The sequence below is a fragment of the Ostrea edulis genome, chromosome 1 (genome assembly GCF_947568905.1).
Source record: "Ostrea edulis chromosome 1, xbOstEdul1.1, whole genome shotgun sequence".
Classification (NCBI taxonomy): Eukaryota; Metazoa; Mollusca; class Bivalvia; order Ostreida; family Ostreidae; genus Ostrea; species Ostrea edulis.
Genome location: NC_079164.1, coordinates 78,540,906 through 78,685,084, shown reverse-complemented (window position 1 = coordinate 78,685,084; position 144,179 = coordinate 78,540,906). Strand labels below are relative to the sequence as shown.

The 144,179-nt window shown below is 35.4% G+C and overlaps 7 protein-coding genes across 17 annotated transcripts in view; 4 read left to right on the top strand and 3 right to left on the bottom strand.

Annotated features, from left to right (window-relative positions):
* Positions 1–31,551, bottom strand: part of LOC125679956 (GMP synthase [glutamine-hydrolyzing]-like) — a 33,401-nt gene extending 1,850 nt beyond the window's left edge. The window contains exons 1-15 of the mRNA XM_048919411.2: positions 31,409–31,551; positions 19,002–19,138; positions 18,728–18,819; positions 16,956–17,070; positions 14,164–14,261; positions 12,505–12,608; positions 9,954–10,147; positions 4,863–5,028; positions 4,185–4,336; positions 3,939–3,999; positions 3,425–3,643; positions 3,207–3,322; positions 2,895–3,020; positions 1,888–2,003; positions 1–61 (exon numbers count right to left, since the gene is read on the bottom strand). The exon at positions 1–61 is cut by the window's left edge and continues 243 nt beyond it. Of these exons, the coding sequence (XP_048775368.1) occupies positions 1–61; positions 1,888–2,003; positions 2,895–3,020; positions 3,207–3,322; positions 3,425–3,643; positions 3,939–3,999; positions 4,185–4,336; positions 4,863–5,028; positions 9,954–10,147; positions 12,505–12,608; positions 14,164–14,261; positions 16,956–17,070; positions 18,728–18,819; positions 19,002–19,094 (1,713 nt within the window). The 5' untranslated portion in view covers positions 19,095–19,138; positions 31,409–31,551. The remainder of the gene's footprint in view (positions 62–1,887; positions 2,004–2,894; positions 3,021–3,206; positions 3,323–3,424; positions 3,644–3,938; positions 4,000–4,184; positions 4,337–4,862; positions 5,029–9,953; positions 10,148–12,504; positions 12,609–14,163; positions 14,262–16,955; positions 17,071–18,727; positions 18,820–19,001; positions 19,139–31,408) is intronic.
* A 302-nt stretch (positions 31,552–31,853) lies between these two features.
* On the top strand, positions 31,854–40,484 carry LOC125679934 (uncharacterized). Of its 4 annotated transcripts, none has more exons than XM_048919383.2 (7): positions 31,854–31,994; positions 36,121–36,261; positions 36,454–36,676; positions 37,276–37,428; positions 37,682–37,886; positions 39,797–39,826; positions 40,263–40,484. In XM_048919383.2, exons 2-7 carry the CDS (start codon positions 36,163–36,165, stop codon positions 40,297–40,299), a joined length of 747 nt encoding a protein of 248 aa, XP_048775340.2. In that variant the 5' UTR covers positions 31,854–31,994; positions 36,121–36,162; the 3' UTR covers positions 40,300–40,484. The 4 variants fall into 4 exon arrangements, with proteins under 4 accessions (XP_048775340.2, XP_048775347.2, XP_048775344.2 ...); XM_048919387.2 differs by having other exon boundaries at positions 31,915–31,994; positions 36,128–36,261; XM_048919390.2 differs by lacking the exon at positions 39,797–39,826 and having other exon boundaries at positions 31,855–31,994.
* A 10,442-nt stretch (positions 40,485–50,926) lies between these two features.
* On the top strand, positions 50,927–75,554 carry LOC125679862 (coronin-1C-A-like). Of its 4 annotated transcripts, none has more exons than XM_056161783.1 (12): positions 50,927–51,063; positions 51,268–51,459; positions 60,076–60,328; positions 60,671–60,846; positions 62,011–62,133; positions 63,959–64,060; positions 65,238–65,383; positions 66,456–66,516; positions 66,777–66,878; positions 67,154–67,366; positions 67,489–67,557; positions 72,868–75,554. In XM_056161783.1, exons 2-12 carry the CDS (start codon positions 51,268–51,270, stop codon positions 73,024–73,026), a joined length of 1,596 nt encoding a protein of 531 aa, XP_056017758.1. In that variant the 5' UTR covers positions 50,927–51,063; the 3' UTR covers positions 73,027–75,554. The 4 variants fall into 4 exon arrangements, with proteins under 4 accessions (XP_056017758.1, XP_048775276.1, XP_056017767.1 ...); XM_048919319.2 differs by lacking the exon at positions 72,868–75,554 and adding an exon at positions 68,675–68,827; XM_056161792.1 differs by lacking the exon at positions 67,489–67,557 and having other exon boundaries at positions 68,675–72,940.
* Positions 75,555–77,400: 1,846 nt separating this feature from the next.
* On the top strand, positions 77,401–105,486 carry LOC125672406 (uncharacterized). Its single transcript, XM_056161777.1, has 28 exons — positions 77,401–77,917; positions 78,001–78,473; positions 80,434–80,636; positions 84,188–84,300; positions 84,724–84,935; positions 86,011–86,139; positions 87,352–87,477; positions 89,912–90,120; positions 91,626–91,783; positions 91,882–91,984; positions 92,081–92,293; positions 92,407–92,734; positions 93,409–93,561; positions 95,325–95,471; positions 95,565–95,781; positions 95,910–96,066; positions 96,150–96,318; positions 96,414–96,776; positions 99,178–99,420; positions 99,793–100,063; positions 100,663–100,792; positions 100,956–101,127; positions 101,249–101,364; positions 101,682–101,922; positions 102,131–102,298; positions 102,748–102,914; positions 103,042–103,183; positions 104,832–105,486. The coding sequence occupies exons 1-28, from the start codon at positions 77,871–77,873 to the stop codon at positions 104,954–104,956; spliced, it is 5,295 nt and encodes a 1,764-aa protein (XP_056017752.1). The 5' UTR covers positions 77,401–77,870; the 3' UTR covers positions 104,957–105,486.
* Positions 88,354–89,584, bottom strand: LOC125679965 (CDAN1-interacting nuclease 1-like). The gene has a single exon (XM_048919418.2). It carries the CDS (start codon positions 89,499–89,501, stop codon positions 88,656–88,658), a length of 846 nt encoding a protein of 281 aa, XP_048775375.1. The 5' UTR covers positions 89,502–89,584; the 3' UTR covers positions 88,354–88,655.
* A 19,994-nt stretch (positions 105,487–125,480) lies between the features above and the next one.
* LOC125679974 (WSCD family member CG9164-like) lies at positions 125,481–139,152 on the bottom strand. 5 transcript variants are annotated; one of them, XM_048919425.2, is made up of 6 exons: positions 138,886–139,152; positions 138,649–138,749; positions 133,188–133,326; positions 127,584–127,908; positions 126,963–127,202; positions 125,481–125,997 (listed from the first exon to the last, which is right to left on the bottom strand). In XM_048919425.2, the coding sequence occupies exons 4-6, from the start codon at positions 127,870–127,872 to the stop codon at positions 125,654–125,656; spliced, it is 873 nt and encodes a 290-aa protein (XP_048775382.2). In that variant the 5' UTR covers positions 127,873–127,908; positions 133,188–133,326; positions 138,649–138,749; positions 138,886–139,152; the 3' UTR covers positions 125,481–125,653. The 5 variants fall into 5 exon arrangements, with proteins under 5 accessions (XP_048775382.2, XP_048775397.2, XP_048775387.2 ...); XM_048919440.2 differs by having other exon boundaries at positions 132,744–133,326; positions 138,886–139,078; XM_048919430.2 differs by lacking the exon at positions 138,649–138,749 and having other exon boundaries at positions 138,886–139,076.
* On the top strand, positions 128,993–143,722 carry LOC125672503 (uncharacterized). The gene is made up of 5 exons (XM_056144532.1): positions 128,993–129,031; positions 129,143–129,701; positions 141,455–141,637; positions 142,841–143,089; positions 143,679–143,722. The coding sequence occupies exons 1-5, from the start codon at positions 128,993–128,995 to the stop codon at positions 143,720–143,722; spliced, it is 1,074 nt and encodes a 357-aa protein (XP_056000507.1).
* The last annotated feature ends 457 nt before the right edge of the window (positions 143,723–144,179 follow it).

The following is a 144,179-nucleotide window of genomic DNA, read 5'->3' as shown; positions in this document are numbered from 1 at the left end:
ATAGGTAGGGGTAATGTCCTCTACAGGGAATCGCACAGAGCCTCCAAAAATATACACCACCCTACAATGATATCCATCGCAAATAACCCAGTCTTAGTCTATGAATAATCTGCTAGGTTTCCTATTCCCCGCATTTTCAATAACATCTGTAACTGCACCAAAGAAAATTTCAGTCGCCTATGAATATTACCTGGATATTAGCAACATGCCTATTACAAAGATACACATTTTGAATACTTTCTTTTTTAAAATAGTTCTTTTTAAAAATAATATCTGCTTTCAAAAATCAAAGAAGATTACTCCCCATCCCAAATCTTGCACTATCTTTGGTATACAAGATTTTATTGAGTCGCATTTTAACTTTGAAATTACAGTAATACATGTACTTAATCATAATCAAAGAGTTCACTTAGAAATGTTTTATTAAAATCAAAACACAAAATCTGACATTTGTTTAAATTCCATGCACGATAGTTTATAGAGAAAAGTAGGAAGGGGAACAGATTTTTATTACCCAGTCACTTATCCTATATTTGGTATAAATCATAAAACAATTCTTTCCTTCCTTACCTATTAATATCATGGCAGATTCTTTCATTCCTTACCTATTGATATCATGACAGATTCTTTCCTTCCTTACCTATTGATATCATCTTACCTATTGATATCATGGTAGATTCTTTCCTTACCTATTGATAACATGACAGATTCTGATCTTCCTTACCTATTGGTATTATAACAAATTGTTTCCTTACCTAATCATGACAGATTATTTCCTTCCTTACCTATTGATATCATGACAGATTCTTTCCTTACCTATTGATAACATGACAGATTCTTTCCTTACCTATAGATATCATGACAGATTCTTTCCTTACCTATTGATATCATGGCAGATTCTTTCCTTACCTATTGATATCATGGCAGATTCTTTCCTTACCTATTGATATCATTTTACCTATTGATATCATGGCAGATTCTTTCCTTACCTATTGATATCATGGCAGATTCTTTCCTTACCTATTGATATCATTTTACCTATTGATATCATGGCAGATTCTTTCCTTACCTATTTATATCATGACAGATTCTTTCCTTACCTATTGATATCATGGCAGATTCTTTCCTTACCTATTGATATCATTTTACCTATTGATATCATGGCAGATTCTTTCCTTACCTATTTATATCATGGCAGATTCTTTCCTTCCTTACCTATTGATATCATGACAGATTCTTTCCTTCCTTACCTATTGATATCATGACAGATTCTTTCCTTACCTATTGATATCATGACAGATTCTTTCCTTACTTACCTATTGATATCATGGCAGATTCTTTCCTTACCTATTGATATCATAGCAGATTCTTTCCTTCCTTACCTATTGATATCATGACAGATTATTTCCTTACCTATTGATATCATGACAGATTCTTTCCTTCCTTACCTATTGATATCATGAGATTCTTTCCTTCCTTACCTGTTGATATCATGGCAGATTCTTTCCTTACCTATTGATATCATCAGATTCTTTCCTTCCTTACCTATTGATATCATGACATTCTTTCCTTCCTTAACTATTGATATCATGACAGATCCTTTCCTTCCTTACCTGTTGATATCATGACAGATTCTTTCCTTACTTACCTATTGATATCATGACAGATTCTTTCCTTACTTACCTATTGATATCATGGCAGATTCTTTCATTCCTTACCTATTGATATCATGGCAGATTCTTTCATTCCTTACCTATTGATATCATGACATTCTTTCCTTCCTTAACTATTGATATCATGACAGATTCTTTCCTTCCTTACCTGTTGATATCATGGCAGATTCTTTCCTTACCTATTGATATCATGGCAGATTCTTTCCTTCCTTACCTATTGATATTATGGCAGATTCTTGGTATGAGTTTGGCTAATACCATCAAGTTCTTCCAGTTTGGTTCACTGTCACTGGATATCCCCACCACATAACTATAGGACCTGCAATCTCCCTGAAATACATATAACATACATATACCTCACAGAAGTGACTACAATGATATCGCAGTGGTTGAGAAGAACACGTCTAATGATGACAGGGAAGAGTTTACCTGAACACCGACAGTCTAATGATGACACAGAGGGAAGAGTTTACCTGAACACCGACAGTCTAATGATGACACAGAGGGAAGAGTTTACCTAAACACCGACAGTCTAATGATGACACAGAGGGAAGAGTTTACCTGAACACCGACAGTCTAATGATGACACAGAGGGAAGAGTTTACCTAAACACCGACAGTCTAATGATTACACAGAGGGAAGAGTTTACCTGAACACCGACAGTCTAATGATGACACAGAGGAAAGAGTTTACCTGAACACCGACCGTCTAATGATGACACAGAGGGAAGAGTTTACCTAAACACCGACAGTCTAATGATGACACAGAGGGAAGAGTTTACCTGAACACCGACCGTCTAATGATGACACAGAGGGAAGAGTTTACCTGAACACCGACCGTCTAATGATGACACAGAGGGAAGAGTTTACCTGAACACCGACCGTCTAATGATGACACAGAGGGAAGAGTTTACCTGAACACCGACCGTCTAATGATGACACAGAGGGAAGAGTTTACCTGAACACCGACCGTCTAATGATGACACAGAGGGAAGAGTTTACCTGAACACCGACCGTCTAATGATGACACAGAGGGAAGAGTTTACCTGAACACCGACCGTCTAATGATGACACAGAGGGAAGAGTTTACCTGAACACCGACCGTCTAATGATGACACAGAGGGAAGAGTTTACCTGAACACCGACCGTCTAATGATGACACAGAGGGAAGAGTTTACCTGAACACCGACCGTCTAATGATGACACAGAGGGAAGAGTTTACCTGAACACCGACAGTTTTGATGGGTAACAATGAAGAAAATAGCTGAGCCTCTTCACTGATCTGCTTCAATTGTTCTTGTTCCTGTTCTGAGGTACTGTTTTTCAGCCTTGTTATTAAAGTATGTGGCTACAAAATGTGCAAAGTCAAACATTTTAATTCAATACATACGCAGTATATACATTTTAATTCAATATATACGCAGTATATACACATTTTAATTCAATACATACGCAGTATATACACATTTAGATTCAATACATACATAGTATATACACATTTTGAACATATCAGAAGAAGAATCCAGGCACTTACTGTTTTAACTGAATTTGAGAAGTCCAACAAAAATTTGAGCAAAACACTTGTTTCAGCAAAATCTTTACACATGTAGGGTTCTTCTGCACATATAACACGGATGGAAAGTCCTGGCCCTACAATGAGTAAACATACTATATACATGCAATTACACAGCTTTCTGTTTAAAGTCTTTCACATGAATTTTGTTTTACTGATAATGAAAACATGTCCCACACCTGGGAAGGGGTGTCTATTGACAAGATCATGTGGAAGACCCAAGTCTTTCCCAATGGTGCGGACCTCATCTTTGTGGAAATCTTTCAGTGGTTCCACCACACGACCTTGCTTGCGTAGTTCTCTCACCAACTCTGTATCATTATGGTGCGTTTTTATGGCATCTGCTTTACCACTGGCCATTTCTGAGGCACTCTCTATCAAGTCTGGCCTTAAGGTTCCTTAAAATATCAATTGAAGACATTGAGAATATAAAGGTGACCTTTTTAAGAACCTCCTCTTAAACTAATATTTACACATCACATTATTGCTGTCACTCCTAACATTGTTGTTATCAGGTACTAAACTCTACCTGCTTAAATATTTCAGCTTCCAGATTTCTGAAGCTGGAATACCACAAAATAATGGACATGCCAATGAAGATGAAAGTTCTTGACTATGAGGAAAAAATATGAACAAACTATCCTCTAAAGAACACTAAAATGCATTTTATTTTTTCATTTAGATTTTACATACCTTGACCTAAGTAGACATCCTCTGGTTTCAAGTTTAATTCTTCTATTACTTCGTTGGCTACCTATGAATTATAAACCAAATTTCTTGGGAGTTTCAAATTTAACTGCAATCTAACATACAATCAAACCATCTGCTTGCTGGTTTAAGTTTATTTTTCAAATACTTCTATAGTTCATGACCTATTAACAATAAGACATCTTCAATGTTTGAAACATGAATTTAAGTATGTGAAACTGGACTCTTTACCTTCATAAATGTGTCCCCTATGATTTTTCTCTTCTCCTCCGGACATACAACAGTATTGAGCCTCTCTGTCTTGCGTTTACGAGAAGTTGAATCTCCGGTCTTTACAGAAATACAAGTGGAACCATTGTAAAATGTATGTGCCGCTTTTATAACTGAAATAAAAAAATTCACACTACACATTAACAACTTTTCTTTTTATCAAGTGATCAGCCCCTTCTACATTTATACATTCCTTTCATTTTTATATCTAAATTATACAGGGTATCGTCAATAGTGATTTATATTTGCGAGCTTCAACGTTTTACTTTTACAAGTATTGTGAAATTGGTGTGCTGTCCGTTTTAAACTCAGAAGAGATTTCTGGGTGTTTGGGAATGACTGATGTTGTAAACTGAGAAGAGTTTTTGGGTGTTTGGGAGTGACTGATGTTGTAAACTGAGAAGAGTTTTTGGGCGTTTGGGAGTGACTGACGTTGCATGAATAAACACAAGGAACGGAGTATAAGTCCAAGAACTAAACTTTTGCAATTTTGTTTTCCGATTCATGTAAAAATTACAATAATATAAAAACCTTATGAATAAAACCTGATCTACAGTTTCTTCTTACAATTGGTCACAAATATTATTTCAACTTTTTTTCATTTCATTAGGTGATGTGCATAAAGCAGGTCAATGTCACCTTTAACATTAAGTCCTATTTTGCTAAGAGACTGCACTACATTATGGCTCTCATTTTTCCTCATGAAACCGTTGTCGATGTGGACTGCTATGACCTGCTCTTCAGACAGGGCCTTGTGTAGCAAGGCAGCACAAACTGTTGAATCCACACCTCCGCTTAACAGCATCTGAAAAACACAAATATTTACATTTACAATTGTTTTGGTCTCTCTACAAACTGTAATGATAGCCATTTCCTCATTAAAGCATAGCAGTTGTAAACAAGACGTACTGTGAGCAATGCTCACTAAGAATACCCCCCGCTTACCCCAATCTCCCAAAGAGTGTTGTTAATAGGTATAAATTACCTCTTTCCTGAGTGTAAAAAAATGTCTTATGGTATGATTATGTCAAAACCCTATCAATTTTGACCTTGAGGTCAAAGTTCAAGGTCATATAGCGGTCATAAAGGTGCCCGACACATCGTCTCATGGTGATACACTCATGTGTCAAATATGGTATGCCTATGTCAAAGAACAAAGAAGTCATAGCCCTGACACGAATCCATTGTAAAAACCTTTAATTTTGACCTTGAGGTCAAGGTCATATGGAGGTCATGAAGGTACCCGACACATCGTCTCATGGTGATACACTCATGTGTCAAATATGGTATGCCTATGTCAAACAACAAAAGTTATGGTCAGTGCTCCCACTGGACCAAAATTCCCTTTCGCCACTTTTTCGGGGTGCGGCGCAGCGCAAATAATCTCATGCTGTACAATTATTTCCATCATATTATTTTATTCATTACACTGATTTTAGCATTTGGAATCAGTTACATTACTTAATCATATCCAGCTACCATACCTAAACACTTCTTTCTGAAATAATAAGAAGTTGATTTGTATGATAAATTCTATTATGGAAATCAAAAATCAGATAATAAATCATATAAATATAAACTTCATGATGCTACACCCCTCAGTGAAAACATTGTGTACATTGCCCAAAATGCAGATGTCACAAAACACCAAGCCCAATTTAGAGTCATATCTCAACCAATCCCTATTAAATTTCCGTTTTGGTATGGAAGATTTTGCAATTTGGACAGATTCAGATGTTTGAGCAGGTGGGGTTGACAGTAAAGCCAAACATAGATATTTTTTTATTTTTAGACTGACTAGGGTCAGAAGCTACAAGTTTAGTGTCAAAATAGAATGGGGTGCATAGTCTTATGAGATTAGCATTTTTATACTGTTGCGCACCGAACTTCAAAGAAAATTATTTATCAAAATTGCTATGTCCATATCAATGGTGACCGACCGCATTGTTTATGAAATATTCGAACTAAAATCAAACACATCAAAATCAAAATCTTGTAATCAACGAGCTTGATCGCAAAAACAAACAATTTATGTATATACATTATACACAATAATACGGCAAATTTAATTACCGGTCGGTTCGGTGGTTAAGAATTGACATTAATTAGCAACAACCACGCTTGCTAGGTGGCGCGTCATGTTCTATTTTTATTTCTACAGGAAAAGTAGGACGAGGTTCCACCCATTTTTTTACGGGCTAGTATGGATAAACCTAAAGCCTACAAATGATGCGAAGTTGATCGTTCGGATCTAAAATAGCTATATTTAGCGTATCTCACATGATTAGGCACATTCCAGAAAATCCCTTTGAGATTGAAGCGATTAAGCAGAGCGAGTATATGTAAACATATACTTAACGGTGAAATACGCAACCAAAATAAATAATAGATTCTGATACCACTCAGCCCCCCGACTGGCCAGAGAGTTCTGCTTCTGTCAGTTCTGATGCAACTAGCTCAGCCCCCAGACTGGCCAGAGAGTCCACTGTTTCGGTAAATTCTGATAATGATGCAACTCAGCCCCAGCCCCAGACCCCCCCCGCTCTACCTGAATTTCTCGGAAAAGACTTGCTGATGTTTAATAAATCAGTTTTCCTATTAATTTTACTTTTGCTCCTGATCATTAGGCTATGGCCCAATCTGATTAAATTTAAGATCGTTGATCCGCTCCGTATTCCTCTTCCTTTCCTGTATCTGTGAAGTCCAGAGGTGAGATATATTCTTTCCAAAACAACTAAGAATGTTCATGGAACAATTTAGTATTAATTGTTTTCCTTTTATGTTGAATGCATCATTTCAAGAAATAACTTTCAGGTCACTTTTTAATGTGAAATGGAACATTTTCAATTTTTGACAACCTGACGGTAGGGGTGTTTAAGACACTATACCTCATTTTCTGTAAGGAAATGGAGTAAAAGGAATTCAGAATTGGATTCAGCATACTCAAAATTGGTAATTGCACCTGATTGTTATTGTTTTGGGTAATTTTTAAAAAATGGGTGGTGGTTGCTACACTAATGTGGAGATGATAACACGATAATGAATAAGACTTTAAATGTTAAACAATTGACCACAGCAGGGTACACAGCTGTCCGATGTACTTTATTACATAATCACCGACTTTTTTGCAGCCATACATTACCTGAGGCTATTTCTGGCCTTCGTGACCAGCTCTGTGTGCACTGGGGCGACACGAGATTTCCGGTCGCACGCGTTGACTGAATAAACAGATTTTGACTGCATAAACAAACAGGCGATAATGTGTCACTGACAAAGGAAAACACAAGACAGATTTTGAAATACAATTTATTGCAAAATGGGATTTTCGCCACTTTAAATTTTTTTTCGCCATTTTTGAAAAAAAATTCGCCATTGGCTCGAGCACTGGTTATGGCCCAGACACGAATCCATTGTAAAAAAAACCCCTTTAATTTTGACCTTGAGGTCAAGGCCATATAGAGGTCATGAAGGTACTTGACACATCGTCTCATGGTGATCCACCTGTGTGCCAAATATGGTATGCCTATGTCAAAGAACAAAGAAGTTATGGCCCAGACACGAATCTGCACAGACAAACAGACTGATTCCTATATACCCCCTGAACTTCGTTCGCGGGGGGTATAACAATGTGAGTATGGATACAGATAAATTCATAAAGCATAGCAGTTGTAAACAATGTGAGTATGGATACAGATAAATGTATACATTTATTCTAACAGCTGGAAATTCAAACAGAAATAGAAAGTTAATATAAGATATAAACTTCGTTTTTGAGAATACATGATGCTATGAACTGCATCGCACTTTAGGAAGTATTCTAGCATGAAGATTTGCAGTTCATACTGTCACGTATTTTCAATTGTTAAGCAAATTGATATCCCCATATGTTCCTATACAATGTGTCCAGTTATCATTCTTTACATATCATATGCACAAGAAATCTAAAAACCTGTAAAGATACAACTGGAATGTGGAATGCCCCCCCCCCCCCCCCCCCCCCCCCCTTCTAACAGCCAAATGACAAGGCTGATATTATAGATATAGGAGTGAATAAAAAACTACATGTAGTAAGTTAGAGATAATGTCAACAAGAGATGTTTGTAAAACATATATGCCCTTCATGGTGCAAAATTGAAAAGGGTTATTCACATGCATCATTCAATTCTAAATATTGAGCAGACAATATCTTCCTTTGTCAGGAGTGGATTGACCATGTGGCCTAAAAATCAATAGGGGTCATCTACTGACCGACCGACTGGTGCAAAGCAAAAATGCCCCTCTACTTTGAAGGGCAAAGAAAAAAACTTCAATGTTTACATATCAATATGATTTAGTAAGCCCTGTGACTCTTGAAAAATTTTCTTAAAATCTCATACATGTATATATATATATATGTAAAGCTTTGAATCCTTATTTTAGCCCCATCTTAGCCTCGGGATATTTTGATAAAATATGAATCTGCACTGCAATGGAATGCTTGCATATCAGTATGACTAATTGTGGCCAGTGGTTCTTGAGAAGACTTTTTAAAGATTATTTTCATATACATTCCCATATCAAATTTTGATTCCTGTAACCCCAACCTACCTCCTGGGACTATGATTCACACAAACTTGAGTCTGCACTACCCAGGAATGATTCATAGCCCTGTTGTTCTAGAGAAGATGATTTTCATATTTTCCCACAAAGATTTCCATATAAACTTTGAGCCTAAACTTGACCCTGGGGCATTGATTTGATTAAACTTGAATCTGCACTATGTGAAAATGGCTTGCTTGAATCTGCACGATCTGAAAATGGCTTTTTTGAATCTGCACGATCTGAAAATGGCTTGTTTGAATCTGCACGATCTGAAAATGGCTTGTTTGAATCTGCACAATCTGAAAATGGCTTTTTTGAATCTGCATGATCTGAAAATGGCTTGCTTGAATCTGCACGATCTGAAAATGGCTTGTTTGAATCTGCACAATCTGAAAATGGCTTGTTTGAATCTGCACAATCTGAAATTGGCTTGTTTGAATCTGCACAATCTGAAAATGGCTTGTTTGAATCTGCACGATCTGAAAATGGCTTGTTTGCATCTGCACGATCTGAAAATGGCTTGCATATTGATATTCCTGGTCTTGCTGCTCTTGAGAGATTTTTTAAGATCTTCTCCTATATATTCTTACATATAAAACTTCAACCCCTATTCTACATCCCCCTTTGAGTTTGCAGTACCTCAGGATGCTTGTACATCAATATGATTAATCATAACCCTGTTGCTCTTGAGAAATTCTTTTTGAAATCTATTTCCCTTTACATACATGTTTCTCCATGTAAAACTTTAATTCCCTATTGTAGCCCCACCCTACCCCTGTAGACAATAAATTAGACAAACTTTAATCTTTATTATGTCAGGAAGCTTCCACACAAGTTTTTCTGGTCCAGTTATAATGTTAAGAACATTTTTAAATAAACCCACCCTGTTTTTTGCCTTTCCTTGATTACCTCCCTTTGGAAAGGGATATGGCCCTTCATTTGAACAAACTTGAATTCCCTTCAACCAAGGGTACTCTGTGTTAAATTTGATTAAACTTGGCCAATGGGTTCTGGAGAAGAAGATGAAATTGTGAAAAAGTTTACAACAATGGCGCAGACAACATACAAATTTTGATCAGAAAAGCTCACTTGATTGTTAGGTGAGCTAAAAATCAGCTACATGGTAAAAGAAAAAAAAAAACTTGATACCAAGACTTTGTGATCTCCTGTGACATCCTTGATGTATTTCAAACACTCGGCTTCCCGTCCTTGCATGGTAAAACTTCCTTTACACTTAGCAATATCAAACAGAAAGTGAGTCATCATTTCTTTCCCTTGTTCTGTTAGGTCAACTTCAGGATGAAACTGAACACCATACAATTTCTTATCCTCATTGGCTATCCCTATAAAATTGAAATTAGAAAGAAATAGAACAATGAAATTTTTTTCAAAATTGTTTAACATTACCTTTAGGCTGTTCAAAATTAATTCTACGTTTAACGTCACCTCAAAACTTCAAAACCTACGAGGGAGGGAGGAAAAAAATAAACAAACAAAATTTTTAAACAAATGTGTATTTATTGAAAATCACCTATTCAGTGACCCCAAAAATCAACAATTTCAAATAATAGATATTGTTGGGTTTTATATTCAAGTCCAAGTCAATTAAAATCACCCAATTTAGTGACCAAAAAAGTAATATGTCAAATTAAACACATTGAAGGATTTGATTTTCAAGTCCAAGTAAATTTTGGCGTTTTCCCAACAAAGACTTTTTCCTTAATTTGGGTTTGTATCCCCTCTGCGAACACACCATGCAGATTGGGTGAGCGGAGGAGTGGCTTGCGATAACATCAGGTGGTACATCTAATGGATTTTCATCACCACAAACATAGCAAACTAAAGGAAAACTTCCTTTTGTGGAAATAGTTGCTAGACACATGTGACCCAGTTACAATTAAAATTATTATGACAATATTTCATACATTTTTGTAATGACACATCTTAAAGTTTAAAATATGCTTTACTTTGTTTTGTGTTGGTTTGTTTTTTGTTATACAATTTTCTATGTACTATTAATCAGTGTTGAAAGATGCTAATTTGGTGTACCACAACTAAAGATCAGGATTGTACCTTCACTTCTACAAATACAAGGCAGGATTCCAATAGTTTAGGATGTCTTCAAATAAATTGATTAAAATATTGCACAGTTTTCTTTTTAGTGCTTTTAATTTTTATGATTAAAGGGACTGGTTCATGATTTTTGATAAAAATATTTTTTCATTTTTGATGTTAAACATTAGAAATATAACTCATTTAATGTTGACAGCCAAAATTTTGACCTTCTGAATGCAAGAATGAAAGCAATATTTTAGCCTTAAATCTATGTTATGTAAACAAAGACTCGAGTCTTTTTATGTACACAAACAAACAAGTGAACTATTGATTTTGTGATATAATGCATCTTAATGTTGTATAGTCACAAATTTTTACTATTAGATGACACATTTTACCCCCAAAATGCTTGAAATGTGAAAGATATAATAAACTTAGATCGATTTCCATTTCTTTTGAAAATTTCGTAAATAATATCATACCGCAATCTTTGTTTACAAAACAAATAATAAACTCTCTAAAATGAGCTTCTGTGATGATGTATAACATTGATTTCCATATGAAATCTTTCAAACATATTAGACAGTAGATTTTGATCATTAAAAGTGAAAAACAAAATTTTGGGTAAAATCGTGAATCAGTCCCTTTAAATGATTTGTACAAAGTAATTATCAATCAGTAAGTTATGTATTTCCAATCGTAGTACAAACTGTCATGAAATAGTATATCGGAACTCTTCAGTGTTGAGAAGGTAAATTTTATATGAAATGGTGGCCGTTTGCAACGGCTTCGAAAATAACCATCTTTATTTACTATGGGATTTACACTATGTAAAGGTAAGAAATGCATGTTTCATTGTGATAGGGAGTTAATAGGATGTCGAAGGCGAAAAGTTGAAGCGGTCAAGGAATTCAGTTTAACCCATTTTAATCGCAAAAAGCGGCCGAAGTTCAGGCAAGATTTCACTTTGTGTGACACTGGTCTGACATTCAGAAGAGGGGTCAGTCCAGCTTCGACGAATCTCGCTGAGATTAGTTCGGTTCAAACCATCTTTGTACGTTTTCTTTGCTTCAATAGTGGCATATACTTCCATTTTCTTCACGTAAACACCTCTGATTCAATTTTGCATGCGTTTCCCTCTTACGCGGGAAGTAGAATCAAGTCGCTAAATGAAAAGCCAAACCCGAACGACTACTTCAAATCCGGATTTGTTTGTTTTTTCAAAACGGCAATTTCGCCGAAACCTACGCGCGCGGGTGACATTAAACGTAGAATTAACTTTAGGCAGCCTTATTTGAATTGTGCCTTGACTGTTAATTACTGGCAGAAAACAATATCTAAATAAACAGCAATTCCTAGCCAGTCGATACACACTCACCTGGTCCCGTGGGGATCCAGGTCCTCAGTACCCCTTGCTTGTCGTAAGAGGCGACTAAATGGGGCGGTTCTTCGGATGACACCGTAAAACCCGAGGTCCCGTGTCACAGCAGGTGTTGCACGATAAAGATCCCTCCCTGCTCAAAGGCCGTAAGCGCTGAGCATAGGCCTAAATTTAGCCCTTCACCAGCAATGGTGACGTCTCCATACGAGTGAAATATTCTTGAGAGGGACGTTTAACAATATACAATCAATCAATCACACTCACCTGAAATGATGTTTCCCGAGTGAGCTACAGCAGTAAAGCCTCTGGCCACTGTGTCTATACTATCTCCATGGGTTAGCAACACATTCTGCTCTTTCTTTAGGGACCTGTTAATTTTTATTCATGAATTTCATCAAATACGATTTCACATTTTCATTACACTAGCATGTGATGCCTCTCTACTTACCCTACAGTAGGGGGACAAAAGTGTTGAGAAAGAAATAGGTGTCGCTGTAACATGTCATAGATCCGCGCGTACTAAAATCCGTTTATTTCTGTTCAGGGTTCGAGTTACGGAAATTCCATTGAAATATAAATAGATCAGAGTGTGTCACGTGTGACATTACGTATATTTTATCGTCTGCTCATAGTTTTGTTTAGATAATACCTCGATAACAAAATGGAGATGAAGCGTCAAGAAATTTCACAACCCTTAAAGCAAGTTATTATAGAGCTACATTAGAACGGAGAAAAAATATCAGCGATTGCTAACAGTGTCAACAGATCTTTGGCTTCGGTATATCGAGTTGTCCGTAAACTTCAAAGCACTGGATCGATAGAAAATTTACCAAGATCGGCCCAGCCTCATTCCATTGACAATCTGGAATATCGAAAGCTCCAGAGAATCGTAAACAAAGATCGGTGGGCTCCACTAAGAGACATTACAGCACAATTTAATGAAAATAGACCAGCATCAGTGTCCCAGAAGACTATCAAACGTCATCTTAGAGAAAATGGCTTCTCCAGAGGAGTGTATATAAGGAGAAAGTTGTAATTAAAAATGTCAACATAAAGAAACGCTTGTCATGGTGTAGAGAGGAGGTGGTGGGATGTACAAAATCAGTGGTCTAAAGTGATTTTTAGTGACAAATCTCAGATATGTGTGGGTGAAAACAACCGTGTTTATGTGTGGAAGAAAGCTGGGGAGGGTTGGAGACCCGATATAGTACTGCAACAAAATGGTCGAAAGTTAAGCATTATGGTTTGGGGATGCTTGTGTTTTAATGGAGTTGGAACATTATGTCGAGTTGAAGGGAATATAAATTCAGCAAAATACATTGATAAATTAGATACAAACCTTTGGCCAATTATTGTGCGTCATTTTCTAAACGGTAGTTACCTTTTCCAAGACGATAATGCCCCAGTACATGGATCTCGTTTGACACAGGAATTCATTGCCAGAAATCAAATAAAAAACATGAGCTGGCCTGCACAGTCTCCGGACTTAAATATTATTGAAAATGTTTGGTTATATATTAAAAGAAAACTTCAATCACAGATGCATAATATAAATTCCGCCGACGAACTTTTTCAACACACGCTCAGGATATGGCAGGACATTAACTTAAATCATGTCAGAAATCTTTATAATTCTGTTCCCGGGAGATTCAAGCAAGTCATCCGATTGAAGGGTCACCTAACTAATGACTGAGGTAACTCATTGTTTCTTTATTCTAGTAAATCAGCCGTCAAGACGGTTTTTCGTACGAGTGGCCTCTCTTGTGTTGGACACGTAACGCCATTTTTTCTCAACACTTTTGTCCCCCTACTGTATTATGAGGAAAGTATACAAATTTCATCATGTACAGTGAAATGCCAGAAATTCAAAATTTTTAAATGATGGTCTTGCTTCTTTTTTTTTAACTCAATAGAAAAGGGTACCTGAATAATGAGCAATTTGTGTCAATAGTTATTGTGAATTGTCCATCTTCTCGTGCCTCTTTAGGATGTACTGTACCACCAAATTCTTTGTTGAGCAGCTGATATACAACACAAAATAATGGATCAGTCAGATCTATACTAGTACAGTATCATTCAATTCACAAGAAAACACATGGAGGGAGAAAAAACTGAAAGCAGAAACTAGCACATGTAAAGAAAAAAAAAATTTTTTTTAAAAGGATAAATGCAAAACTTTAAGCAATTTCTCTGTTTTATATAGCTTATAGAGAATCATTCCAAATGGTTTACTACATTATATATATGATATAATATCATATCTTTATTCTTTTACTTCCTCAGGAAAAGTGCTCTCAACGGACAAGAAATCATAAGATCATCTGTCACCATATGATAAATTTTGCAGCATCAAGAATAGATATCAAGTAGATAAATTCAGGTCCTCCAAACAGGAAATGGAGTACTACACAATGAATGATACCACATTCACAAGAAATCAAGACCATGCCACCATGTTATTTCTACAGAAATCACGAAAATGTGACTACAAAAATCAGTGATACACAACTGAAAACATCTCCATTTCATTTACCAGTACAATGAAGGCTTAACAATACATATGATTAAGACTGCATTGTTACTTATAGCAATGAATCAAGTTCAATAGCCTAGGTACATGATTTAAAGTTGCTGGATCACAATCATAAAAATTCCTGTACCCTTCACCCATGAATTTACATAAAACTTAATTCTTTCTAAGTCAAATTTTTTAATATATTCTATATAGAAAAATGTTTCAGTGATCATGAAACAAAATACATGCATTTATTTTATGCCTAGGTTACAACTTAAAAATGTACAAACTACCAATTACCGATGGATTTCATTTGTTATTTTATATTATTGAATTCTAAAATGGACCTTCAAAATGGTCTAGTCAAATTTTTAACAATAGGGTCAGAGTCTTACTGACCTTCCCAGTCACTGACGATCATGCATTTCCATTATCACTGTATATGATATTGGCCATGACGACCGAGTATATTGAAAAATCTCAGAAACTAGAATGACAAAATTCCAAATTCAATTATCAAAGGCCTGAAGGGTCACAATGGTGTCGTGCTAAGAAAGCAAAGATTATAATGAAACTATGTACTGTCCAGTTTATCAATGCTTCATCCCTTATTGTATGTACACAGAGTAGATATAGCTTTATATACATCTCAATGGAGAGTCTTCTACCTGTGAATATTTTGATGCCATTGTCTACAGTCACACCTTGTTATTGCAAATTCAACAGGACTGAAATTAAATTTGAGATATCCAAGGATTTGCAATAACAAGGATAACACACACACAAAAAAGAAGTGGTTTGGACTGGCAACTCTATTTACATATTCCCGATAACGAAGATTAGCTGTACATGTATTAAAAACACACATACAGCTTTGAATTCAAGCAATATCAAGAATATTTATCCTTCATACAGGAAAATGCTTCTAATACATCTGTTCAGTAGCTCTTTTCACAAAAAAATTCAATTACAGATATATTTTTTTACAATTCCATTCATTTCTTCAGAATATTTTTCAAAGGATTATTTACAATATCTAATGTTATTAAATAATGAAGATTTTTGTGATCAACCATTGCTCTCAATTATTCACACATCTTTGCTAGCCAAGGGAGTACTCTACAATCCTTGGCACAGATGTAATTCACAAAGAACTGAAAATTTGTGCATTAAGATATTTAGTGAAAAAGTCAACTGTTGTGAGAACTCTCCTTTTAATAGTTGTAAAGGGCAGCATTGCATGTACTTGTTGATAACATAATAAAAACAAGAAATAAGTTTTAAACCAAAATTTTAATAAGAAATATGTGCAACAATGTAAACAACTATGGACCATTTGTAGTATACATGTATATCACTGCTAGCATCTCAAGAGATGAAAATCTAGTCAGATTAAAAAAAAATTTTGTTAATTCAGTAACTTTTACCTCCACAAAAACCTTTACTTGAAAGCCTTATAATAATGAATGCTTCCGTGCTTGGTTTGTTTACAATAACATTAACACGTGCCAGTGTTTATATACCGAGTTGACCAATGATTTGCAAACCTACAGATGCGTTAATACCCTACTGAGAATGCTACAGTCAAATAAACATTACCTACCCTAAAATATAATAACCATAAATAATCCGCGATACACTATTTCTCAGTTTAAATTTCGCCAACAGCACGAAATGTTTACAAACAAAACCCACGCTATCTTTCGTCTAGACACGCTATCGTTTCAGACATCACGTGACTTTGCAAATGTAGTTCGCATTGAAATTGGAATTTTTATTTGATTTGTTTTTATTTTTTGTGAAAGTTTATAAATGTTAAAGTAAATCAATGTGATAATTTTCATTTGTTTCTCATTAACAACTTTAAAATGTCGTAAATCATTAAACAGTACAGATATTCATACGCCATTACAAAAAGCGCGGGATTTTTCCGCGGAAGCATCGATAGTCTGACACCTTCGGTCGCGTAAACTTTTCAGCTGATTCAGTCGTACACGCTGACTAGATGCCGTTCGAGCAAAGCTCGACGCCATAAAAAACGCAGTTAAGCTTTAATTCCAAGAAATCCATTAGTTCCCTTAAATTAGAGAGTGGATGCTCTTCTGTATCCTTTCCAGTAAGCAATACACATGAATAATTAATAATGTGCAGTGTGCATTACTACATTTAACTAACGAGAAATAAAATTGTTACTGTATACCTGCATTCCGTAACAGATCCCCAACACTGGCAGTCCACATGTAAATATCTCAGGATCATACCTTGGAGCATTCTCAGCGTAGACGGAGTTAGGTCCTCCTGATATGATGATGGCGCTGCAAAATTACAAAAAACGTTTCTATCAAACTCCGCCTCCATTTCTGTCATCTACATGTAATGATATATCAAAGAATGAAAATTGAAAATGTTGTTAAATAACAATCATTTAGCATCTGTCAATATATTAAATAGATGAAAAAACATGATGAAAAAAAACACAATTTTCATGTATATACATTTAATTCTCAAATTATCACCATTTTCATTGTACCTCCACATTTCGTCAAGAACCTTTTTCATGTTATACAAAACACATTATTCATAACTCCCATCCCTACATGTACCTTGTTTTCAAAACAAACATCAATAATTGGGTGTCAAATGCTGTAATTTACCTGGCTTGTGATCATTAAATCTGTTAATTAGCTGTCACCTTTGATCATCATAGAAATGCCATAGGTAAGCTTAATAGTCTAGGAAACTTTAAAGACTTTTAAACAAACAAGATAACTGTTTAATAGGGAATAGCTTTGTTTTCTGTTCCAGATTTTAGAATACAGTTATGCAATGTCGAAATAGCAAAGCTCTAAATTTCAGAGGAAACAATGGTGTGCATATTCATTGGATTGTGCAAAATATGCTTTAACTATTGATTCACTCCATTGCAATATATGGCAATACAATTTTCAAAGAAATTCCATGATATTGAAGAAAAGCACTTGTAAGGCCTGAGAGTCTTGTATGAGTAACAATTTTACAAACTCAATTTGATCTTCAGGCCAGTGGCCAATTACTTTATGTTTAAATGTTATTATTCTTTAAAAAAAAAATTTCATACAAAAAGAAAGATCTTCTCACAATGAAAACAAAAATTGAAATCCCTCGCTAGCACTTATTGGTGAAAAGTTATGGCCTAGGTTATAGTTTTTCAAAAGAAGAACAAACTCAAGGTAAAGGACAAAAGGTCAAACATTTTGGTGCCAAAAGAAAACATTAAAGGTCTTGTCACAAGGAATACAAATGTGAAATATGAAAGCCCTATCACCATTCATTCAAATTTATGACCAAGGTTAAAGTTTTTGTGGACAGAGACAGACAGACTTATGAATCTCGGATTATGGGAGCATAAAAACATACACCCTAAACACTTAGTCACCAGTTGTAAGAAAATGGGGGAGGCTAGTTTTACAGTATATATGAATTGTGACCTTGACCTTTCACCTTTTTGATCTAAAAATCAATAGAGAGATGCCTTATGTTATGATAGAGATTCATCCCATTGAGGCCCTCGTACAAGATTACAGAAATGTGAAATTATCACTGGAAACCATTTTAAGACATGAATGTATGACCCTGGTCTTCGACCTTACAATCAATAGGGGACTTCTTCAAGTCATAGGGAGTTGTTTAATGTAATTTCATTCAAGCTTAAGGACTTGTCTTTAAGAGATATAATCTCACTCTGGAAACGAAAGTGCAACAGACAGAATGACGGCCAAACAGACCCAATACATGCTTAAAAATTCCCCGTTTAAAGCGGGTGACAATTAAATATATATGATCAAACTATCCATTGATATGCTCTATTGCTCTACATTCAATTCATCACCACTTTCCTTATATTGACAGATTTACATATCACAAAAGACTGTGGTTTAACGAGAATCAACTGTATGTTACAATAATTAATGTATCATGGCCACACCTACTTACGTATAAGCTCCCTCTTTTAATGTAAAAGCTGGTGTATCCAATGGCAGGATCTGAGATTCTACACTGAGTTCTCGAACTCGTCTATCAATGACCTGGTAAATAAAAGATCAAAATAATTTTTATGCAGTCCTGCTCTACATCATTATGCATGTGTCATGTGGCAATGCATTTAGTATATATTTCATAATGAACTCCCATAACAAAGTCTTCATGTTCTGTTCATTGTGAGTGTGCAGTCACTGATCAACACCTATGTTAATGTTTGGTACCCTACCTTGCCATACTGGGCCCCTGCATCCAAGATAGCCACCCTATCTTGGTGGTCTCCCCTTCCATTGATGTGTTTACAGCTCCCTTGCCCATTCATTGTTTATAATCATATACTACCAACTACCCAGCATGCAGCAGTACCTACAAAACAAGAATTGGGTCAGATATATATTACATGACTTCATTTGTAAAGGATTTATATTCATAACTGCATATCCTAATGTACAATGATACAATTGAGTTCCTGAATACATGTACTCCCCCCCCCCCCCCCCCTACAGCAGTACCTACAAAACAAGAATTGGGTCAGATATATATTACATGACTTCATTTGTAAAGGATTTATATTCATAACTGCATATCCTAATGTACAATGATACAATTGAGTTCCTGAATACATGTACTCCCCCCCCCCCCATGTCAAAACTTTGGATCAATACCCAAAGAATATGCTGTATGTGTCAATCTAGCTGCAATAATGTAGCCCTCACTAACTTTTTATTTGGGGGAGGGGGTGGGGGTGTCAGAATTAAAAAAAATCAGAGAGGACTATACATCATTTACACTTGCTTCCCCAAATTTACAACTTAATTGTCCAGTATCAATAAGAACATATATATATGCTTTAAAACCTAAACGTCACATGATTACCTGATTTGAACCAAAGAAGAGTAGATTACAAGTCAACTCTTTACATCACAGCCTAACACACAGCTAATAACATTGGCATAAAAATGTGTAATATGGCCAAAAACAGAAATCTTCCTGCACTGGCCCCAAAGAATGATATCAGAATATATTTGTAACGGTTAGTAAGGGAAGTTGCATCATATCCGTTGTTAAATTTACAAAGGTCTGTTTTTACTCTGTTTAATTCTATAGATATGTGACAAGCATGGGAGTTTCATGAAAGTATTTTCCCCAACTTTTCCATATCCTTCAAAATCAGACAGGTACACACACGGTGACACAGTCTAGGATTCAAAAGAGAAAAATCAAAAGGTGATAGAAGAAATAGACACTAAAGGACCAGTGATTTTTTTTAGGGTCTGTAGGGGGGCCGAAACAAGGCCCCATTCCCAATGCTAAAAAGCAGGTATTTTACCCCAATTTCTGCTTTTAAATTTCCAAAAAATGAAATCAAATCAGAGCAGGGTAGCATTCTCATTCAAAAATCTTCTTCACAGACCCACATATTATAATTTTTGTTTCAAAATTGTTAAGTAAACTTAATTTTCTGGCCTCTGATTATTTGAATGAGGTCAGTTTGGACCAAATTGAAAGTCAGGAGTCCAATCATACTTTAATAATATGGTTTGGTTTTCTCCCTATTTCTTTCTACGGAATATTTTTTCCCAATTTTGAAGCAAATGTCGCATATTTTTCCCAATTGGGAAGGCCCGGGCCCTTGAAATCAAGACCTTAAAAAAAGCCTGAGGACAAATTCCAATACTCATTTTGTAGAATATAAAACATACTTTTCCTTGATGCAGAGTATGTATTGATACAATGATTCATATTTTTTCTAACACCCCTCCCTCATGTTAAGAGGAACTTTCTTCAAAATCCCAAGCCATTGAAAGGATAAAAGACAAAAAATAATTCATTAAATATGCAATGCTTTATCTGAAGTCAGGTTTCCAATAAATTCCAATTTTCTCACCTGATTAACAGAGCTAAATAAGTAATAGTATGACTATTGAATAGGAATAAAATGTACACTAGGGTACACGATACATCATCCATTTTTATTATGAAGGCCTTTTATTAATCCTTTTCTGTCCTGTCCAGATCGAAGTGTTTCTGACTGTCCTGTTGAGATCAAAGTGTTTCTGGCTGTCCTGTCAAGATCAAAGTCTTCTTTCCATACCTGACGATCCTGTGGATTATTATCCAATCCTGTAGACTCTAGGTCTCATTTTACTATATCATCCCATGTCAGCTTTGGTCTGCCTGGAGCTCGATTTTCAGGGACATTCAATGTACGCACCTGTGATATCGAATCTGTACTGTGCTCTTAAATGGCCTAGCCATCTCAGCCTACATGTCTGGAGAACATCAGTTTCTAATGTTATGCTGAGTAATAAAGAGACTCAAAGGTGACATTCACTTCAGGATTGACAATGTTGATCCATCTCATCATGCCTTTGTCATTGTGTATCAGTTTCCTTAGAGCGGAGGCTGTTAATGTCCATGCTTCGGAACCATATAGCAACACAAGCCTAAAATGTAGGTTGAATAGAGATGGCCCCTGGTTCTGATTGCCAGATGTTAGTTCATCAGGGTTGGAAGAAGCTCTCAGAATTTCCTCCAAACAGACTTACATTGCGTTGTTTCTGCAAGTTCACATTCCCTGCCAGATGACAAAGTGTCCTCAAGGTATAAACAGAAGTCTGCTACAACTTCAAGTGTGTCTTCACCAATTCTTACCTCTGTCATAGGCCTACCATCTATAGGTCGTGTGAGTCCAAGTTTAAGAGGACCATTGATTCCAATACATTTCTTATGGACCCATTATGAGCAGCTGTTACAGAAAATGGAGTTCCTGCTAATGTCTTTTACACAGACTGCACATGGGTACTTTCCTGAACTTCTCATAGATACCTTATTCAAGCCAGATATCATCACTTTGGTCTTACCCATTTTGACCTTGAGTCATTTCTCCTCCTGGCTTTTCTTCCACTTGGCCAGTCTTTCAATCAGAGATTCAATGGAAGTGTCCACAACTGCTAGATCATCAGCATATAGGAGCTCCCAAGGGCAGCTTGTATGAAATTGGATTGACAGCACTTCCAGAACAACAATAAATAGGCACATCCATTGTCCAAAGTTAGGATGCTTTGATAGAGCTCTCAATCTGTCCTCATCAGTTAGGTGTTAAGTTTGGGATATTCTTGTCTGTTATGGACATAAGAGCCGTTCCAAGCAAAAACCCCCCTTATGTCAATCCACTGTATTTTTACGTCACAATGAAAATATGCGACGTAATTTCATTCGGGAGAAAAGAAAACGTGACAAAATTTAATGATAACCTATAAACGCTAACCAAGACGCCACAGAGTGGATATATTTTTAAAATCAAAGCACTTGATCAATGCAACTTAAGGTACTGAAAATTCACATTTCCAACCTTTGTGGAAATGGTTTTATTCAAATACACATGTACCTGTAAATAGGCTTTCATGCATTGAGAAATTTCAGAAAATTAATATTTTGTGTATGTATCGCGGTTAATCAATTTCCGTGATATCGGCTGCCATACAATATTAAAGTAGCGCATCGTCATAACATTGTGCTTGTCTTTGCTTGTAAACAAATTTGTGGAATCTAAAATCTAAATGATATATACTGGAATAAAACTCTAAGTGCGATATTCATTTCCAATGCAAAATTTTACAAGTATACTTTCGTAATTGACGGGCGAACAATGCTTGGGCCTGGTGTCATTTTTTATTTTCGTGTCGGCCTACGTACCGAAAAGAAAATTGTGGGTGCATTTCCATAAATGACGCGTTCACCCACTACTGTATGCAGAATAAAACAAATACAGACCTACCAACGAAAGCATTAATAAATTTGCTCCGCGAATGAAGCGCCGATAAGTTTACTCCGCGATTGAAGCAAAATGATGATACATTTAATGTATGGCGCGCAATGCAGAGCATTAAATTATGAAATGTAAAGTCAATTTAGAATTTTAATCCGATCGGGCCTATTCAAAATAAAGCTTGGATTTTTTTGTAATTTTTTTTAAACGGATTAATTTGGAAACGCAGTATTAAGTCTTCCCCGGAAGACATGTGTCACCTGCTAATGTTGAAAAAGTAAATTTTTTTTTTTGCTGTAAAAAATTCTAAGTCCCGGCAACCAGGAAGTTGATAAGCGACAGATTCAAAAATGTCTTACACAATACAGTTGGCCACACTGATGCTCTGTGCCAAATATCAGGGAGTTGCCCCATGTGGTTCTTGAGAAAACTGTGACAGAAATTTTTTTGCTGTAAAAAATTCTAAGTCCCGGCAAACAGGAAGTTGATAAGCGACAGATTCGAAAATGTCTTACACAATACAGTTGGCCACACTGATGCTCTGTGCCAAATATCAGGGAGTTGTCCCATGTGGTTCTTGAGAAAACTGTGACAGAAATTTTTTGTGACGACGACGACGCCAGACGACGACGCAGGACGACGGATAGTGATCCCTATATGTCGCCACTGCGTGTAACGCAGGCGACACAAAAAGAAAATAAATATTCATGATGATATGAATATTCCTTAGCCAAAATGCAAGTTAATTAATTAATTAATAAATGAATAAATTCCTTACTTTTAAGATTTAGTTCAAGCTGTATTGATTAAAAGATTTATTCATGTTAGTAGTGTTGAGTACTCGATAACATTTTTTTTTAATATTAACCTTTTTTATATTTACTTTATTTTTTTCTTATTTTCCCTGGCTTTTTTAATCAGAGGAGGGGGTGACAAGGTTGGTTAGTTGGCTGGGATATGATCTTGTTTTGGTATCGGTGGTATACTATTTCTAAATAACCCGTAGAGTACATATCTTATTGTTGTTTTAAATATAAAATTTAAACTTTATTTCAACATAAATAAAACAAATTAAATGTGGTGCATTGCGGTGTGTGTGTGTGTGTATAAATGTAGTTGACATAGTTTGATTTGTATTGTTAAAAGTTGAACATGTTATTTCTACTTGTTTATTCTTTTCTATATTTATCAAGAATATATCATCTATTCCACAAAATTAACACAAGAATGATTGAATATTGTTTACCGTCCCTTTCGATAATATTTCACTCATATGGCATATATGGAGACGTCACCACTGCCGGTGAAGGGCTGCAAAATTTCCGCTTATAAATGCTCAGCGCTTATGGCCTTTGAGCAGGGAGGTATCTTTATCGTGCCACACCTGCTGTGACACGGGACCTCGGTTTTTGCAGTCTCATCCGAAGGACCACCCCATTTGGTCGCCTTCTACGACAAGCAAGGGTACTGAGGACCTAACCCGGATCCCCACGGGACAATTAACACAGGAAGGTTAGCTAACAATGCATGGACAAATGCAGTAGTCTAGAGAAATTATGTAGGCCTACAAAGTGGAAGCTATAACATTTTACAGTAATAAAAACTAAAGTGATCGAAGTAAAGCAGGATCAGTTCGGACTCCATGAAGTCAATCAGAATTTTTATTTGATGCAAGTGCAGACATACTAAAGAATATTTACAGATTTTATAGATGCATCTAGTTAGGAATGATATATGTCCACACTTTTATGACAATGCTACTTTTCAATCACCAAATAACGAATAAATATTTGAAACATTAGTTATATGGGTCTTCAATTTCTTACTATCAGTGTTAATAAAACATAAGCTCGCCTTAGAGTGATGCATGTATGGAATGTGGATGTCATTAAAAAAAAATATAGAAAATGACACCCCCCCCCAAGTTAAAAGAAAATATGATCGGCAAGATCATGGGTTCTCCTTTGTTAATAAAGACATCTTTTATGGTACGCTTGCCGCAACACGGGACCTTCGTTGTGTGTGTGTTTTGTTCTTTTTATTTTGCTGTTGCTCTCACTTTAGGTCATATCTGATATCGCACGTATCGTTTTCCAGGGACGGAGGGGGTATGGAAGTTGGCTTCTTAAAAATACTTGAGCAGCCAAAAAGTTTTTCGCTGATCTTCAAAATTCTAGAATCCTGATTCGGGGAATGGGGGTAGGAGGAGACGGGAGCGTTGGAGTATTCTATTATGATTCACGACAACTAATGAATATCTCAGACTTCGTTTTCTTAAATCATAAGGGCGTGGGGTAGGTTAGGATCTTCTACCATGAGAGCTTAAAATGTTTTCACTTGCTTCATTTTCTTAAATTGTGGAGGGGGTATTTTTCTATTACTGCTCAGTACTTTGCTAAATAATTCTCATTCATAAATCATTATACATTATTCCCATTCACTACTATTGCTAAAAATAGTGGGGGGGGGGGGGGGGGGGGACAGTCACCCAATATATCTTTAATTTGCATTACAAAATAACCGTCCCAAAAAAGGGGGAGGGGAGGCAGCCTGCTCTACGATTGACCTACAGCGTCCTATAAATGAAAATATGATAAATGTTGAACACAGCACTGTAAATTATAACATGTTTCTTTTGTTTCAATCACCAATAGCAGAAAGTTCCAAGTACAGTGTGCACTTTTTAAGGGTATTTTATTATTGATGTCGGACAACAACACCTGCAAGACTACTTACTCCCTTCCGAACCCCCGTCCCAAGTATTTGAATTTATTTTTTTTTTAATCAGGCGTCAATCTCTTGTAATAATTTTTTAATTCAAAACATGAATAATCAAAGCATATGATTTTCATAGTTATGTATCGAGATATGAATAGACTGGTAACATTATCTTGATCAATGTCGAAGTGAAAGGTGAAGATAACGAATGATCAATCTCACAACTCCTATAAGCAATGCAAAATAGAGAGTTGGGCAAACACGGACCCCAGGATATAAATATACCATAGGTGCATGGGATCATGTGCCTAGGATTTCATTATATTTTAAAAATACATGCACTACTAGATCCAGGATTTGCGGTTACGGCGGGCGCAACTTTATGAGGTTGTGGGCTGCCTTGAGGCCCCCAGTGGGTCCAGGGGGAAGCCCTGGTGGGGACCCAGGGGGCGAAACCCCCGGAAGCTCCTGGATTTTATAGGGCTTGAAATATGTCTCCTATTTAGTCATTTGTATTATTTTCTATCATTTTTAATACGGTAAAATTAATAAAGTAAAGCAGATTTTAAGGGTTTTTGGGGGGGAAAAAGTCAAGTTCCCCCAATAAAGTAATTCAAGAAATTAAAAGAGTTTGTCATTTATTTCTCTGGGAGTGGGAGGAATTATTGCTTCTTTTATTGTTTAGTACATTTTTCTAAACAAGAGACCACGATTTATCTTAAATTTGAAAATTTATAGGGAGGTCGCTAGCTGCCCCCCCCCCCCCCCCTCCCCCCTCTTAAACCTGCCACTGGATACACATGAATACTACTTAAACATCTTGAGATTTTACATATACGTAGTTGTACTCATGTATATCATCCGGTGCGTAATTTCAGCGTAATTTCAGCCAAATGGTCTTAAATGAATTATGAATATTTTAACCACGTATATCCATAACCAAACAAACAATTAATTTAAAGAAATGCCCTAGTCATCAGGTGAGTCTGAAGGCAGTCCTATATTTTGTTGAACCTTTGTAAAGACAAACGGTTAGGACAACACCCACCCTACTTCTCAAAAGTCAACGCAATAAAACGATGTCAAAGCAATATTTAAAACGACATCATTGCTCAAATATAGTTATTGTCTTTGATTAACTGTAAAATATTAACGACACTGAATATATCTTTAATATTTTTAGGGAATGATGCCCATGGTGTATACATTCATTTAACATCAAAAAATAATTTTCGAAAAAAATTCACATAAGGGGGGTTTCTGCTTGGAACGGGCTCATAAGATACTAATGCCAATACTTTTTGCTTCACCCTTAAACACGGTCACACCATAAGACATACTAGCCTTTTATTGATTATCTCCCCCTTTCGATGAGTATGGACCTTTATTTCAACAAACTTGAATTCCCTTCAACCAAGGACAATTTGTACTAAGTTTGATTAAAATTGGCGCAGTGGTTCTGGAGAAGATGAAAATGTGAAAACTTAAAATACCGAGAGATGGACAAACAGACAAAAGGTGATCAGAAAACTTAAAAAAGCTCACACCTCATGTGAGCTAGAACTGAATTGAAAACCAACTAAACATAAAAAAAAAATTAAATCACAGCATTATGAAGTCAGAACATAAACAAGAGGCCCACAGGTCTTATCAGTCACCTGAGTACTAGTGAAAAAGTATCACTACTCCCAAGGGCTATGAAATCTAGAAAAAAATACCTGTTCTGAATATCTAAGCTAAATTCTAATGTTCAGCAACAGTATAAAACAAGATGTGTTCTTAATACTTCAATACCCTCAGAAATGCATACACTGATAAAAGGCTATAAAGAATATAATAGGTGTATTAACATTAAAAGATATGACTAATTTGGACCCATCCTGGAGTCAAAACCCTGGGTTGTAAAATTACCATTTTTTGTACATCCTTTTCTGCTATTCCTAAGTATACATTTACATTTTATACAGTATCAGCAAACTTACAGATAAATACTGTATACAAAGTTTGGCCCCACCCTGGGGTCAGAACCCCTACCCCAGGGATCATCAAATTTACAATTTTAGTAAAGGACTACCTGCTCATTCTAAATATCCATTTACTTTCAATTTAGTATCAATTAGGGGTGAATCAATATATCGATATATCGAAATGTACCGGTATACGCCTGTCCAGCGATATACGATACAGTGTTTCGACGATACAATATAATTTCGGGGTTAAAAATAGCCCTTTTAATAGTCGGGATCAAATTCATAATTTAAAAATGGCTTTTAACAGGAACACGATTCCTCAGACTTTAATCCCCGCTCTTTCATTGTGACATGAGATTCCTCAGACTTCAATCCCCGCTTTTTCAATGTGACATTGGAGTTTCCTCAGACTTTAATCCCCGTTTTTACATTGTGACACATTGGAGATTTCTCAGACTTTAATCCCCTCATTTACATTGTGAAATTGGAGTTTCCTCAGACTTTAATTGTCATTGTTTGTTTTGTTATGAAATAAAAGATATTAAACCACTTCATTTTTTTTAAATTTTGATATTTTAGTAGGAGTTTGAAATTTTATCAATAAAGTCAATAAAATTCACTTGATTGACCAAGCCATGAGCTATGCGTTAGCATAGCGAACAGGAATGAAATGCTGTTTTGGAGAAATCTCGAGTTTCACTTTGAACCGCCGCGCAATGAATATAACTCGTCAGTATTTATCACTAACAACATTTGCCTACTTAGGTTTGCCTCCTAACCCCTCTCTAATGCTGTCAGTATCCACTTTATTCGATTCCGTGTAAACATTGACTTTACCGAGGACCCATTGTAATACGTCACCTTCACTCCGGGCCTGACATTTTTGTATTCCTTATAATTTCAAGTTTTAAAAAAATAATAAAATGCTATTAATCCTCCCACATACTTTTTTAATCAAATGAAATATAACACAACATACAAAATCCTATGTCATATCAATTATTATATTTTGAGGTAAGAAACTATGTTCAGAGTTTAAAAACAAAGGGCGATAACTGTTTAGAAAGTTGCATGTGCGGGAAATCATTGGATTACTAAAATGTCAGGCCCGGAGTGAATGTGACGTATTACAATGGGTCCTCGGTAAAGTCAATGTTTACACGAAATCGAATAAAGTGAATACTGACAGCATTAGAGAGGGGTTAGGAGGCAAACCTAAGTAGGCAGATGTTGTTAGTGATAAATACTGACGAGTTATATTCATTGCGCGGCGGTTCAAAGCGAAACTCGAGATTTCTCCAAAACAGCGTTTCATTCCTGTTCGCTATGCTAAAGCATAGCTCATGGCTTGGTCAATCAAGTGAATTTTATTGACTTTATTGATAAAATTTCAAACTCTTGTGATAATTTGGGTTTCTAGACGTTCCGTCCCATAATCAATCCGTCCCTAGACTATCCGTCCCCTAGTTAATACGTCCCCTAGTCAATCCGGCCCAGAAAAAATCTTATTTTTCCAAGTATCATTTACAGTACTAAATTGGTTTAATTCATCTGCGTATTTCATCTTCATGGATTGTGTGCCGCTGACATCTTCTGTCATCAGGTAGTCATCCTTTAATATGCTCTATGGTATTTATGGCTTGATTGCAGACTAATAAGACATTATCACACGTAATGTATATTAATCTTCTTGAGACTGTTTATTGTAACAAATGTCTCTTCTTTTAAAAGCAAGAAAAACATACTTTGCCAAAACATTTAAGGTATGTGTTCCTCCATATTGAAATAAGCTTTCAGTATTTCCCAAAAACAAACAAGAGATGTTTTGATATTTGACATATTTTTCTAAGATCATTATACACATCACAATATTTGATAAAGTGGGCTTCATTTTCAATACAAAGAATACCTTTTATTTTTAGACAAAATTTACATACTCTGTCATTTATTGGAATATTTCTATACCTGCCACATTATATTTCCAAATCATGAGCAATTCTTCGCACTTCTGGAGTTTAAAAAAAAATTCTAATAGTTAGGTTACTGTAAGCTCGTAATTAATGATCAAAGGTTGCACAACAATACAGTTATAAAAACTGTTTTCACTAAGGTATTTTCACAATGATCAGTGGACACTCATGGGACACACATTCAGGGTTCGAAATTAACTTTTTCAAGCACTAGTCTGTACGGACTAGTCACTGTTGATGTTCACTAGTCCGCAAAGCATTTCACTAGTCCGTCCAGTATATTATATTAAATGATCTTCATTTTATTCAGTAGTATTTAATCAAACCAAACACATCACAGTTGCAAACAATTCAATTTCTGACACCTACAAAAGAAAAAGAGACCACCATATTTTATTTCGCACTCGAGATCTTCAGAAGCATACAATATTAACCTCCAAGTTAATCCTTTTATAAACGTCCATAAGTGCGTTGGAGATCGACGTTCCTGTTGTTTTGGTGCTCAGATCTTAGAGTCACAGTTCGAAATTTTATCAATAAAGTCAATAAAATTCACTCAATTGACCAAGTCATGAGCTATAGTGTTATGAACTACTGTGTTAGAGTTGCGAATGACAAGAACATGTGCGCACAAGGTGCATGTTCTTAAACCACACTACTTGCAATTCTTGCACCTAGAACATGTTCTCGTGATGTGCACTTTGCGTTCGGAATTGGCAGGAATTTGACAATTTGTGCACGTTCGAAGAACGGCGGTCTCGAACGCACTCCATGTGTTTGGAAGATCAGGCTGTCATAGTCATGCAAACACTTGACCATGCAGGTAATCAACCATAAGTTCAAACATCTAAGAGACTCAGAGAAATCTTGCTAAAAATCTTTACGAATTCAAGATTGATTTCTGGATTTTCACTAGTCCGTACGGACTAGTGCTACTGAGAGTTCACTAGTCCGACACGTTTTTTACTAATCTCGGACTTACGGACATGAGTTAATTTCGAACCCTGACATTTACATTGATTGTTATATACATAGTTGAATAAGAATGTTTTTACAATAATTAATGGGCACACATTTTCAGAACCATAGCACTTCAAACAAAAATTATAAATCCCAGTTAAAGCTGTATGGTCCGAATTACAATATTTTTTTCCATCTCGTAAAAACGCTATTAAATCATCGCACATATGTAGTTATGAGGCTGTACGACATATCATAAATTATTTCACCTGTTTTAACCCAAATTATTTGATTTTAAATCGATGTTTACAAATAACCGTGTCACTTTGCCATTTCAAGTGACAGTCATGTGACCAGTGCAAACTTTCAGATCATTGGTGGTCTTATTTGTGTAAAGCTGTGCATTTTGTTATAACAGTACCGTACAATAAGTTCAATAGAAATAAAAATATCAAATACCTCTTAGTAATTCGTTGTTTTACGCTCTTTCAGCCTTAAAACTAGACAGTTGCGTATGACTTAATACATCATGTTGGGATTCCCCTGACGCGCGTGGGTCTATTTATAGACGTCTATTATGGGATGATTTATATATGTACCCACTATATTTACTTTCTAAATAATATTCGCACTGTTTTCTTTTACATGCAGATGTTTTCAAGCATGTAATTAAGGGAAAGTTAATAACTTTATAAAGTAATTAATCTGCTTTAAAGTAATTATGTACAAAAATAATACATGAACATCGGGTCATACAGCTTTAAGGGTTGTATAAACAATTTTATTTACACGTCTAACTTCGGCAGTTATCTAATTTTCTTCAGTAATAATCATTTATTATATCTTTGATAAAAAAAAAATTGGAGGGGCCGGATTGACTAAGCAAAATGGGCCGAATCGACCATGGGACGGACCGTCTAAGGACGGATCGACTAGGGACGGACCGACTGTGGGACGGAACGACCTGCTACCATAATTTGTACAGGAACTCGAAAGGGTTGTATCAATTTCAAAATAAACTATTCTGACAATGATATTCAACCCAAACTCTCAAGAAAATGTTTTGTAATAGGATTTGCAAATATTATAATTTGACTTTATACAAAATATCAAACCAGTGAGCGATCTGAAAGAAAAACAGAAAGGGCAACGTGGGGTCGTTAAATTTGCAAAACACATTTCAGGATACGAGTTAAAGCAGACCAAACTTCATAAACGCTTATATTTAGAATAAACATGAAATTACCTTCTATGTATCTTTATCTACAGAATTAATTCGATATCATCTGCACTGTGGCTGCAAACGTCTCGCAACCTTCTACCACTAAAACAGCCGAATTTTCGCGGAAGATTTCCATCTATACGCATGCGTACAATTGTTTTATATAATATCGAGCCCGATATTTTTTCTTCTTTACTTATGATATGAATAAGGTTGTACTGTCCTTTATTTCGGTAAAAAAAAAATAAAGAAAAAAAAGTGGAAAGTTGATAAATTTTAATTAGAAAATTTAGAATCTTTCAAATCAAATTCTGATTATTTAGAATGAAATAATAAAACACAGGGGAAAACAATACTAGTTAGCCTATAGCCTATTAAAGCCTCGGATTATGGAATTGTGATTATGTAATATTGTAAAAGAAGCAACTTTAGAAATTCACAAATAATGATTATGTTTTGTTCTCTTTTGTAACATCTGTCATTTGGATCATTTACACCTTCTGTAAATGGTTGTCAAGAATGGCCTCTAAACCGTTGTAGCAACAAACTACTTCCGGTGTCAACAATTTACTTGAGCAAAGCAGGTAATAGCTTTGATATCGAGGGACAGGTAAGCAAAAGTTGTTAAATGTCTTTATAATTTATGTATAACTAATATTTGATATACATATCTAAGATTCTATTGTATACACGATATCTTTACAAGGGCACCTGTAAATACATGCCAGTGTATGAGTGTACATAGTGTAGCTAGCGCTATCTACCTATCTATCTATCTATCTATCTATCTATCTATCTATATATATATATATATATAGCGACCTCGTCAACATATTTTGTTAGTATATAAGATCACATATACACGTACAGAGAGAGAGAGAAACTATGATTTACAACAATATCACTATTATATACATTGGTAAATATCACATAAATATAAATCTTTAATGGGATTTTTAATTGTTACAATATGTATACGTTTTGTTTTCAGATTTATGCCTTTCCGTATTTTTATGATGATAATAACATATTTTAAAAGACTATTCTAAGAAGAAAAAAACCTGAGATATTATGAAATATAGAACGAAACCAATAATACAGTGTAATCCCAGCTCTCTTTGATTACCTATACGATTGAATAACTAATGATAGTTCACCTTCATTCCATGTAACACCGGATAATTACTTCATTTTATCTGAGTATATCCACCAAAATCACCAAAACTCACACCAGTCACCAAGTGACTTTTCGGTGCAAATTGGTGCTTGGTGGTCATTAAGGGCAAAAAGGGTGATTGCTGTTTAATTATTTTCGTTACTAAATATCAATTTCAGAGAAACCCTGCACGTGGTGCTTAAATATTTTACCAAGGATCTCAGTGAAATCTTCGATGAATTTTGGGGTGACACCTGGTAAATCCAATAAAATCCCAAAGATAGTAGATAGAAGATTAATTAATTAATTAATTACCAAATTTTCACGATCCTGCTTTGTTTGAGCCTCTGAAATCGACACATCTACGTCGCATCAGTAGAACTGGTCCTCTCTATCCCGTCAGCATCGCAAATCCAATGGACCGTTATTAATCAAAAATTAATAGCAGGCTCTCAGATAACACCCCTTATCCGACGGTATCCTGCTGCGAATTTTAAGAAGTTGAAGAGCAATACAAAGTATCAAATAAACGTTGATCATACAACATTACTTAACAAATTCTATTACCTAATAAACAATGATCACACAACATTACTTAACAAATTCTATTACCTAATAAACAATGATCACACAACATTACTTAACAAATACTATTACCTAATAAACAATGATCACACAACATTACTTAACAAATACTATTACCTAATAAACAATGATCACACAACATTACTTAACAAATTCTATTACCTAATAAACAATGATCACACAACATTACTTAACAAATACTATTACCTAATAAACAATGATCACACAACATTACTTAACAAATTCTATTACCTAATAAACAATGATCACACAACATTACTTAACAAATTCTATTACCTAATAAACAATGATCACACAACATTACTTAACAAATTCTATTACCTAATAAACAATGATCACACAACATTACTTAACAAATATTATTACCTAATAAACATTGATCACACAACATTACTTAACAAATATTATTACCTAATAAACAATGATCACACAACATTACTTAACAAATATTATTACCTAATAAACAATGATCACACAACATTACTTAACAAATACTATTACCTAATAAACATTGATCACACAACATTACTTAACAAATTCTATTACCTAATAAACAATGATCACACAACATTACTTAACAAATTCTATTACCTAATAAACAATGATCACACAACATTACTTAACAAATATTATTACCTAATAAACAATGATCACACAACATTACTTAACAAATACTATTACCTCATAAACATTGATCACACAACATTACTTAACAAATTCTATTACCTAATAAACAATGATCACACAACATTACTTAACAAATATTATTACCTAATAAACAATGATCACACAACATTACTTAACAAATACTATTACCTAATAAACATTGATCACACAACATTACTTAACAAATACTATTACCTAATAAACATTGATCACACAACATTACTTAACAAATACTATTTCCTAATAAACAATGATCACACAACATTACTTAACAAATATTATTACCTAATAAACAATGATCACACAACATTACTTAACAAATACTATTACCTAATAAACATTGATCACACATCATTACTTAACAAATACTATTACCTAATAAACATTGATCACACAACATTACTTAACAAATTCTATTACCTAATAAACAATGATCACACAACATTACTTAACAAATACTATTACCTAATAAACATTGATCACACAACATTACTTAACAAATACTATTACCTAATAAACATTGATCACACAACATTACTTAACAAATTCTATTACCTAATAAACGTTGATCATACAACATTACTTAACAAATACTATTACCTAATAAACATTGATACATGAACTGCTTAATATGAATTTTGAAACAATCTGTTGGACAAGAAACAAAAATCAAGCACTTTTAAAAGTCTACAGTTATTCGATGGAAAATGCTACAGCTTTACATTAAATATATCGTATATATACTATTAAGTTAAAGTGTGTTAAGGTACCTCCACCCCCATATGAAATCAGAGGTCAAGGAGACTTTGTGCATTATAGAAATGTATGTTGGGGGGAATTTTATTCACTGTGTATGCAATGTAATTTTTTTAATTGTAAACTATTTGATATTGTAAAAGTTTATACTTCTGTAAATAATTACATAGCAACCTGAGATGTTTGTGATATTCACCCGTAGGACTCAATAAATGTTGTACTTGTCAGGTAACTAAATAAGATGTTTGTGATATTCACCCGTAGGACTCAATAAATGTTGTACTTGTCAGGTAACTAAATAAGATGTTTGTGATATTCACCCGTAGGACTCAATAAATGTTGTACTTGTCAGGTAACTAAATAAGATGTTTGTGATATTCACCCGTAGGACTCAATAAATGTTGTACTTGTCAGGTAACTAAATAAGATGTTTGTGATATTCACCCGTAGGACTCAATAAATGTTGTACTTGTCAGGTAACTAAATAAGATGTTTGTGATATTCACCCGTAGGACTCAATAAATGTTGTACTTGTCAGGTAACTAAATAAGATGTTTGTGATATTCACCCGTAGGACTCAATAAATGTTGTACTTGTCAGGTAACTAAATAAGATGTTTGTGATATTCACCCGTAGGACTCAATAAATGTTGTACTTGTCAGGTAACTAAATAAGATGTTTGTGATATTCACCCGTAGGACTCAATAAATGTTGTACTTGTCAGGTAACTAAATAAGATGTTTGTGATATTCACCCGTAGGACTCAATAAATGTTGTACTTGTCAGGTAACTAAATAAGATGTTTGTGATATTCACCCGTAGGACTCAATAAATGTTGTACTTGTCAGGTAACTAAATAAGATGTTTGTGATATTCACCCGTAGGACTCAATAAATGTTGTACTTGTCAGGTAACTAAATAAGATGTTTGTGATATTCACCCGTAGGACTCAATAAATGTTGTACTTGTCAGGTAACTAAATAAGATGTTTGTGATATTCACCCGTAGGACTCAATAAATGTTGTACTTGTCAGGTAACTAAATAAGATGTTTGTGATATTCACCCGTAGGACTCAATAAATGTTGTACTTGTCAGGTAACTAAATAAGATGTTTGTGATATTCACCCGTAGGACTCAATAAATGTTGTACTTGTCAGGTAACTAAATAAGATGTTTGTGATATTCACCCGTAGGACTCAATAAATGTTGTACTTGTCAGGTAACTAAATAAGATGTTTGTGATATTCACCCGTAGGACTCAGTAAATGTTGTACTTGTCAGGTAACTAAATAATATAGTCTTCGTCTTAGAAATGTCAATTATTGTATAGTTTTCCTTATGTGGGCTCATAATTGGTCTTAATAAATCGTTGTGATTTTAGATTCTAAGTCGGTATCTTTTCATTACATATATTGGTTACATATATTGGTATACCATGCACTGCATTCAAATTTTACCAGTACGTGTAGATAAGTTAAGCTATTTAGAAGGAAGTGAGTTCGGGCACTTCCTTTAAATGTCGTATCTATATAATAATATTAATTATTGCAGTTTGTAGGGGTACTGGTCACTCACCAAGAGCAAGAAGACACCATGGCTTCACTTGGGATAGACATGATTACAAAGAAGCTCAGGACGGCCCGGGATCCGTACACAACTTTAACAGACAAACAGATTAATAATATTCCCAGGGTAATACAAATAAGTCAACGTCTATATGTAGTGCGACAAATAAAATCACCATACTTCGTGACATGTTCGATATGGTTATTATTAATTATCAAACTGGATATGTGCACATGCACATGTATTTACCTAAATGTATATCAGTTTAATATAAGATGGAACTGAGTACATGCTTTACTCGTCCTGTATTTCTTGTAGGACCCTGGTGCCTTTTTTATGATAAGCCGACCAGAGAAGTCTTACCCAGAGAAGGGTTGGTACAGGGACAGATATGCCACGAATACCAACCAGCATTTGTTCCGCGGCCACAATCAAAAAGAACCTCTCTGTTGGATCGACGCCCAATGGCAACGGGATCCGCCACAACTCCACAACACCTGTCGACATGGTGCATCCGAGAGATGGGGACCCGACAAAGTTGGTAGGTTCTATTTGATTCTTTATTCACTCAAAACTGGTACATGAGGTACAAACACAAATATACCAATATAAACAAAGGTTACAGGTACCTAGGGCCACAAAATATACAAGTATGTATGGAAAAATAAATGGTGTAATTACATTAGTTCAGGAAGAGTAGGCAGCACTAAATAAAAATCTTCACAATGTTGCCACGTTTTATTTTTGAAATACCACATTGTTTGTATTCATTAGCTCATTAAACTTGGGGATTTTACAAAATCATTTGTTTAGAAATAATTTTATGTCGTTTGAAAAATATGTATATTACATGACATCATGAAAGTCATCAATAATGCTTTTGCAAACACATGTACATTGTACATGTTCTTAAATTTCTTTCAATATTATTCCACATACCAGTTCAGATTAGCATTTTAGCGATTCTTTAATACAAGTTTGATTTATCCATACACACGACCGTCTACAAGAATTAAGTATATACATGATTGGTAAAAACTGGTTATTAAAATTTTCCTGTTATCCTCACCTCGCAAAGAACAACATGAATGTATGATAAATAGACAATTATTGTAAGCTTTGCATCGTCTTTCATTCCAGGAAATAGAACCATGCAGCATTTCAACAAACCAGAAGATCCCAATCGATTTTTGACAACCGAACTCTACCGAAGACAACCAACAAACTTGCCTGGACAACTCAACATGTCCTACGGTCGACCGGCGGAAGGATATTATGCCCTCAGAAATCCCAGTGAGAAAATTGCGCTGTTATTGATGGCCAAATGTTATAATAGACGAATTCATGTACTTGTTTACGCGCTTGTATAGAGACTGCTTTTATTCGGAAATCATAGGTGGAAAAACCACACACAAACAGTATTTTCCGCGAATGAATTGTCTGGTTCGTGACGATACGTATTTGCAAGAAAGGTGTTCTCGCGAATATATATCGCACGTGAATAAAGTTGCTTTTAAAATTTGAATTAAATTATATTTTTCTCCAGACTCAACAACGTGGTTTGGTTCTTCCGTGCCTCTGAACAGAACACAGATTTTACAGGACATCAATCCAAAAACCAGTGCTGAGTACGAACAGATAAAACGGTTTAATGAGTCGAGAGTTCTGGATAAGAAAGACAACTTCCCATTTTACTCCGAGTACACAGACCGATTTGCTGCCCATACTAAAACAGTCCCAATTCTCACCACGTAAGTTCATAATCAAGAATAACGTAGTATATTTCAGATTGATTAAATTAAATTAACTCTAACCCTGTTTTAATCTAAGGTACACTGAATTGAGAAATCAGGACAGTTGTGGTTAATCTGAAAATATGTATTATGTTACATATAACATAATACACATTTTCAGATTAACCACAATTGTCCTGATGATGTTAATTTGTGATGTACGCGGCATGTATATGGAGTGTCAAATTAACATAAACTCAAATAATTTAAGATATCTTCAATTATTTGAAGATATCATCAATTCATTTGATGCGCGCAACAATTTAATTAAAAATCTCTTCAAATAATTAATGATATCTTCAATTCTGAATTATTGCGCGCATTAATTGAATTGATGATAGCATTAATTCTTCAGCTGAATTGATGCACGCTTCAATTGAATTAATGATGTCTTCAAATGAATTAACGATATCAACAATTGAAATGATGCACGCTACAATTCAATTGAAGAGAGTAATAATTGATATAATGCGCGCATTAAATCAATTGATGAGAGCAATAATTGAATTGATGCACGCATTATTTCATTTGATGAGAGCAATAATTGATTTAATGCGCGCATTAATTCATTTAAAAAGAGCAATAATTGAATTGATGATATCTTCAAATAATTGAAGATATCTTCAATTATTTGAGTTTATGTTAATTTGGCGCTCCATACATGTAATCGTCAATAAAGCTCTAACTATTTTGTACGGACGCCGGTTTGTGTGAAATGAGAAAAATATTATATTTGGCGGTCGACAGAAAATAGCCGCCAAACAAATTTCTGGCGGCCGCCAAACAAGTTTTTGGCAGCCACAGCGTATAGAATTATCAGGTGATCGCCATACATGTATGGATACCTGGAAGCTGCCGGAAAAGTTTATGGCGACTGCCAGGTAACTTCATGTGGCAACTGCCAGAAACTTATTTGGAGGCTGCCAGATAATTATATGGCGACCACCACAAACCAACTTGACAGCCGCCTGAAAACACATTTTTCTTACCTGGCACCATCTGGTTTCGTTGTATTTTGATTACATGTTGGCCCAACCGACAGAACAGCTACCAGTCCTGCACGGCCGGTTTTGACAAGTTCCCCGCATATTTGAAATTTAGACTGATTATACCAACCACATTCTAGTATTAAATGATTAATTGATTTTTATAAAGTTAACATGAAAATGCAGTCATCATCAATCTTCTCTTTGGAACACCTTGTAATGACAATACTGACAAAAAATAGGCAAATTTCACGTGTCAATTTATGTAAACAAATATATTTCAACTCAGGCGTCGTCATGTAAAATACAGCTACATGAAATGGAAGAAAAAAATGTACAGTATTTTTATACATGTATGATATGAAAGACGAAGATGGTGAACAGTGATCGATCTCCTAACTCCAATAAGCAAATAGAGAGTGCATGGGCAAACACGGATCCCTGGATATACCAGAGTTGTGATCAGGTGCCTAGGAAGAGTAAGCACCCCTGTCGACCGGTCGCACCATCCATTAATCCTATAACTTGATCAGGTAAACGGAGTAATCCGTAGTCAAAATCAGTGTGCCAAGAACGGTCCAACAATCGGTATGGAACACGTCAGACAACATTTGACCCAATGAAAGGTTATACTGGCAAACTAGATCGTTGTAACGACCATAGAATTTGCGAAATGCTGACTTTAAACGAGATTGTTGAAACCCCTGCACCATCAACTTGTTTATCAGTAGCCTCAGTGCATCGATTTAAAAACTGACCATACGCAGAACAAGCTCTTGTTTATAATATTCTAATTTTTGCTGTATAAACATGTTTATGTATATGATATTGCGTGTATATTCAATTAACATGTTCTTTTTGTACTTTACATCATTTGCACAGGGATTGTTTTACACCAGAACTGTTTGTCAGGTATATAACTGTAGTTGTTGTCAGTGCACCTGTTGATGTTGTCTACGTCATCAATATACACTGTATAGTTATTTTCATCACGCATCTCAGCCTCAAACATTCAGAAAGCACGTAGCAAATAAATGAATAAACATTGTTTTCAAAAAACCAATTTCTGCATAAAATATCACAAATTGAAGCTTTGTTCTGTTGTATTTGAAACTTATAGATGTGATTCAAGATGCATATGGAAGTATTACTAGTATTCTGAAGTTGTTTCAAAATACATGTATTATCTAACCCACTGCACGATCTATCTATATTATTTCTGTTTCATTTTCCCCTACACACCGCTTAGAATATCTGTGTCACACCACGCCAAGATTTCATGACCTCATCGTGTAAATTACTCACTATCACACAGAGATTACCAACATTAGTTTTGATCTATTTTCAGGTTACAACGACGGAAGATGTATCTCCAGGAATCGTGAATTACCCCGACCCAGCATTAACTGTGATACTGCATTACATGTACTTAAAGAAGACTCAATCAAATGTGTATAGTTTTATGCAATACAATGTGCGATTTATGTAAATATTATCCAACAACCTTGTTGAAATTATTTGTTTTGTTGCATCGGTTCAAAGTTTATGTATTAAAGATATCCGTGTACAATTTTAGTACGTTTTGTATGTAAAACTTATACGGTACCAATTTTGATGCACCAGATGCGCATGTTTGAAATCCGAAATAACAATGAAGTTTTAGAGCTATTATAGTGAAAAAGAGTGCCAAAAAAGTGGAGTCAAATTCGTCTAAGGATAAGAGCTATGCGTGAGGGAGATAATCCTTAATTTTGAAATGAATTTCTAAATTTTATAACAGCAATTAAATATACATCCGTATTTTCAAGCTAGTAACGAAGTACTTAACTACTGGGCTGTAGAGACCCTCGGGGACTAACAGTCCACCAGCAGAAGCCTCGACCCAGGGGTCATAATGTAAAACTTATACGGTACCAATTTTGATGCACCAGATGCGCATTTCGACAAATAATGTCTCTTCAGTGATGCTCAACCGAAATGTTTGAAATCCGAAATAACAATGAAGTTTTAGAGCTATTATAGGGAAAAACAGTTTGCCAAAAAAGTGGAATTAAATTCGTCTAAGGATAAGAGCTATGCGTGAGGGAGATAATCCTTAATTTTGAAATGAATTTCTAAATTTTATAACAGCAATTAAATATACATCCGTATTTTCAAGCTAGTAACGAAGTACTTAGCTACTGGGCTGTAGAGACCCTCGGGGACTAACAGTCCACCAGCAGAGGCCTCGACCCAGGGGTATCTCACTCGTAAAGTATTAAGTACAAATCTATTGTTTTATGTGATATCAGGTCGCCCAAGTGGTTATGATAGTGAAAATATGTTATTTTATTTGAAATCTTCATTTTGACAACTGGACATCACACCTATAATAAGGAGAGAAGCCTTTCGTTGGTCAGAACCTCTGGTTTTAGGGCGGGCTGTATGGCTCATATAGTGAATGTGCAATGTTTCTTTAAAATTCGTCTTTTAGTAAATTTGAAATCACAACATTTTTCTCTAATTAACAACATCAAAACGTACGACCTTTCTTCACTTTACATGACCACTTCTTACGATAAATCAAGGACTAGACTTTATGATATCATAGACAATTGCTTCTTCACCAAAAACGGAAGAAAGGAAATATTGATATCTAGTGACCAGTCATTTAAAAAATTACTATGTTAAACACCACTCTGTCTCTACGCACAAGTACTCCGAAGTTGATATTAAAATGCTACTGGACTTTTTCATTGACAATATCTTCGTATTCTTTGGTGATCAGGGCCTCCAACAGTCTGTTGGAATTCCCATGAACACGAATTGTGCTCCTATATGCATGTAGCTGACATGTTTTATATTCTTACGAGGCAGAATATATTCAAAAGCTTCTATGCTGTGGCCTTCAACTCGACATATGTCGAAATATTGACGACGTGTTATTCCCCATCTTCCTCGGAGGACTGTGTATATAGTTGAAGTATTTTACAGTCTTCGAATCATGAACTTCCTCACCTTCGCGATTGGCAGAAAATGCATAATGTGAAAATTCTAATTTATTTTATTGATTGAAATTCTGTTCAATACAAGGGAGATAATTTGCTGGTGATCTAATTTACATACGACTTGAACAATTTCGCATTTTCAATCTTGAAAAGAGAAGAAAACTGCAATGTAATGAAACTGACACTTTGATCTTATTCGTAACTATCAAAATCTTTCTATAATTTGATAAATATTATTTTGCATGCAAACCTTAAAACTTCTCGACAAAATTTAGGCAAAGTGTAGCTATTTAGTATATTTTGTTTCTTGCTGTGTGAAAAATAATTATCATTTTATTAAACACCACTGAACATCTGTTTTTTCACTGTTTTCTCAACGTTGAGAAGAAACAATGCTTTTGATTTTAGTACAAATACTATGACTTGTGGAATCTGAATCGTCGTTTCCTATCCAGGGCCGTAAATTAACCTTCAATTTGGAGGAGGCAGGAAATTAGGCGGGGGTCTGAGGGCCACCCAGGCCCCCAAACGCTGAACACATTTTGTGCACACTGAACACGTTTCGTGCAAAATCCTTGATTCTAGGGCCTTCTAAGATGTTAATTGACTAACTCATTCTAAAAGAAAGATTTGGAATGCTTTTTAAGGGAGGTATCATGTTCTTAGTTATTGGAAACAACATAAATTCTAATGAACTTTAAATTTTAATTTTTTTTGGCTCAAAAGTTGGAGGAGGCAGCTGCCTCCTCCGCCTCCATGTAATTTACGGCCCTGCTATCAGTAGGTCTAAGGCACGCTCAAGCACCTCCGTGTTGTTCAGTCGCTGCTGTCTCGCACGGAATCGTTCCTTGATAAGGGAAATCTTCTCACGAATCCTGGCATTTACCGACTCATCACCGGATAGTTCCAATTTGAACGAACTAGCACGTTTCCGGGCACTTCCTGGTGTCCTGGGAGTTCGCGGTGTCGTGGGTGTAGTAGGTAAAATATCCATGTTTCGAGAGAATGAATAAATCCAAGTAGATCTGTGCACATGTGTCATACTAGAAAAAGCATTTATACAGTAGCTTCTAGAAAGCGTTTTAAAAACCCTTTTCTTAGATGATATTTACTATTTTAGAAAAAATTCAAATTTATTATTAAAAACGACATAAATACTTAAAGCACATGATACATTTATAATATCAGTTTACTGTATGAGGGTGTGTATAAAACAACAAGCTTTGTTAAAAAAAACTATGGTATTTATTAACAATAATTTTCATTCATGAAAGGTGAAGATAACGAACAGAAATCAATTTCATAACTCCTATAAGCAATACAAAATAGAGAGTTGAAATATCCCAGTAAACTCGAAATAAAAGACACCACAGAGTCTTCCACATCTGCTTCGTATTGAGATATTTTATTGAAAATAAATGTTAACGGCAAACTAGCAAGTCAACTTTATGACAAACGGGATGATTTCAGCTTCTCCGTCATCAACTTCCCATATTTATGTAACAATATTCCATTATTACCAATCTAATCAAAATAACCTGTTTTGAATCCGCTACCGCTTCTTAAGAAGAAACAGCTACTTTTAATTAGATTCCATCATCACCTGCATATGGTGTTTATCTCTCTCAACTAATTCGATACGCGAGAAATTATTCTGCATATGATCCGACAAGCTTTAAATCACGGTAGGCTAATGACAAACAAGTTGATTTAAAGTCAGCATTTCGCAAATTCTATGGTCGCTCTAACGATCTAGTTTGCCAATACAACCTGTCATTGGGTCAAATGCTGTCTGACGTGTTTCATACCATTTGTTAGGCCGTTCTTCACACACTGGTTTTAAATGCAGATTACTCCGTTTACCTGATCGGAATATAGGGCTAACAGCGGGTGTGACCGGTCGACAGGGAATGCTTACTTCTTATAGGTACCTTATTTCCCCTCTGGTATGTCTAAATCGGCCAGAACCTAAAAATTCAGCTGATGTTTCCAGTTGCTCAATATCAATATAAAACTACAGACAATGGGAAACAATCGACAAAATACATGTACATGTATATAGCTATAGCGAAGTCGTTGAGACCTGGAAACAGCGGTGAAGTATGGCCATCACATGACTGGAATAAAACTTTTATTCAAAGAAGGATGAGCTAATCGGAAACTGGAGAGATATCAGTAGCATAGCAACAGATGGGTAAAATAAATCCACAGGAATCAGACGCCGATTGGTGGGGTGAACAAGTGAACAAGTGAACAGCCGAACAAATATATACACCTGAATAAAGTATTGTAACAACGAAGTCAATCATTACAATCTTTTTTTGAAAACAGAGCAATAAACAGTCTGTACCTTTTTCTTTTGTCTATTGTAGGCTCAGAATCGTCTGTGTGACTAGTGTACTCACGTCCAATAGAAGTGCGAGATTTGTACATAGTGATTTAGTCCCAAATCATGATGGACGAATAGCAACCTATATAGAATTTCATATGTTGAAAGAAATATTGTCGATACGATTCCCTTTGGTGGTGGATCAGTTATGGTGTAGGACTGCGTTTTCTACAATCTTATCACAGTTAAGGGCAATCTTAACGTACAAAATTACCACACAGACATTCTTGCTGCAAGTGTTATGCCTCATTTTGACAATAACTCTGACATGTTAACCCTGTTTAACTATATTTCATTTAAAATAGACATTTGATTTGAGAGACAGAGACATAGTTATTTACGGATTCCCCCCCCCCCCCCCCCCCCCCCCCCCCCCCCCCATACGATCACGTCTACTTATCTTTGAAAAAGAATGATAGCTACTGATAAACAAGTTGATGTTGCAGGGGTTTCAACAGTCTCGTTTAAAGTCAGCATTTCGCAAATTCTATGGTCGTTATATAACATCTAGTTTGCCAATACTAGCTATCATTGGGTCAAATTGTGTCTGACGTGTTTCATACCGATTGTTAGGCCGTTCTTGGCACACTGATTTTGACTACAGATTACTCCGTTTACCTGCTCAAAATATAGGGCTTACGGCGGGTGTGACCGGCCGACAGGTGTGTGTCCAGGGGTGTGTTTGCCCAACTCTCTATTTTGTATTGCTTATAGGAGTTATGAGATTGATTACTGTTCGTTATCTTCACCCTACAGTGAATACTTTTACTGGTGGTGTTTTATGTCTCTAGAGATCAAGTGAAGCATAGAAACTGTTATTCATTTTATAATGGGAAATTAATCATCAAACATTAGCTGATAGAAAAAGAGCTGGTGTTGCGATTTTTTTTTGTGTCGATGTGTATAGTCTATCGAGTGAAGATACAATTTTGAGACTCATGAATCATTACAGGGTACCGAAAAAAACTAATCACAATAATACAAGCCATGTACAACAACAATGCAAGTAATAGAACTACGAGGGTGAAATGAAAAAATGATTATGATAAAGAAACGTCTGTGTGGTTCACAGTGAAGGATGGAGTGAAGCAGGGATGCTGTATATTTGAGTTCTGTTCATTCATGATATAGACTGGATTATGAACACCGGGCCTGTATTTCTCAAAACTTGAACTAAAGTATGAGATTTTACTCAAATTTTGACTGCTCAAGTAAAAGATTTTTTTTTCGAGAAATCCAAGATTGGAATGACAACATTGGCGTCAGATGGAACTTGAAGACCTGGATTATGCCGATATTTCAAGCGACAGGATCCATGCAGATCCGATTTAATCATATCTGTTTCATAATGTCTCACCCATGGTAAGCATAGACTCAATGCAACGAAAACTAAAAAAGAAAGGGGGAACAGCTGAAGGAGAAGTTAAGCGATCCCACCTCTAGTACATGTATGTCCAGGGGTCCGTTTTTGCCCTTCTCTTAATTTTGTATTCTTTATAGGATCTAGTCATCTTTGCAAGTCAAGTGTCCAATTCGTTTACTCCAAGGGGGAGATGAGAGTAAGCGAATCGGACACTTGGTTTGCGAAGACAAGGATCTAGTATTCATTTCCATTCATATGTCGATTCGATATATCCCAGTGAATTCGAAATAAAAGACACCTCAAAGTCTTTCACTTTTGTTTCATTTCAGTAGTGATTTACTGAATATAGACGTTAATAGGAAACTGACAGCTCAACTTTATGACAAACGGGACGAATTCAGCTTTTCCATCGTCAACTTCCCATATTTATGTAACAATATTCCATTATCACTTGCACATGACCTTTATATCTCCCAAATGATTCGATATGCAAGAGCTTGTTCTGTGTGATCAATTTTTAAACCGTGGCAGACTACTGTCAAATACGTTGATGTTGCAGGGCTTTCAACAGTCTTGTTTGAATTCAGAATTTTTGAATATTTTGTGGTCGTTATGATAATCTTATTCAAAATAAAACTTGTCTCTATGTGGACTGCTGTCTGACGCGTTTCATGCTAATTATTTGTACTGATTTTGATTACGGATTACTCCATTTACCTGATGAAGATAGAGGGCTCATGACGAATGAAAGCGGTCGACAAGGGATGCTTACTCCTCCTGGTACTTTAAAATCCTACCTCCGCTTTATCTATGGGTCCGTGTTTGCCATGTTTGCGGTTTTTTCTTTGTGGATTATGAGATTGATCACTGTTCGTTATCTTCATCTTTTTATCATGAACATGGAATGGAGCGCTAATGAGAAGATAAAAGAGACCTTACCAAATTAGAACTCTGAATACATGTTCGGAATTTTGGTTAGTTGCTCAGGGCAATCAATGTTTTCAAATATTACCATTACAGTTTTCCCGGTATCGTCTGTAGTCAGCTGAATATTTTACTTAATTCTTTGGAAGAAACCTAAGCGGAGCCAATTCATGATCAAAATGATTTATTTCATTCTACCTATCATGGACCTTCAATATTCGATGTTTTTAAAACTTATTTTTTATCATCATATTTCTTTCAGTTTCAGAAGATTAAGTCAATCTTGGGTAGGCAATTTAAAATTCACTACTCTCAATCCTCACAAATTCTTGGCTAGTGAAGATTGATCTAGTAATAGGACTGTTTAGTACAAATGACTTGTAGTTGAACTGAAAACGCAAAAAATTAACTATTTTCATTATAATCACGTCGTTAAAAGTGGCAAAGACACGGTTCAGAAAGAGGTCTGGCATTTTACCCATAGTTCTCTGCGTCTCCGCACACACGATCTCTCCGAGATGGAACTGAACGTCGGAATTAAAACTTTTGGGCAAGCAATTGCAAGCTAAACTACTACTAAGGAAACAATTCCTTTTCAATGTTCTCCATTGATGTTTGATAATTTAATTGATGTTATTCATCGCCTTGTAAATAACGAATTCATAATCATCGCTTGCCCCTTGCTCACTTGCTTTCAACATTGTGTAAAAAGTTCTTCAAGTGCAATATATATGCATCCATATACACTGAAGGACTTGGCCTACAGTACGCTCACAAAGAAAATACCACAGGCACTTGACGTTTTAAATAATCTAACAAGAAAAAATTTGTCTTCCTGTATACAAAATATGAATATTTTGTTTATAGGAAGACAATCTTTTTCATTATAGATATTTAAAACGTTGAGTGCCTGTGGTAAATAATTTAATCTTACAGTGTATGTTTTAATTGATGTTATCAAACGCTTTAAATTCGAAGACATCAAATTTCTATACATACATTGCCGTAAATATGTGTTTCATTCAACGTATCTTTGCTAAAGTTGGTGTCAAGGGAAAAAATCTCTCAAACTGGAGATTACATCAATCCTTTTTTTTTTAATTCAATCTTTTTAGGTCACCTGAGTCACTCAGATGACCTATTGCAATTGGTCTGCGTCCGTCGTCGTCCGTTAACAACTTATTCTCAGAAACTACTGGGCCAATCTTTACCAATTTTTTTAATGTAGCATCTGTAGGTGAAAGAGACTGGAAATTGTAAATTTCATGGCCCCCTCTTACTTACTTACTGCCCAATACGCTCTCTGGCGTGTAGGGCAGCAACGAAGTCTCTCCATCCCTGTCTGTCGGTTGCCTTCTTTTGCAGAGTTCCCCAGGTTTGATGATACGCTTTCATCTCTGCTTCTACTGTTCGTCTCCATGTTATCTTAGACCTTCCTTCCTTTCTTTCGTTTCCCCTCAGGTGTCCAAAACAGGGTTGTTCTTGAGATGTTATCTTGGTCTTTACGAAGGACATGGCCTATCCATTTCCATCGTCTCTTTGTTATGATCATGTCTTCTTGTTGACTTCTGTTGAGAAGGTCTTCATTTGATATCTTCTGTGGCCAGAAGATTCTTAAGATCCTCCTCAGACTCTTTGCATGGAAGGTTGACAACTTCTGTTGGTCACATTCTGTTATCCTCCAGCACTCAGACCCATATAATAATATTGGCAGAATGCAACTTCTGTAAAGATGGAGTTTAGTGCGGATGGTGTACTGCCCTGATCTCCATATAGTTTGTATGTTCTTGAAGGCTATCCTTGCTTTGCAGAGTCTTAGTTGGATATCTGCCTCTGCACCACCATCTGTGCTCACCACGCTGCCAAGGTATGTAGCGGCGCTGGTATTAGACAGTTCTTGCTCGCCTAACATGACTAGTGATGGTCTACTGATGTTCAATGTCATGATTTCTGTCTTCTTGGCATTGATGTTCAATCCAATTTGTCCTGCATAATTTTGTAGTCTGTTGGTTTTCTCTTGTATGTGTTGATGCGTGTGAGAGAGCATGGTAATGTCATCGGCGAAGTCTAGATCTTCTAGTGTTGAGTGTATGCCCCATCTAATGCCTCTGTTAGAATCTGATGTTGTCTGACGCATTACCCAGTCAATGGCTATGATAAAAAGTGTTGATGACATAACACAGCCTTGACGGACGCTGTTTTTACTTGAAAGTGTAGCTCACTGCTATCAACTGTACACTTGAAATTGTTGTACAAACTCTTTATTAGATGGATAAGGTGTTGCGGCACTCCATAAGATCTAACAATCTTCCATAGGCTTTCTCTGTGGATGCTATCGAATGCTTTCTCGAAGTCAACAAAATTGATGTAAAGTTGTCTTTGCCATTCATAACACTGTTCAATGATATTGTGTAGTGTAAATGTTTGGTCTGTGTATCCTCTACCTGGGCGAAAACCTGCTTGTTCGTTTCGCAATAAGTTGTCAATCGCATTTGATATACGTTTAATGATGATCTTGGCCATTATCTTGCTTGGGATCGAGAGCAATGTAATTCCACGCCAGTTGTTGCAATCACTTCATGGCCCCTTTTTTGTAATTCTGATAATGGTGCCTTTATTCCATTCTTGTTTCTTTCCAGATTTCATGAAAGATGGGATGCAGGATGTTTGCTGCTAGTACTGGGTCTGTTTTGAAAAGTTCTGCATTTCGATTGTCACAGCCTGGTGCTTTTCCATTCTTTAAACTCTTAATGGCAGCTATAATTTCAGATTTATTTAGTGGTTCTATGCTGATAATAAGATCTTCATCAAGCTCCTGGATTTTTGGTTCTTGAAGAGGAGAAGGTCTATTCAGTATTTCTTTAAAATGTTCTGTCCAGCGTATCTCTTGTTCTTTTTCTGATGTTAATACATCAAGGCTTCTAAGGGGCCTTAATTTGGGGGTAAAAACTGTAAAATTGATGTATTTCTTTAAAAAATTTCTTTACTCCTGGGCACCTAGCAGAGAAAGTGAGTATATAGTAATGATGAGCAAGGAAATTTCTACCAAAATTGTCAAGTTCATGATCCCAGGATGGGGCAAAACTTACTATATTGTGTTTATGTGTAAAAGATTTAAATAACATCTCCTCAAGTGTTATTGATACTAAATTGAAACTAAATGGATATTTAGAAAGAGCAGGTAGTCCTGTACTAAGATTGTAAATTTGATGATCCCAGGGGTAGGGGTTGTGGTTCAAGGGTGGGGCCAAAATGGTCAGTGATTAAATGTGTGAACGATAGAATTTTTTAACTTCTTGATAACTATCATTCCAATTCTTTTCATTTGGTATGAAGCATATTTGAGACAAGGGGATATAAATTGTAAATTTCAGGATTTCTGCACCCCTGGGGCCCTATGGGTAGGGTAGACAAAATCTGCAAAAAATTGACCAATTTTCAAAAATCTTCTTCTCTAGAACCGCACATGTGTAAGAAAAACTAAATGCATAGTGATGTAGAACAGGAAGGGCACTACCAAAATTGTAAATTTCATGATCCCCGGGGTAGAAGTTCTGACCCCAGGGTGGGCCAGACTTACTTTATAGTGTTTATATGTATAAAAAAAACTTTTAAAAAAAAACAAAAACAAAAACAAACCACTGAACTAACATCTTCTTTTTGGAAAAAATTAAGTTCTCCCAATAAAGTAATTCAAGAAATCAAAAGATTTTGCCATTTATTTCTCCGAGAGTGGAAGAAATTATTGCTCCTTTTATCGTTTAACTAGTACATTTTTCTAAACAAGATACCACGATTTACCTTAAATTTGAAAATTTTAGGGGGCGCGCGCCAGCTGCGCCCCCCCCCTAAATCCGCCACTGCCTTGGGAGTAGTGATACCTTTTCACTAGTACTCATGTGACCGATAAGGCCTATGGGCCTCTTGCTTTTAAAATACTGCTCTTAAATTACAATATATTTTCTTGCATGTATATTTAATCTCTTCACGTCTATCTGCACATTTCTATATTACCGTTAAGTACTCATATGGAAAGTGAGTTACGCCCACATATTGCCCTCACCCCATCCTACCGACCGTAAATGCACATTAATCGTATATATATATATATATATATATATATATATATATATATACACGAATATACTGTCTGAAATCTTAGATCCACCCACAGTACCAACTCGTGTTATAACCCAAGTCTTATTCTAAACATATGGTGGAATCTGCGTTAGGTATAAACTTCTCTTCAGCCTACGTTAACTGAAGTAAAAATAAATCATAACACAGTTAAATCATAATGTGTGCTCCGTTAATGACCATTTTTGGATATTTCTTTGAATCACCGCTACTTAGATCAGGCGCATGCGTCAATTTTACTTCCTGTCAGAAGAAGGAAGCGAGGAGGAGGGCGTAAAACTGAGTGTCCCACCTTTTAAATTAGTTTTTTACTTTACTTATTGTATGCTGTCTTGTGGAATATTGCAAGGTGATTCTTTACAACTTTCCTAAAATTTTACTGCATGTGTTTAAGGCAGTTTTTCTCAACTTCGGCACATGTCGTTGTGTGTAACATGTACAACAAAACGCCGGTACATGTTTTCGGTGCATTTATATTTCCTACTTGATAAGCGACATAATTTTGGTGTTTGAGTATGAATTTCATGTGATGCAACGTGTTTAACTTTTTCAGATGGCATTTATGAGAAAGAGTAAGTTTCGCCATGTGTTTGGCAAACCCCTCAAGAAGGACGATGGATATGACAACATTCGAATCACTAAAAATAGTTGGGATTCTCCATTTTGTTCTGTTAATCCAAAATACATTGCAATCATCACAGAGTCAGCAGGTGGAGGATCATTCCTTATATTGCCAATCAAGCAGGTAAACACCGCGTGACTTCTCATTCACTTTTCATGAACTGGCATTCTCGTATTTAGACATGACATACCTGTTTCTTGCCCAGGTTGCAGTGTAATTCTTTTGATATCTCAGATATGAATAAACATGCAAATCAAAATATTAGATTTGCTGTAAACAAAGGCATCTACCCCACACCAGTCATAGGTATTTTGAACTTTCCCTTGTATGTAGATCTATGTATCATCATTCACCTAATTAAAATTCCAATGTATTGACACATCACATGGCCATCAGGAATGGTAGGATGCAAATTTGATGTTTGGTGGCAGTTTTACTATTTATTGTTATATGCTAGTCTGAATGAAAATGTGATGACACCGTACATGCATCCCTTCTTACACTACAGATTACATCCGTATATATATCATGGCATACTTTTTATGAAACTGCCTCTGTTGATGATGTAGGACCCATTGCTGATTCACTTCATTGATATTATAAATGGAAACATTTTTCTTTGAATGCTTAACCTATGTGGCTTCTGTTGATAAATCATATATATAATTTCTTCTATTTACATTTTTCCATTGAAATATACGTACATATATATATTGTCCTTGACTTGTAGCTCAGTTCAATATTTTATGCACCTTATTAAAGGATAAAGGTAGTGTAGTCATTCATGAATCAGCTAGATCTACAAAATATTATGTTATTTCTAGGAATTAAGTGAAATCCCCATCACCCCTGAAGTCATTACACTGAAAACAGACAGGTCATGGGATGAGAACATTCCCTATCAATTTTGGGGTCAAGGTCATGTAAACTGAACTCTGAGATAGGAAAATGTTTTTAGAACTTCAAGTGATTTCTCTTTTCATCTGAAGTAACCATACATGTTTGTAATGGGGTAATGTAAGAGACCCCTGATGGTTGTTAGGTCCCATTAAGGATGTAATCTACATTGTCATAATGGCTGACTTCCTTTTAAAACATGGATGAAAATATAATTATCAGGAACATTTGTCTATTCATTAGAAAATTATCACCTAGCTGAATAGCTCGGTAGGTTAGCACGTCGACTGCTGAAGTGTAGATCATGGGTTCGAGTCCACCAGGGGATTTAGATGTTTTTTGAGATTGCTTTTTACTAAAACTGCATTTTTTGACTAAATAAAGTGAATTTGGAATTTTTCAATTTCAAAAGATTGTTGCACATTTCATCCACTTTTCATCCATATCAAATCTCTCTGGTGTAGCATACCTCCTTAAGACAGCTAATACGCCAGTTTCGAGATAAGAACTCTTCTGTGTATGAGGTACATTTAGTGGAACTCTGAATGCCTAAGTGGGATAGAGTGGACCAACAGTCAGTGAGGAAGATGATAGAATGTATTAAAAGCGGTTTCTCTTTAAATATGTGTAAATGTAGGAAATATAAAATACAATCGAAAGAAATGTTTTACTAAAGTGGAGACATAAAAACAAAATCATGTTTGCAAGTAATATCCTGGATACGATACCTATGACCAATGAAATGATTTTTATATATTATTCACTCCCTGAATAGTTATAATTTACTTAGTTTGTGTATCAGTTGAATTCAGGTGATGAAATATGTGTATCAGTTGAATTCAGGTGATGAAATATGTGTATGAGAAACACTGAGCACATTCACTTACGCAGTGATAAATATTCGTCCCACTCCCACATGTAAACAAATTGTTTCGTACCTTACTAAGTCTATAGATGTACAAGAGTTCTACAAAGGGAAAGAACTCGGACGTATCCTTAAACTGGCATATTTGAGTTGGAGTTTGACATTACAAACTAATTGGAGTATATATCTTTGGTGCAGTCCTTGCAATGGTTGAAAAACATATTTATATGATTTGGTATTGTCACAGCTGTCTTTGTATTTCCTATATATATTTATTGAAAACATCTGTTTGTATGATGATTCAATACTTTTGATAAAACCCCTAAACCCCACACTATGGTGATTATTTATTTATTCTTTAGACTTATAATCAAAAGTATCAGGGTAAAAATAATAGCCACAAGGAAGATAATTCACTCTTTCAAATTTTGAGAGTGAAGGGATGTACAAATTTTGACTTGGTTCATTTATTTTTATACTAAGGGCACAAGTCTAGTGAAATTCTCAGTGGAGTAGCACTTGGAAAAAGTCAAATTGATTTGATTAAACCCAAATTATCATGTATTTCCTTGATTTTCAAGAGTGATGTACATGTAGTTTGAATTTATGGAAGAGATAGTCCCTATTAATAGCTAAGTGCTTAATAGTGCATCATGCACATGTACAGCTTTTGTACATGTATTCAGAATTTGTGTCAGAGTTGGGGGGGGGGGGGGGGGGGGGGGGGGGGGTCTGTTACATAATTCTGGATATTTGGCTGGGAAGTTGAATCTCTATTTTTGCAAGAAACATCCAGAATTGTTGGTGTTATATTGACCCAATGACCACATTTAGAGCTATTTATAATGAATTTTGCAAAATCAGGTACTTATTTCTCTACGTCCATGCATTTCTTATTTATAAGATAAATCTGTGTTGTTTAACTGTTTGTGAATATGTTGTACCTCATATGAACTGTCTCGCAGTATAGTTAACAAATATGTATTGTCTAGATAGATAGTAAAGTAAACTATTCTGATATGCAGAATGTTGGAATTCGAAGTACCTTAATTTTTTATATTGGAGAGAATTAGCTTAGAGGTTTGATATGTATGAGATATATATAGTGTTAAAATTGAGTCTGACACTTAAAAAACTTTACAAAATGAATACCAGTGCTACACTGAACACTTCAATAACACTACCAATAATATTATCTACAAAAGGAACAATTAGTTTTAAGTAAACTGCCTTAAACACACAACTACATCTGTCGCACAACTACTCTTCTCTGTATTGTCAGCGATTTCCTGTCCCAACTTCCTCAAAGATGGCTTATCCTTCCGGTTGAAAACTTGCGGTGCTTAGTAGAAGGACCTTAATGTGTACGCATTTGTATCTATAGGTATGGCCTTAAAAGGCAGGAAGTTGTATATAAGGGTATATTAAAGGGAGTTTTAAACCATATGTTACTTGAACCCACATAATCTTTATTGTATACATAGTTTTGGATGATGTTTACGAGCAAATAGTCCAAACCTTCATGCTCACTGATTCAAACCCCCCCCCCCCCAATGAAATTTGAATCCCTTAATATATGATACACAATTTGTATGTAAAATCTTCTCATCTTGTACTGTGGACACTTTTTTAAAAGAAGTACTTAGTAACATTCTTGATTCAATTATTCCAAATCTAATTGTTTCAAATACTATTTAAAATTCTTAATTTGCTACATGAAGCACTTGTAGTGCTTTTAAGTAGATAGAGTGATTTTTTGGTTGTCTTAAACATGCTTGTAAAAGTGAATGTACTTTTAAGTTTTAAAAATGATACTTTAGAAAAATCTCCAGAATTAGTAAAAAAATAAGTACTGACAAATCAATTGAAAGTAGACAAGGTTGATAAATATGACTTAAAGTGGAATATAGATGAGAGAGCTACTGATCCATGCGATATATGTAAGTGTCAATTTGTGAGAGTGTATAACTTTAACAGTGAAATCAGGGGGGGGGGGGGGGGGGGGGGGGGACTCAATGAGCCTTACACAGTGCTGGCTATACACTCAAAATAAGCCTGCCCTCTTCAAAATGTACCAGTCCTCACTTTCAGTTTTGTGACATTTTATTTATTATCTTTCCGAATGAATATACTGGAATCTAATGAAGTTTATTTGTGATATTTGTTGTTCACACAGACTGTTATAATTAACCCAACTGCTGGCTATCATGTGAAATTTTGTCCTTGCCCATCTAAAAAGTAGATGATCTTGGGGGGGATTGACTGTAATTTCCAACCCTGCAGCTATACTCCGAGAGTCTTAAAACAAGGTTTCTAATTGCGAATTAACACAAATATTGGTACAAAGTAATTTAGCTGTTCCATGTTGGTTTACTTAGGATCCCGTCTTCCACACTGTCGGTATATCATTGTACTTTCTCTCATATCTACGTATGTAAGATACAGATATTCTATGAAAGAAAGGTATGTAAGATATTTCTATCTTTCATATCACGTGACGTTTATCTTACATATCCCGTGACGTCATAATCAATACACAACTAGCTTGCAACTTACCTCGCCTCGATTGACGAACACTAGCGTCTGCAAAGCTCTTGTACAAAAAATGACAGATTGTAATGTCCCTGATAATCTCGAGGTGTATGTGACCGGACACAAAAATACACATTCCTTGAACAATTACTGCACACTCAACAACAGTCACAAATTCCTCATACACCCATGTCATCCTGTGCATTAGGCCCTATGCCAGTTCACAGAAACCCAGCCCACACGGTCTATTACTTCTAGGTCTACCTCCACATTCACTCTGTCAACGTCTACTGTCCGTGTCTCAGGTGAAATAAGTGCCTTCAATGTCCATGAGACTCGAGTCCTTGCACGCGTGGAAAACGAAAGTCTAGCCATGCCCATATTCACCAACAAAAACCACTTGGAATCTGTCTTCACACACTCGTCATTAAATAACTGCTCAATTAATATCAATATCAATGCTCCTCTAAGAAAAAAAATGTGCAGTTGTGGATTCATATTCTGATTAAGTCTGTCAAAATGTTTCGCGCTGATGGACTGTCGAGTTACGTCACGCATCACCCTGATTATTGATTTATTCAAAGAGGAATAACTCTAATATCATTCACTTATACACTCGTCGCCGAGTTTTTGTCGGCAACATAGTTGCCAAAATGAAGGTCGTAGAATTCAATTCTGGTGTTATTTTTTATGTACAGTCGAAAAAAAAAAATTAATTAATTGGAAAATTCTCAAAATGGCGTCGCTTGGCACAAGGAAAACGGAGAACTCTAGAAATATGAGAGAAAAATACTCTCTTATGAGTTGCCATGAAATATTAAGGTGATTCCACCCTCGGGGTTGCAAAAAAGCGGTAAAACCCTCGGCAAAGCCTCGGGTTTCACAGCTTTTTTGCAACCCTCGGGTGGAATCACCTTATATTTCATGGCTACTCATAAGAGAGTCTTATAATCTTGTCTCTCTTGTGGTTATTACATTACAAATGACTCGGGTACGTATCGACTTTGCAGATTCAGTTTCTGAGAAATAAACGAAATTGGTGTACGTCACCGATTAATCAAATTACTTTGATGAAACATGCCTCCATAGTTTTTATGCCCCCTACATTCATTCAACCAAACATTTATTTCTTAAACAAAGAATAATTTCAAGTTTTGAGGGTTTATTTGCTTTAGAATTTAATGTATGAACCTAGTTATTATATTATCATATATATTATCAGGGATAATATCATGTTTATATGTGATAAGGAAACGTATATTTGTTAAAACTTCCGTCTACAATGTGGGTATAATATTCAGGTTATAATTGTTCAAATTAAGTAGATTTGTTTGTTGCTGTGTCATTTAGTCATTAAACAGTGGTGTGAGGAAATGAAAGATAACAGTTACTTTTATGGATATTGTAGTAATGCATGTATAAAGAGAATTTTGATTTCCAGTCACTTTCAGTCCATACTTTTACTCCGTGATCTTTGTGTTTAGTAGAAGAACTGATGCACAAACCAAAAATGGTCATGTCTGACATGTCACTCTGGTGATAATGAAATAATACAACCAAACTAAAGATAACTGCATGCTGGATTTTGCGAAGAAAAACGTCTTTGAAAATTCAGATCTTGCAAAGTAGTAAATAAAAGGAGCGTCTACTCAATAGGATTCAAACGGACTGTTAACAAGCTAAGAACTGACTGTTAACAAGCTAAGAACTGACTGTTAACAAGCTAAGAACCGACTGTTAATGAGCTCTCTGTTTGATGACACCTGTTGACTACCAATGTGTATAGCCACAAGGTATTTAAAAAACAAACAGTATGAAACATTAATCAGGGGCACATCCCTCACTTTAAAGACCAGTGTATCAGATTCCTCCAGTGGATCTTGATTTCTCACTGAATAACTATTCAATACACATGATGGATATTATTCATGCTTTTAACTTAAACTTCTTATGTGTATAGACTTCGTTTAAATCATTATCAGAAAGAATATCAAACTCTATTCATTTTTCTTGTAATGTTTATAGAATTGTTTTACCCTTAAAGTACAGAAAGTGTTGATTTGAATTCTTAGATCCTCCTGCTCTGTGATGTATAGATAAACATATGTAGCCTGGAGTGTGCATTTAGTGTGAAGTTCACGTTGAACAGATAAATAAGATTGAAGTGCAGGTGATAGAGATGTTCAAATGCAAACAATGCATACACCTTTGCCATGAAGGTTTTAAAATTTACCGAGATCAAAGTTTAAAGGAGTTTCAACTGGTGTGTAAATAAGTTTAAGAGTACCTCAACATGTAATGGCATGCCTTGTCAAACATTTCAACTATTTGAAAGTTTTCCAAAAGGTCAATTTGATCCACTGCAATGTACAACAAGATCATACCTTAATAGCAACACATTTATAAGATAAGAATGTGATAGGTGTTGTAACAGGAGAAGGAAAAAAAGAGAGGGGGGGTATACAAAAAATGCATTATCTTTTGGATCTTTTATTTATTTCGAAGTTCATTTAACGTGTTTTTTTTTTTTTTTGTTTACATAGGAATATCAGCTTGTGTCGCTACAATTCGAGCATGTTTTTTCCTCTCGCAGTGTGAGGTCGTGACCTGGTCATTTTACCCCACCCTTAGGTTGTCAAACTCTCATCTGTCTTATTCAGCCAGCATACATCTGAAGCCAATGAGTCTGGCTTGTTTATGAGTCATTTTTATGACAGAAACGGATGATTAGCACTTGGCTCTCGGCTGTGTGGTATAATGATATGGTAAACACTAGTTCAGAATCCATCAGTGACTGAGCACTACACAATCATTATTGCATGGGAACAAGGACAACTTTTGCATGTCTGTAGAAACATATTTTGCAGGCATCTTAGCATGATTAAACATTTGTGAGAGATTTTACACATGAAATGTACAGTATGTCATTTATGTGAATGCTAAAGGTTAATTTATATGGAAATCTACGAAGGCTTCAAGGAGTAATAACATGTTGTACTGTGTGATCATCTCAAAAGTGCACCCTACATATGAGGTATAACATAGAGCAGTTATATGTGTATGGATATGTGCATTTAAAATGAACATGAATTGGTTGAAGGGCAGGTTGTTTTCATGGTTGTCAAGTTCCTAGTGTCATTGAAGTATGAATGGTTAGAAATAAAGAAACTTTGTTCTGGATAGTTTTTTTGTGTTTTGAAAAAGTCCACTAGATAGAAATATTTCCTTGTGACATTATCATTGATTTGCATGCTTTTCCGTGTGGAAAAAGGGTTGATATTCATCAGTCACAGTCCTTCAGCTCAGTGTCATGTTTTACAATTGTACATTATGCAGTGGACATTTTCATGATTTATATATAATTGTTGATGTTACCTGCTGATTTTAAGTTGCACTATAAAATATAAAGTATTTTATCGTAATCCATCATAATTCATATTTCATACATATTCATCACTGAAACTACATGGTTTAATAGCATGAAAGGATATTTATTGTGTACCAATTAAAAAAAATCAAAGTACTTTAATACAATTTATTCGAGATCACGGATGCAACTTCTCAAACTTTGATAATGTTGAATGAAGAATTGCTATAGATATTACAAATTCACATTTCAATCCATTACTCCAGGTCTGGACAGAATATTGGAAATCATATGTTCATTATAAAATTCAGAACCGTTCTGGACCTGGATCCAACCAGAAACCTTAGGTTTCCTGCATATACAAATGCAATATAACTTAGGCCAACATAAAGTATATATGTGTTTCCCATTTCACTCTCCAGAAAATTAGGTAGGGTATAGTTAGGTAAAACATTTTATTTTATTGAAACATTTTATTTGAAATTTTAGCTTTTAATACACTCTGAATACATGCTTATATACATTACAATTACTTTAAAACATTTTGAAGATCAATAGTAGTCAAAATATGAATTAGAAAAACTCAAATGCAAAAAGAAAAAAGAATTACAGTCTGTAAGTTGCAGATTTTTATATTATTTATATATATTGTCAGTATTAAAATCTTTAGGGTTGGCAGCCAATAAACTAGGTAGGATAGGAAATTTGGAAATGCATTCATTTTATTTTGGCCTTAACAAAGAGTTCACACATGTGCAATTTGAAATACTTCCATAATGCCATGATTGCTTTTAAATGAAAGGCCTATTATGCATAATGTGAAATTAAAGGTCGTCAGTCGTATGAATTGTACTAGATAAGGTTGTCTAGAGGAGTTTTGGGTTGTTTTTGACAACTGGACAACTGTGAATTTTGAGCCTTGGCAATGGTCAATACATGTATCATCCCCCCCCCCCCCCCCCAAATTTTAACTTGTTAGTATTTTGTCAGGTGAAGAACATTTGAAATGTTGACTGTTTACAGACATGGACTTGTGATGAAAAAATACATTACTGAAAAATTTCAATTTTATTCATAGACTGGTCGGGTGGAGATGGGCCACCCAGTAGTGGATGGTCACAAAGGTCCAGTACTAGACATAGCCTTCTGTCCACACAATGATGATGTCATAGCTAGCTGTTCCGAGGACTGCACAGTGAAGGTGTGGCAGATCCCAGAGGGCGGACTAACCCGGAACCTCACAGAACCAGTGGTAGAACTCGTTTCCCACATCAAACGTGTCGGTATTGTGACCTGGCATCCGTCTGCTCAGAATATTCTACTAAGTGCTGGTATGTCAAATTATGTAAATAGCTTTTATTTTTAACTCTAGTATGTAAGAAGAAAGCAGAATAGTGCATTTCTATCATGTTTCATGGAACAGGAAAAGAAAAACATCTCTGTATTTATATTAGCCTGATTAAAGCACTAGAAAAGTAAACGGGTTTTAGAATTCAGTAATAGAGGAAGAAAAAAAGTTTTAATGAATGAAAAATAGAGACAAGGACCATGTGTCTAAATAGGATGCACAAAAGTGCATTAGAATCAGAAAGAGACACGACCTCTGTTTCCACTGGAAACGGCTTGATTTATATCTCAAACAATGCTAAATTACTCCATTCCACATGTTACAGGTGCTGATTGCAAGATATGCATTTGGAATGTAGGAACCGGTGAACTCTATGTAGAAATAAACCTGCCTGACATTATCTATTCAGCCAACTTTAGCTATAATGGCGATAGGTTTGTCTGTACGTGTAAGGACAAACACCTTCGAGTTATTGATTCTCGAACAGGAAAAGTAGTCAAGGTATGTCCTGGTATTTGTGTATACTTATAATGAAATATTTAATATAAAGAGTATGAAGTATGTGTAAACAGCATTAAAAGAAGAAGAAAATTGAAATATTGTTCAAAGGTTTGGATCCCAAAATAGACACACAACACCCCTTCCAAACAAATGAAGAAATTCAGATCTATTTGGTCACTACTGCACAACATTATTCCCTGTATGTGTATTTATTACACTTCACACCTACACTTGTGCTAATATGTAAGGAAGAGGATTACTGTGGAATCAGTAGACTTTGTGGACTATGGAGGCTCAAATTTTCGTGGATTTTGTTGGTACCCCTATTCCACGAAATTCAACCTCAATGAAATACACAATTTATATAACGTCTTAATGTACAAAAGCCATATTTACAAAATTACATCTCAATAAAACTGAAATCTCAACAATCCAGTAAAATTGATCCCCACAAATACGAATAATTTCGCAGGATCCAGTTAGGGTTTTGAAATGCAAAGGTGTTAGATGTTTGTCCATATTTTCCATACTCTGAACCTACATAATTCATCAAGCAATATTAGTTATTCATCCAACATGAAGTGAAAGCTAGATGCTCTCCCCCTAAGTTCCTCCAATGTGGTAATATTGAAAAGGGTCAACTTTTAATTATACCCCAGGGTATAATGTTTTTGACCCGTCCGTCAATCCCTTTATTTTTGTCAGCACAACTCCTCTGAAACCGCTCAACAGAATTTCATGAAACTTTGTAGTTAATAAGGACATGCTGTGTAGATGTGCATATTCCCAGGAAATTCTGATTCCATAATTTTTCTGGGAGTTATGCCCCTTTTGAACTTAGAATATTGTGTCATCTGAATTTCGAGCCCATCTGTCCTGTTCTTGTCAGCGCAACTCCTCTGAGACCGCCCAACAGAATTTCGTGAAACTTTGTAGTTAGTAAGGACACACTGTGTAGATGTGCATATTCCCAGGAAATTCCGATTCAATAAAATTTAATTTGCTACACATGCAAATATTATGCTTGTGGGAATGTTGCAGAGTACTTTCAGAGGGTCTAGAGTCTTGGTATTAAACAAGTCTGTTTCTTGTTTGTGAATGGGAAGGTAATTAAGTTTTCATCTCCATGATAATCTTTAGTAATTTTTTGTTAATGATTTGTAGGAAACAAAAGAACCTTGTCATCAGGGATCTAAACCAGCACAAGCTCTTTACCTCAAGAATGATAAAGTCTTCACCACAGGATTCTCCAGGATGAGTGACAGGCAGTATGCTTTGTGGAATGCAGTAGGTCAATTCAAACGCCCTTGGCACTAATTTTCATTTAAAATAGAAAGTAGTTTGGAAGCTGAAAGAAATAGTTTAGGATTTCAAGGGTCTTTGAAGAATTACTTTACAACTACATGTAAATCTGAGTAGTTTTGTATTTAAAGTATTTATTGAATTTTTTAAAAAAAAAAAAAAATGTGACAGTCATGAAAATAACTTCTTAGAAAATTCATATCTGAGTAATAATTCATACAAAATTTTGGTTCTCAAAAAAGTACCAATTATCACCATTCTTTCCAGTTTTTTTTTCATTGTTGAATAGCAAGCTGTCATGTTTCTCTGAAATAAAGCAAGTAGGTTACCATAATTTAGATGAAATGTAAATTTTTCAATGCTATACACTAATTTGTTCCTAAAGGTATAGGACATCTTAAAAGTCTTGGTAGTTTGGCTGTTGGCAATGAGTACAGATTTTCGCCATATTTGTATCAAATAAAATTTATGTTTGTAAATTTTTAAACCATTTTGTTTGATTGATTAACTTTTAATATAATCTGCTACAATCTTTTATCAACGTTTCCAGACATATTAATTGATAAAAGTAAAAATTAAAAAAAGAAAAGAAAGAAATTAGCACGGTGTTTATGCAGGTGATAATATCAATACTTTAACTTTTTGTTATGCATATATTTAATGCAGTTTTTGGATTTTGAAATTTTGAAGTTTCTTACTTCTACCCATCGAATACATGTAAAAGTTAAAGATATATTTTCTAAAATACTGTATAAGCAGAATTTTTAGCGAGGATTTGATTTGGGCATTATTAGCGAGAATGATGAGGTTGCTGAAATTGGATATCGCTAACAATTTACTCCATGTCAGAGGTAATAGTTATCTTCCTTGGAATTATAAAGTCGCTAAAATTAACTTTTGCTAAATATATATATCCATAACTATGGGAAAATCACCAAATCTTGCTAAAAGTACCACTTATACAGTATGCATATATTAAAGGTTGATATAATATTAAGGTTTACAATTCATGTAGTTTTTAAGCTATGCAGATTTAAATGAAGTGTAGAGGTGTAGGAATATGTCAATCATGTTGTTTACAAGTCCCTATAGATATATATCATGATACAGTTGTAAGTGATCCGAAATGATTTTTTGATGTGGTCAGTTTAAGATTGTGTTTGACTGGAGATGTATTGATAAATCAATTGTATTGATCGTAGTCTGTACGATGCTGTATCGTAATGTCAGTATAATTTTGTGATACAGTTATATTTGTCATTAATCTGATTATTCTGAGTGTAGCGTACATTTATAAGACGTGACCTGTATTATTGGTTGTAATTTTCCTTTGTTAATTTTATACTGGTAACTAGATAAACAACAGAAAACTAAGAAATCTGCAGTTATTCAATTCATGAAAACTGTGTTGTGATATACGTCGTATCGTCGTATCGCATGTTCCTGTCATTATGCGTATTGTATCGTGAGATAGTCTGTGATATGGAAGTGTCTTTCAACATAAAACAAAATGTATGTGATTTTATATTTTGTCAGATTGTAGTTGTAACAAATACTTATAGTTGTATGAAATAGTTGTATCACACATTTGTTTCATGTGGAATAACTGAAGTGGTGATTATTGGTACCTGGCAACTTTTGGTGCTTAATTGTCCAGTATAGCATTTTGTCCTAATGTTGCAAAGATAAATGTGGGCGAAAATTTCAGGAAATGTGGTAGGAACGATGTATTCTTTAAACATATTATACCAGCCTTTCTAATTAAATCATAATTACATATAATTCTTTTTAATTGTGTTTTGGTTTGTAGAATACCTTGGAGCAGATCAGTTTGGATGAGATTGATCAAGCCAATGGTGTATTGATGCCTGTGTATGATGGTGATGTAGAGATGATTTACCTCATAGGAAAGGTAATATTTTGAGAAACATGCTATTGTTTGATCACAAGGGAAGTCAGATTTTCAAAATTCTTTTGAGGTCTGATACACAAACTGACAAAGTTCTCTTTTTATACGTCTGTATCATGGTATGGCGTTTCTGTCCGTCCATCTGTCTGTTAGCTTTTCTGTGTCCAGCTCATAACTTTCATACTGTGAGGTCTAGAATCATCAAACTTCGGCAGCTGATGCATCATGGGTAGATGATAGGTCACACGTTAAAGTTGATTCATTATGACCTTTGATTCAGATGATACAGCCAAATATGGCAAAACCCTATCCAATTCGTAACTGAACAATTATTTGGCCAAGAATCAACAAACTTTGACGTTGGTGCATCTGTAGAGAAATGTAAATTACATCATAAAAACAGGTCATTAAAGCTTTAAATTTTTTTACCAAGTATAGAAGAAAAAAAATATTTTAAAGGGAGATAATCCCCAAACTAGTAGGCTTATAAATCACTGGAGTAACGTAAATAGGTCAAGCTAATCAAAAACAAGGATTTGAAGTAAACAAGCGTGTTGGCCATAAAATGGCAATTGCAATCATATGAGGACAAAAGATATAATGACATCTATTCCCGACATCTACGATATGATGAAACTGTTTGATGAACATCATGATGGATGTACAAGTTGTATTGAAGAAAAGGAATATAAAATCAGAATATAACTAGAAATGATCAAAATAGAATAAAGTATTTCAATTAAAAAAATGTTTTAACAACAGTTGAACTTTCCCTACCTATTTTTTATGGCGTGAAAAAGGAAACATGCTATTAACTTTTTTGGCCTTAGATCTGTTTTTTTCCCCATAAGTATTAGTGACTTGTGATGGCTCGAACTTCGATCTCTTAAAGTTTTCAATCTTTTAAAATTATTTTTAGTACTGATTAGTTGAAGGACAGATTTCCATACTCTCGAAACTCAAACTTTCAAAGTTTTATTGTAGTCCCGTGGATTTTGAGTTTTATTTTCCTTGATACTGATGTACACTAGGAAAAATTGAATCCTTTCACAAATTGTGCTTTGAAGTTTGAATTCCATGTTAAGCATATTTTAAAGTGCAATAATGCACACTTTAGTGTATAACATCATGGGCAACAAACACTACAGTTGAGATACAATATTCGAAATCTCTTTTACAGGGAGACAGTATTATAAGATACTACGAGATCACCAATGAAGCTCCCTACGTGCATTATTTGTCCTTGTACCAGGGCAAGGACCCCACCAGAGGCTTTGGGGTGATGTGCAAGAGAGGACTCAACATTAATAACTGTGAAATCTCAAGGTAAGGCCATTTCCATTCAAACAATCATTTTCAGTGGAGTCATCTTATAAAGATATGAATGATATTCTGTAAAATTATTTTGGGAGCCAATTTTCATGGATTGCCAGGATTTCGAAGTTTTGTTGCAGTGTATTTATGTGGATATGTTTTCTGTTTATTGCAAAACGTTATATAGATTGTGTATAAAGGTTTTAAATTCATGGGATAAGGGTGCCCATGGAATCCATAGTTATTGACTCCCCACAAAATGTAGAAATGGACCCTAAACCAAGGTCATTTTAGTCAAGGTCAACATCACTGATGGAAAAGTTCTATAACTTCTCTTAAAGCCCTAACTTTGTAATGCAGAGACATTAGAATCTCATACTTGTCACAAATTTTGATTATGACCAGACAGTGATTGATTGATTGAATATTGTTTAACGTCCCGCTCAAGAATATTTCACTCATGGAGAGGTCACCACTGTCGGTGTATGCAGTAGTAACACAGGAAGAAGGTTACTTGGTTAATTTATTTTTATCCCCTTGCATTGTGAGAGGGGATATAGTAACAATGACCCCCGTGCATCAAAGGAAATAATCTTTCGAGCTTTCATGGGTTATCCGTGGTATTTATGTTTGTATGTATGTATGTATATACTGAATAAATATTTATTTTAACAGGATCATTCATGTGTATATGTGTGTGTGTGTAACACTGAGCTTGTAGACACTCTACAGGCCACTTTTGCTTGATTGATTTAAAACTTCACATGTAGCTTTGTTATGAAGAGAGGAAGAACCCTATTGATTTTGGGGTCAAAAGGTCAAGGTTACTACAGGACTTCATAGAAAAAGCTGTAGACAATCTACAGGCCACATTTTTTGCTCCTGTAATCTGATACTTCACATGTAGCTTTGTTATCAAGAGAGAAAGAAGCTTTATGAATTTTGGGATCCAACAATGGGGATGTGTATTTACATATACATGAGTGCACTCTATACTCTGTACTTTACAGTGTGTGTTTGAGGATATATATCTAAAATATGATGGTACTCTCTGAAAATAACATAAACTTGATATTCAAAACAGGATTTACAAATTGCTGAACACAGGCCAAGTAGAAGTTATTCCATTCACTGTTCCAAGAAAAGTAAGTCCCATGATTGTAACAATAATTTTGTTTACTTGAATTGAAAATAACTGAGGACAAACACTAAACAGAGATTTTAATTTGAAAGTTTGTTGTAATATCTTGTAACTATTCTAACTGAACAAAAAGTAGAAATTTGGATGTAAAAAGTATATGTAATACTGAATTGTTTGAGTGTTTCAGAGATGTAAAACAGTGGGGAGGGAAATATTTTTATTCATCGGTGATCATCTAGAATAAAAGGGAATGTGTCCTTTCAGTCTGAGCTCTTCCAAGATGACATATACCCAGAAACAGCGAGTGATGTGCCAGCCATTAGCGGGGAAGATTGGTTCAATGGTAGCAGTGCTGATCCAGTGCTGGTAGGGAAACTCAGAGATGGAAATACGTTTATATTTGTCAAAATCTTTGGTGAAAATGATTAATAAATCTCCAGATATCTGTGACAATACTTAGTTTAAAGTAAAGCATTTTGGATTGGAACATTTTGCAGAGAGCAAAATGAGGGAACTTGTGATTAAAAGTAAATTCGAGTTTGACATATGTGAGGAATTCTATGCACAAAAGTCCCACTTGATACCATGATATTTCTGAATACATATATGTTAATATGAATATGTGATGATAACATTTACAGATTTCGTTGAAAGACATGTTTGCCTCGGAAATGAAGGAACCAGCCAAAGTTGTTGTCAAATCAAATATTTTGGACAAGAAAGTGCCAGCCACCCCCTCCCGGAGATCAGCTGATGTAGCCTCCTCCCACCATAAGGTGGCGTCAACTCCAGTTGTCCGCCCGGCGTCTGAGGCAGCACCTGCTGCAGCTGAACCGGCTGCAGAATTACCCCCTGTAAGTAATCTGATGCTATACATAGAATGTCTTATGTATACAGTCAACAGATTGATGAATCACAGATCAGTTAATGTATAGGACTGATTCATAAAGAGAATGACCTTTGCATTGTCACATAGGAAAAAGGAACTGCTCCTACTTCTAAACCTTCAATTGGCCCCAAACCAGGATCTAACCCAGAACCGGAGGTAAAAATTGAAATGCCCATAACCAACAAACCTTATCTTTTATTCCTTGAACCAAATAACCAGTTTTTTCCAGTTGCCAACTGCACAGATTAATACTAAATAGATTCATATATAATTATGTATGTATTTGGAAAGCAAGTACAATGCAAAGGGAGGTAAGCATCTTTGCATGTTTATATATACTCGTATATCCTTGATGACAACATGTGGAGATTATTTCAGTAAAGATCTCATTATGTCAGCAAAGATGATTAATGATAAATGTATATAGAAAATGTGACTAAGTGCACATTTGAAATATTTTGAATCCTAAGTATTAGTTTCCTCAAAGTTTTGAATATTTTAGATTATTGCAGTATTGACATGGAAAATCAATGATATTTTGAATTATAAGAAAGCATATGCTAGAAAATGCGTTAATTTCCCAGATATTGTAATATGAACTTGCGTTTAATATCTTCACAACTTATCGATAGTTTCCCCCTGACATTGCATGCTGGTAAATTGAGCAGTTATTTTCTTGACTTTTTGCACAAGTATTGTGATGGTGATATTACAAAGTTTTTCTAAAAAGAAGAAATGAGGTAGTGTTGTACAGTGTATCTAAACAATGTGCAGAGAGTGAAATTGAACTGTAACTTTCAGAATAGAAATATAACAATGTGCAGGGAGTGAAATTCAACTGTAACTTTCAGAATAAAAAAAAATTAAAAAAATTAGCACAATAAATGCAAAAGACACTTTAGCCAACTGATTAACTTTACTAGATATTTTAAAGTTACTGAAATGAAAACAATTCTCTTGTGTATTACTGTTCAGTCTCGCACTCCAACCAGATAGAGCTGAAATGTCTTCGGACAGTCCTTTATACATGTCTCGGTAGTTCATGCATTTCTTTGTATTAGGCTTGTAAAACTTCATGAGAACTGTGATGAGTGTTATAAAATTGCTGCTCAATTTTCCAGTGTATTACAATTACCAGTAGATTTCCCATCCCATTATATACATTACGATGTGTGAAAATTGCAGAATGGTCATATCTGTATTATAGAAACAGGACAGAGTCATTGAATATGTATACATGTCTATCATTCTGTCACCAATTTTCACCCTATAGGGCTTTGATCCACAAGGAATTTTAGAAGATATTAGAAAACTGAAACTTATAGTAAAAGCCCACGAAAGACGTATTAAGACACTGGAGGAGCGCGTGGCACATTACGAGAACCCTTCGACAGACGAAGAAGGAACGGGAGAGACCTGTTAAGATGTACAGTTGCCTAGATGTTTGTTCCCTTTGGTTAGCTTGCTGTTGTAGAGGCACCCACTGCATAGTGTGGCTCTCACAATCCTGCTTCACCCAACTAACTGTGTCCTTCACCCTCTTTGCTGAACCCAATGCTGAATCTCACTGCATGAAGAAGCATCCTCAAAGTGAATGCTAAAATTGGTCAATTATATATAATCAAATCCACTGCCTGTAAAAGAATGCACAAGTTTGGAGTGTATGACTGGAGAATGTCAAATGTTCTCCATAGAACATCGAAATGTTTGTTACAATTCAGCAGGGAGGGTTCAAGGTCTTGTTAATTTATACAGGTTTAAAGGGAATGGTGTGGCAGTAGAGTAGAGTCTAGAATTTCTCATTTGAGATATGTTCAACCATCACATGTACCCTTACCTCAGCACCTCTTTACCGGTCCATGTACAACTTCCTGAACATCACACACCCTTAGTTTTACTTTCCATGTTCACAAATCAAGATGTGAAGCAGCTCACATAGATTTTAAGCTGGTATCTCTCATCTTTTGGACAATTCTAGATGGTGTAAAATATTTCCTCTGATGTCTGGTTGAAAATATCTCAAATTCTTTTGACAGTTGTTTTTCAGATGAATTAACAGAATTTGTATTTTTGTGTTTGTTTATCATATAACATTCTTTGCACAACATATTCAACATTGTATTGTTAAATCGATTACGGTTGTGGTGACAAGTTAAGCAATGTTTATTAAACTCTGCTAGTGCTCAAAGTTTAATAAGGAAGAAAATATATACATGCTCATGTTTTAGTTCATATAATCTGTTCTAGGCTGACCTAAGTAAATTTTTGTAAAGTTGTCCTATATGTAATAGGAAACTTTTTCATATTTGTTGCAGTTCAAAAGACTCGAAGCTTTACATCCTTTGCAAATGATACTTTGCCCAAGTGTTCAGAAATTATGTTTGTCTATGTCTATTTTCCAGACATTTTATTTAGGTTTAAAAACATTGACCCGTTGGAAAATGAAGAATTTATTTCAGTCAGCCTGTAGAAAATATTCAAATCGCAGTTCACTGATTAAAAAAGCTCAGCTTTGACAGTACTTAGAGGGTGTAAACTTAATTTGCATGAAGGCAGCTTGACACAGGTTTTTACAACGAAAGTATATACAGAAAGAGAAAAGTATCTGATTTTGATCTGCACCTACATGTACTGCTTAACGTATTATTGGCCATTTTTTGGTCTCCTAATGGTGAAATTTATTAATGGGAAGGGAATATCGTTTACCCCCTTCCACCTGACTCATTTTTTATGTACTGTGTGTTGCCTTGAAATCATGTTATTCTCTATGGTGAAAGCGATTCATTGAAATCTTTGCAGAAATACAATATCTATTAAATGACTTTCAATTATTTTAAATGAAAAGTTTACTGAAAGTTGATGATGGTGTATGTACAATTTTCTTATATATATATTTAAAAGATGAGAGATATAAAATATAATGTAAATATTTAACTTTTTGTGGAATTTTGAAGATTTGATGAGAAAAGGCACATTCATATAATTTTCCTTTCCAAAAACATTGCAACTTGGAAAAAGATAAGAAATTATTACTTCATTTGTATTCTTTGAAAGATACATGTATGCAATTTTCAGAAATTGTGGCAGCTGATAAAATGCTTCATTTCTTTGTCAAACGGCTTAAAAAAAAAAAAAAAAGCCACAAAATAGCATGTCTTTATACCATGGAAAGATTTTTAAAAAATAAAAATCATATCTCTGATAATTAACTTGAAATTTAAACATTTTTAGGGACAACTTTGGCCCATACCATATTTGCTTCTTTAGCACAACATGCATAAGTTTTTGAGAGATAATGCAATATTCACAATGAGGACATTGCAAAACTTTCAAGAGTCTCACATCATTTTTCAATTTCAACACTAAAGGATACACAATGGTAGTTCTTGTACAGTGTAGTGTAGAGAGTGAAACATGAAACAGTGAACCTTTCCTGTAGCCATGTATGAAGGGATTAGATGTTTCTTGGATCAGAGAATGACCAATGCCTCTTATATATTTCTACTCGCAGTAACAATATGAGAGATTAATTTCATGTTTTATATTGTCATGCACATTTTACTTCTGAAGCTCTTTCAGATGATACCAAGGTTATTGGTATTGACCAAATCCCTCGCAGTAATCAAAATTAGTGCTTTGAGAGCTTTGTTTTGTGAACTCTTCAGAGAAAATTGTCAGAATTATTTACCTTGGGAAGAACAGTATAAAAGGAATCATCATGATTACTCCTAAAGTAAATTTAGTTGTAATTAGTATTATCGCAATTCACCTTTGAATTAGAACGCTTTGGCCGATATAGTATTGCATTGTGTGATGACACAATTGAATCTGTTTGTAATACAATTGCGAAATGCAACTGAAACTCTCATTGGTCCATATGTATAAGTCCGCCCAAATTCCCTTATACGAGAGTAGTAAACATTTGAAAACATGACGGCCAGATGCTAGATGGAAAAAAAACTTCAAAGGAAGAAAGAGAAAAAGTTGTATTCTTGTGTTGTTGTCTCATAAATTTAATATTAAAAAAAATTCCTAACATATTTTCCTACTATACTTGTGTCCAAACATACCTTCAAATATTTATTAAAGCCCCATACGACCCAAAAACTTGATCACAGCTTTTGATGATTTCGTTCGTAGACATAGCCATGTTAGGTAGCCAGTCAATTCGAATCCCGGTTCATTTCCATACTGGCACAATAGCGTCTAGATGTGTACTAATACCCCACAAATATTTTAGCTAAATAGTTTAAATAATATACCACGTACCCCAGTCCTATTAAATGATAATTATTGAAATAGCTAAACTCACGGCGATGCGGCTTTCATTAGTCAAGCCGGCCGGTCTCCATCTAATGAGCTTATGTAGCATTGCATTTTCGTTAATCAAGAGCTTATTTTACCTTTACAAAAACTGGACCAAATTTTTTTTTAATTTCTATTAATTGATCGTGTTGATAATAAATGAAGAGCAAATACATAACTTACAACCAATTTTATGAATAGATACCAATAGCAAGAGTTCGAATTGACCGGCTACTTAACAATCTACCTAATACGTCAACAAACGAAATCATTGAAGCTGCGAGTTTTCGGGTCGTGTGTGGCTTTAATGAATATTTGAAGGTGTGTTTGGACACAAGTATATAGTAGGAAAATATGTTAAGATTTTTTTTATATTGGGTTTATGAGACAGCAATACAAGAATACACCGATATCAGGCCTCAACCGTCCGCAGCTTTTTGTGACCCGTAAACGGAATTCAGGTTTTTGTAAGAGGTGGATCTTTTTAGAGAGCTACAGTTCTCGAGACAGCTACACTGAATCCGCTCGAGAAAGTGGGCGGGCTGTAATCGGCCAATGAAAACTCTTGTTGTATTACATCAAACATGTCATTCAAATTGTTCAATCGTCTCATTCAATTGTGTCGTCACACAACGCAATACTATATCGGGTAAAGCGTTCTAATTCAAAGGTGAATTGCGATAAAACTTAGCACACAGCAGTACTCTCGGAATTTTACTAAATAGGATTTGCAAGAGTTGATGGGGAACAATGTGATGCGTAACAATACTACCAGAATGCTCAATCGAAACGTTTTTGGGGGGTTGGTAGGGAATCCATTGCTTTACAATACTACCAGAATGCTTGTATAGAGAAGTTGGTTAGGGGTCATTAGAGAGTCCTTGCTTAACAATGTTATACTACCAGAATGCTCCTGATCACCCATACATTTAATTCCAGTGTTTCACAAGTTTTATGAATTTCTAAAATTTAGATTGATTTTTTTTTAATTTGATTGTTATTTTTGTGTTTTCTAACGTGATCTTTAATACTTCCGAATTTGTTAGTAATATTTGGTGTTCTTGGTATAGTTTGTGTGTGTTAATTATGAAATTGTAGGTGTATATTTTTCCCCCTACAATCTGTAAATTAACTTCATGATTCTTGTGTCTTCTTTGGTAGGGAGTGAGTGTAAAAAACTTGTTGGATGAGGTTAAACAACTGAAAAATACGGTCAAAGAGCAAGACAAGAAAATCAGGAAGTGTGAGGAGCGACTGTCTGCCCTTGAAACACCCAATATGGAGGACAAGATCGCAGAGGAGGATACAAAACAGGAATGACATAGATGCACCGTTCACAGAACTCCATATCTTGATTTTTTATTTTATAGATAGCCAAATCATAAGCAATAAATAGACAGTGGTCTTTGATCGAATGTTGCCATAAGTGTTAAAAATTTTCATCACCAATACTCATTGTCATTTAAGTTATGTATTCATACATGTGTTCTTTAACTGACCAGTCCAAATATAGGGTTAAATGTCTCTCTCTGTTCTTCCACAGGAAGAGACCCATTGTTTTTGGTATATGAAGTACATTGCCTATGTATTTTTTGTAATAGTTCAAAGGTGATCTTTTTTTCTCTCCAGTTTTGAAATTATTTTCAGGAATGTTTATGTGACTCATTCTGATTGTTTTTCATCTCTCTGAATTTTTTTTTTTTCTGTTTGAAATCCAGTCAAAACACTCCCTTGACTCGTTATTTTGAAGCGTATCCTTTCAAATTTTAATGCCCTACTGTTATGTTTCTGATATGGACAATAATTTAGAGATTTTGTTTTAATGATTATTTAAAACCCACATGAACTTTGCGAGAATGAACAAGTCTAGTATATACTTTCACAAATAATTGCAGAAAGTAATCTATATATATAGAGAGAGGTATCTTGTAGCTGTTGTATTTATAGGCAGCAAATACACTAGGAAATTTTGTACTAAAAGAGGATTTTCAAGTTTGGAAAAAAAGACAATATTTATTCAGTATTAGTTAGTGCAAGTTATCTGAATGAGGAAATGATTTCCCATAGCGTGTATGGTGGATATGACAGAAGCCATATATATCAACACACTTGCGTATGAGATATTGTCATATTTATTTTGCTAGGATGTAATTATTTGTTCTGCTTAGAATTGAGCATTATATTCGAAAGTGCTGGACATGACTGCTTTTACTTGAGTGTTAATGTGCTGGTTTTATGTAGTGCTGCTTTCAAAGTGACTTGTATGAAGGTAGATTCTTCCAACAATCCCCCTTTGTTTCTTAATGGCTTGGTGATGATTTTTCCGCATTCCAAATCAGAATCATCGAGGGGATGTAGCTACTAAAGAAATATCAAGGGAAAATACGTCAAATAAATAAAGAGATTTTCAGGGTAGCATATTTTTTTTTAAAAATGTGGAAACCAAGTGTATTGTTTCACTACATGTTTTTGTTTCATTAATTCATTGCTTATTAAATTAAATTTGCATGGTATATTATTTTTCGATGGGGCAGAAAAATTTGTTTTGTAATGGTCTTCACGTTCTGTGTGACTGTTGGAAGTAGCTACATCAGTGATAATGGGTCCCATTCTCTTGCATTCCACTGTTATGTGTATGTGTGCTTTCAGTGTAGTTTTCATCCTTTTATTCATGAATGCATCTTGTTTATTAAAAAAAAAAAGGAAATGAATTTAAAAGATGTAGAAATAAAAATATTCTCTAGTCTCAAAAGTCTTTAGAGTCAGAAGATTCATATATAAAATGTGCCAATTAGTAGCATTGTAGAACATCTCTGCAGAGTTTGTAAATTTTACTTTTATTTTTGTCAAAGGCAACATTAGGCATAGGTTGAAATCGATGGAAACTGTAATGTATGGACAGCGGTATGATAGATTGCTCTGCTGCGAATGACTTGGTATCAGCAAACCCAGTCGTACTGCTGATGTGGGGAAATATTTGATTGTTGTCATCATTTTTCATGTCTGTTCACTAGTTTGTGATGTTTAGAGTTGTAGCCAGCATACTGGGCACATGCTCAATCTGCCAAAGACAAGTGCTGATTAGGGCTGTTGTTCTCCATTAAGGAGATATTGTACTGTCTTAATCTGGTTCCCCTTTGGTTTACTAGTTCTCCAAAGTCTGATAAGTGACACGATACCAAATCTCTGGTGGGGATGTATAAATGCAGACACTGCCCCTAAAATAAAACATTACAGTTCAAGTAGAGAGACAGTATATAGATAAGGGGGTCATGAACTTAGTTCTTACTGTCTGTTGACATCTAGGAAATGTTCCGAGATATTTGCACGTTGATATCTATTTATTAAAGAAATTTATAAATCGGATGCTTTTTTAATATGGCCTCTTGTAAATTTGATGCCTTTCATAGACTGCCTTTGTAGGTAGACACAGTATACCTTAGACGACAATTTTTTTTACTAATTCAACATTCCTTGTTTTCTGTAAAAACCACATTAGGTAACTGTTATTGTTAATGATTTCAATTGTAAAATAGGTATTTGTTTTTGTGCATTTGATTATAGAGGTATGCATTGTGCTGACTTTTACTGCTATGTTCTCAATGTTTGGTTTTTTTTTAATGTGAACTTTTGAAAGGCTTGGACATGCAAAAGTCTGCTGTTAAATAGTATTACGCCACTCAGAACAATACGAAAATTGTAATTTTTAAAATTTTACTTAGTTTGTTTTGTCTCCTTAATTATTAAGCAAAGGACATTACTAAAATGAACAAGATGGTATCACTTTATATATAAACTTTGTAATGTGCAATTAAAATATTTAATAAACAATTCATATTCATACATTATCATATGCTTCATGTTGAGCTAGTCCATGCTGCAAACTACCGACAGTGGTCAGAGTGATCACAAGGATGATGTGGGTGTGTCTGATTCTGTCTGTATGTCTGTAGATTCCCAGAATCTCGAGATCCAGGAATCCGTTGCACTAAAGTGGGTTCGATTTTAATTGACTACTCTGAGTTAACGCATTGTACATTGTAAAGTTAAGGTTAATGGCAGGTTAAATGTTGGTTTAGGTTAACCAACCTGTATACATCGGGTACTAGATAGGAATATCCGGTCGTATTGATGTAAGGAACCTTTGTATCCAGTACGACTTTTGAATGTCTCTGTACTACACAGTTATGACCCAGACTAATATTTCTGTTTTACAAGTGTCCTTGGCTTTTCAATGATCGTGACACACCGTCTGTTCAAACGATGCGGAGTTGGATCGCTATACCAGGATCTTATTTTACGGCTCGTTAAAGCATCTCGTGGAGTAAGATTTCACCATCGAAAGTGATGCGAGCTCTCAGTTGTGCTGGGGGAGGGGGGGGGGGGTAATTGAAAGAAAGGTGTTTTGTCTGCAAATAAAAGATTTTATAGTTCATACTTCGCTGTGAGTTGCATAAATAAATGAAATATCTTTTTAAAGTCGGACATATAAACAACAATGAAACATTAGCTATTTACAGTGAATTATTATAATAGAACATGACTATGGCTTTCCATAATTTACCGACTTGCACGGATGTGGAGTTGTGGGTCTATTCGTGTGAGGAAATGCGAGTGGTCGGCCACCATACTCTCACATAACCACTAACGATCTCTGGTTACAGTGGTGAGAAACGAGTACGTTAACTATTGCTCTACCCAGACACCAAAATAATACACACTTCTTTAATGGTTCTGGAAGAAGAAAATTTTTCCCTTTTTTCCTTTTCTATTTTTCATGTAAAACTTTTAATCCATTACTGTGTCCCCACCCAAGGCAAATGAACATTGATGCAATCTTGAATTTGCACTATCTTGGGATGCTTGCATAGTGATATCGCAAATCATGACCCTGCTTTGGGGGGTTGGGGGGGGGGGGGTACATGTAAAGAAGATATCTTCTTATATATTTCTGTTTTTCGAACGGAACTATAAAATGATGTACTCGATGATATTTTAATTAAAATACTACATTACTTTATTGTAAATTGGTTTTCTGAATTTATAAATCAAAGCTTCTGCAACCAATGTGGTCAAATGTCAATTTCATTTATAAAAACAAATCATTATGTTTTGATGATTGGATAAAACGTGGCATACCGATATTATATATAGAGACATTTTTAATGAGGTTGGGTTATTAAAATCTGGTGAACAATTCATGATAGTCTTTAATACGAATAAAAAAACCCAGATATGAAATATGAAAAATAAATTTTTAAACACGTTTTTATTTCGGGCATTTAAATTCTCCAGATAGTTAAGCGTCCACCTTTTCCATTACATACGTAGAGGATTAAAATCCAGCATAAACTTAATATGCTGTCGGCAGATTTGATAGTAAATATGATTTACATTCGCCAATTTATTGATAATGCACAAACCTAATCTTGAGAGTGTTCATCAAAAGTATTCCCCATCTAATTAAATAAAGTAAAATAATTAAAATGAAAAAAACAGTCAATTCAAGAAAATGTTACTTTCGAACATTGTTTGATTACTAAGAACCATGCCACAAAAAGGTTTAAAGGTCGTTTCAACGTCGTTGGAGGAAATGGTCAATATTTGAATGTTGACTATATTAAGCATGCTTTGTGACATATATATAAGTACAGCTTTACCAAGTCTGCGCGAACAAGATCCCGTTTCTGTTTAAATGGACGTGTCTTTTAATTGTCGCTTGTGTAGATGTTCCCAGACAATATATTGATCACGATAGTGAATAAGACCGGAGTGTCTGTGGATAATTACTTTGTTAACCGAGTGGACGTCAAGAAATTCATTTCTGGACATATAAGGACATGTGACTGATGACATTGCCTTATGGAATATACTAAGCTGTTTACCTTATTCCAATATACAGTTTTGGTAACGTGATTGATGATCGGATATATATATGTGCGAAGCCACTGGGGTAGATTTAAAAGGTCGGGTAGATTTTCATTCATTTTATTAGGAACACCAATCGATATATCTATTATTTAGATGTGTTCACTTCGCCGTGCGTGAAGTAAACCATGCTTATTTATAATCATCTAAGGAATATTACAGCGTGATTTCACCGAAAGCAGACGATAGTTACGGAAACATGTTCGAATTAGCTCGTTAAAGCAAAATCTTTGAACATGGGAAGTTCTGCGGGGAAATCTCAACCTCCATCTAGCAAGAGAGAGTAAGTCTAATTGAATATATTACCATTTTCTTTCACCTGTCAAAATATGAAAGACATTTCAATTCTCTGTACTTTCAATTCAGGGACCCCAAGGGCAATGCCGTCCAAGAAAAGACAATCGTATCGCCGGATTCCAAATCGAACTCTCATGCAAACGGAGAAACGATAAAGCACCCCCTTTCAGTGACAAAGAGAGCGGATAATGGGGTCCACGGTGTCACCAACAACACACAGGATCGTCCGAAAACCAGTAAACAAAGGGTCCAAATGAAAAGGGAGAAAACCACAGTGCCAAAAGAGAAACCCTCAAAACCCCAACGCGAAAAAACGATGGGTATCAAAAGAGAAAAGACAATGGGTTTAACAAGACAAAAGACAGTGCTCAATGATAAATCGCTGAAAGGGAAGATGCTGATTAAAACAATGTCTAAAGAACACCTGTCCTCTTCACCATCGTTGAAATCGAGTTTGAACGCTATTTTGTTAGGTAGCACATCAGTAGATCTGCCATCCACGGCGAAAATCGTCCGCATATTCACCAGCAGCACATTCAAAGGTGGGTTCACTGTCCGCGAGTGTCACTATGTCCAGCTTGAAGTTAGAAAATTATCAAAAGCAACTAAAGATAACCGAATCAATGGATATATCAGGTGTAATTCAATATTTAGTAAAGGTGTGAGGGGATTTTTATATGTGAATAATCTAGTTAAAGCGATATTGAATTTCGCAAATCCTATTTTAGGTTAGAATACAGACCTTTTATAACATATTTAAATCTCCAGCCACCAGCTGATATATGTGTATATATATAAAAACACTCTGTACATGTATATCACGACCGACATATTTCACTGGTTTTGTACTACATTGTATACATGTATATAGGTAGATTCCAAGGTGTTTTTTTTTTATCATTATACATTCAGACATACTTTAAACTATTGACGAAAGGAAGATATTGAATACAGGAATAAAAACCTAACCGTATTGGCTCAATCAACTGAACATCCCAGCTGAGATTTTTAAATATTTTTTTTTAGGTTTCTCATTTACATAGACATAAAGTTCATGTAAAAAGGGTTTTTTTTCTGTATTAGGTCTATTTTAAAATACTTTTGAGATGCATGTATTAACCCAAGACGACTAAAACCGCTATCTGTGTTTAGAAATCAATTTCATTTTTGTCCTGTCATCTCATGGCTTTCTTCAATTATCAAAAGAATACTTTCCACTGGGGAAATTTAGTTCACTATTAGGGGGTGGGGGGGGGGGGGTTAGCCGGTAAATACCAATATTGCCAGCGTCGTCCTTAACCTGTTAGCTATTTCTAGGTATACGTCCCTTCAAGTAGACCGCTACACGTTACAAAATGATGACCGCGTAGCGACTCTGGTGTTTGGTGGGAGGCCTCCGTTTTGGTGGGAGGCCTCCGTCGGCAGAGTCTATACGGAGATCTGGGACTTCGTGTCCATGTACGGGCGTGGTGGTTGTCGTGAACGGCGGATGCTAAATAACTAGAGAGAACCCATGATAAGCTTCGAAACGAAGCTTCCTTGAGCGGGGGGGGGGGGGGGGGTGGGGGGGGGGGGTAGCGTGCAATATATAGAGAACTTCTACTGCCTCGCAAGTGAGCTAGCTTTTTTTTTTTTAGAGCTATGGTAGGATATCTCTCTCTCTCTCTCTCTCTCTCTCTCTCTCTCTCTCTCTATTGATAACGAGAGCCATGTTCAAACCGCTGCGCATTACACTTTATAGAAATATCACCAGTTTTGGTACAGTTTCGCATAGTTTGATCAATATGCTAGGTGAGTAGGGTCATTAAGCTTGTGCTTATATTATCGTAACGAAGGATCTCGGTAATTAAGTTGTTTTTTAAAGAACTCGGGTCTGTCGCGGACTCTGGGATCAAATCCAGGATTTCCGCACACGAAGCCGATATAACATTAGTGACCCGTTGAAAAACGACCCTAGGGGTTATTTTTCGACGGATGTTTGATCAATTTTCAACGTTGAAAATTGATCCAGTCCGTTAATTAAATAACCTCCCGAGCGTGAAATTTTGACCCTTGTTAAAAATGAACCTTAGAGATTAATTCTGGTGGGGCCAAATAAATGGCAAATTTCAACATTGAAAAAATGACCTGAAATGTACAAGATGTTTTCTGTGCAGTCCGTGCTTGGATTTCTCTACTTAAATGATGACCGCATTACTGATCAAAATGTAACGTTCATCAATTTCCAACGACTGTTTTTGATCAAAATTTAACGTTAAATTTTGATTGGGTTCAACTTTTAACGTTAAGAAATGAATGGGGACGTTTTACAACGGGATCACTGTCTAATGTTATATCGACACTCTAACTGCAGACTCCATGAAGGATAGGGATTTGTTAAGTTAAAATGAAAAGCACCTGTAATGTATATTTCATAATAAAAATGGAAATGACGTAATTGTACAAATATTACTTTAAAAAACCAAACAAATAAACAACAAACAACATGACGTCTTTATTCAGACACAGAAAAGGAAAGAAACATGTGGATGACAGAAGCCTACCCAAAAATTAAACTTTTCTGCCAAAAACTTGGTTACGAGTTCCAGGTGGTTGACATGCGCTGGGGTGTTCGAAATGAAAGCGTGGACGAACACAACGGCACGGAGATGTGTTTACGAGAAGTGCAGCAGTGTCAACGACTCTCCACGGGGCCAAATTTTATAGTAAGTACGCACGTATGAACAGCATAACTTTCACATTCACAGAAATATCTAGAGTTTTCTTTGCGACACATGTATGAAATACAAGTCCACACAAGGAATCCAGTCCACAAAGCAAAACTAGAACAAACTTAGGGCTCCGCAAAGCCCCCCCCCCCCCCCCCCCCCCCGCCCGCCCCCGCCGCAACATGACATCGTATATACAATAGTCTGATAAAATCAAACCTTCACTAGCTCTTGTTGCGACAATCAAAATCAACAAGCATTCTATATTCTTTAAGTATTGTATACCAGTACACTTCCCCTATCAGCCCCGAGTCAAGTCATGTGCGTAATAATCTGCGGGAATAATCACACGTCAACAGTTTATGTACAAGAATAACCAGGCCCCATAAAGTAAAAGTCACATTTGACAGATTCAAATTCCATATTTTTTAACAAAATTCGTACTTGATCTGTAACTTGTCTTGGTAAAGCAATGTACCAAATATCAACTGGTATCTGCGAGTATGACGGGGAAAAGTGCGGAAAACTTATTTGCTCAGTCTTGAGGCCATAACTCAGCCAAAAAAAAACCAAAAAAAAAAAACAACCAAAAAACAAACGACAACAAAACAAAAACTCAATAGACAGAACAAAATTCGAACTTGATCTGTTACTTGTCATGGTAAACAAAAGTACTAAATATTAACTGAATATCTGCAAAAAGTGCGGGAAACTGATTTGTCGGACTAAAGTCCCCTTCATCGGTAGGGGACTAAATAGAGCCAGTATTAAAGGTTTGATTTTAATCTGACTGTATATATGTAATGGCATAAATGACCCCTTCGCGCAAATATCCGAGTCGACTTTTTATTTTACTTTGTTATGTGTTTTATTTTATTCATTTTCCACACTTTTCATACGTTACCTTAAAAAAATAGTCATATAAATATAATATTGAGATGGCATATCATATACATGTAATAGCAACCCTACAACAACTATTGAAATCAAGACATGGATTTGTATTTTATTTGGGGGATTTTTAACCTTGAAAAAATAGGAACCAAACTCTTGATGCGAGATGGTATCCTTGCAAGTGTTTTGAAATCAAAAACAAAATGCACAATTAAAACAATGGTGTTAAAGAAAATTACAACTACAGTGTGTCCCTTCCAGTAACACCGACACTTCAAGAATTTAGGCGTTGTCAAATTAGGCGATAAAAGTGAAGAAGTATTGAAAATGAAATCTCTCAGGAAAAAATCCAAAAGGGACCTACTAAGAATTTTATACAAAGTTTCATAACTGAAATTTTGATAAATACCTATTTGATTAAAAATTTAATTTAAATTTTGCGCACAAAATTTTGTTTGAACGACCCCACTTGACTGAAAACAAACATGATATAAATCCGTATGCAGTGGCGTAGCTAGGTTTGAAATATTTGTAAGCAGGGGGTCTGGGTGGCGGCAGCCCCCCAGAAGCTGGGGACATTTTTCGTTTACGGTGATAAGAATTTAACGAAAATATTTGTAAGCACGTGCTGACAGTGCTACAATATAGCTACGCCACTGGTATGCAATTTTATACTAATCCGGAAAGAAAATGGTCATCTAAATCTATTTTTGGATTTTACTTCCAGTGACCACTTTTCACGACCAGTCACCGCCCATAAAAACCATGGAGTTTATACAGGGTACCATTCCTGTATTTCTAATAAAGTGATTTTATTGTAAGGGAATTTTAACTTGAATCTCCTACACAAGAAATTTCGGTTCTTGTGACCTTGACTTCTAATCTGTGTGAATATATACGTGGACTCATTCTTGCAAATTTTTATGAAAACTGGTTAAGAGACGTACTTTAAATCTTGTACATAAATGAAGGATGAGTTTAAAATCAAACTTCTATATCCCGCACGACACAATAAGTCCCAAGTACAACAATACCAAATGCTATCCGTGCTCCTAACACACCTCCCCGTGAAATCAAAAATGCATTACCATCTGAAATAGTTTGGCAGATATCCAGCATGTAGATATCAGGATTTGTTTTGAAAAAGATCATTTTCCCTTCAAGGGAAATTGGGCTGTGACAATGAAAAAAGATTTTCTATGTTACATAGTGATTGAAAATACAACCACATATTGAACCTTTGTGCATAATCCCGTAAAAACCAATTAAATACCATAGTATTTGAAAACTGAAAGTAATGCGTAGTTGAACGTTTTAATAAAGTCATGGCAGTCTTTCTAATTGATTTGCCAGTGATGCCTTTCACATTTAAGCTCTATTTCAAAATGAATTTATGTTGTTTAAAATCCTTCCCAAGTATATAAAAAAGTTTTACATTTTTCTTTGATGGGAATTAAACTTTCAGACCAGGTGTGCACAATCAAACTGCCAAGTACTTTTATCAACAATTTATGAATGGACCATGATACATGTAACACCGAATGGTAATGGTATATTATGTAAATTCAAAGTTCCATTAATTATTTGTTCCCTGTTCTAAATTGCGCAATATTTGTGTTTTATTCTACAATAAAACGGATTAATATCTTCGATCTTGTTCCCGCCCTCTGCCAGAGAAAACGGGGACATAACACAGACAGCCCTTCGTGTAATAGAATGGTCAAAATCGGTCTCCAATAGCCTGAGTCATTCTGTCAATTTCATATACGTGTGTGGAGTACGCAGTAAATTGCAAAATATTGAGTAAATATAAATTTAAGCATTTCTTTTTCATAACGCGCGTCATTCCATTTGTCTTCACACTGCTCCTCTTATCATGTAGTGGGATAATTATGGAGCGCCAAATTAACATGAACTCAAACAATAGAAGACAACTTTTATTAGTTGAAGATATCATCAATTCAATTATTGTGAACATTACTTGAATTGATGCGCGCATTAATTCAATTGACGAGAGCAATAATTGATTTGATGTGCGCATTAATTCAATTGACGAGAGCAATAATTGATTTGATGTGCGCATTAATTCAATGGATGAGAGCAATAATTGATTTGATGCGCGCATTAATTCAATTGACGAGAGTAATAATTGATTTGTTGTGCGCATCAATTTAATTGACGAGAGTAATAATTGATGCGCGCATCTACGTGGGGTAATGATCGTTCGCAAAATTTTTAATTTGGACATCGGTATAAATGATTTGATGATCTCCTTAATTCAACTAAAGATATCTTTAATTCTTTATAACACTTTTGTCTAACGATTTTATGCGCGCAACAATTCAAATGAAAGAGATCATTAATTCAATTGTGGATATGTTGAATTGAAGGTATGTCTAATTATCGTAAATATTCACTCTTCGAGACGATACTTATATTTCTTAATATGCATGGGGTTCCGTGTGACGAAACAGTAACTATTGTGCAGAGCATACATGCTTGTCTTTTCTGAAATATTAAACATGTCTTTTTGTGACGTAAATAACATGCATGGAACTACTGTAGGGATTGTCTTTTCTGAAATAACATTCTGTCTTGTGCTAGAATTAAACATAAATTGATCCTACATAATTTATTCCTCCTTTTTCTTTTAGTCTCTTCTGTCACATAGATATGGCTACAGAAATCTACCAAGGGTGATAGAGGCGTCAGAATTCGAGAAGCTTGTCCAAGCTGTTGAGCCAGACCCCAAACAAGTATTGCTCAAGTACGAATTATCTTTTAAAACCTTTGTTTTTCGGATCGAGCTCGGACCTTTATAGTCACTTAGCCACGCATTTCACAGAAGGAAGCTTTTGTCATCTAAAATATTTTTGACACGACACTATAAATATACATAACGATATTTAATTTTAACGAAAGATACGAATACTGTGTGACAGTTCATTCAAGTCAAAAGATGAAATTCACAGGGACGAAAACACGAGGCGTCTGCTCAAATCATACATTGAATGTAAAAGCCGTGTATTCATATTTAGTGGTTAAGTAGACTCTAGAATCCTACGTTACTCGCCAATGAAATGTCGGAAGAAAGTTTGTAATAACTTTACAGTGTTGTGATCTTATATACATGTATTTAATTTACGCGTCTTATTCTATGAGACTAGAAAGCATATATTTTTTTTTCAAGGTGGTATCGTCGGGATGAAAACGCTGCTCCACCGGTGTATGCCCTCACACAAATAAGTAAATTTTTACCAGATTTCTTGTCAACTGATGCCAAAAAGAAGAGAGATGCGACCAGCAAGTTCTGGACAGAAAATGACATCATGCAAGACGCTTTAGAGATGGCTGCAAATCAGGTTCTAGGACCAGAGGACGCGCGCAGATACGTCATATCAGGTAAAACGGCTGATTTATGAATTAATGCAATTTCTACCACGGCTATTGCAAAGGTCCAAATTCTGCAACATACTTTCATACGAAATAACTGACGAGAAAATTGATATGTACATCTCACTTGCACTTCGTTGAAACCCTTGCACCATCAACTTGTTTGTCAATAGCCTGTCTCAATTTGAAAACTGATCATACGCAATCTAATTAAAATTAGATCCTTTGATCCGCTCACGTATATCGCTCACGTATATCGCTTGTGTAGCGATATACGTGAGCGGATCAAAGGATCTAATTTTAATTAGATTGGATCATACGCAGAACAAACTCTTGCGTATCGAAACAGTTGAGAGATATAAACACCATATGTAGGTGATAATGGAATATTGCTACATAAATATGGAATTTACGATGGAGAATTTGAAATCATCCCGTTTATCATGAAGTTGAGTTGTTAGTTTGCCGTTGATGTCTTTCAATAAAATATCTAAGTATGAAGCAGAAGTGGACGACTCTGTGGTGTCTTTTATTTGGAGCTCACAGGGATATATCTAATCGACGTATGAATGAAAGTTATTATGTTGGTAGACAAAACGTTGTCGATATATCTAAATGTCGAATTGAAGGCCACAGCAAGATATTTTTTCTTCTCACGTAGAAGTTTTTGAATAAATTCTGCTTCATATGAATATAAAAACAGGTCAGCTAACAAAAGAGCTCAATTCGTGCCCATAGGAATTCCAACAGACTTTTGGAGGACCTGATCACCAAAGACAACGAAGACATTTTCAATGAGGAACTCTAGCATATTTTTTATTTCAACTTTAGAGTACTTTTCCGTGGAATTAGAGTGGTGTTTAACAAAGTAATTTTTTGGATGACTGATCACTAGATATGGGGGGGGGGGGAGGGGGGGGGGGGGGCAAAACCATATTCAAGCCAAACAGAAAGAGCTACTTTTACCTTTGTACATAGTAAACTTTAAAAACAGATGTTTTGTTTTCAAAAGTTTCAAATAACTTGGCATAACAAGGCAAGAAAGCTTTCAAATATTCGATAAGTTGATGTAACTTAATTACAGTGACAGAGAAGGAAACACAGATGGGCATTTTAGATGTTGAAGATCCAGAGTCTCATTGTGTTTGGTTCAAAAGGCGGATCAAAGGAATTGAGGACATGGAACAAAGTACAATAGCATCTCACTATATAGGTAAGTCAGTAACAAGAGTGAATAGTGTGTCACTATATAGATAATTATGTCACTATATAGGTAGTATGTCACTATATTAGTAAGTATGTCACTATGTAAGTATGTCACTATATAGATAAGTATTAGATAAGTATGTCACTATATAGATAAGTGTATCACTATGTAAGTATGTCACTATATAGGTAGTATGTCACTATATTAGTAAGTATGTCACTATATAGGTAGTATGTCACTATATTAGTAAGTATGTCACTATGTAAGTATGTCACTATATAGATAAGTATTAGATAAGTATGTCACTATATAGATAAGTGTATCACTATGTAAGTATGTCACTACATAGGTAAGTATGTCACTATATTAGGGGTGTGTATTGCTCAAGATTTTCCGACACGATACGATACAATATTTTCTGATGCGATATCCGATATATTGGATATACAACGTAGTTAAGCATTTTCTGAAGTAAAATATCAATATTCTACAAAAATGAAGTGGTTTAATATCTTTTATTTCATAACAAAACAAACAATGACAATTAAAGTCTGAGAAAACTCCAATGTCACAATGTAAAAACGGGGATTAAAATCTGAGAAATCTCCGATGTCACAATGTAAAAATGGGGATTAAAGTCTGAGGAAACTCAAATGTCACATTGAAAAAGCGGGGATCGAAGTCTGAGGAATCTCCAATGTCACAATGAAAAAGTGGGGATTAAAGTCTGAGGAATCGTGTTCCTGTTAGAAGCCATTTTTAAATTATGCACTTCGATCCTGACTATTAAAAGGGCTATTTTTAACCCCAACATTATGTCGTATCGTATCGTCGAAACATTGTATCGTATATCGCTGGACAGACGTAGACCGGTACATTTTGATATATTGATTCACCCCTACACTACATAGGTAAATAATCACTATATAGGTATGTATTCATTATATAAGTAAATATGTCACTATCTAGGTAAATTTATATGCCATTATGTAGGTAAATATGTCATTATATAGGTAAATATGTCATTATATAGGTAAATATGTCATTATATATATGAATAGCAACTCACTTGGTAAGTAAATCAAAATAATGAAAAATAACTAGTTGTTGTTAATAACTTCATAACAGAATTACTGTATGTAGACAGAATAAGTGTCAGAGTAAATGTATAGCAAATATGACTAATGATATTTTAATTAAAATTCATACAAATTTTAGATTTCACTGGCCCCGAGGAAAAATGGAGAAAAAACAGAGCTTTGTTGAAAGAGTTGTGCGACACCAGGATTCCACAAGTTCTCCCTGCTAAGAATATATGTCAGTATGATGTCGAATGGAAGGAAGGTTAATATACTATTTATTAAATGTAACATTTCATTATGTTTCTGTTTAATAATAGTACATAGTAATTAGTATCAACTGCTGAATGGGCTGTTGAGAGCAGTTTTCACCAAAAAGTGGTCGATATGAGTATTGACTGGGCCGGTGGTCAATACTGGTTAAAACCGGTCAATTGAAAATTGTTTGGTCATTATAGTCTGTGTCATTTTAAATGTTTAAGTGGCCATTACGGTAAATACTGTAATTCATCATATGCACTATCAGTTTATACATATAATAATGTGAATGGCTGATGAATTGGGGAGATGTAAAAGTTTCTTTTCAAATTCCTTAGTTTAACAAGAACTATATTGTTTCAAATCTTTATTTTAACTGTTAAATAAACATTCAAGGGGGTGGATTGGTGATGTTTTCGTAACAATAATATGCACACTGGTCCCAGAGTATGCCAATTAACACCTGTCAACTCTGCTTCCTGTGCTCAAGTAATCATGTCCACTACCTGTTATTCTTAATCTGTCTAGGTACATGTAAACAGGTCGGTCTCCTATCTGTGAAGATATTTCGGTCACACTTCCAGCGAACCAAATGTATCAAACTTATGAAATTAATCAAGAATTGATCCATATAATGAAAAGACTTAATTTATCTTTGCAAGAAATGTACAAAAATAGGAAAATGGACAGTTTAAATCACAATTACCAGTATTGACCACTTGGGGAGTATTGACCAGGACGGTTAAAACCGAAGGTGGTTTTAACCGCCCAACCCTGGTTGAAAGAGATGCTATATACATTTAATAAAGTGACTTGTGCTGCAGGTATTGGGACTAAGGCCTGGGGCCCTTACAATTGGGAAAATTAGTGACAAAACAAGAAATCTGGGGAAATTCTATTTTAATAGAAATTTGTGATATTCATCAATCATACATTTAGAATGAAGTGTCTTTTAAGGTATAATTATTAATGTTTAACAACCATGCTTCATATCTTATAAATAGCAGTACTGTGACAGTGTTCACTGTACCAGAAATCACAAGATTCTCATCACCGAAAGCGCCATAATAGATAAGTGTACATAATATTGAAATATTTTCCTAGCACATTGCACAGAATGTAATGTTCTATTATGATGCTTGACAAAAGTTTGTGCCTCAATGTTTTGTATAATTGTTTATGATATCATTTGATTACAGAATTAGGATTCAATCTCACAATATTATCTGGGAATTTATCACTCAGAATAATTCCTTTTTCCCTGTCAGTATCAAGTTCTTCAATAAATCCAAACCAATAGATGACCATTCCTGGACCAAATCTATTCCAGTAGCTCCAGAACTGGTCCTTCAGATAACCTTTATGACTATACTCATCTCCAAATGAAGCTTTACTTTCAATCCAGTTAATCACATGACCATCCACACTGAAAGGGACCTCCAGTTTGACATCGGGGGTTTTATCAAAACCTCTAGTTCTCATTTGATCCTCGCCAATGTATGCTAAATTCAGCGTATCCAAAATTCTATTCAGTTTAAATTCATACTCATGTCCAATGGATTGTTTAATGTTGTCAACATGTGCTCCATAATGATCATCACTGACAAGACACTCGTGGATCTCTGACGCCAGTAATGGGTCACTGATTAGAGAAATGTCTTTCATTAACTTAGTTACATAACTCCTAGGTGGATTTTCTCCTTCGTATTTCGTTGTCGAAAGATGTCTTTCTAAAACAATCCTCGCTAACAATGCAGGTGATAATTCTATTTCATTGGCTAACCTCAGCAGCACGTGCCTTTCCTTATTGCCAACCCCTCTCAAATATTGCTCGTAGTATAATTCCATTTTTGCGGGATTGTAATGAATATGGTGTGTTTTTCTCATTTTTTTCTGATAATCTTGAGCGTATATACTTCCAATCGTAGATAAAGAAAAGTCAGGATATTTTTCAACAATCAGGGGTAAGCAATCCCTTGATTTGTGTTTGTGCATTATTTCAACAATTGAGTTGTACACTGAGAGTTTCATATTTTTATGATAAACAAAGTTCACGTCCTCAGGCTCCTACCCGCCGTTTTCACCTTCACTACTTTCACTTTCGTACATCATAGTCACTTGAGGGTTTTATTAAATAACTGGTACATTAACAATTCGTGTGGACTTAAACATTATGTTATATAGAATACTGTGCAGTTCAGTTGAAGTAACATCTTTCTACATTTATGAACAAGAAATTAATATTTGAACTGTGCATATTTTTTTAAGAAGGAGTTTTTTCCCAATGTCTTGAGATAATTTTCTGATTTAACGCTCTTTTACATGCCTTTAATTGTTAAATAAAATTACCTTACTTTAATTAGAACTAGGCCTACTTTAAATAAAAATAAACGTCAGTCCAGATCAATCTAAATTCATAATTGATAATTCTAACTTTGCAGGAATCGACTTGAACGACCCCTCTCACAAGAGTTATTTATCTAAAATGACATCGGATTTTACGGCGAAAATGTGCTCAATGATCCAGAAGGCGATTACTGAGCGCAGAAAATCAGAAAATGGAGACACCCTCATTCAGGAAATTGTTCATCACACCAGCTTCTGTAAAACCAAGCTGGAAAATTTTCATGGCAGGGAAAATGCCCAAGAGGTACGGCACGCCCATATATATGTTGTGTATTCAGTACTAAAAAAAATGAAATAAAGACTGAAATAGTGTTTCAAATTAAGGAGGTGTGCTACACCAGAGAAATTTGATGTAGATGAAAAGTGGAGGATATGTTCAACAATATTTTGAAGTTGAAAATTTTCAAATTTACTTTATTTTGTCAAAAATACAGTTTTAGTAGAAGGTAATCTGAAAAAAAATTAAAACTCCTGCTTGACTTGAACCTGCAACCTACAGTTCAGCAGTCGGTATTCTAACCTACTGAGCTACACGGCTAGGTATTTAATTGGAAAAGGAAAAGTCAAATATTGCTGATATCAATTTTTTCATCCATGTTTTTAAAGGAAGTCAGCCATTATGACAATGTAGAGTACTACCTTAAGTTGAATGTTTATGTAAGAAATTTATATGAACCCTCTTTTAACCCATATTTGCGTTGCGGATACCCGTCTGTCACAATGAAATGGGAATTAAGGTACAAAGATACGTGTGCGTTCGCTTCCCCCACCACCAATACAAAAAGGATAGATAGATCTCGAGCCCTAGTCTCCAGTAAGTTTTTATTAAATTATTGCTTTTATTTAAAAGGTCTTCAATTTCAGATGGAGCCAGTCTGATTATTTAAAACCAGACCTTCAATCTCGCCCCTTTTTTCCTGTCAACTAGCGGACATAGAAAGATACGGGGGGGGGGGGGGGGCGAGATTGAAGGTCTGGTTTTAACCAGACTAACGGAAAATCCTACTTTTTACTAGTATTATTATCCCAGTCCGTTATAAATTACATATGTTCACATCAAAATCGGGAAAATAAATATAGGCTAGAAGCCGTAATGATTTAATTATCCTGGATCCACCCATGCACATTAATAAGCTGATGTAAACAATGGGGGGGGGGGGGGGGATTGAAAGAAGTTTATTCTCAATTGTAGATCTCCATCAGTATACGGATTGTGCCTCTTGAAATTACCCGGTAGTAACAGTAAACGCGTTCTTGGTGTAGCTGTTTGAACTTGAGAAATTTATTGATCTGTTAAATAATGAATTCCAACCGTTGCGAATTTTTGGAACTGTTAATTCTCGATGAGTAGAAATGAGAATGGTCCGGTGATTTTGGACTACATGTAATAGAAACCATTTTATTCATTGCTACACTGTAGTTAAGCGTGGTGCTTGACCAAACATTGTAGTATATATTAGTCATTGTATATTGGGTATGGTATGGATGACATATTTCACCTTCAGTAGTTTCCAAATGCTATCAAGTTCAATTTGATGGACCTTGTTGAAGGGGGGGGGGGGGTGAAGAAAAAATATTCGCCAGCAGTCAGATTTTCATTATAATTATCTAATTTCCGAAATGAATCATTTTGCAAATAACCTTTGTTAAATCTTTCGCTCACTTATTTCGCTACACATGTGAACATATCTAAGATTTTATCTTGATCTCACTTCCACTGACACAAGAAAATAAATATTTCGTTTACAGAGAATTAAACAATACCTTACTGCCGACAGCTCCAGATTATTAGCCATCCATGGATCCTCAGGTAGCGGCAAGACAACTCTGATGGCAAAAGCTGTCGATATCGCAACGAATTCTCTACGAAAGATAGCAAAGAAGAAGTCGACAGCTGTTGCTTTTAGGTACCCCCAAATATTTAACCATTGACTCATTGATTCTCAAGGTTTCCAGGTTAAAGTTACATGTACGTATATTTAATTCTTTTTATGGTTGAATAAAGGTTTGTTGGAACAACACCCGGTAGTTCAAATGTCACCGCTCTTTTGGAGAGTCTCACGAGACAGATCACGCTTATATACAAAGAGGATCTGAAAGTATCAGAGGTTAGATTTTCTGTAGAAGCTTGATTTTATGAAAGAAGCGAGTGTTGTTTTTGTCAATGAAAGTAAATCTAAACATTTATTCTGCCCTTTCTGAAGGAGCTAAGAGAATTAGTTGAACAGTTCGAACACGTGTTGCACTACGCAAGCGCAGAACTCCCTCTGGTGGTGATGATAGACTCATTAGATCAGTTGGATCCGGCTAATAATGCCAGGAACTTGTTCTGGCTTCCACAGCAGCTCCCGCCTCATGTCAAATTCATTGTGTCTACGCTGGAAGAGGATGTGTATGAGTGCTTCCCTAATCTTCAGGTAAAAGAATCTGATGTGCTAGCATAGGAAACACATTGCATTGTGATATTATGAAACTTTTCAAAATTACCATTTGTAGTAAACTTCCTTGATTTAGATTTCAAACTTTGTAGGGCTTCCTTCCCCCAGAAAATCTTTTCTCCATACCAAAATTACCAGCCAGTGACGCTAGTGGAATCGTGGATCACTGGTTAAAGAGCAAAAATCGATGTATCACTAAAAGACAGATGGAGATAATATTAAAAGCGTTCGAAAAGTGTCCCTTACCACTATTTCTGAAAATGTCACTGGATGAAGCCTGTCGATGGAATTCATTTTCTCCAGAATCAGAAACTGTTTTAGAAAAGACAGTCCGAGAAAGTATCAACGCTCTATTCCAACGTCTTGAAAAGTCCCATGGAGTTCTGATGATGTCACGTTCACTGGGTTATCTCACAGCAGGTATAAAGTACATTACGTGTAAATTCATCAACATTGTTGTACAATATCTATTGTTGTTAAAATTTATATTGGATACATGTATACTGTTACGTAAAGGACACCACAGATCTCCCATCACTGCTTCATATTTGGATATTTTATTTAACATAGATGTCAACGGTAAACGAACAATTAACTCAACTTTATGACAAACGAGATGACTAGTTCCACCATCATCAACTTCCCAAATTTGTTTAATATCACCTGCATATTTGATACGTGAGAACATGTTCTGCGTATGATAAAGTTTTTAAGAAATCAAGACAGGCTACTGACAAATAAGTTGATGTTACAGGGGTTTCAACATTCTCCTCATTTCGAAAATTCTATGATCGTTATATCAATCTAATTTGCAAATACAAGCCATCACCGGACCGAATACTCTCCGACGTGTTTCATATAGATTGTTAGACCGTTTTTTTTAAACATACTAATTTTGACTACGGATTTCTCCGTTTATCCGATCAAGATATATGGCTCACGTCGGATGCGATCGGTCAACAGGGGATGCTTACTTCTCATAGGCACCTGACCCCACCTCTGGTATGTCCAGGGGTCCGTGTTTCCACTTCTCTTTTATAGTCTTTATTAGATTGATCTCTGTTCGTCATCTTCACTTGTTCATATGTTTGCAGCTAGGAATGGTCTATCGGAATCGGAACTGGAGGACATCTTGTCATGTGATGATGATGTTTTAAATGATGTGTATCAGTACTGGAACCCACCACTTAGACGCTTGCCTCCTCTTATGATGGCAAGACTTAGGACAGATCTTCAACAGTATCTTGGTATACCTATTCATAAGACATTTCATGCCCACTGATACATAAAACCATATTTTCCATCTTTTTGTATTCGCTCTATATACGATTGTCAAAGTCTGCTGCCAGTCTGTTTGATTTATATGTATATGACAATGTCTCTCCAAAATTTCATTGTTCCTCCCAAACTCCCCCTCTAACGATATTGAGTGCCATACACGTATAAGGAGTTAGTTAATTAACACACCACCACAAATTAAGTATAGGAATCATTCAACCAGTTTTGTAGGAGCAGGTCAAGATTTTTACTTGGTCAACATTTTTACTAGGTAGGGGCGGAAGTGGGTATCCATATAAAAGTGAATTTCTCTATGCTATATTTTAACATATTTCTGCACTTAGAGCAGATATGTTTAAGAGCTCATTGTAATCTTTGTGCTTTATAGAATATTTCAAATGCAGTGTGTATCTTGTATGATCCTCTTAAATTTACGTCAAATGCCTGTATCCCATTTCCATTATCAATGACCGTGAAGCGTGTGACAGCGTGGCGAGAATTCCATTCTCATCGAAAGTAAGTTTTTTTTACTTGCCTAGATGGTCGAGCGGTCTAGTGCGATGGTCACACGCTGCTAGGATATTTGGCTCCACGGGTCGTGAGTTCTAACCCTGGCGGCGCGGAAGTGGGTATTTTAGTGAATTTCTCTGTGTTATACCAACGACACAAACAATTTCGGGACGACCTGTCCCTTTTTCAGGACGAACGAAAAGAAGCACTAAAACTATAGTACTAAATCTACAAACGTATTTACACCACAGGTAAACGGGTTTTACATATAGTCAGTTGGTCATGTCAAAAAAGGATGATTGTGTAAACAGAGATTTAAGCTACCCCGGTAGTAAAGAATTGGGGGGGGGATACGGCCGTAGTACTAAATGTTCGGGACATGATCAGACGAGTAGGCCTAGATGAAGCTCATAAACTAGTAAAGGTTTAGCCCGTATTCATCCTGGTGAATGAGGTTCGAATGACTTCAACTTGTGCATCTATCTATATATTTATCTATCTAGATAGATAGATACACACACACACACACACACACACACAGAGAGAGAGAGAGAGAGAGAGAGAGAGAGAGAAGCTCACACTTAACGCAGAGGTTGCTTGGCTGTTTAATATCAGAGTTAAGGGGACTGTCATTGACAATGTTTTGTGTCAACAGTACCCTTATAATGCAAAAATAGTCATGGTTCTTCCTTGATCAATGTTATCTAGAGATATTACCGTGATAACAGATTTTTGTTCCAATACATGTATTGATTTTGTATAACAACGTAGCTACGCTGACCTGGTGGAGCAAAGGTCTTCTTTAAAAAAAATTATTAGATATTGGTGCTGAAATATGTAAAACTTATACGGTACCAATTTTGATGCACCAGATGCGCATTTCAACAAATTATGTCTCTCAAGTGATGCTCAAGCCGAAATTTTGGAAATCCGAAATAACAATAAACTTGTAAGAACTAAAAGGAAAAACAGAGTGCCAAAGATTGGAGTCAAATTCGTCTAAGGATTAGAGCTATGCATTAGGGAGATAATCCTTAATTTTGAAATGAATTTATACATAGTGTTTCAATTATTTCCAATATTGGGTATGTCTTGCGGAGGCATTAGTCCTTTAGGACAGTTTCTAAAGTTGCTCTTCTGTTTAGATTTGTACTGTACAAATGTACTTTATTTGTCATTGTTTCTGACTGTGGACGCATTTATAACATGTTTTTGTGATTAGTGGAGCGAGGAGCGGACAATGTAACCGTGACCAGCTGGTATCACAGACAGTTTATGGAAGCTGCTCAAGCAAGATACTGCACAAAGGAGGAAATCAAGTTCCTACACAGTCAACTCGCAGACTTTTTCGATGGCAAATGGGCCGATGGTAAAAATAATTTACATTTACTAGTATATATTCATTTATATTTCAATTATACACCGATTTTCAACTTACAATGTTATCAATGATACGATACAGGAAAGAAGAAGCCATACACAGACAAGGATGGGAAAGGCGGTGATGAAGAACGTCACGTGATGTCACAGCCATTGATGTATGGCGACACCTACAATATCCGGAAGCTCAATAACCTTCAATATCATCTAATTCACGCAGGGGACGTTGTTGCTCTGAAAGAAAAATGTTTGTGCAATTTTGGGTATCTTGAACACAAACTGTTGGCAACTTCTTGCAGGTATGTGGTCTGTAAATATAGATACGTTATATATTGGGTGTTCTTTGGACGAAAAAGAGTTTGTTCAGTTTATACGGAAAACAACATTGAAAACAACAGGGTGATGTACGAAGAACATTTGTTTACAGAGAAGTAATAGATGACTTTGACCTGGCAAGGCGCAAGTTTCCTGCAGAAAATGTCTTGGACTTAATCGGCGAGGCTTTTCAACTTTCTGAAGATGACGTCATTTACGACCCTCTTATGTTCCCGTCGCAAATGATTGACCGACTTGGCAATGAAAAGGTGGGTAATTAGTTAAATATTTATGTAAATATATTGCCATAATTAGACTAGCTAGTTAAGTAAGTGGACAAATTCTCTTTCAGATTGTTGAAGATTTTGTCAAAGATTGCAAGAGCTGCAGTCATCCCCACATCCGTCCTAATCAGGACGTTCTTATCAAACCTGGGGGACAGCTGCGCTGTGCAATGGCAGGCCATAGAGGATCACTAAAGTCAATGGACCTGAAAGAAAATGGGAAAGCCGCGGTTACTTGTACGTATATAACGGCGCATGAGAAGGATTTCAATTATGGCTTCCCAGTGAATGGTATAAATACAGGAAATACTGCATTTTCTTCTTTTGTTTAGGTTGCGAAATCGGTGATGACGACATTCGAACCTGGGATATTACTCGTGGAAAACTTATTCGTACATACGATGGATTAGGAACCAATCCTTACTCAGTTCATTATGTGAACAAAGATAACTTTATAATGATAAACTATACAAATCTTATTAAAACTATCGGCGAGTTGGGAGATGTGATATATACCATCCAGCCTCGTTCTGGACAAAACACAGTTGTTGTGGGTGGAACCGGAAACACGTGGATAGGGCTGTTCCAGGAGAACATAGTGGAGTTGTATGATAGTAAAACCGGTGAATTAAAACATCAGGTTGTGAACAGTGATGTGAAGGGACTGAGCTTCGGTATTGACGGGATAGCGGCAGGTAAATTTCTTGAAATTTACTTTTGTCAACTTAGGAATGTAAATATAATTAGATCGTGAAACAGTTACACCTTTGTTTCTATTGTAATAATATTAGTATATGCTAATCACACATACATGTATTTTATTGGAAATGCACATATTGTTTTGCAAATGAGCTTTTATTTGCATGTACCCATTGGTAATAGTTTTATAAAATCAACCATTGAAAAATTTCGTTCTATGAATGATCGGGATTTCTTCCTTTTAATATATATATATATATATATATATATATATTAGAATAAAATAAATCCTTGGTACATGTATAGGCATATATATATATATATATATATATATATATATATATATATATATATATATATATGAAATTCTTGTAGAGGTATATCGGTGGGACTACGTAATTTAAAAAACCCTGTAACTTTCAATCTTAGCTTGATATGATACTTTTACAGTCTCTCCTAGGCCTAGTTACAATTGTGATGGTAAGCGGTGAAACATCCAATTCTTTATATTTTCATCACGTTGCATGCCATTTTTGCTATTTTTAAAAAGCACTCTCAATGTATTGATTACCATTTATGAATTTCATATTGACGCATCATTTCATGATTTTTTTTTAATAGTTATTTAAATATTTCAACATTTTCGCCAGCGATACAGAGCTTTTAAATACCTTGATGGAAAACTTTTATATACAGAAACCCACGATTCAGTTTCATTAGCATTGATATTGGCTATTGAAATCAATATATATGAAATAAAAGCATGAAAATTTTCCCCAAAATTAAAAAAAAAAACCCACCTAAACTTATATAGTTTTGCCTAATCTTAGTTACTTCAGTTGAAAATTATTTGATGTCCTTTTTTTATGTATTTGTTGTTCTTTGTTTTAGTTTGTTTTTACATGTAATTAAGCGCTTAAGGGTAATTATGTTGATTAGATAAAGCGCTATATAAATTTAGAAATGAAATAAATAAGAACAAGGGACATTAACGACCAACGTTTTGCTCAATGTGAAAATTTGTACGCAGTTGCGTACTTGCGCATAGGCAGCTACGCGCCTGGTTACATTTTTCTCCTGGCAGCTGGTGAGGCCTAGGTACCCTCTATATATAACATATCTTCACTCAAGGCATTCCACATAGTGCTCCCTGAAACGCTGAAAGATCTTGTAAAATATTCTGTTTTTGCCCTGGGTATATACACTATATTTGAATTAGAATTTCTAGTTTGCCTATGACTGACTTCTGACACATATTTAAAAACATTTAAATAATATGGCATTAAACCATGTAAAACTTTATTCACTAAAATGACTTTTCTATAGACTAAGTAATCTGATAGAGACAACCAGTTAAGTTGTGTAAACATGACATTAGATGGTGTTTCGAAATTTCTGATGTTAAGAATTACCCTTGCAGCTCGTTTTTGCAATATAAAAAGCTTATTCACATTTTCAGCATTTCTTGGATTGCTCCATATAGTGCAACAATATGTAAAATGTGGAAAAATCATAGTATTAAAAACTTTCAGCAGCGCTTCGTTTGACAAAATATCTTATTCTTAAAATGCCAGTTCTCTTGGAAATGTTGTTCATAAGTGATTCTATATGACTTTTCCAGGACAAAGTTTCATCAATGATAATACCAAGTAATTTTGACTCCTGAACACATTCTATGACATGGTTATTTACCAATGAATTTAATTTTCGATTCTTTGATAATTTTTGTGCAGATCCAATAAGCGCACATTGAGTTTTAGACAGGTTTAAGCTTGATTTATTTTCCTTAATCCACATTATACTGCGCTGAAGATCTTCACACATCTTTGACTCAATGTTTTCCACTGACTTATCTGATACATCTTGTGAAGTATCATCTGCATACATATTTACATGAGAATGTTTCAGTGCTTGTGGATAGCCATTAATATACAGAATAAAAAACAATGGGCCTAAAATAGAGCCTTGTGGAACTCCAATGGTTACATTTTTTTCATCCGATATAAATTGCCTTTCCAGATAACTCCAAATCATCTATGGTCACGTTTTAAATTTTTGAAACTTTAACATTGAACGCCATTATTTACAGTTTGTTGTAACTCTTTTTTGAACACTCATAATGGACTGTAAAAGCTCCATGCACAGTCCGATATTGCACACTTAGGTTTCAGATATAAAAATCAATATTCAAACTTCCAATTTAACGCGAACATGAAATTATTAAATATTACTGGCTATAACTGTACTTCCAAACAATCATTTCAAACTGTGTTCGCGTCTTCTTAAAGGTTAATGGGAAACACCAAGTTTACTAGTACTAAGCAGATATTGAGCCACCTTATACAATAAAGAGTTTTCTTCAATCACGATATTAATGACACGAGGTCATTTTTTCAGGATCGGACAATTTCATGGTGGTAACGGATTCAACACAGCAACACATTTTCGTATTCAGTTTGAAGAGAAAGAAGTTTGTATGCAATCGTCAAGTGTTCACTCATGACGCCAACGGTGACGCATACACAGTGGACGCAATGACGATATCGGCAGACGAACATCGAATATGCTACTGCGACTGCTACACAAATGACCTTCACATTTCTGATATTAATACTCTGGTTGATGTTACGGTGCATAAAGGTAACACGTCTTTTATTTTCATGATAAAGGCATTTAAAGGTTTTAAAAATACTTCTATAAATGGATTCCTTAAATAATATTGATATTAAGATTGTAATTATTTTCCCATCAAACAACATTTTACATTTAAAGAACAAAATCTTATCTATCGTTTAATGTCTCCTTGATAATTTCAAATGGTGATTTACTTTATTTAATTTGTAATAAAACTTATCAGTGTATATATAATTGTGGTATAATGTGCCATTAAAACATTTTCAAAAGTATTATAAGAGAGTTTTTTGATCAAGAATAAAACCTATAAGTGTAATAACTTTAATAAAATAAGTTTAAAAAAAAAAAGAAAAGTAAAATATATCATTTATTTTGTAGGTAAAGATGACGATTATACCTTAAATTATCATGTCTCCAAGGACGGAAAATCTTTGTACTGTGTGTCAAATAGAGATATCCTTATATGGGACCTGAAAACCGGAAAACGGAAGTACACATTAGAACATTCTTGCTATGTTACTGACGCCAAAACTGTAGATTTCCGGACAATGGTGACGATTACAGAGGACAAAGTTGTCTACGTCTGGGACATGACTCGTCCCGAAAAGAAGAGACATGAGGAAATATACAATATTGGTCATAACGTTTGGTAGGACTCTCCTTAAACTCTACTATTGGGGAAAATATAACTATTGGGGAAAATATAATGCTCATTTGGGAATGCTGTCCATCTAACGAAACTATTCATTTCTCTCCAAGAGATCGAAACTGAGATCGGGTTACTGTAGAACAATACAGATCCCCCTTTCTTCTTGGTTTCAAATCACTTCTGTTGGACATTCCATTTGTTTTGTGTGTAACGTAATTGGTTAATTGCCCTAGATGTATGGAAATCTTACGGTGAACACCGAGGGAAATTATTTTCAGAACTTTGTGGCATTTTTAGACTACAGTATGTCCTGTACACTGAATGTTCGAGGTATAATTACTGAGAGAAGGGGATTCTTTTCACGAGAATAGGGTTACACATTTGTTTGATCAGAAAAGTTTTCTAATGCTGTGGTGCCGCTAGCATACGTCGAAACATGCTTCTACCTTAGGTTTTAGCTTTACATAAAAAGGAGATGTAAATATTAACTGTCCATCTCCTTTTCAATCATACGATGTAAAGTTGTGAAATACATATATAGAGAGATTCAGATTGAAAACCCCCATTGTAAAATCCTCTATGGTAATTGTATCTTCCAGGAATATCATCACCCTTCCTAACAGTCGTTATGTGGCGGCGCTGTTCAAACGAACGAATGAATCTAAGAACGACTTTGGTCTGATAGTGTACGATTTGGTGGACATGAAAATTGTTCGTCAAGCAAACCTTGTAAGCATACGTCATAATTCAAATGACATTCTACTTCTAGTATCTTTCACCTGTTTTTTTTTTATTTTGTTTAAACTGAATGTAGTGCCAGAATTTGAATGGTTTCCATGATAAAATGGGAACGTGGATGTTTTTCATAATTGTTTCAAATTGTTTGATTAAGATGGAGACACCGGGTGTGTTCGAATTGATTGATGACGAACACGTTCTTCTGAATATGGGAAGTAGAAAAATTAAAATTGTCAACTTAAACACCATGACAGTGGAACATACATTTCAAGGAAAAATCCCCAGAGTCAGTGACCCGGAAGTTCGCGTCATCTCCGATCACAATAGTGAGTGTCGAATTAGGAGTCCTAAGCTGCTTACGTTTGATTATCACACTAATTTACTTGTTGGGTTAATTTGTAATATGAAAATATTACATCGGATTTATCTGTATTTGTTTCTTTATAGAGATTGTGGTACAAACCAAAGGTTCAAGTCACCTGAAGGTCTATGATATCAATCATGAGGAAACGGAGTGTATCATTCGAAGTCCTCTACCAGGCGAAATGATACAAAAAATATATGTGAGTTTAGGTTTATATGAAGCCTTTATGTTACGGGGTAGGGGCAATCTAATTAAAATTATAACTTCCATCCGCTCCCCAGTCGCGACGTATCGAAAACTGGGGAGCGGATGGAAGTTCTAATTTTAATTAGATTGGGGGGTAGGGGTGGACAGGGGTCGTCCACATCTCACTCTTCTCGCTCTTTCTGTCTTATCTCCCTTCTTTTTTACCTCCTCTCCTCCCCCACTCCCCATTTTCGCCCTCTCTTTACCCCGTCTACCCCAACTTTTATATAGATATATTTATTATTCAATTTTCATTTGTTCTTTATACAGACAAACAACAAAAGTATGAAAGTTGCCGCCTTAACAGACTATAAAAATGTAATTGTATTCAACATCAAAGACAAAACCACTGCTGTTGTCACCAGAGACAATATTGACGTGGATGAACTGGGAGAAGCCATTGCTGTAGCGCCCTCTGGTGACAACATTGTCTTGACAGGAAGCAAACAGTTTGAAATTCAAGACGAAGTGACTGAAGACGTATTGGGTTATATATGGAACTCGCAGAACGGTAGAGAGTTTGTCTAGTTCTGATAAAACAAACATTACGAAATTGTTTCTTCTCCACCTACAGATTGTGAAATTATATCCATTTTGTTGACTTTTATATATATATAAATTGCGTCGAAAATTTGAGTTTTAAATAACCAACAGTATCGTGGCCTTTACAGTGCTTATATATATATATATATATATATTAAATTTATCAATATTTTCAGGAAAACAAGTAGCAGAACTGTACGATAAGGAATATCAGATTAATTACTTGTTCAAAGAAAATCAAAGAGGGTTATCAATATCTGTTGATGATGTCATGTTTATCACCGATATGTGGTTTCTGACGTCAGATGATGATTACATAATGCGCGTGTGGGACATTAATACAGGTACTTTAATGTTTCACTCTGTTTGGTATAATTTCATCCTGTGATATCGTTCCAAGTGACTTCTTTTAGCATAGCGTTTCGAATATAGGTTATAAATGTTTTCTCAGAGAATATCTGTATCATTATATCATGTATACTGTAAAGGACTTGAATTTCGTAAGGCTAAAAAAAAATTATCATTAGGTATTTCACGATGGTTTAATTTCGCGGATAAACCCCTTCTCATATGTGAACTCATGCCCCCAAATACTTTGAACAGCACTTTTCGATGGTTTTATTTTCGCGATCTTTGATATGATCGCGAATAAAACAAAAATAAAAACTAAGCGAATATTTCTCCCTTTACAGTACATGGATATTTTAGAGATTGTGAAAATAGGGAGAAAATCAATGTCATTTATCAATTGTGTCTCCCGTATTACACTTTAGAGTAATGTATTTTCCAACAGGAGGCTTAATGAAGCGACTAACAGGACACGAATCGAATATCGAGATGTTTTCAATCACCGATGGACCTTTGTTTGCTTCTTATGGCTGTTGGGAAGAAGAAAATGCAATTAAACTCTGGTCAACAGAAAGTTTAGAATGCATTGCTTCATTTAAATTAGATTGTGCGGTAAGCATTAGATAGAAATTGTCATCTCTATGTGTTTCCGCTATTGCAAAGGTATGAATAAAAGGAAATAACTAAAGTCTGCATATTCCTGCAGTCTGTTGATGTCTTCATTTATCGTTTTTTTTAGTTTGGAAAACTACGAATGTGTAAAGACGGGTTAACTTTCGTGACAACAGAAGCAAATCCATCACGGATTATTCATTGGAAGATATTTGGTGTTGAAGAAGTGGTGGACTTGTCCAAACTTCCCAAGAAATTCGGCGGAAAGGGTATTTCAAACCTAAATTAAAAGCTTTTGGTCAGAGAATTTGAAGAGGTGGCAAAATTGATTGTAAAACTTCCTAGATGAAGTTGGTAAAGTCCCTTTCATACAAGAAAGTCGACTAACCCCGTTGTAGAAAATTGTAATGCTGGAATGGATCGGGCGATTTGAGAGGTCGCAGAAAGCAGAGGAACATTACGAACCCCTGGAAGAAGTTGGGAATTATTCTCTCTCTCTCTCTGTCTCTCTCTCTGCAATGTATGTAGGACGGGGTGCAATGTGAAGGTCGGGGATTAGGTCAGGAATGATCAGGATCAAGGTCAGGAATGATCAAGATCGAGGTGTATGTTGAGTGGGTTAACATTCTTCCCGCTTTACCGAAAACTTGTACACACTTTCTTGCTAAGACGGGTACTCTTTACATAAGCATGCCTGATCAAATGTGTAAAAAAAAAAAAAAAGAAAAAAAAGGGGGGGGGGTGTATGGGTATATGTCAACTGTCTAGTGTGAATTTAGTTTGAATTAAGAGCATTAAAATCTAAGATATCTTTGAGTACTAGTGAAAGGTTTGGATAATTTGATTTACAGTTTTGAGTACTAGTGAAATGTTTGGATAATTTGATTTACAGTTTTGAGTACTAGTTAAATGTTTGGATAATTTGATTTATAGTTTTGAGTACTAGTGAAATGCTTGGATAATTTGATTTATAGTTTTGAGTACTAGTGAAATGTTTGGATAATTTGATTTACAGTTCTGAGTACTAGTGAAATGTTTGGATAATTTGATTTACAGTTCTGAGTACTAGTGAAATGTTTGGATAATTTGATTTATAGTTTTGAGTACTAGTGAAATGATTGGATGATTTGATTTACAGTTCTGAGTACTAGTTAAATGCTTGGATAATTTGATTTACAGTTCTGAGTACTAGTTAAATGTTTGGATAATTTGATTTACAGTTTTGAGTACTAGTGAAATGTTTGGATAATTTGATTTACAGTTCTGAGTACTAGTGAAATGCTTGGATAATTTGATTTACAGTTTTGAGTACTAGTTAAATGTTTGGATAATTTGATTTATAGTTTTGAGTACTAGTGAAATGTTTGGATAATTTGATTTACAGTTTTGAGTACTAGTGAAATGTTTGGATAATTTGATTTACAGTTCTGAGTACTAGTGAAATGTTTGGATAATTTGATTTACAGTTCTGAGTACTAGTTAAATGCTTGGATAATTTGATTTACAGTTCTGAGTACTAGTTAAATGTTTGGATAATTTGATTTACAGTTTTGAGTACTAGTGAAATGTTTGGATAATTTGATTTACAGTTCTGAGTACTAGTGAAATGCTTGGATAATTTGATTTACAGTTTTGAGTACTAGTTAAATGTTTGGATAATTTGATTTATAGTTTTGAGTACTAGTGAAATGTTTGGATAATTTGATTTACAGTTTTGAGTACTAGTGAAATGTTTGGATAATTTGATTTACAGTTCTGAGTACTAGTTAAATGCTTGGATAATTTGATTTACAGTTCTGAGTACTAGTTAAATGTTTGGATAATTTGATTTATAGTTTTGAGTACTAGTGAAATGTTTGGATAATTTGATTTACAGTTTTGAGTACTAGTGAAATGTTTGGATAACTCGATTTACAGTTTTGGAGGTAGACCTAGACCTCCAAGTAGTAGAAGATTATGAAGATGACCCAGAAGACCCTGACACTGACGTAGAGGTCGATGAGGATGAAGATGAAGATGAGGGAGACGACGAAGATATATGAGACGATTTCCTCTGTTCCATTCATTAAATCACTTTGTACCTCAAATCATCGTCATTTCACTATTCACCTAGTACCTGTACTTCATTATGATAGTCAGAGGATAGCAGTGACGTTCCAGATTGTGTCGTGTACAGTCTGTGATATTTTATTTCTGTATCATGTTTAACATCGTACACTTTATTTGGTTAACAAGTTTACAAAATACAGGGTTATGTGACTTATCATTGTTTCTGTTGGTTGACGTTACTATTGTTAGTATTTTATATAATGCAGTATTTAACATTATCTTGCATTTCGAATAGACAACTAAATCTCGATATTTTGGATTTTTACATACAATATCAAGGTGTATAGTATATTACATTGAAAAGAGTTTAAATGTAAGCGATTAGAATTCACGAAACAGGCATGCACTTTTGTTAGGGAAAAAACCAGCGAGTCGCTATTGTATGTTCTACAAAATGTCTTTCATCCTGACTACATGTCCACCAGTATTGTATATAGTTTATTAAAAAAAAACACTGCTTACATTACATGGTTGGTTGTTTGTATAATGTTTAATGTCCCACTCGAAAAATTATCACTTATATGGAGACGTCACCATTGTCGGTGAAGGGCTGCAAAATTTAGGCCTATCTTCGGTGCTTACGACCTTTGAGCAGGGAGGGATTTTTATCGTACCACACACACGGGGCCTCGTTTGTTTTTTTGTTGTTTTTTTTTTTGTGGTCTCTTCTGAACGACCGCCCCATTCAGTCGCCTCTTACAACAAGCAAGAGGTACTGAGGACCTATTCTAACCCGGAACCCCACGGAACACAGTGTTATTCTAATCTGATTTTAAAGAGAAGTCTATACTGTGGAATCATCATTGTTCGTTGGGGATTGATGTTCGCGGATTTCGTGGGTCACTCTTACCCATGAATTTAAGTGTCCTCGAATATTTTTTTAACCAGGTAGAGTTATCTCTCCTAGTGACATCGTATCGCTTATCCACGAAATTGCTTATCCACGAAATTACGTCCCCACGAACCAGCAAAATTTTGCTTACCCACGAACATTGGCCCCCACGAATTAAAGTGATTCCGCAGTATTCGCGAATCTCACGTTTGAATCCAAATTTGGTTTTGCTGTGACGAAACAAGTTGCCTGTCAATGTGTGATGGAACGGTATCATCCCGGGAAGGCTCGTTCAGATTGATTTGCAACAGTCAAAAACTCTGTGTTAACATATGTTTCAACGCATACAGTGTAAGACATTTCAGCATTCTCCCCTGCCGCATCTCGTGTGATCCGGCAATGTATAACAGTGGATACCTTAATCTGTTCTAAGATCAATGAAGCCTTTTAAATACAGTAACGCAAGTCATTTGAGATTATTTACCTTCATTTGTTGGTATTTGATGTATTCTGGCCATATCAAATTTGAAGGACAATGTTAAAGCGTAGGGTCTTAGTTTTTGAGAAAGGGGTCTCTCTACAGCTTCCTTAAACCCAACAGAAAGGGATCTCTCTACAGCTTCCTTAATCTCTCTACAGCTTCCTTAAACCCAGCAGAAAGGAATTTCTCTACAGCTTCTTTAAACCCAGCAGAAAGGGATCTCTCTACAGCTTCTTTAAACCCAGCAGAAAGGGATTTCTCTACAGCTTCCTTAATCTCTCTATAGCTTCCTTAATCTCTCTACAGCTTCCTTAAACCCAACAGAAAGGGACCTCTCTACAGCTTCTTTAAACCCAGCAGAAAGGGATTTCTCTACAGCTTTAAACCCAGCAGAATGGGATTTCTCTACAGCTTCTTTTAACCCAGCAGAAAGAGATCTCTCTACACTTCTTTAAACCTAACAAAAGGGGATAGAAAGTGATAGAAATATAGGTCAAATCAAAGTCCTTGATTAGAATAGGATGCGCGTTGAAATCAGCATTTTGTTCTGTAGGGTGTGATAGTGCTGCTGTAGCGACGTAATGTAGTATGTGACCTTGACTGACAATGACCTTGATTCAAGATCATGACAAATAATTCTCAACAGCAAGTCTTATCTCCAGTAACAGTGTATACTGTTCCTATGTTATTACCTCATTGTTCAAATGACCTTGGTCTTGGATTCTGACCTTCATTTGACACTAGCAACGTTTTAAGTTGTTGACAAGATGGAGTTTTATGGCCTGTCTATTTGAAAGAAAAGTGATTGGTTTATCGCAGGGGGCCTCCGTGGCCGAGTGGTTAGAGCATCGCGCTCAAAATCACACGGCCTCTCACCTCTGCTCGAATCCCGCTCGCACCGGTAAGTGAGAAAGTTACCCAGTTTACTTTCGGAAGGTCGGTGGTCTCTTCCCAGGTACATTGTATCTGGGTTCTCTCTTCCACCAATAAAAACTGGGCGCCACCAGATAATTGAAAAATTGTTGAGTGTGGCGGAAAACATCAATAAAGAGAAAGAGGTTTGTGGCAGTGAATTTGACCTCCAAATGAGTTTGGTGCACCCTGAAGGTCCTATGTACCTTCCACCGGGATCATAACACATCATGGATTGCAAAAGACGTCTTCGTGAATTGTGATATTCAAACCGTCATTGCTACAAGCTACAGCTTGGGCACGAGTTTCACAAACAAATGACGTCTATATAATATATCACACACTCGTTTTGCTGGGAGATATATATAGGTATGTATATAGGTGAAAAAAATTATATATAGATATAGATGCGGCTGAAAATCGAGTGACAGGAGAAATAGCTCTTGTGTATGAGAGGAGAAAACAACCAGAGGAATTTTTCAAAGAAATGGATATAAAACTGAAGGAAAACGCAAGTAGATTTATTTTGGAAATGCTTTATTTATGGAAAGCAAAATGTAAAAAAGAAGACAAGTCATTGAACAGGTGGCGATACATGGAAACCTGGTTACAGGACTATACCAATACATATGACAAGGAAACCACTCAACAGTGGCAAGTACCATATACAACAAAAGTGTAGAACAGAAAACAACTGTTAGGAAACAAGCGCAAACACATACTTATGCATCAACAGTAAGTAATGACACTCATTCCACCGCACAGACAATACCAATGTCTATAAATAACATACAAATCATTCGGTATTCATTCTAGTCTATCCAGGGGTTCATGTTTCCTAAACTCTCTATTTTGTATTCCTTATGGGAGTTATGAGATTGATCACTGTTGGTGACCTTCACCTTTCACTCCATGCCTAGAAGGCTGGATCAGCTACACACTAGATGTTCAGTATATAGTGATGGATCACACCAAAGTTAAGGTAATAACAAAACGGATAAATAACAGGCCGACCAATCACCGTAGTGAAAAAAGACAGGGTTAAGGTTAACCTGCCATAGACTGACAATACTGACCAGGGAATATGTACAGGAATGAAAGGACAACATTCATTGCACGCGGGGTACGGCGCCATTTTTAGGAGGTAACAAACTCAAATGAGAACAATGTTTACCAACAGACAATTCGAATTTCGTCAATCTAAATGAAATAGATATAATTTAAGATCCAAATTAGTTGGATTCTAAAGTATCCGATCTTTCCGACAGAAAATTTACAATAAAAGAAATCAAATTTTAATCAAAAGGATAGAAATATACAACAATACCTCGTATGAATAACCAGGAATTTAAGACAAATATAAAGGAATATACAAGGCGACTTCAATGAAGAGCATGTTGCATGGAGGATGAGGACTGTGGAGGGGTGGAGTCTTATAAACTGCAAGAAAAAAAAAACTAATGAGAAAGATTAAGCAACTAATCAGAGGTTCACTCTCGGGGGATATAACAGATAAGGAGACTCATAAACCTTGATGTCTGCGAGAGCCAGTTCTATGCTGTTTACCGAAGGTGCATAAGTCAACGAAAAATGAAAAAAAAAAAAACGCATATAGAAACTCAGAAAAGGAAATTATATTTCCTGCTTAAATCCAGAAGATCTCTCTTTTCAGCCCATTGTAGGAGGACCCAATTCTTCATCTCAAAGACTTGATCATATATTAAAACAGTATTGCAAAAGGGTCCCTAGTTTTATCTGGTATGACTTAGACCATATACAAAATGATACGCTTTTGTTTTAGGAGGATTGAAGATAAAGCAACAGTTTTGCATTTGGACACAAACATTTTCTTCAAACTAATGGTATGGCAATGGGAACAAAAATAGCACTGAAATATGCTACGTTAACCTTGGGCTACATGGAAGAAAAACTTCATCAACAAATGATAAATCTATGGGGCGAGGAAGATGCTATACTAATAAAATCGAAAAGGAAAAGATTTCTGGATGATTGTTTTATTCTATGGTGTGACGACATGGATAGATTTTGCGATAGAGATCATTGATACAAAATTACTTTTTCTGAACGTGGTGGTTATCAAAGACACTAAACTCTCATTGGTGTTGTCTACTTCAAACGTATCGACACACATCATTAAAAAAAACTGCACTATTCCCAACAATTTGGCAAGACGTTTATGCATTATAGTGAGTGATGTAAATACCAAAGAAAAAGCGAAGAGATATGATCGCTTCGAAATACTTAGTGCAAAAAACGGGAAAAAGACAGGCATCCTTCCCTTTGTACATGTGCGCACAACTCGTGCAACCAGAATAACAACTCAATAGTTAACCAACTAAACAATTTCCTGAAAGACGACCAATCAACCAAGAAGATATAGAGAGAAATAAATTTTATCAACACCAAACGCCAACCGTTAAATCTAGAATATTATATCCTTATCATAAAGACAATTACAAGGTCACTAAGTGTGAGGATCCACGAAGGAGGACCTGTCAATATATCACGGAGGGATCAGAATACCGCTTTAACGGACGCGTAAAGTCAACGCCAACATGTCGTCTGATAGCGAAATATCCTGTATGTTATTATATGTCCTGGATGTGAGGAATTTTATATTAGGGAAACAGGTAATCCGCTTCGAGTTCGTATTCGCAAACAGCATATCAACATCCTTGAATACAGGCAAATTCCCCAAAGTGAACATTTAGATGTTTAATGGACAAAAATAATTCAATATATTTCTATTTTACAATCATTCGTGTGGAAGGGACATCCAGAGATGTGAAAAGGAAAAACATTTTATTGATACTCAATAATCCAGTTTAACGAGCGGTAGCTCAGATGTAGAATGTTCGCTTCGTAACCGGAAAGTCGTGAGTTCGAGCCCCGCTCGTGCCATAGCCGCGTCAAACATAAGAGGTTTACGTGGAGCAATCACTACATATGTGACTACACAAACATATGTAGTGATTGCTCCTTCACCAAACGCTCGGCATTTAAAAGTGAGAATCACGGGTCTTTCGGATATGATCTTAAAAACGGAGATCCCGTGTCGCGACAGGCGTTGGCACGGTAAAGAACCCTCATTGCTATTGCCCCGAGCGCTAAGAATAGGTCTAAAGTGGCACTTCACCTACAGCTGGTGACGTCTCAATATCAGTGAAAAATTCTTGACGGGACGTAAAACAACCAATGAAGCTTATGACGACGAGAATTGTTTTACAAAATGTGAAACTTTTGAAGATAGAAATTGAAAGCGCGAAAGCATTGCTAAACGTGTTCGTGTTTCTTTACTTTTTACCATACTTTTACCCATCATTGTAAAAAGTAATTAGATAGATAATTGATAGATAGATAGATTCATGTAGATAGATTGTTTAACGTCCATCTCGAGATTTTTTCACTCATGTGGAGACGTCATCATTGCCAGTGAAAGGCAGCAAAATCTAGGGATCGTGCCACACCTGCTTACAAGCAAGGGGTAATATATATATATTCATTACACAGTGATATATATATATATATATATATATATATACACACACACACACACACACACACACAGCAGAATTCATTACACAGTGCTATGCCCCGACAAACGTAGCAGAAGAAAACGATAAAGAAGAATTTTATGATCAACTTCAAAGTGTAATAGAAAATGTACCACCTAGAGACATTTTAATATTGATGGGAGACATTTTAATATTGATGGGAGATATGAACGCAAAAGTGGGCAAAGACAACAACGGAAGAGAGTTCATCATGGGGAAAGAAGGCATAGGAACCATCAATGAAAATGGAAAACTGTTTGCAGATGTTTGTGCACAAAACGACCTTGTTATTGGTGGAACAATTTTTCCTCACAAGAATATCCATAAAACAACATGGACATCACCAGACACAAAGACCAAAAATCAGATAGATCATATTACCGTAGCCAGGCGATGGAGAAAGAGCTTACAAGATGGCAGGGTCTATAGAGGTGCTGATGTTGGTTCTGATCATGAACTACTGGTGGCAAATTTCAAAATCAATATATCCAGAGCAGTTAAACAAGGTGGACAGCTGAGCAGACGATACAACTTAGAGAAGCTTAGAGATGGTCAAAACATCAGAGACTTTACTATCAAACTCAGCAATCGTTTTCAAGCCCTTGCAGATGTAGATGATGGTACATTAGAAACGAAATGGCAGAGATTTAAGAACTCTTTTAATACCACTTGCGAACACAGGGGCTAAGTCCGTTTTGGGCCCGAACTCTGTGATACCATAAATATAGAAAGGGGTCTAACTCTGACACAGATAAAAAAAAACTAACCACTCGCTTCAAATGCCTAAAAAATCTTAAACTAGGTAAGCTATGCGTAATTTGTCGTTTTCCTTGCATAGATTAATGTTTTAACTACTTGCATGCCAAATTTCAAGTCACTGGTTCTTAAAATAACAAAGATATACGTCATCGTTCTCTCGATTTCACTTGTTTATTTTTACTAGGACATTTACCGGTCCAGGTCACGGAGTCGTTTTTCGCCTATGACAGCAGCGAAATTCAGACTAGTATGGAAGATTTCAGACCTGTCAATTAAAATTTCACATCAATTATACGCTACTTACTTCCTCATATTTTAATAATGTTCTTCGTGTAGACGTTACACGACTTATTTTTCCTCAGCAGCATCAACTGTTGAGAAGATCTGCCATTTTAATGAATATACTAAATACCCGATAGACTTAAAATCTCAAATACCTTAAAATTAATCAAAACATTATTCTTGTGATATTGCACTTAGAGAAGGAAATTGAACATTATTTCTTTGCTTTTTTAATTTTTTGTTTTTGTTTATTCTATTTCATTTAGATTATTATTACCCACTCCCCCTTCTTTAAAGTTTTAGACATTTCGGGTATTTAGTGTATTCATTAAAATGGCAGATCTTATTTATGGTATCACAGAGTTCCGGCCCAAAACGGGCTTAGCCCCTGTGCTTGCGAAGAAGAACTTGGTTACAACAAGAGACAATATAAGATCTGGTTGTCAAATGAAACAATCGATGCCATCGAGAAAAGAAGAAAAACCGAAATCCAACTTGAACAAGCAAAAACTAAATCCCAGAAAGAGAAGCTTCCAAAAGAATACTCAGATCTGCAGAAAGAAGTTAAAAGAAATGCGAAGCTTGACAAAAGGAAATACATTAACCAACTAGCTACTGAAGCTGAAAATGCCATGATTAGAAATGACACTAAAACTGTTTATAACATTACAAGACAGTTGGCAGGCAGAAAGACCTATACATCAAGACCAATAAGAGACAGAGATGGAAACACCATAACGAAACTGGAAAAACAACTAGAAAGATGGAAAGATTACTTCAGCAGCCTTCTAAATGGAGATGAGATTACCAATAGCCCTGACATTCCTCCAGGTGATGATCTTGATATTGAAACATCTGCCATCTCTAAAGATTAAATTATCAAGGCAATTCGAAAAATCAAAAACGGTAAAGCTCCAGGACCAGACTATATTCCACCAGAAGTACTGAAAACAAGCCCTGAAACAACAGCAAATATGCTCCACGATCTGTTAAATACTATCTGGACATCTGAGGAAATACCAGAGGACTGGAGAACAGGGTTCATAGTAAAATTGCCAAAGAATGGAGACCTTAGTGATTGTCAAAAATGGAGAGGTATACAACTACTCTCACTACCTAGCAAAGTCTTGACACGCATAATTCTTGAAAGAATCAAAGAAGCCATCGATAGATGCCTCAGAGATGAACAAGCAGGATTCAGGTGTGGGCGCTCATGTACAGACCAAATAGCCACATTGCGTCTCATCATAGAACAATCTCTCGAATGGCAGTCACCACTCTATATCAACTTTGTCGACTTCAAAAAAGCCTTCGACATGCTTGACCGCATAATAATATGGAAAGTTCTGAGGCATTATTGTATCCCAGAAAAAAATGTTAGAATAATACAATATAATATAACACCAAATGCCAGGTCATACACAATTCATCACTGTCACCATCGTTCAACGTGGGCACATGGGTACGTCAAGGATGTCTATTATCCCCTCTGATCTTCTCTCTTGTCATTGACTGGATAATGAAAACAAGCATGACACCACCCAAAGGTATTCAATGGACACTATCTTCCAAACTAGAAGATCTGGACTTCGCAGATGACGTCAGCTTATTATCACATCTGTTCCAGCATATCCAACTGAAAACAGAGTCACTCCAAACAGTTGCAAGGTCAACAGTGCTTGAAATAAAAACCAAAAAAACCAAGTGCCTAAGAATCAATGCACAACATGACTCGCCTGTGATGTTGGAAGGCAACAGCATCCAAGATGTTGATAGCTTCACGTATCTGGGAAGCATAGTCAGCAAAACTGGAGGAGCAGGTGAAGACATCAGAAATAGAATTGGGAAGGCAAGACATGTCTTTATTACCTTGAGACCAATCTGGAAGAGGAATAACATCAGCCTCGAAACAAAAATTAGAATATTGGAAACCAATGTAAAATCTGTTCTTCTTTACGGATCTGAGACATGGAAACAAACTAAAAAAAACAGAGCATGACCTCCAAGTTTTTATAAACAAATGCCTCAGACAGATATTGAAAATTAGATGGCCTGAGAAAATATCAAACCAGGAATTATGGAGAAAAACAAGCCAAACTCCGTGTCTTACTCCCTGGCATGATACAATTCTTACATCATTTTGAGATCTAACTGACTAGGTCTTTGTGTATGAATATGAATTTAGTAGTCTATGAAATTATTATCAAGATAATGAGGCAAATGGTATTTTGGTCTATGATGAAAGACTGCTACACGTGTTCTAACTTTTAATCTGTATAATGAAAGGTGAAGATAACGAACAGTGATCAATCTCATAACTCCTACAAACAATGCAAAATAGATAGTTGGGCAAACACGGACCCCTGTCGACCGGTCACACCCGCCGTGAGCCTTATATCCTGTTCAGGTAAACGGAGTTATCTGCAGTCAAAATCAGTGTGCCAAGAACGGCTTAACAATCGGTATGAAACACGTCAGACAGCATTTGACCCAATGATAGGTTGTATTGACGAACTAGATCGTTATAACGACCATAGAATTTGCGGAATACTGACTTCAATCGAGACTGTTGAAACCCCTGTACCATCAACTTGTTTGTCAGTAGCTTACCTCGATTTAAAACCTGACTATACGTAGAACAAGTTCTTGCATATCGAAGCAGTTGAGGTATATAAACACCATATGTAGGTAATAATGGAATATTGCTACATAAATATGGGAAGTTGACGATGGAGAAGCTGAAATCATCCCGTTTGTCATACAGTTGAGTTGTTAGTTTGCCGTTAATATCTACTTTCAATAAAATATCTAAGTATGAAGCAGAAGTGGACGAATCAATCAAAACAAAATGAATGTTACAATGAGCTGTCGCGTACAGGAAGTAAAATAAAAAAAAAATAAAAACTTGTTCACATTAATGGTATGATTTGGCAAAAATAACATTCATTCATACATTCATAATACTTGCAATAACCATGTTTGTTGGTAAAAAAGGAAAGAAAAGAGGAAAAAGCCTAAAGAGTAAACAGCAAACAAAGGAAAAACAGAGCCCCGGTGTCATTATCCAGGTGAGTCAAGACCTTATAAGAATTGACTTAATTGTAGAAGAAGTTGTTACGATAAGGCGTGAAATATGCCCCAATTAAAAAAAAATATTACAAATCAAGTATATTATGCTGGTAAATCCCCTCTTAAAATTTAGAATAAAACTCAAAATATCACTAAGTAACAGTGCCATGCCATTAAATGGCGTCCATAACGAAGAAAATGTTTACACTAGTTTATATCAAAGCTATCTTTAGGAAATGCAGCCGAGAAGCAACATGTTTATTCCATTCCTAGTAAATTTATAATGTTTAAAGCTTAAATATTAAGATATTGTCAGCTAATACTGTGAATATTTGTATGTTTGTAAGACTTTTACTGACTTCCTTTTTCGGTTTTCCGCTGTAGGACATCATTCTCCCAACTATTACCATATTACCAGACCCAACTTATCAGAATGCCTGTTACTCAAACACATGCCTGTGGTATAACCTGATGATTGAAACATAGGAGGAATGCTGTTTTAAACAACTTTAAAGGACAAGGTACGTTTGGGGCCAAATTTGGCCCCGCGTCCAAATTAAATGATATTCCTCAAAATTCTTTCATATGGTGTATACTTCCATAAAATGGTTATGATGTCTTCGTAAAAAGCTTTACTTATGTATAATACACATGTAAATACAGTATAGTTTACGATAACGTTGTGCCATTTTGACGTTACTTTATGCGACGTCATGAACAAGAAAGCTATGTCATGAACTCAATATGAAAATAATCCAATTTATGTCGCCGTATGCTCAAAGTTTTATTAAACAAATGTGCACTATGATTTTTATTTGTAAAGTTTAATTGACTATTTTCGAAAGTTTTAATCAGTTGTAGATAATTCGATGCGGCGGTTGCTGTGATTTGAAGGACGATTAGTGTAATTGTATCTAAGAATTGTAGAGCAACCCATATATATTCATTCAATTTTAACATTGTATTTACATTTGCATCCAATTTGCATTGTTTTATTCTAAATTAAATGAATATCATATATGTACGTAGCGCGTGGTTACCTTAAGTTATTCTTAACCTAACAAAAAATAATCTTGTCGGTATTATATTCAATGTTTTAGCATATACACTTGCAGATCTATTAATTACACTCTTTATTTGAAAAAAAAAATGTGCAGGCTCCTGACAATTATCTTTAAATAACAAATCTTTCAATGCATTAGTATTTACGCAAAGGAAAAAAGTTTGAATCATAAATAGTATCATTGTCTCAAACCACGTCCGAAGTCCGCATGGGAGAGGATCGTATTTTTTTTTTACCCCCCCCCCCCTCCCCTTTAACCTTTTGATACAGTGTACATGCCGATTTAGTCAGAGATATGAAAACAACTTTGGTTTCCCTATCTAATAAATCATTCAACAATTCCTTTTCGGCCAGTTTCTAATGATGAATGAAGCAGAAACTGTCTATTAACAGTACCAAAGTCAATCACTATGACAGTGCATCAGTATATATAATGCCGTCAGTCAAAGATATTTATATTTTCCAACAATTGTCAAAATAATGAAAGGTGTAAGATCTAATCAGTTTTTGACACTAAGTTTTTTCACTATAAGGACTACTAGAATCTATAATTTACTAGTCCTGCTGATTTGTGACTAGTCCGGCTGCTGAAAGTAGACGGCCGAGTTGCGATGCGACGAGGGGAAGAGAGCGAGAGGGGCTTGTCCCCTCTTAAAGAGGGTGGGAGTCTGGGGAAAAAAATCTAGATGCAGATTGTTCACTTGAGACAAATAAATGAAAATTTTATGACCAAATCTAGCCTCTTTTTCCTGAGTCTCTCATCAAACCATCGTATTTATGCTTGAATATCATGAAGAATACGTCAATGTGTAACATAGTACCGTATTTTGTCGAATATGATATGCACTATTTTTCAAGGATTTTTGGTGTAAAAAAGGGGTGCGCATTGTTTACCAAATAGGGTTTTTTTCCAGGTGAAACTCGGCGGTTAAGTAATGTTTTACTCGGAGACATATCGTATGCTTGTTCACGTTTTTCACCTAATCGATCTCAAGAAAATTACCACAGAACGTAAATTGTAGAAAATATTATACTTAACAATATGTAAATAATCAAATTATTATAAAACAGCCAATTAAGTTTTATTTGATCTTACATTCATATTAGATATTCATCATCGTGAAAAAGTGCCACGATATCATCATACCGTGACCATGACCGGCACACGTTTTTCGAAGCCATCGTTGTGTATAAGGACCTCATCGCTTGATTTTGTCAGACACCTATTCAGGGTACTTTCTGCATTCTGCACGATTTCCATGGATCTGGGAATATGTGATTTTCTTTTGCTTGCGACTGACGTACTTCATCTATCTAAATGCAGCGAAATTTCGGAGAGTTGTTTGAATTCTTCATTTCACTACCGTCTCCAAATAATGGTAGTGTACGATTACAACACATTGAACAATTGTTCACTATTTTTACTTTATTTCTATAACGTCGGCTATTTGAATTATTTGAAGTTTCAACAAAGAAAATATCGAGTGTTCAAAATTTAATGCTACATAATATCTTGCTTTGCTAAAATTAATATATTATTACCGCGCTGTATTCAAATTCCTGTGCTTTGCTGAGAACTTACATTATTTCCACAAAGATTTCTAGTGAAATTTAAATTGAAAAAAGCCAAGAATACTGCTTGGTTAGAATGTTTACATTAATCACCGGTAATTATGTATATTGGGAAAAGGATATCAAACAATCGTTCCAGTTTTATACAAATGATAATATTGTGCTCTGGTTTAGTCCTCATTACTTTGTGCACAAATTACATGCAACTTTAATTCCAGAGGGGAGGGGGTGTCCGGACCTCCACTCTAGATCCGCGCATGATTCGGATATAGTCATTAAGCGGTGTTTTGTGCACATGCCACTAAATGTTAAGTGACCGATGGTGAGTGGGATGGTTAAAGTGTAAATGCAGGAAAAGAAAGTATTCCTTATGTGTGAAAATCGCGTTCTAATACTTCAACACCAGTTCCACGATTTAATGATGAAAATAGTAACCAATGACTAGTTATCATATATTTTTAAATAAGACTATATCACAGAACACGTGCATCAGTTATCGACAAATGTAAGGCGATTTTATAAACAAATAATTATTACAGCGACGTAGCAACAGGGGAATTTGGCCCACACATTCTTTTGTTTTGAGAATGTAGTTTTTCCATAAATTTTACATGCGAATTTTGATTTACCCCCCCCCCCTTTATGGTAATACTGAATGCTTGCGAAAATTTAAGTATGAAACGATTAGAGTTGTAGATCTGTTGACATTGATTGCAAATGCAGTCAGAATCGTTTGTTTCTACTAAAAATGTTTTCTTAAGAAATTTTTTTTTATCTATTTTTTTTTTTTTTTTTTTTTTTACATGTAATGATCGGGGTTCACTGGGTTTTGTCCTCTTGGAACACACAATACAAGCGTACACTTTATCTTGTAGCTTACAAATGAGTTTTAATTTAGATATCTAAATACTACATCGTTCATCTATCAACTACCAACATTCACTCTTATAGCAGGGTAGATACGAATATTCCATTACCATATATAACATGGAGTAACTTCTCCTAAATGAGTTCGACAACTTTGTAATATAAACGACAGATCGATGAAGTTGGAATTGTTTTGATAGGTAACATGCATGTCACAAAACTACAGGTACTGCATCATGTAAATAATGAACAATATATTGTAATGAATTGATTTTCAAGTGTATATATTTAAAGCAATATAAGCTGTCGGCGGCGGCAATTTTCTTAAATCACGCTAAAACGTTTTTTCAATGCGAAATATAAAATTCTAAATTCTGTATGTTTGACTTGCTACTAATTCAATTTTTACGGGGAAAATATAACCGAATTTTGCATTCGAACTCGCACTATTATGCTCTGGTATAAAGGTACCGATTAAGCTATCGCGCTTTCATTTCCGATATTATTAAACTTTTTATTTTATAAACAAATATTGCATTCGGTTGCAGGCGTGCATTTTTTTTAAAAGCCAGGCCAAAGCCATAATAAAATTCTTACTTAATAACAAACGTATTATGTATCATGAGTGGGTTTTTAATTCAAATGGATAATCATTAGATGTGTCTGACATAATGCTTAATACAATATTAGAATAGCATTTGAAATTGCCCATGCAACATACCCAATAAGTTATAATTAGCCTACATGTATACGTTAGAATATTATGACTGGCAAGGCGTATTTAGACATGTATTTAGATACGCATTGTAGCCACCACAGTATATGCACACCAATTAAGAGGGATAATTCATATCATAAACCATCTATGATAAAAAAGAATATGTGATTGAACTTTGCCATGTGTTACATTAATTGCGTTGATATCATTGCGTATCTATATGAAACATAAAATTGGAATCGGAAATATCTGTGTCGAATATTCCAATTCTCTGATTACACACTATCTTCTTCAATGCAAACTACTAGAGTCTTATAAAATTTAATATGCTGTACATATGCATATTATTTATTCATTAAACTTGTATATATGAACACCATCAACGTTGAAATTTGTATTACAGATGAACGCGGGAAATGGTTAAACGTTAAATCTAATAGTCTGCTCATTTACCAACCAAGTCGAAATTTTCCTCATTACTGACTTTCAACATGATTAATTTGTACACAAAATATCTTTGTGGTTGTTGCATGTGCTCTATCTTTAAAATGGTTTCAAAGGCATAAAAAACGGCTAATTTCGGCGATTTCGGTAAATCATGTCAATCGGAGAGAAGGAAAATGACGTCACAGAACATATTACGTCACTAATTTTCACATGTATCATCAGGGCCAATGCCCTAGTGCATAATCATAATGATTAAACCAAGTGAAACCACATTTTAAATTTATCTTAATTTTGTGGCGAAATTTGGGCCTTAATGTACCTTGCTCTTTCTCTGATTTCTTAGTAAAAATGAGAATTATAACCAAATTTCCCCTTATTATGCAATTTTTTGCAATATAATTAACAGATACCAGTGACTTACAAATTGATCACAAATGTAATATTATACAAATATTGCTGGGTTATTTTAGGTCAATACAGTGATTAAACCACCTGAGTAGTACAATATTCACCGAGCCCAAAGGACGAGGTGAATACTGTACTTCGAAGATGAATAAATCATCGTAATGACTAAAAAAAAAAAACAGCTATCGGACCCTCGAAATACCGGCCCGTTGGACTATCGGGCCGTCGGAATACTGGGCGGTCACCTATGTGGATGTGTTATATAATAAGGTGGTGCTATTATATGCCGTGGTTCTTTTAAAATAATGTGGCGCTTTTTTAAATTATATTCTATGGTTTTTATACGTCCGCCTTTAGATGGGACGTATTATGATACAGCGATGTCTGTACGTTCGTCCGTCCGTTTGGGGTTTTCAGTTTTTATACGCTCGTCTTTAGACGGGACGTATTATGGTACAGCGATGTCTGTACGTCTGTCCATCCGTTCGGGGTTTTCTCTTTATAATTTCATTTCCCTGTCACATATCATGCTGAAATTTGCTGTGTAGCTTCTTTGTGGGTCACTCTAGATCATACTGCAATTTTGATCCATTTCGACCTTTTTTCCAGGAGTTTTGCCCCCTTATTTGGAAATAATTATTATATGGGGGGTACATAATTTGTCCGCCCTACTCCTCCCACAGTTTTCAAGTGAGGACTTTCTTATTTTGTGGAGTGTTTGTATAGGTACTGAAGATGTGCATGTGGGATGAATTTTGATTTTCTACAATTTTTGAGAAAATTGCAGGTTGTTGAACTTAGTCTATTTGGAAATTAATATTCTATGGAGGGTACATAATTTGTCCGCCCAAGTCCTCCCACAGTTTTCAAGTGAGGACCATCTTATTTTGTGGAGTGTTTGTATGGGTATTGAAGATGTGCATCTGTGGAAGGATTTTGATTTTCTACCATTTTTGAAAAAATTACAGGTTGTTGAACTTGGTCCATTTTGAGGAAATCTCGAATTTTAAGCTAAGACCCTTTGTTCATATGAAAGTTTGTCACAGCCTCATGATGACTGATACTACCTGAGGCAAAGTTATACAAATTATAGCACAAGAAAAACACCCTATGTAAGCATTTCACGGGCGTATTATGTACCGTTTTTGGTACTCTTATTAATTTCATTTCTCTGTCGGATATCATGCTGAAACTTGATATGTAAATTTTTTGTGGATTACTCTAGATCAATACAATTTTGCACCATTTCGACCTGTCTTGCAGGAGTTTCCCCCCCTTTATTTGAAAGGGTTCGGTTACATGGATTATATAGTGCATTAACGTATATTGAAATGTTTTCTAAAAAACATCATCTCTACTCCTGATAGGAAACAAACCAAGTGTATGTGTAGAACCTCCACCGAAATCGTGAAAGTCATGGGTCAAACAACTTATACGTCCGTCTTTAGCGATGTCTGAATCCGTCTGTTCGGGGTTTTCGTTTTCTATTTTTATTTCTCTGTCAAATACCGGTACATGTGTATTAAGCTGAAACTTGGTGTGTATTTTCTTTGTGGGTCACTAGATAATGTAGCGGTTTTAATTCATTTCGACCTCTCTTGCAGGAGTTTTGCCCCCCTTTTTTGAAAATTAATGTTAAATGGAAGGTACTTAATTTGTCTGGCTAACTCCTTTTACAATTTTCAAGTGAAGACCCTCTTATTTTACAGAGTGTTTGTATAGGTATTGAAGATGTACTTTTTAAAAAAGGATTTTGATTTTCGTTAATATTAGTATTACATATATATAGTATTGAACTGATGTGATAGATAGGCCTAATGGTACAGGGGTTTCAACAGTCTCGTTTAAAGTCAAAATTTCGCAAATTCTATGGTCGTGATAATGATCTAGTTTGCCAATACAACATATCTTTGAGTCAGATGCTGTCGGACGTGTTTCAAACCGATTGTTAGGCGGTTCTTGGCACACTGATTTTGACTACGGATTACTCCGTTTACCTGATCAAGATATAGGGCTTTCGGTGGGTGTGACCGGTCGATAGAGGATGCTCACTCCTCCTATGCACCTGATCCCACCTCTGGTATGTCCAGGGGTCCGTGTTTGTCCAACTCTCTATTTCATATTCCTTATAGGAGTTATGAGATCGATCAATGTTCGTTATCTTCATCTTTCATTTTGCATAAACTCTTGCAAAAGTACATTTCATTGTTACATTAAAAAATTCACATTCTGCGAGATATATATCGAATAAGCTGAATGGATATGAAAATTTATAAGTCCAGGTAATATATTGCTAACCTTCCTTTATTTATGAATATGTTAGAAAACAAAGTATGTCGCAGCTTGGTGATGGTTGATACTACATTAAGCACAGGGTTTTGACACAATCTGAGCAAACTTGTTTATATGGTATGATAGAAATAAAGCGAACTAACAAGCTGCCATCAAATTCTCGGTTGCTCGCTTCAAACTCTCAATACTTTGGTATTAATCGTGATAATGCATTAAAAGTTTTTCCCCGTCGAAAGCCAGAATACTGTTGTTTTGTAATACATAAATCGTTTACTTGACTTGAAAAATAAATCCAACTTCCGAGAATTAGGTAGCTGTCGTTAACCCTACACCGTATTCTCCATGCAATTTTCCTTCATTACGTTGGATTTTACGCATTTATCACCCGTTGCAGTCCATCTTAGGGTTACCTTTTAAAATATAGCTACTTGTGGTCACCCTCACAATAATTGAATGTTCATTGTCTGTTTTGGGTCTACCATATCTTAAGGTAGCTCTATACTCTTTATGACACTACGTCACAAGATGGCGATTTAAATGTTTTGTGAAATTATTTGTATTGATCGATGTGTTTGTCTATCATCGTAGCTCATTGGGCTGGTGAACCGCAGATCTCGAGATCAAATCCGCCAGCCAGAGACTTTTCATGTGCTGGAATAAATTTTTGAAAATCATGTTTTTATCCTTTGCATATTTTCTGCTTTTTATATATATATATATATATATATATATATATATATATATAGGTAAAATATTAAATAAAATATGACAACACGTTGTAAAACGTAAGTGCTTACGTTTTACAACGTGTTGTCATATTTTATTTAATATTTTACCTATTGATTACCGGACACTGAGGCAATTTTTCACATTTATATATATATATACAATTTATATATATATATACAATGTAAATCAAATCAATTCGCACTGATTTGAGAAACTATTTCGGGGTGTAGTGAGCCACCTTAAATTCATTATGCGTGTTCAGCATTGACTGACTCAAGTCTAAAAGGTGCAAGATGATTGGACAATATTACTACTGTTGCTGCGGAACTTCACCGGTGTATGGTTTATATGGTTGACCCGTTGAACTCCGAGGCTAATAGAGGATGAAAACGAATCTGATCGGCCGAAACAGACCAGGAGTAAATGTATTTGTAAATGTATATCAAGTAGAAAATTATCCCGAAAGTATTTAAGACCGGATATATGCCATTACAAAAATATCTGGTATGGAATATCATATAGAGCTCAAAATACGTAAACAATACACGTATCAACACTTCGCCGCAAGTTACGTCCCTTTGCGGGGTCAGCCAAAGGTCAATCGGTGAAAAACCAAGTTTTCCTTCTTTACCTTACCAAATGTAAGATGTTATTACTTTGAATTTTAGCCAATTACCAAGTTTTCATACAAGTTAATTGGTTGCCCCAATCTGGGGCATATTGTAGTTGACTGCAATTGATGGAAAAATAACAGATGTCAAAGCTACAGATAGGAAAATTACAAAGCCAACGTAGGGAAATACGATTTTTATCCGGGAGATGGCGGACAAGGGACGTAACTTTCGTGAAGTTATACATGCATCAGGCTATTACGTCTTCATACTACAGACATTGCCTCGGGTGACAATCTGGAACGATTACGGGTGATATTTTTCTTTTGTTGTCCTGAATTAATCCTTTCTAGTAAATGTGTTGCTCGTGGTTGTAAGGCTGACAATGAAGACTGGATACGTTCCTGTGGCCTTAAATCTTTATTTTCACAGTATCGTGTCTACACATGTTGTCCTGCTCTTCAGTTGTTTTTGAGTACATACATCCCATAAAAAATTATTCATAAGATCACAACCATCTTTTATATAGAGTAGAAATGCAAATGTGCAAAACTGAATTTACTTTAAATTACAGCCCTCCGCACGGCCAGGTACCGACTCTGATATCATTGAAATCTACACTACATGGAGGTACTGACGAATTCTACCATTGTTGTTTTTTAGGGAAATTTTTTTATCTTTTTTTTTTCCCATGCAGTTCTTCGTGATGACCGTTGGAGTAATGTAATTGCAGATTTTATCTGGGTGATTCCGAATACATGTATAATCATGCTGTATGCAATCAACCCCACATAAAATATCTCCAAAATTAAACAAATGTATGTTCTTCACGCTAATGGAAACACTTCAATTAGATTACGCTTCAGGAGTTAATGCAGTTTGTTTTCGTTTGATGTAAAATGTAGCAACAAAGCTGGAAACGATAAAAGTGGAGGGTATTGTTTGGTAATATTGAGATTGTGAAAAAATCAGTGCAGTGATAAGGTTCACGGGGAATTTCGACTTAGCTCTTCCACGTCAAACATACAGCTACACATGAATCTATAGTGTATATCGCTTAAACTGATTTAAACAAATCGTTTGTAACACCTGAAACTATTAGTGAGGAACTGGTTTTCTTTCTAAATAAATATATGATCTATAGAACAAAGTACAATATGATAACTTAATTCGTAGATCGAATACAGTAGGACTTGCTTATAAGAAACTTAGACATAAAGAAACCTCGAAAATAAAGACGTGAAAATGAATCGCGATTATTGCATGATTGAATAATTTCAAGCTTTTTGATTGTCTGAGATGCTACACACTAGAAAATAACAGCGTTATATTCACTTCCACGTTCCTTTGAGTTGAATATTTTTTCCAACATGGGATCAAATAAGAATTAGGAATTCCCAAATTGATACGATTGGTTGTCCAATGAAAACGTGCGTCTCTAGTGACTTTCGACTATAGGAATTGCAAACTAGATGTAAACAAAAGTATTGTTTGATAAGCTCTAGTCGTTCTTTCAGATTACATGTATTTAATCACACAATAAAACAAGTCCATGTATTGTCAGTCCCTCGGTCAGCACGATGCCTTAGCTATCCTAAAAGTACAATATTCATTTCGCCCTCTGGATTCGATGAATATTGCACTTCTCAAAGTACAATGTAACTAAATCATCGTATTTACCCAAAAATTGTCAATAATATTACGTCATTTCTCACTGTTAATATAGAAACCTCGGTTTTAAAGATTCATTACGGGAATAAGCTTTTATGCGTGTCCATTCGATTTTCACATTTCCTGATCCCACAATAAATGACAAACACTTTGAAACATAAAGGAAACAGGAATTAATGAATGGTTTATGATACATCAAACCTTTTGGGAAGAATCGTTTGTAATAAATTCCCTGGGAACACATGTAATGAATTCCCTGGGAACACCATTGTAAAAGTTTCATTCTTAAACTAAACATAAACATAAAATGCAAAATACATGTAAATAATTTTGTCCATATAGAGACTAAGTATGACTTCTCGTTGTATAGCGGTATCGCTTGTCAATCGTTCTATTAATTTGTTGTTCATATTGCAATAACGTACTCCTCATCTCGTGAGAGTATGGGTCATAGTTCGTAAGGTTCTTGGAAGGTCGTTTAAAACGTCCCTTCATATTCTCAAGGACACACATTAATTCCTTTTGTGATATGCGTATTTGTAGAAAGTTAAGTAAACTTTTGATTTCGTTGACAGGATCAGCTTTCAGTCGTTCGTATATGAGAATGTGTAAATCACCGGTGAAATTTAACCAGTCTTCGGCCATTTCAAACCACTGTCTCGCTGACTCGTTAACATACGGCTTCCAGCCTGAAATAAAATAAGAGGCGACCAACTAACATCATATTATTTTCATTTAGTGTTGTAATTCTGCACCTTATTTTCATTTAGTGTTGTAATTCTGCACCTGTGCATAAAAACTCGTTGAATATATAACATGACATTATCTGTGTTTGAAAATAAAGAACCAATGCTCTTGTAGATGTGTTATGATTTGATGCTTTGCTGAGGGACATTTCCGAGTCTTAATTAATGTGGGTAGTAGTTCTCAATGAATGACGGGGACATGTTGATTTAAGAAGTACGGTGCAAAAATTACTTCCACGTCGTTTCAATATTGCTAGGCTTCAATACTGCTCTTGCATATTAACAAAAACATATTTTTGCAAGAGAAATTCCCTATGACTAGTTATATCACTTTCACGTTTCAAAATAGAAGCAATTACAACTTTTCAAGGAACACACAAGACGTTATATTTTTATGGTGTTTTTAAAAATAAGTTTTCACTGAATTTCCCCCTCTTTTCTGTTAGCCTATTTGTATCTATGTTTTGTCCTATACTATTGATTTTTTTGATAATGCTATTTTTCAATAATAATTGGGGAGTTTTTTGCTAAAATAAATGTGGCAAGCACAGTCTTATTTATTTTTACATCGCGTATTTTTAACAATTGTTGCAGTGCTAATGTCTGTATTATTCATTAGCAGAGCTAGTATCAATACACAAAACCAATTAAAATTCCGGCAAAAAGAATTTAATCCCCAAGTGCATAGTGTAAGATGAAATATTTACAAGCATATCGGAATAACAAAATTCCTCCCTAGTATTAAATTGCTTTATTATCATGTCTGTGCCAAATTTATCAAATTGTTTTCTGCACTCTTTGTGTTAACGTACCGCACGCATGAGTTCATCAATATACTTTTCTAATTAGTTTGATTTAACATTCCTCTGTCATGTTAAGATTGCACCTCTCCACCTAGCTACACTTACTTTGTTTAAAGTGTTCTGTCTTTGCATGACCAATATGGCCACCATTTTTTCTGTTGAACTCGGCCAGAAGTGCCTCTTTGGGATTTCGGAGAATAAGAATGGCTCTCTGGTACCTTTTCCTTTCATTTATGCCCCAGTCATGTGTCTTTATGACTAGGACCGAGGAATTGTCCACGCCCTCTCCCGGGAATCCAACTACCTTCAGAATATAGTCTTTGTAGACACTTCCGGTGTTGATTCCTGTGTGTAAAGGCAATTCATTTACATTTTAAAAACACATGTTTCTAAAGGATACACAATTTAAAAAAAAAAAATAACTGCAAAACCGGTTTTCAAAGAATCAAAATTATTTCTGTACTATTTGAATAAAATTGATTTCATGCCAATCAAGAGAGCCACGATATGCTCTTATCTAATAGAAGGAAGTATAGTATTGTGAGTGGAAGATTCGTGTAAAATTGAAATTAGTAAGTATTTTAACATTCTCAATGAAAGTCAACTACTTTATGGAAATGTATTTTTACAATTGATATGTTTTATGCGCACAGTTTATAGTATATTTTTAGTGTTGTATTTTTAATAGCGAAATGCAAGATTTTTTTTTTCATTTTACAGTCTTACCTGTAGCTTGTTGTAGGATATGGCGGACCCATGTGTTTCCGGATCCGGGGAAACTCGCCAAAGCAGTGAGAGGCAGTGGTTGTTTAGCAAAATGTGGAATCTTACATTTCCAAGTGTTAAATCCCAGGTATGCAAAATAAAGACGCCCTCTGTTGACAGGCACAGACGCCGGGGTGTACGTGGATTTGGTCAGACTGTACAGGGCTAGACCATTAAACAGCACGATGTAAATCAAAGCGAGGCAAATGACGACCGAGGACGTGAGCCGGATGCGAATGCGACAGCTCATGCGTGGTCATCTATGTGATCCAGGTCTGATTCACTCCTGAAATATTACACAACATATACTATTCAGCATCTTGTTCTACGTTACTTGCGAGTTTTAAACATCATTTCTGCTGAATATATATTTGTGCACTGCCTCCTGCAGGTCTGTAAATTACCGCTCATATCTAATCACAAGATCCCATTAAACGGTTACCTCATCACTCCGAATTGATTACAGGCCAAATGAAATATCTAGAGTTCGATTTGCCTCTTCCTCCCCTCCTATTGGTGTAGTTTTAATTTATATTTATATGTTTTGTAATTTATTTCCTTCCTATTATCTCTGATGCACACGAATGCACTATATAAAACGCAGAGAACTGATGCTGGATACAAATAGAACTGAAAGTAATGATACTGTCAAATATTTCTTTCATTTGTTGTTTATCTCTCCCGTTATGAAATGTTAGACAGAAACTTTTACCATACAGGTCGATAAATTGAGGAATTCTATCTATCCGTTAATTTCCTCGTGTACCCATACCATTGATTAAAACATGCCAAAACAAGCTCTTTGTTAATATAGTCCATTTGTATATTTCCGATCCAATCAATGCAAATGTCAATAAAGGCCGTTTGATGTTACTATAATAAACAACCTCTTCCAAAAATATTTTTGTCAGATTATATTCTCTTGAACTATCGTGAGAGCAGACCGTATTCGAAAAGAAAAGTTGCGTCAGAGAACATTTTAAAAGCTAATTGCCAAAATATTTACAATTTTCCGGTTCACATACTATGATTTATCGATTCTTTGTGGCATTCAATCAAAGGCATATTATGTATATTACAAATCATGTACATTGTATGTATCGATAAAGCTAAATATGAATGGCAGTTAATGAAATGTCAATCTCGATCTCCTGTTGTATTATGAAGTATAATATATCAACTGCATATACCAACTCCTCTCTTACAACCCCGATAATGGTGTATACTCCAAAAGGATTTATTATGCGTTAAAGGACAACATTCAAGATCAAGAACGGGGTCATGGCAGGTTACGGGAGTTGTAACCCCTCATCCTTAGATTCCCTCCCTTAGATTGAAATTTCGATCTAAATCCCCATTTTGTCTTTAAAATGCACCATCTTCAGTCGCACTCCTCTCTTGAAAATTTGGTATATTAGCTACTTCGGGAAAATGGGCATTGACACAAAACACTAGAAAAGACTAGATTCATAACAACGACATGCCCCACAAAGCATGTTACGAGTTTGAAATTCACAAAGCCAGGGGAGGAGACTGTACGCAGACGAGACAAACCAGGGAAGAAGACTGTACGCAGACGAGACAAGCCAGGGAAGGAGACTGTACGCAGACGAGACAAACCAGGGAAGGAGACTGTACGCAGACGAGACAAGCCATGGAGGGAGACTGTACGCAGACGAGACAAGCCAGGGGAGGAGACTGTACGCAGACGAGACAAGCCAGGGAAGGAGACTGTACGCAGACGAGACAAACCAGTGAAGGAGACTGTACGCAGACGAGACAAGCCAGGGAAGGAGACTGTACGCAGACGAGACAAACCAGGGAAGGAGACTGTACGCAGACGAGACAAGCCAGGGAAGGAGACTGTACGCAGACGAGACAAGCCAGGGAAGGAGACTGTACGCAGACGAGACAAGCCAGGGAAGGAGACTGTACGCAGACGAGACAAACCAGGGAAGGAGACTGTACGCAGACGAGACAAGCCAGAGGAGGAGACTGTAAGCAGACGAGACAAGTCAGGGGAGGAGACTGTACGCAGACGAGACAGTGTCTCCATCAACAAAGATAATATAAGAGTTTGTGAATTGATTGTCTATTTGTGTGTTCACACGATATCATGATAAGGAAATCAATCTATAATCAGCAGAATTCTGGGTGCCTCGTACCTAAGAAACAATAATTAAATTTTTAGTCAAATCTAAGATTTTGTGCTCTCTCCGACATTATTCAACAAAGATTCACAGCGGTAAGCTTTTTCTAGATTAAAGCTTACGTTGAAATCGTGAAAAATTGAATTCATGACGATGCTAGCTTGTGCCAAATAACGATCACCAAATGCAATACATAAAACATTCACTGGGCTAACTACAACATACCAGCGACGATGACTGAACAGTTCATTGATAATGTTGGGTGTGTGTGTATCACAGAAGCAAAAAGTAAAGCTGTACGAATGCTTTTAAATGTGTTACATGTAGCATTTCCCCGTTTGTAAAAGATACAAAAAAAAAAAATAAAAGATGCGACTCGTAATGCACTTTAGTTGTTCGAATTCATTGGTCCAAGTTTCCCCTTCCCCAAAATTCAAAACCATCCGTTTATAGGTTTAACTCACTTGAGTCAGAGGTTTTTTAAATCAATTTTTCCAATTCTCCTAAACCAAATGCCATAATTTCAACTAAACTTGGCACACAGTATCCTTGTATAAGAGAATTCCAGTTTGTTCAAATGAAGGATCAAGCTCCCTTCCAAGTAAAGATGAATGGAAACAGGGGTGATAAATCCAGGTGTTGAATAGTATTCCCAAGAAAGCGAAAAACTTGTATTAAAATTATTTTATGTAGTGTACATTCAATTTTGGTCCAACCATGACGGTCGGATCAGAGCGGGTCTATAATAAAAGTTTTACATCGTGATGTACATGTATCAAGTTTTTTGCAGAACCGCAACATTACCATTTGTAAAGACATCTCCATATGAGTGGAAAATTCTCGCGCGGGACGTTAAACAACACACAACCAACCAACCATTTGTCAAAATGACATGAAAGCATCTTCATGTGGTGTAGAAAGTTTCAAGTAGTAAGTTATAGTTTAAAGTTGAATTATTAGATTCCCAAACTTATGACTTTTTATCTTTGAATGAGTATGGTGAATTGAATAAGCGATTACTGTGGACGGACAAACACCAAATAGACTGATGTGAACATAGTGACCTTCCACCAGACGTATTGAGGACCTCTCTGAGAGTAATTCTACAGGGTAAATGTATCAATGTACTAGTAATCTTGTACAGAATAAGGTAAACGCTCTCTTGAATGAAAGACAGAGTGTGAGATCATTTCATTGCAGAAAAATACACAAGTAAATATCGTGTTTAAAATATATTTCCGCTGCAGATTGGTTTCTAATGAAACTGAATATGGAGAAGCCAGTCGTTACTCATGCACGGAAATCGTGCGATTATCAGATATTTGTGAAATAATTTCCTTATTTCATATTTATTTATAATGAAAATACCACAGCACAAAATTCTAACCTAGATTTGATCTCGACAATAGCTATTATGTAATGGGTATCTTGATAAATGTTTCGAGCTCAAAATAATTGACATTTCAAATGAAAAATCTAAACTTCCATAATGTAGATACCAGAAGCTATAAAATTTGAATTATTGTAGGCTTTCATTCAAAAAGTTCAAGTTACACTGAATTAAGTTGGTCTGTTTGATAAAATGGCGTCCAATAGCAATGGACAAAGAATTACATTAAAATCCTCAGGTTCCACACAGTAACTGGTATATAAATACTATCTCAGTGATCTAAACGGTTCATCACTCGTAAACATATCCAAGTCGATACTTTCTTTTCCCAGAAAATCGCCAAAAAAAAAGGAGAAATCCCAGTTCTATTTGTAAGTACGCACCGATACATTGTTTCCGAGTTACAATTTACGTAGTAGTTACCCCATATGATATTGTTGGTTATGTGCAGATACCCGATGGGTGTGGTCATAATGACACGAGGGATCGTAGCTCCCGAGTGTCATTATGACCACGCCCATCGGGTATCTGCACATAATCAACAATATTATATGGGGTAAGTGACTTGTACCATAGTTTACTATTATTCATTATATTTTATTATAGCTTTCGGAAGCGCGGTCGCCTGTTTACAATATGATGCCAATTATTATGTCTTTACATTACACTTTGTACACCATGTATTTCTGTTGGTTTTGATATTTTTATTTAACATTTACGCATTCTCCGACTTTTAGTACCGGTATTGGCATAAAAGAATTGAAATTTAAAAATTCAAATAAAATTCTAAGAACCCATATTCGTGCATTTTTCTGTTTAAAAATTTAGCAATATATTCAACTGATGATGGTGGTTACTCTTTTGAAAATCATATTTGATATCCTTCATTCTAATACATATTTTGACTAAATTGGCTGGAAAAACATTTACATGTATATACAATAGATTTTTTTTAAATGGTGAAACATAAGAGAGAAAAAAAATTAAGAATTATAAGATGCGAAACCATAAAAGAAACACAAGTCTGATTCACTCTGTCCGCTAAACAAGTTTATCTCTCAAACGCGTTCTTATCACGTGACTGGGTCTTTTATAAAACTCTTTATAAATGATACCCGTATTTCTACGTACACGTGTTTCTCGACTTGAGGAGAATATGGAAATAGAAAGTCTTTGGGACGAGACCATTGACGATATTATCTTGTATCAAGGTTTAAGTGAGATTCAGTGCGAATATCTATAATGTATTTGGAAAACTTAGTCCGAGTCAGTTATCCGTGTTTGATATGTGCAATTTTGATCTGGAGGAACTTCATACAGTGGACAGTGATGTTGGGGTGGGTTTTTTTGGGGGTTTTTTTTTGGTAATGTGGGCAGGGTTTGAAGAAAAGTGTGGGTTATGTACAGATAACCCACACTTTTAACAAAAGAAAGCACGCCAAACTATGGTACAATATACTATTACTATATTGCTACATCTATCTAACTACAAAATACAGGTAGCAAGTGTATCGACGACAGTCAAGTAGGAAGTACAATTCGACTGTATACTCGTTTGACAAAAAAGACATTTATACTAACCATAAATCATCATTTAGCAATGAAATATGAATATCCGGCATCATATCAAGTGTCCACAGCGCTCGATAAAAATCAAACACATTCCGTTTTACTATGTAGTTTCCGTCGTATTATGAAAACTGGTACAGACATCATGTGACACTAAAAAATGTCCAACCACTTCAGTTCAACAGGGCTTCATCGCCACACTGCACTGGTAGACGCGTGATATCATTAAAACTTATTAGATTCCACACCTCTTCACCTTGCAGAATTTTTTTTTTCGCTTTTGGAGAAACTAATTACGCAGAAAGACGTTACATGTATATAAGATTTTCTACGTTTTCGTATATTTTACGGTTGTATATGTTGCTTATCTCTAAAGCAATAAGCGCTTTGTTTATCTTATTTTAAAATTACACGAGAGAGAGAGAGAGAGAGAGTTAAAAAAAAGTAGTTACTCACAAAGGAAACTTCCTCCCACCTCATCCGATACCTAGCCAAAACAGCCTGTGGTCATTGTAGACGATTGTTATAAATCAACAAATTCGGAACTAGTTATCTCTGACGGTGGAGTTGGAAAATATGTCAGACTTCAGTCTACCTGATAACAGAAAAATGCCAAATTATTGGAAAATATTGCAGAAAATGTAAACAAGCAACAATGACTCGTTTTCTTGAGAGCTAGCGCCCCTCTGCGTGATGTAAACTGTGTTTGATATGTATTGGTTAAATATCAGTGAAATATTACATCCCGAGTATTGATGTTTTAAAAACACATCTGGGTTCGGGGCTTTTTAACAGGCGGCAATTCTTTATCAAATTATCAGCTATCATTTTCATTTATGAAACGATATGAAATAAAAGTTGTTGGAAAGTGCACTGCTACATTTAAATTAACACATGTGTAAATAATTTACATAAATCTATACATGAATTGTATATTTGCATAACATTGGCATATGATTGAAATTTCAAGTTAAGCACAGAACCGTTCTGGAGAAATAGTTGAATACTGACTCTTAATTTTGTTTTACACGGTATAATTCTATTGATCTTAGACATTATTTCAAACAAACAAAAAAACCAGTTAAATTTGTGTTAAAAATAACTTTTGTTATTTACATTTACTTCACATCACAAAGAAAACATGGTTGTACAAAAGAATCCTGTGGTCCATGCGTGTATAAATCACTACAATAGCTTCTCGAGTAATGAAACCCATTGATTTTATCGAGTACTGTGCCGGAATCTGGCTATTATCTACTTCCACGCCAAAGTCCTATCAGGGCGAATGAGTGACAGGTAACGCGATAACAGGTGATCCTCCGATATGTCAGTCACGGGAGACATGGCTATACACAATGACAGGTGTAAAAAAAACTCACCTTATCCGTGTATTACACAGACATGATAAGGGAGATCTCCAGCATTTTCATAATTTCTGACATTGGTGATGTCGCTCTGACATAACTCAAAATCTTTGCGCTATAAATCACTACTTAATCTGGTAATTCTCACATAGCTCTCACAGCAATCACGACTTTAGAAAATATCTATCGTCTTACCTGATTCATCTACGGGAGGCCAATACGGAACGCATATAATTTTCAAAATGAAGCATAAAAACACAACAGCCATATGAAGTTGAATGCTTTTTAAGAAAAATGAATATTACGATTTAGTACATCCAAACATTATCAGAATACCCTTCTTCCATTGTAAGTTCAGTCTAAACTTATTCTTTTTGTAGTAATCGGTCGTCCAAATGGACACACAGTCACGTGATATTTAAGGTTTGACCACAAAGGAGTCCGATCATTTTTATAGCATTAAGATGTCAATAGATTACATATCACAGAATTAAAACGGAGAGAGATATACGCCTCGTGGCGGTGTACAAACGCCCACTATCTCACGCAGATCTTCTTTTTCCTCAAATACGCTCCAAAGGAGATGCATGTTACTTTACAGTTTATTATGTAGACATTTTCCTTGTTTCACATCATTTTGCTTCCTTGTACAATAAACATGCCTAATCAATTGTGTTGATCGTTTTATGACACATGTTAAAATAAAGATTGTCACTAATTGATCAAGAAGAAACAATATGTATGCATGAATATATCACTCCGCTAATGAGACCGGGACGCCTCGATCTTTAATGGACACATTCATAACATGTAAGAAGAGGTATAGATGGATAAACCTCCCAAGTAGGAGGGCAAAATTAGTATTTATACATCAATTGTCTTTTGTATTCCATGGGTTAGTTGTATTTGGCGCTTTCGCGCGCCCGCACGTCAATCGTTGTCAATGTTTTCCAGTAGAATTTTGCGGTAGTAATAAACACTCAAATGATCTTGAATTTCTAAACTGTTAGCTTTATCGCTTGTTTATTCTATTAGTCTGGATCATTCCGACGTGTGTGTATACGCCTATGCTCGGCGCTTACGGCCTTTGAGCAGGAAGGGGTTTTTATCGTCTCACACCTGCTGTGACACGGGACCTCGTTTTTTCGGTCTCATCCGAGGGACCCACAGGGGCTCGGTTGTCAGATATTGAAGTTTTGTATTATTTGTTCCCGAATGATAAATTGAAAATTTGCATGATTTGTGTCCGAATAATGAATTATATAAATAAAATCCACCACCAAAATCCGCCTTTTTCGAGGTTTTAAAAAAGGTGTATCATGTGTACATTAAAAAAAGTAAAGGGACGACACTCGCCATCTTGGATTTCTGGGGGGCCCTCGATTCACGGCTTGTTTTTAACAATTTCTGCTCTCTGCCTACCAGTTTCTGGCGAGATCTACGTTGAAAAAAGATCCAACGACTTCTCCCTATCGTCTGCTTATGTCTACATGCCGTATTAAAGATCCAGTGACCCGAAACATCCTCGATACCTGCCCCTACTTATCGAAAGCAACGGAAGTTTGCATCGAGTGACACGACGCCTACCGGAGCTCTCCATATAATCACTGGGATGTTCCGAATGTATACGATAAGTCCAGAGAAGTCTAAGTTGAAATAAGCACTAATATTTAAATTGAATTTAGTAAATGAATGTTTTCCACGGAAGAACAAAGAATTCAGACAATGTCGTAGCATAGTAAGCTGTAAATAGAAAACTATGTAATTTATGGGAGAGATTTTATATACCAATAACTGAATGATTCTCATTAGATTAACTTACGCACAAAGTACCACAGGGGCATATGATCAAAAGAAGACCTGTTTATCCACATTGCTATATAAATATCAAATTGAAGGCCGATATACCATACACACTTATTGTCGTTAACTCATCAGTGTTCGTTCGATTACACAAACACAAGTTGCAGGCCCATAGAAGGCGGGAGGGGGAGGGGGGGTGTCATGCAAACTTCCCCCTTCCCCCATTTCAACTTATCTTGACCAATTATATGTAAATCCACTTTTTTCCCTATCATTAAGGGAAATTGATTAAGAGTAATCTCCCTCCCCCCTTATGGGCTGTCTTTCTCCTGCTTTAGCCTTTTAAGAAGAGAAATAAAAATCCCCCTCCCCCATTTAGAATCATTCTATGGGTCCGATATGCAAAACTGTACACTGTGCGCATTGTTTATTTTCAAAGTTTTAAAAATGTTACAATTCAACTTAAATACGACGTGCAAGAACTTTATTCAAAATAACGAAACAAAATTCTATCATATTTTAGGCTTCTCCAAAATATCAGTAAATGTGAAAATGGAAACATCCCATTGTCAGCAGCTTGGCCGTTTATCAATAAATTGTGACCATTCTAAAGCAAAGTCAACATTTTACAGATCTGTTGTTTTTGCGGTGTTGATTTCTCTGGACTTATCGTATACATTCGGAACACCCCAGTGATTATATGGAGAGCTCCGGTAGGCGTCGTGTCACTCGATGCAAACTTCCGTTGCTTTCGATAAGTAGGGGCAGGTATCGAGGATGTTTCGGGTCACTGGATCTTTAATACGGCATGTAGACATAAGCAGACGATAGGGAGAAGTCGTTGGATCTTTTTCCAACGTAGATCTCGCCAGAAACCGGTAGGCAGAGAGTAGAAATTGTTAAAAACAAGCCGTGAATCGAGGGCCCCCCAGAAATCCAAGATGGCGAGTGTCGTCCCTTTACTTTTTTTAATGTACACATGATACACCTTTTTTAAAACCTCGAAAAAGGCGGATTTTGGTGGTGGATTTTATTTATATAATTCATTATTCGGACACAAATCATGCAAATTTTCAATTTATTATTCGGGAACAAATAATACAAAACTTCAATATCTGACAACCGAGCCCCTGTGGAGGGACCACCCCCATTTACTCGCCTCTTACGACAAGCAAAGAGTACTGAGGACCTATTCTAACCCGGATCCCACGGGAACAGTTAGCTTCATGTTGACGGATTATATTTTTTTTATTCTCTCAAAAAGCAGACGTTCTGAAAATAATCATTTTACATATCACAACTATAGAAGAGTTTCCATATCTTTGTATTCTATTTTCAACTAAAGGTAATTTTCGTAAGAATAAGGTAACACTTGATCAGCTACGGTATGTATGTTGATATTTTTTAAAATAATTGTTTGATGCAGTAGTTAATGTCCCAAGTTTACTTTATGGTTCAGAAGTATGAGAATATGAAAATAATAGTATAAATGCGTCGTTGCATTTGGGGTTCTTTGGCTATATAATAAAAATCTTCCCAAAATATATTGTATTTGGTGAACTTGGCAGAGTACCTTTACATGTATTTATAAATGCCAGAAAGATTGATTATGGCAAAAAATTGCGAACGGGAAGAAGACGATTAGTCGAATGTTATAGGATATTATCTTCACAAAAAAGATGTTTTCAATTCAGACTGGGAAAGGTATTACAGACAGATATGGCCTTTTAAATTGTTGGAATGGCCAGTCTTTCCCAAAGAAAAAAAGAATGTTTTTTTTTTAATTACCCAAAAACAGTGAAAAACTTGTGTAGAGATGCATGGAAATCAGATAGTTTGGATTATAAGAACATTTTTCATTATTATATCATGTTTATAGTGTAAGTAAGTTTAGATGTGTTAGCCCGTTGAATGTGGCAGATGTTTTAGCATACATAGAACTGATAGGTTACATGTATATTATTTGTCATGCGAATGAAATTGGAGATAAATTTTACTACATATTGTGTGATGATTTTTTTTTTAATAATGAAAGAAAATTGTTTTTACTTGCAAATATTTAAAAGTTAGAAATACTACATGATTGTAATAGTTTTGCAAATTTATCTAAAAGTGATGATTAATAGTTTGGCCATTTTGTGAAATTGTAATACCAATATTTAACAAATGATATTCCTTCCACTAGCAACCCGACAATTGTATTGTACATATGTTTTGTTGTTGTTGTTGTCTGTTTATTCATTACCAGTTTGTTACATTTTGAATATATGTTTGTACTTTTATGCCTCATGTGAGACCAAAAAGTGAGATAAACGTTTCAAAGTTTCAAGGGTCTAGTGTGAGGTAGTCACAAGTAAGCAGAGGTGCGATTTTTCATGAGGTGACCCACAAAAATAATCAGTCGTTGAATCCAATCAATTTTGGAATTCTCAATTCATTTTTGACCCGATGTAGGAGAAATAAAATGTTATAATCACCTCCAAGGTGCGTGCAGTTAGATATAGCGTTCTATTTTTCATAGGTTGTTGAATTTCAACCAATCGGAAAGAATAGAATTATTTGATTAAATAAAAAGTACGCATCATCAACACTTTTCTATAAAGTTGTTTGTCGTTTCAATGGCTTCATTTTTAGTAAACTTTGATAAATGAAGTTGTATCCTCTGGTCACACGCACACAAATATAGATAGAGAGATAAAAGATAGAGAGATAAATAGATTGAGAGGGAGAGTTGTGGATATGCATGGTACCTTATGATAAAAGTACTATAGCTGGCCCCTCTATACATATCTTCAACTGGAAACCTCATTGTTTTTGTCAAAAATCGTTTCTAGCAGGTGAATGAAGTTCCCTTGAAGAAGACATAATTTCATTGTAAGTACATTACATTATGAGAAACAGAGCGCAGTAAATATCTGTATAATATAATGTCTTAATATTGCTACTCAAAAATTAATCGAAAAATATGTAAACATTTTCCAGCTTACCGTGTACTCCTTCACTGGTTTTAAGCCATTATGCAATATTTGAGTACCCCTTTGTCATTCATATAGGGTCTGCATTAATTAAGGCTTGTCCTCAGCTACCGGTATATGTATCCTTAATCACAACTTCCCCAGACAGCACGATAGACTAGTGCAAACTGCTGAATGTTTTACAATTTGACAAAGAAGTTTATGTCTAAGTGATGCATGCTTGAATCCAATTCACCAATCAAAACGACCTTTTACCAGCAATATATCAGTTATCAGATTACACTAAACGCTGCACTGTGCATGCTACGATATATCAGTGGAAAAAATGCAGTCAAGTTAACAGTTTACTTAACAGGTGCTTTTAAAGGCTAACAAGGTTACTGGAGAGTTTGGATAAATGCTATATGAACCTCTTCAGTGTATGCCACAGTAGAAACGTAAAGGATATGGGTCATATCAATTTCATGACTATGCATTCTAAATCAATTACTCCTTCCTATCCTTTAAGAAATAATGACCAATTCAATTTACTACTACTACTCAGGTTTGGAGTAAGTGACTAATACAGTTTGTTTTTACAATCACTACAGTACATAATGTCTTGAGATTTCAGGGGAACTGTATGATCTCTGAATAGCTACCTGTATAGAGCGGTTCACACCAACCCCAAGTCTCAAAGCTTATCTGCTTTTGCGCACCTAGAACAGCTTTTGAGGTAGACAGTGAACAATATTCTAGTGCTGTCTTTCTCAAAAATAGCAAGTTAGACTATGCTTTGTTTAACGAGTTTTGACGGACAATCTTATGATCTGTTAGATTTTTCTATGCGGACAAAATTGCAATCTCTAATCTCTTCTGATCATTTGTCAACATTTTCTCTCACAACCAAACGTGACATTAGCTTTATATTTTGGAAGTTGGTCAACAAGCAGAAAAAAGAACCTCCCGCACCTACCCAGAAATTAATGAAGATGGAGAATCTGAGATGATCTATAAGGATCCTACCACTAGGTGTGTATATATATAAAGCACAGAAAATTTCACTTTCCGCCCCTATATATATATATATATATATATATATATATATATAAAGCACAGAAAATTTCACTTTCCGCCCCTTTATATGTATATACATGTATATATATAATATATATATATATTTATATATATATTATATAATATATATATATATATATATATAAAGCACAGAAAATTTCACTTTCCGCCCCTACCCGGGGTTGAACTCACGACCTGCGGAACCAAATCTCCTAGCAGCATGTAACCAGCGCGCTAGACCGCTCGACCATCTAGGCAAGTCAAAAAAAAAACTTGCTTTCGATGACGATGGAATTCTCGCAACGCTGTCACACGCTACACGGTCATTGAGAATGGAAATGGGATACAGTTATTTAACGTACATTTAAGAGGATCATACATGATGATACACATTGCATTTGAAATAATTTACATAAACACGGAAATAGCAATGAACTCATATATATAGATACACAAAGCATTTGAAATATTTTATATAAAGCACGGAAATAGCAATATATATACACAAGTCTTCGCAAGTCTTTAAGAACGCTTACAAGCTTCGCCGGATATGCAACTAATTTTACGACGATTTTTAACGTCAAGATGAAGATGACTATATAATGATGAATTCTTTTCATATTCATAGGACGCATTGATATGTTATATTTTGTCTGCAACAACCATAGAATTATACATTCTTTTGAAACTAGAAAACTGGGTGTCACGGTTCTTGTATATATGAATTGTATAAACTTGTGATCCATAACCATTTTTTTTCTTTATAACTATCTAAAAACATTTCCCTGCCTCTTTGCATCAGGTAAACTCAAGATCTAATGTTTGGGGACCGAATTTCCTCTGCACATTGATTGTTTCTGGCATACATCTTTTACTTAGATATTTTGAACGGGTTTTTTTTTTATGATAACACTGGTGAATTTGAAATAAGATACACAGTGGTGTTAAATAAATTAGGGGTATCGGGTCATTTCAGAAAGAGAAAATGTTTCTCTCAACCATTGTCGTAAGAGAAGGTTTAAGGTTGGTGATGAGCTTGTTTGTTTTACGAAAAAAGAGGGCACTTCAGGATAGCAAGTTCAAGTTACAAATTTACTATACCCTGTTACTTTGGTAAGTTACGGTGTATTCACTTTCATTGTTGTTTTCTGCAATGATTGCTACCTGCATCACCCGATGAAACAACAAACACATTTTATTGTTTTAATGTTTGTATTTTCATGTATTTCTTAAAAAATAGACCAGATTTAAGTTTTGTGTTTAAAATGGGCATTGTGTGATAAATTCCATGATTATCTGTATGGAAATACTTTCCAAGTCTATACAGATAATAACCCATTAACTTATGTTACAACCACAGCCAAACTAGATGCAATGTCACATAGGTGGTTGGCATCCCTTTCCAACTACAATTTCAAATTGATTTACAAAACTGGTAAATCTAATAGAGATGCTGATGGGTTATCTCGCAGATCTACTGAAGTCTATCCTGATGTTATTAAAGCTTTTACTTCTGCTGTTTTAGTTGAGAAGGAGGAACTACCACTCGCAGAATGTGTTGTTTTATCCCAGAGTGCAGAACTTGAAAATTTCAAGGATGATATATCACAAGATGATTTTCGAAACATAGACTGGATAGAGGAGCAAAGGAAGGATTATTCCATCAACAGAGTTTTAGATTTACTTAAATCAGGTTTCAGACCTAGTGGTAAAGAATTACAGAAAGAAACTTATGAAGTTAGAGATTATTTGAAAAATTGGAAGGATTTTGAAATAAGAAAAGGTATTCTATACAGAAACACTTTAGTAGAAAGCTCAAATGTTAGGCAGTTAGTCTTACCTTTCCAGTTCAGAGAAACAGCTTTCAAGGGAATACACAATGATGCAGGTCATCAAGGTAGGGATAAAACTTTATGGTTAGCGAAACAGCGATTTTATTGGAGTGGAATGGATAAGAAAATCAAGGATAGAGTTGAAACATGTGGTAGATGTGTGAGGAGAAAAACATCAGAGATACCTAGAGCTAATCTGGTAAACATTCAAAGCACAAAACCATTAGAGATATTATGTATTGATTTTTTGACTCTAGAAAGGTCAAAAGGTGGTTTTGAAAATGTTTTAGTCATTACTGACCATTTTACTAGATTTGCTATGGCAGTTCCTACACGCAACCAACTTGCTAAGACAACAGCAAAGGCTCTATTCGAAAATTTCATTTGTCATTATAGTTTTCCTGAGAGACTACATTCCGATCAAGGTAGAAATTTTGAAAGTAAAGTCATCAGAGAATTATGTAAAATTGCTGGTGTCCGTAAGAGTCGAACTACACCTTATCATCCAATGGGTAATGGTCTTGTGGAACGATTCAATCAAACCTTGATAAAAATGTTGGGAACTTTAGAAAATTACAAGAAGGAAGACTGGAAATCATATATACTTCCTTTGGTACATGCATATAATGCAACAAGACAAGACACCACAGGATTTTCACCTCATTATTTAATGTTTGGGTGGCATCCTAGACTTGCTGTCGACGCATTTTTAAATTTAGATGACTCGGATACATCAAAGCCAACTAGTCGTGCAAATTATGCAGAAACACTTAAGAAAAGACTAAAGTTTGCATATAATGTTGCCAAGAAAAACATAGAGAAAAATAATTCCAAGCATAAGCATTACTATGACAACAAAGTACGTTATTCCAAATTAGAGATTGGTGATCGTGTCTTAGTCAGACTTTTAGCAAAGAAAGGGAAAAGTAAACTATCTGACAAATGGGAAAAAGATCCTTATGTCGTCTTGGACATTCCAAATGACGATATTCCTGTGTACAGAGTTCAAAGATCATCTGACAAGGGTCAATCTAGATATTTACATAGAAATTTATTATTACCCTTTATGTATCTTTCAGATGATGATTGCGCTTCAGAAATTCCCCAAACTGTTTCCAAGCGAAGTAAGTACACTAGGAATACAACAGAGAAGAAACAAGAAAGCGGGAATATCAGTACCGATAGCGACTCAGAATCAAGCGATTCGGAGAGGGATCAAATTAGATTTGTTTCCAAACCCGTATCATATACGGATAGAAATGTCTTAAAAACTTCAGGTGTTAATCACAATACTTGTCTCAATAGTTCAAGTGAACATATGGGATCAGGTGATTTAGGGACAATATATACTTTTAGTGTTGACGATAGTAGACCCTCACTACAGCAAGAAACATTTTCTTCTGTTGAACTTCAGAATAGCTCTAACACAAATTCTTTTGCAGATTATTCGAACGTAAATATAAATAATCCGTCAAGAAATAGTGAATCGAGCCGGTCTACATTCAGTCCACAAATCCGTCGCTCAGATCGCGTACGAAAACCTCCAGATAGATATGGAGAGTGGGTTGTAGGTGAACAAACTGCGCAAGTATGGTATGTTTAGGGGAGAATGTCACAGGATGAAACAGTCTAGATAGTTTTAGGATATTTCGTACTTATTCATATGATTAGTTAGGAATTTAGCTTAATTTATTTTAAGTGGATTAATCATAATTTTTCAGAGCAGTATCTGATCCAATTTTATTTATGACATTACAATGTGCACTAAAACTGATTATCTTGCATGTTGCGGCCATGAGTATTTACATGTTGCAGCTTCTGTTATTTGATCTTCTTATTTACAGAAGAGGATTCCTTTCCAGATCAGTTGCATTAGTATCATTATTAATATTAATATTTAATTGAATTTTATTACAGTCCTGAGTTCTGATCTTAGAAATGTCAGGAGACATTTTCTCTAAGAGAGGGAGAATGTCACAGGATGAAATAATTCATATTTAACATACTAATATAATTTCATTACGTTACTGATTTCATCGTAAGTCGTTTCATTTCATTCATATTCATGGGGATGAACGCTGATTGGTAGAGAGAGAAGTGTGAAAGGTCAGTATGGTTTGTGTGTAGTTGTGAGTATCTTGTGAGTTGTTTTACTGGTTTGGTGCTATATAAGCAAGATTCGCGCCAATTCCAGAAACTAACCCATTAACACTCCATACCCGGACTGAGTGACTTATTATTCACATATTGTCACATCAAAGAAACTAAGTTTTACTACAGTTTCTGTTCTTCCGAGTTTACGGTAAGAGTTTGAATTTACTCTATTGGTAAATATTTATCTATTACATTAATTTATAAATATTTTGTAATCATTATTTTAATATAACTAAAAGTGTGAATGATAGAGTGAGAGAGAAC

Excerpts from the sequence above, each read along its gene's own strand:
- LOC125679934 (XM_048919383.2), top strand. The coding sequence starts at position 36,163 with ATGGCTTCACTTGGGATAGACATGATTACAAAGAAGCTCAGGACGGCC. Across the intron at positions 37,887-39,796 it reads ACAGTCCCAATTCTCACCAC|GGATTGTTTTACACCAGAAC; the intron begins GTAAGTTCATAA and ends TCATTTGCACAG. Across the intron at positions 39,827-40,262 it reads ACACCAGAACTGTTTGTCAG|GTTACAACGACGGAAGATGT; the intron begins GTATATAACTGT and ends ATCTATTTTCAG.
- LOC125679862 (XM_056161783.1), top strand. The coding sequence starts at position 51,268 with ATGGCATTTATGAGAAAGAGTAAGTTTCGCCATGTGTTTGGCAAACCC. Across the intron at positions 64,061-65,237 it reads TGATTTACCTCATAGGAAAG|GGAGACAGTATTATAAGATA; the intron begins GTAATATTTTGA and ends TCTCTTTTACAG. Across the intron at positions 65,384-66,455 it reads AATAACTGTGAAATCTCAAG|GATTTACAAATTGCTGAACA; the intron begins GTAAGGCCATTT and ends TATTCAAAACAG.
- LOC125672406 (XM_056161777.1), top strand. The coding sequence starts at position 77,871 with ATGGGAAGTTCTGCGGGGAAATCTCAACCTCCATCTAGCAAGAGAGA. Across the intron at positions 84,936-86,010 it reads GCGCAGATACGTCATATCAG|TGACAGAGAAGGAAACACAG; the intron begins GTAAAACGGCTG and ends ACTTAATTACAG. Across the intron at positions 100,793-100,955 it reads TTGTTCGTCAAGCAAACCTT|ATGGAGACACCGGGTGTGTT; the intron begins GTAAGCATACGT and ends TGTTTGATTAAG.
- LOC125679965 (XM_048919418.2), bottom strand. The coding sequence starts at position 89,501 with ATGAAACTCTCAGTGTACAACTCAATTGTTGAAATAATGCACAAACAC.
- LOC125679974 (XM_048919425.2), bottom strand. The coding sequence starts at position 127,872 with ATGAGCTGTCGCATTCGCATCCGGCTCACGTCCTCGGTCGTCATTTGC. Across the intron at positions 127,203-127,583 it reads TATCCTACAACAAGCTACAG|GAATCAACACCGGAAGTGTC; the intron begins GTAAGACTGTAA and ends CTTTACACACAG. Across the intron at positions 125,998-126,962 it reads GACAGAACACTTTAAACAAA|GCTGGAAGCCGTATGTTAAC; the intron begins GTAAGTGTAGCT and ends ATTTTATTTCAG.
- LOC125672503 (XM_056144532.1), top strand. The coding sequence starts at position 128,993 with ATGCACCATCTTCAGTCGCACTCCTCTCTTGAAAATTTG. Across the intron at positions 129,032-129,142 it reads ACTCCTCTCTTGAAAATTTG|CCAGGGGAGGAGACTGTACG; the intron begins GTATATTAGCTA and ends AAATTCACAAAG. Across the intron at positions 141,638-142,840 it reads ATCAGGTTTCAGACCTAGTG|ATGATGATTGCGCTTCAGAA; the intron begins GTAAAGAATTAC and ends TGTATCTTTCAG.